This window comes from Ictalurus punctatus, chromosome 6 (genome assembly GCF_001660625.3).
Source record: "Ictalurus punctatus breed USDA103 chromosome 6, Coco_2.0, whole genome shotgun sequence".
In the NCBI taxonomy this organism is placed as follows: domain Eukaryota; kingdom Metazoa; phylum Chordata; class Actinopteri; order Siluriformes; family Ictaluridae; genus Ictalurus; species Ictalurus punctatus.
Genome location: NC_030421.2, coordinates 21,214,685 through 21,336,580, shown reverse-complemented (window position 1 = coordinate 21,336,580; position 121,896 = coordinate 21,214,685). Strand labels below are relative to the sequence as shown.

Sequence of the window (121,896 nt, the reverse complement as noted above, 5' to 3'; positions counted from 1 at the left end):
ATATACATTGTACTGGTTGATACTGATTCGGTAGAATGCAGACCTTTGTGGAATTTGGCTTATATCAAGGCTTTTAGAGAATGTTTTGTAAAAATAAAGATTGTCTGCAGTAATAACACAGCAGCTCTGTTGTAGTAAATAAAACGAACGCACACAGGCTTGACCGGGCCTGTCTCCAGCTCTGTCTATTCAGCAGGACGTTTGGCCACCTGGAGGCGCTACAACACTCTTACCTTAACTTTGTTAGACAATCTCAGTTCCTGACCTGAGGACCGTCTGCACGTTTGAGTCTCTCCGAAGGCTCTGATCAGCTGGAATTGAGAACAAATTAAAATAACGAATAATATCGGAGATTCTGCCAGAAATATATATGTAATTTAATACTAAGATTTCAGTCATTGCATAATTTAATTTGTTACAGATTGGCACACTTGTATAAATATCACATCTACAGTTTGTTACATCTACTGCACTTTATCTGCCACAATTAATGAGTGTTTAAAAAAAAAATCAAATATTTGTATCAAATTGTACTCTTGGACTTCGAGAAACCGGCCACAATCTCTTAGAGCTACTTGCTAAAAGATCCAGTAATTATTAGGCTAAAATCCATGACCATACTCTTCTGTGTTGGGGTCATTCCTATGTTCCCAGGGCCCTATGTTCCCCAAGTTTATATGGCACATATAGCTAACACCTACATTAACAATTTACGGTTGGTTTTAGTGAGTGTAAATCATTCCCTTCAAATGCTACTGAACTTAGAAACGTGTATATAGATAATATTACTAGGATAGCCTTCTTTCATCTCAGAAATATTTCTAAAATAAGAAACATATTGTCACTACATGATGCACAAATACTAGTTCATGCATTCGTCACCTCTAGATTAGATTATTGTAATGCCATACTGTCTGGATGTTCCAGTAGGAATATAAATAAGCTCCAATTAGTCCAGAATGCAGCTGCTAGAGTCCTAACTAGAACTAGAAGATACGACCATATCACACCGATATTATCAATACTGCATTGGCTCCCAGTAAAATCTCGCATTAATTATAAAATACTCTTATTAACCTATAAAGCACTAAATGGTCTCGTGCCACAATATCTAAGTGACCTTTTGGTTTTATATGATCCGCCACGCCTACTTAGATCAAAAGATGCAGGCTATCTGACGGTACCTCGAATAGTGAAGGCTACAGCAGGGGGAAGAGCTTTCTCTTATAGGGCCCCACAGTTATGGAACAGTCTTCCTATTAGTGTTCGGGACTCAGACACAGTCTCAGTGTTTAAGTCTAAGCTTAAAACGTATTTGTTTACTCAAGCCTACCCTGACTAGATTCTGTTCTACTTTCTCCCTCTGTCCTTTCGCCGAGCCCCACACGAATTTATGGAGATACTAGAGATCCAGATCCTTTCTGCCTCTGGATGGAGCTCAAATCTTCTTTAATTCCAGACTGCTGGGACTACGGCTGCTCTTAACGCCATACAGACTTCATATAAATCCATAATGAACTTTTTCACAATATCTGTTGTTACCCAGATGAGGATGGGTTCCCTTCTGAGTCGGGTTCCTCTCAAGGTTTCTTCCTCTTAAAACATCTTAGGGAGTTTTTCCTTGCCACCGTCGCCACTCAGTGGCTTGCTCAGTTGGGATAAATTCACACCTTTAATATCTGTATACCGTGTTGATATTTCTGTAAAGCTGCTTTGAGACAATGTCTATTGTAAAAAGCGCTATACAAATAAAATTGAATTGAATTGAATTGAATTGTATGCCAATGTCGTATGTAACTTTAGAGACGGTCCCTTAATGTGAGCATATCTGCATGTATCGAACGTCCAATTTTATGCCAGTAGCAAAAAGTGGGTGCTTCCTGCAAATGTAATTTCTCACGTTTACAAAAACAGGTGATTATGTTCTTCCATCACTGCAAATGTCTATTTATGTATAGAGACAAAAGGCAGATATTACAGAATAATCACTCTGTATGGCTGCCCATCAATGTAAATGTCTCTATGTATAAAGACAAAAGAATTAGGTTTAATTACTGTCTGACAGTGTAGTGTAGTGACTGTGTTTATTTGTGAACATACTGATTAATGAAAACATGGTAACTCCCCAAAATAAAATGAAATAAAATAAAATAAAATAAAATAAAAAATAATAATAACTTTCAGCTTTGGCTTCATTATTTCAACAGTATGTCAAAGCAAATCGAAATCACTATTTAAAAAAACCAAAAACCTTTCCATGAATTTTGTGCCATCTGGCTATCTCTATGGTCCCGCATGGATGGATCATAAAGATAGTTCTACAATCGTACCTTTCGGCAAGAGTCGCCTCGAAGTCATTCATTCATTCATTTCCGGAAGCGGCGTCGCACGGTAAGTTACAAAAAATGCCGTGCAGACCGCCATGCGGAACTAGGCCTCGCGCATTCAACGCGCTCGACCGCCCACTCTGCGATGACGTCGTTTTGCCGAGCACTCCCTCCGCGCTATTGCGGACGCGTCAAGTATAAAACCAGGCTTCAGGAAGCTATCACCTTTTGTTATTCCATGACTCCAACCATTTGTTTAGTTCCCTCAAATCTTGGCCTATTATATTATATAATAATCAAATAAAGAGCTGAGAACATGTTTTCCAGGTTCCAGCAACATTGAATATAAAGGAATGAAAGTTTCTCGTCTGTAGGATCCATTAGTGAAATATAGTTCTTCTAAAAGTATTAGATTGACAGCATAGTAAACATTTATACCGCTAGAGGGAGATGTGAAACCACTATTTAATACAAACCATTTTATAAACCTTAAGTTTAAGGTTATATTTTAAGTCTTTGTTGCTAAATGTTCGGCGCATGATGAGCCAATCATATGTTATTACAATAACAATAACAGAATCACAGTTAGCCCTGTGCTTAAAAATAGGTCAGTACTTTGTCCTGGCTCGGGTGACATTTTATGTTTTGTTGATCTGTTACAGACTCTAGGCATGCTCATTGCATGACGCTGAACTGGAAACTACAAGACTTACTTATTTGCTAGCAACATTTGCTTCTCAAGATTAAAAGTAAAGATGCCAACTTTGAATACCAAATTATTCCATAAAAGTAAGATGACTTTAAGGATAGAGAATAGTGTCAGCCAGTTAAAAAACGTATTTAAAAAGGTGCACCCTGCTGAGAATTTTTTTTAATGGTTTCCACTTCAAATACTATTACAAACCATCATCTAAACATCAAAACGATTACCACTATTGGTCCTTAATGGTATCCACTAGACATAATTCCGCAGGGACCTGTGGAAGAGTGAAGATGACTGTTGTTACTGTTTTGCGTTACACATAAGAAACATGTAATTATAATATTGTAATATAAATGTAATATAATAAAGTAACTGACGGTAAATTAGTTGTCAGTTATTTACTAAGGATTATAGTATATTGCCGTGATGGCTGCACTCTTCTTTATTCTGGCGATACGAAAGGAAAAGCAGAAATATTTGATAGAACAATGTCTGCGCAAGGCTGCGCGCACTTGATGCTCTTCAAAGTTCTCCACAGCGCTGTGGACATAAACATGCGCGCAGCTCGCATTTCATTGGTTGTTGCGTAAGATCTGGGCACAGGAGAACAGAATCTTAAGCAGTTGGCTGAACAACATTTTGTTATATATTTAGCTTATGATGACATGGAGGCAGTAGGTCATTTTGCCACAGGGGTGTAGATTTTGCGTGATTTCCCCCCACTCTTTTGTCCTATTTGATTTTCTTCTGCGATGAAACACTGGAGTAAATAAGTGCCCTAACAAAAAAACAACAAAAAAGAAGAAGGCGATGCTAAGCTAACGGCTAGCTAATGAAGTGCTTTCTACTTGCCGTTCTCTCAATGCTGCTTGTCTCCAGACGAGGGGAGCTTTGAGAGCACCATGTCCTGCTGTGGCAACTTGATTTGGGATGTGAGGAAACGCTCCATCGGTTACAGCGATCCTAATATTTTCCGAACGAACTATTTAGGTAAGAAGGCAATGTGTGTTTATTTCCCTACCGACGTCATCTTTAAACGCTTCATTTACGTGTGGCGCTGACAGCTGTCACTTGTGTAGAGAGCTTGTAGATGACAATGGGCACGCTGATTTATGGACAAGTTTATAGCTTCATTGATTGCTGTCCTTTTTCAGTAAAATTGCCTTAAATGTTGTTGTTGTTGTTGTTATTGTTGTTGTTGTTGTTGTTGTTGTTGAAGAACAACCGACCAGCCTAGCTAATATTACCTCTCAGACTGTAATAATATATAATATAACCAGGTGTAGAGTAATCATTCATTAAATACTCCTATTGGCATTAAGCATGACAGTGACATGCTTTATTACTGTAACGTTTTGGATAAGTATGAGAGACATCACTGAATTAAATGCAGTAACTGATTTGAGGTGACAGTTTAGAATTATTGGGAGTTAACTGACTAAAATGGGCAACGGTTAAGTTTTAGTGAACAGATAGCAAGTGTGATGCTGATGTGTTAAGTCAAAGCACTCGTAATTTCTTTTAAGCAGGAACTGTTAAAATCAATATTGCAACAAAATCAGCTTTTAGTGCAACCCTCCTAACTGCCAGGGCTGGTGAATCACCTGGACATTATCTTGTGCGTGTGCATGTGCATGCCAAGAAGTTCCAACCAAATCACAAAGTGATCATTTGCTGTAATATTTATTATATATGCTATTACCATACACCAGTCTTTACCATAATTCTTGTCAAATGCATACGTTGAAGCTCATGAACACCTTTATGGTGCTATCTGTGTAACACTTTGTGACTATGGTCAGAGCTACATGTACCCCAGAGGTGGACAAATTGGTAGCCCAGGTGTCCAGGACATGTACAGTGCTGTGAAAAAGTATTTGCCCCATCCTGATTTCTTTTGGGAGAATGTTCTGTGGATTGATGAGTCAAAAGTGGAACTGTTTGGAAGACAGGTGTCCCGTTACATCTGGCCTAAACCAAACACAGATTCCACAAAAAGAGCATCATACCTACGGTCAAGCATGGTGGTGGAAGTGTGATGGTGTGGGGATGCTTTGCTGCTTCAGGGTCTGGGCAACTTGAAATAATTGAGGGAAACATGAATTCTGCTCTCTACCAGGAAATCCTAAAGGAGAATGTCCAGTCTTCAGTCCATAAATTTAAACTCAAGTGCAACTGGATTAAGCAGCAAGATAATGATCCAAAGCATAGGAGTAAGTCCTAGTCCTAGAAGTAAGTGAAAGACTGAGCTTCAGTAATTGGAAGCATTTGGTTGCAGTTATTGCTGCTAAAGGTGGCACAAACAGATTTTATGTTTAAGGGGACAATTAGTTTTTCACATAGTGATAGGTGTTGTACATGGTGATAGGTGTTGGATAACATATTTGTTTTTTGCTTCAATAAAAAAATGTCAAATAAAAATTGTGTTTACTCGGGTTGCCTTTGTTTTGTGTTGTATTTTGTTTGAAGATCTATTTAAACAGAAGAAAATACTTTTTCAAGCACTGTAGGTTATGTATCTAACCTTTTTTAGTTTTTCATTCACAGTTGCCAGACATGTTGGATGGTGTGTTTAGCAGGTGGTTGATTTAAAGGTCACCAGTGTTTTTTTTACATCACTCATTCAAAAACCAGTCAAAGAAATCATCTATCCCTACTTTGGTCCTGAGCTCGGGTTATTGTGTGTGCAGTTTAGCATGATCTCCCCAATTTTATCTGTCTTTCCTCACAGTTCCCAAAACATGCCAGAGACACCAAATTGCCATTAGCTGTGAAATGAGTATGTGAGTATTGCCCTGCGAGGGCCTGGCATCCCATTCAGAATGTTTTCCCACCTTGTGCTTAGTGTTCATGGAATTGGCTCAGGATGCACCTTGACCTTGACAAGCATAAAGCGGTTACTGTAGCTGAATGAATGAATATCAGTTACACTTACAGTAATGTGGCCCAATTGGTTCATGTACTTTTCTTGATGGAGAGACACACATTAATCTTTTCCAAATCCTGCCACATGCTGCACTGTGCACACGAACCAAGGACCTGTTCAGGCTGTCAGTAGGAACTACTTTTAATAGGTATACGAATAATTTTACTGATTCTTTATCGTTCCTTATGACATTGTGGCATACATTATCCAGGTGATTCAAACCATCCCTAGTACTTTGGAGGGATGAAATAGAATGCTAGTTATATATGTAGCTGTTGTTCTGTGAAAAATGGACTATCATTTTCATTCAAAACCAGCCAATCTGGTGGGACTAGGCAAGATGGTTGCAGGGGAAAATGACTATATGGCAATGGAGACTACCATACATTCACTTTGTGATGATGTTGAAAGGTCTCTGCATACATGCTTACATGGACAAAATGATATCCAGGTGATGTTTACCAGCCCTAGTGGTATCTGGTGTTATGTGTCTAACTGACACTTCGTCCTTTATAAACTTGTCTTATACAATGTAAATGTCTGTGTTTGATGAGAACAGTGAGGCTATTAGTGCTGATGATACATAGCTTCATTTGTTTATAAAAGGGTAATGGTATATCCGCTATTAGTTATACTCCCTACTAGGGCTGGGATAGTATGCAGCATTCCTGGTATTATAACTATAAGAACAGTATCATAGGTGTTCTGTCCCAATCTCATTCAAATAGTAAACAAACAAATCAATTCAATGTTAGTTTTTCAGTGGATGGACAGCTGACTGCCCTCTACTTTAAATTAAAGCAGATTTATATAACTTCAAGGGAATTTTAAGGAATCTCTGGTTTTTGTTTTTCACTTTTACTGAGCATACACCACTGCTCAAATTAATCTGATAGTTGTGAGTAGTACGCCAATACAATTCAAGATATTGTGCCATTATCATAGTCTCGATATTATATATTTCTAAAAAAAATTATTTATTGTTCATATCAGCTTGATTGTGACTGTTACCAAGTACAACAAAGTTAATCCAACCTTACTCGTATTAGTTACGCACATGTGAAGAGTCAAAACTATAGTTTCTAATGATATTTGTACAGGCTTGGGGAGTAACGGAATACATGTAACAGTGTTATGTAATCGGGATACAAAAAAATGGTAACTGTAATCCATTACAGTTATGTCAGAAAATAAAGTAATCAGATTACAGGTGTATTTAGTAAAAAAAAAAAAAAAAAGGGAATACTATTAGGATAAAAAAAAAATATTTTTCATTTAAAACCGAAGAAGTTTATCTTTTGACATAACACAATATAGGCAGCTGCTTGATCATAATTCTGGTTCTCTCTTGCCAGTCCTGACTCACATGAGCAACCTCCTGGTGCAAAAGTTAATTTGGTAGAAATTAACATACATTGCTCTCTGAAATGTTTTTGCTAGGGTGGACAGTCATCCTCTTTTTCCTGGACGTGTCCTCTTTTTCGGACCTTAAAAAAAGCGTCCAGCCGGGATTTCTACATTTGAGAAAATGACCGGGGTTTGGCTTTAGTTTCATTATGATGCATCAACTAAATGCTTATGATCTTATACTGAATCATGTGTGCGCATGTTTGCACCGCTTTAATCCTTCTCTGTAATTCCCGCCTTCTCGCACAGCAATCGGTCGACTATAAAAGGCTTGCAGCAAACTATTGGCCAAATTCCTGCCTATCAGCCATTAGCATACTCTCAGCGAATACGCGAAGGTGAAGCACTGTTGTGTACGGCATCAAACATTTAGTTGAGAATAGCAGCAAATGACAGCTGTCCTGAGTCGAAACAATGCCCATGGCCATATAAGCTCATTTTTAATTTCATGTTCTCAAATTGCTTCGTATTACATGGCCATTCAAATCGGTGAATGATGGCAGAAGGTACATTTGTGGCATCTAATATTTTTATTTTAATCCATGGACATTCAAAAGTAAAAAAAAAATGTAAAATGAGAGTGAAAAATGTGAAAAGGAGTGAAAAAATTTTTATTCCTATATATTTATGTGATGCTAGTAGTGTGTCTTTTTCAGTGTATTAAAGTCTGCATTCATAGTAACACTGAATAGAACGCTATTTAGTCCCCCACTCCCCAAATAAGTAAGTAAGTAAGTAAATAAGTAAATAAGTAAATAAGTAAATAAATAAAAATGAAAAATTTAAATAAAAGGTGTCCTCTTTTTGGAAAACCAAACTATGGTGTAATGTTACCCACATCAGGGACAGTGATTTATTTATTTATTGTTCATTTCATTAAAACAAATCCAAACACTGAACATGATTTTAAGCTCTACATAAAAGTATTTTAGATCATATTGCTTTTCTCTCTACTTTACTGACATATGACTTTGAAGTAATCTAAAAATAATCATATTACATTACTTTCATATTGTGATACTTGGATTACGTTACTGACTACATTTTTTTATGAAGTAACTTGTAACTTGTAACTGTAACCCTCCCAACCCTGTTTTTGTATGACACAATCTCAAAACAAAAAATCAAGTTAATTTGAATTTGAAGACCTTCAACAGCAAATCTCACCCCCATATAGGGTTAATAAGTCCATTACCACTGTGTGATGGTAGGCCTCATTTTAAATCATGTTCAACCAGATGCGATAAGCATGTCATGTTTGCAAGGCAACGTTCTGCTGATCAGAGTATGTAGCGGCTGTGGCTCAGGTGGTAGAGCGGGTTGTCCACTAATTGTAGAGTTGGCGGTTCGATTCCCGGTCCGCGTGACTCCACATGCCGAAGTGTCCTTGACACTGAACCCCAAGTTGCTCCCAATGGCAAGTTAGCACCTTGTATGGCAGCTCTGCTACCATTGGTGTATGTGTGTGTGAATGGGTGAATAAGACGCAGTGTAAAGCGCTTTGGATAAAAGTGCTATATAAGTGCGCCATTTACCATTTACAAGTTTATAAGCATTTAAAAACTAGAAGAAAGGAATTGGCATGTACACAAACCACAGTCTTATTTCTCCACTGTCTGTGAGCTCTATGCCAACAGAAATATGTTCAAAATATTTCTGTTCTCTCGATGGTGTTCCACAGAAATCCATACTTGGCCATCTTCTGTTTTCGATGTACAGTGCTGTGAAAAAGTATTGATTTCTTCTGTTTTTGTGTATATCTCATACTAAATAGTTTTACATCTTCAAATAAAATACAATATAAAACAAGGGCAACCCAAGTAAACGCACAATACAATTTGTTTTTTATTGAAGCAAAAAAAATAATTATCCAACACCTATCACTATGTGGAAAAACTAACTGTCCCCTTAAACTTAAAATCTGTTTGTGTCACCTTTTGCAGAAATAACTGCAACCAAATGCTTCCGATTACTGAAGATCAGTCTTTCACTTACTTCTAGGACTAGGACTTGCTCCTATGCTTTGGATCATTATCTTTCTGCTTAATCCTTCAGTTTCAATTTACGGACTGAATACCAGACATTCTCCTTTAGGATTTTCTGGTAGAGAGCAGAATTAATGTTTCCCTGAATTACTGAAAGTTGCCCAGACCCTGAAGCAGCAAAGCATTAGCACACTATCACACTTCCACCACCATGCTTGACCGTAGGTATGATGCTCTTTTTGTGGAATCTGTGTTTGGTTTAGGCCAGATGTAACGGGACCCCTGTCTTCCAAACAGTTTCACTTTCGACTCATCACGCCACAGAACATTCTCCCAAAAGGTTTGAGAATCATCTATTTGTGTTTTGGCAAAATTCAGATGTGAATTAATGTTCTCTGGGTTAGCAGTGGTTTTCACCTCGCCACTTTTCCTTGGATGCCATTTTTGTCCCAGTGTCTTTCTGATAGTCATAAACAGTGATCTTTATTGATGCAAGAGAGGCCTGTAGATCCTTTGATGTTGTCCTTGGCTCTTTTGTGACTTCCTGGATGAGTCGTTGCTGTGCTCTTGGAGGAATTTTGGAAGGTCAGAGATAATGGCTCTCACTGTGGTTCTTTGGAGTCCCAAAGCCTTTGAAATAGCTTTGTGCCCTTCCTAGACTGATGTATTTCAATCACCTTCTTCCTCATCATCTCTTGAATTTCTTTCAGTTTCGCCATAGTGTGTTACTGGGTAAGATCTTTTAACCAACTTCATGCTGTTAATAAGTTCTATTTAAGGGTTGATTTGATTGAACAGGGTTTGCAGTAATCAGGCCTGGTTGTGTCTAGTCCAGCTGAACTCCATTATGAATGCACTTTCATAGATTTGGGAATTAGTACCTGTGGGTTGGGGGGGGGGTGGGGCAGGCAAATATGTTTTCACACAGACCCAGATGATATTGGATCACTTTTTTGCTTCAATTCAAAACTGCATTTTGTGTTTACTCAGGTTGTCTTTGTTTTACCTTAGAAGATTTTGTTTTAATTTCTTATACAATTTAGTATGAGATGCACTAAAACAGAAAAAAAAAATCAGGCAAATACTTTTTCACAGCACTATATATGCTGCCACTGGGTCAAATCATTAACAAATATGGTGATGCACAGCTTTACACATCCATTACCCGAGATAACAGTATTACTCTAAACACCCTGACAGACTGCCAAAACAAATGCTACCTGGATCAACAAAAACAGCCTTAAGCCTAATGAAGACAAAACAAAAATTCTTCTGGTGGTACCAACAGAAAAAATGATCAAATTAGGAACCTTTTGTGAAATTCCTGATTCTGATTTATCTTTAAACTTTGATAAATTACTCAATCAGCATTATTTCATTTAAGGAACATTGCATGGGTTAGAACTTATCTCAGCTTGCACAATGCTGAATGAAGTTGGTACATGCTTTTCTCTTGTCTCATATTGATTATTGTCATTCACTGTTTACTGCATTGCCACTCATCAGGCTACAGCTTGTTCACAATGCTGCAGCACAGGTTTTAACAGACACATGTTTATGAGATCATATTGCACCAATCCTTACGACATTACACTGGCTCCCAATCTCTTTTAAGCTAGATTTTAAAGTCCTGCTACTAATTTTTTTTTTTTTAAGCTATGAACCATCATTCATTATTGATTGTCTGTCCTCTTATGTTCCAAACCATTTCATTAAGATCTAGTACTTTATGATGGCTAAATGTACTTAACAAGAAACGAAGTGGCGAAGCAGCCTTCTGTTTTAATGCTCCTAAAAAATAAATGATCATTCTAAAAAGCACCTAAAGACACTATATTTCTTCTTGTTTTGTTTTACTTTAAAATTATTTTTGATTTCTTCTTTTTCTTTTTTTTTAATTAAATGTATTCTTATTTTTCTCAGGATTTCTATTTATATATTATCATTGCTGTTCATATGTCCCAATTAAATTTTTTTTTACATTTATTATTATTATTATTATTATTATTATTATTATTAATAATAATAATAATAATAATAATACCCTTTTTTACATTCAAATTAATTTATAATATGTTTTTAATGCATATTTTTATATAAAGTATAAATTAATATATTTTAAAGCTATATATTTATATAGCATAAACGTTTTCATTTTTATGATGCATGTATCTGCATCACAGTATCACTCTCTATATATCAACCTCTGACCAATTCTAGCTTTAGTGCAGATCAAATTAATTATTTTAACATTATTTAATTTTAGTTTGCCTTTCAGGAAGTATGCTTTTACTTCCTATTGGAAGTTCTATACTTCCTGTTATTTTGCTATTTCCCCCCACTTTTTCTTCCTTCATGTTTTGATTTTGCCACATATTCAACTGGATTTTGAATCTTCTTCAGATATCCTATTTACCATGCTTACTCAACTGTCTCCTCATGAGTGAACTGTGTTTATTTGTTGTTTGTCTAATCAATCAGCTAGACATTTGCTACAACATTACAGACTTTTGCTATTAGGTTACACCTTGTTCACAACATCTGAGATCTGGTAGAAACATTAGCCTAGTTAGGTAGTGTTCAGGCATATCGTGTGTGTGTGTGTGTGTGTGTGTGTGTGTGTGTGTGTGCTGTATTTAGCTGGGCTGCTATATCTTGACTGATAGGGAATGCACAGATACCAAGTAGAGTCTCCACAGCACCGAGATGTGCTCTGGGATTTAAATAGGGTCTCCAGAGATTACACTAATTGCTACAAAGGCAACATATGAGTGAAGATGTTGCAGCTTCTTTCAAATGATCAAAAGTAGTGTCACTACACTCATTACAAAGAAAATGTGGACTCCTGAAAGCTGAGTTAAAAGCAGACTGTGTGGGAATAATTTGAAAACCAAATCAATACATAACTTGACAAAACATCGTTTTTGCCTGTGTAGCTATCTTTGTTTTCAGTGATCATCAATCATTTCAGCATTGCTTGGTTGTACAAGGAAGGGGTAGGTTCTTCTGCAATGTTCAGTATACAGTATGTTCACTTGTAGTAGCTATAGTGTGAATCAGGAAGACATGTCTTGCAGAGAACTGCCTTCTAGCTTTCCTTTTGACTGCAACATGCTGATACAGTGTCAATATATTTAGCGCTACAAGTGTTTTGTCGAAATTTGTCATTAACTCTTTGCAGATATCTGCTTGCGAGAATGTCCTTCCATTACAAACCATGCTTTTAACTTCCTGTCCCTTTGTAATTGAGGAAAGACATTAGAGTACAGATCTATCTGATTGAGTTGGTTACAGCAGATCATTAAAAGCCATTTCAGGTGTTCACTGAAAGAGGAATCCAGTTCTGTGCTGTAGGTCATTAAGATGATGGGCAAAATGTCATCTGCAACAGAAAGATATATAATATATACATAAATATAATATTGGTGTTGTTTTGTTTGAGCTGGGTGCTGTTATATTGGAAGTACATTTTGACATTTAATGTCATTTAATCCTGTGTTTATGTAATCCTATTGGTCATGTGAGCTATGATATGCATTTCTTTCTCAGTCACAGCTGGTGCAGTGACTTTATACTCTCTCTTTTATAATCTACTCTAAACTCCTCTACAGGCAGAAGAGAATTTGTGCAGCGCCTGAAGCTTGAAGCTATACTTAAAGTGCATGATGGCTGTGTGAGTATCAAAAACATATCTACTCAGGTTCATGTTTTACTTGATGTTTCCCCCCCACAGTTGTTTTGTTTTTATTTTTCCCTATGTGTAGATTCCAACAGCTCTGTGTGAGACCTCTTCCCCTTTATCTGTTAATGACATGAACCAAGAGGATGATAGTCACCAGGCTCTAACTCTCACATCCCTGTCCCTACAGGATTTAGTGATTTTTACGATCACAGAAATGAACACAAACTCAAGGGAACTCTGCAATATTTGTAGGAGTGTGCAATTTTTCAAAATTAGCACAGAGTTTGGCCAAGACGTGTCACGTGATGTCGTCACAACACATGAGTACAGCTAAAAGGTCTCATTTACCAACAATTTAAATACTGTGAAAGTTCGTGCAAAACAATTTTGTGCAATTGCGATTTCGCCAATTCAAGTAGTTTTCCTCAAAAAACCAAAAATCTTTCAAAAATTGAGAAAAGCAGCAGCAGTATTTTTACTGCCTCCTAGAAAAGATTGTTTAATCAGCAAACTGGACATAACCCTATATTTTCCAATTGAAGACACACTTCTCATATTTAGAGCAGCCTCTTTCTAGTCAACAATACATCACTTATGCGCAGAGTTGGTAGCAACGTGCCACATTTACTTTGTTACGTTTACTTGAATACCTTTTTTTTTCATTTTTTAATTTTAAAGTACTTTTAAGAGTAGGTTTAACTGACCATACTTGTACACTTACTCAAGTTTATTTTAAATCACAGAAATGTACTTTTACTTTGCTACATTTGGTGGCATTCCTCTATTCGTCCTCTGTCTAGTGTAATTTGTTGATATCACGAATAACGTGATCACAAGTCTCACGATATGCTGCAGTGGTCTGAATGCATCCGCAACAACCGCTCACTTTTTTTAAGTGGCTCAGTCCTGGAGAGGGGGAAGAAACAAGAGTCTCGAGGGAGGAAGGACACACACACACACACACACACACACACACACACACACACACACACACACACACTTGTGTTCTTTCTCTCTACACACACTTTCACTTCTGTTCCATAGTCTGTACTTTTTCTCTGTTGTATTGTTTAAATGCAGATACTGACAGGTTTGTGTTGTTAACATGTTAAGACAGTCAACCATTGGGAAAATGTTTTTTTTTTTTTTTTTTTTTTTTTTGGTGTGTGTGTGAGATTTTGTGTTAAACGACAGGTTCTTTGTTATTGTACCCATCACGAGACTAGGACAAGCTGCTTCATCTTGAACCCAGGTTTTAAATCATGTAAAGAGAACAGACAGACTCAAGGAGAGGTGTGACTTACAGGTCTCCATGTAGTCTGAGATTCAGGATTTTCCCTTCATTTTAATCAGATCCAAAGTAACTAGTAACTTGCTATTTGAGTAATCTTCTCATTGGATACTTTATTACTATTACTCAAGTAATTATTAACATTACTGTTACTTGAGTAATTTATAAGTAATTATTTTATACTTGAGTACAATTTTGGCTACTTTACCCACCTCTGCTTATGAGTCAGTGACCAATGTGATTCTACAGTGTTGTTATTTCTCAATGCATTATGCCATAGAGATGTTGCATATTTTGCTATCTTTGTGAAAATCCAGAGTTTCTCTGTGATGGAATCAAAAGCTTGTGAACAGTGATTAAAACTCAGTTTTTCAGAAGGTCTGAGATAAAAGGGTTTCTGTGATGAAGCTTTGTGTTGTCTGATATACAGTGGCAAGAAAAAGTATGTGAACCTTTTTGGAATTTCATGGTTTTCTGAATAAATTGGTCATAAAATGTGATCTGAGGTTCACTTAAGTCAAGGGTATTGACAAATATAATGTGTCTAAAATAATAAAACAAAAAAAATTCTGATCCCTCATGTCTTTATTGAGAACAACCAAAAAAACCTCATAGTGCTTGTGGAAAAAGTATGTGAACTCTTGTGTTAATGATCTCAAAAAGCTAATTGGAGTCTCGTTAAGAAAATGAGTTTGGAGGTGTGGACTACAGCTACTTTGACTGATGATAACCCCTCAAACTTTTGGAGTTTGCTCTGTGCAAGAAGCACATGCTTATGTGAGCCATGCGAGAATTGTTGATTTTACATAAAGCTGGCAAGGGTCACAAAGTGATTTCAAAGACTTTAGAAATTCACCAGTCTACAGTTAGGCAAACATTCTAAAAATGGAGACACTTTGGGACTGTTGCTACTCTACCAAGAAGTGGGCGCTCAGTCAAAATGACACTAAGAGCACAACGAAGACAAATCAGAAAGGGCACGGCATATCATCATGAAAACATCATCCCAACCCTAAAGTATGATGGAGGAAACATCATGATTTGGGCCTGCTTTGCTGCATCAGGGCCTGCCCAAATTGCAATCATTGAGGGGAAGATGAAATCCCAAGTATATCAGACAATTCTTCAGGATAATGTCAGAATGTCTGTACGTTAGCTGAAACTGTGTAGAAATTGGGTGATGTGACGGGACAACAACCCAAAACACCGGAGCAAGTCCACAACAAAATGGCTTCAGAAAAGCAAAATCCGCCTTTTGGAGGGGCCAAGTCAGAGCCCAGACCTCATCCCAATAGAGATGCTATGGAATGACTTGAAGAGAGCCATACACATGAGACGTCCAAAGAATATGACCGAGCTAAAGCAGTTCTGCAGGAAGAATGGGCTAAAATTCCTCCTGAACGATGTGCAGGTCTGATCCACAGCTACAGGAAGCACCTGGTTGAGGTTATTGCTGCCAACAGGATTCAACCAGTTATTAATGGTAAGGGTTCATTTACTTTTTCCACTGCCATTTTGAATGTTGAATGAGTGTGTTCAATAAAGACATGAGGGATCAGAATTTATTTTGTGTTATTGTTTTAGGTACATTATATTTGTCAATACCCTTGACTTGGATCAGATCACATTTTATGACAAATTTATTCAGAAAACCATGAAATTCCAAAAGGTTTACATACTTTTTCTTGCCACTGTAGTTTGGGGCCTGAGAAATGGAAAGAGACCAGAGTGCCACAGGCTTTGCAGGTAAAGTTAATGAAATATTGATTGATTTCTTTTAAAGGCAGAGATATGGGTGAGGGCTCAATTGTCTTTCAGCTGAATTCACTACAGGCTGCTATTGTTCGCTCTCTTACTTCAGTTCAGATTGCAGATTCTGAGCTGATCTGCTGTGGCAAATTGGCAACAATTTTACTAGTATCCACTGACAGTAGTTGTTAGTAGACAATGGCAATCAGTGGCAGATATCCTGAGTGGTCTCCGTGTGAGTTCAACAGACATCTGTTTCTCTGATTTTAAATAGGTTAACACCATATCCTGGAATGACACGGGAGAATACATCTTATCAGGATCTGATGACACTAATTTGGTCATCACAAACCCCTACAACAGAAAGGTAATTTTAGGCTTATGTTATATACAGCGCCCTCCACTAATATTGGCATCCTTGGTAAATATGAGCAAAGAAGGCTGTGAAAAATTGTCTTTATTGTTTAACCTTTTGATCTTTTGTTTTAAAAAAAAATCACAAAAATACTCTCCATTCATGGATTTGTTAAATATAGGTGTATAACAATTATTGCCACCCCTGTGAATTCATATCAGAAAATATATATTTGACGTATATTCCCATTGATATAGTACTTACTTATTTGTTTGTTTGTTTATTTATTTATTTATTTATTTATTTATTGGTACACCTGGGTGAGTAGGAACAGGAAATTGTTCAACCGTGACTTCCTGTTTCACAGGGGTGTACATATGAGGTAACACAGGCCACATTCTCTTAGTCATTCACAACAATGGATAAGACCAAGGAATATAGCTGTGATGTGCAGCAAATGGTTGTTGAGCTTTACAAAATGGGAAGCCTCTACTCTCATCCAAAAATAAACTGCATCTTCAGTTTGCCAGACACTACTAGAACTTCAAATGGAATCGGGTTCTATGGTCAGATGAAACCAAAATAAAGATTTTTGGCAGTAAACACCAGAGGTGGTTTTAGCGCACACAGAGAGGTAGCCATATGGATAAGTACCTCATGCCCATGGTTAAATATAGTGGTGGCTCTTTAATGTTTTGGGGCTGTTTGTCTGCCAGAGGACCTGGACATTTTGTTCGGATACATGGCATCATGGACTTTATCAATTAGCAACAGATATTAAATGAAAACCTGACTGCTTCTGCCTGAAAGCTTAAAATGGACCATGGTTGGATCTTCCAGCAGGACCGTGATCCAAAACATACATCAAAATCAACAGAAAAATGGTTTACTGACCAGAAAATCAAGGTCCTGCCATGGCCATCCCAGTCCCCTGACTTGAAACCCATAGAAAACCTGTGGAGTGAACTGAAGAGGAGGGTCCACCAGAGTGGACCTTGAAATTTGAAGGATCTGGAGAGATTCTGTATGGAGGAATGATTTCAGATCCCTTGCCATATATTCTCCAACCTCATCAGGCATTATAGGAGAAGACTCAGAGCTGTTATCTTGGCAAAGGGAGGTAGCCCAAAGTATTTACTAAAAGGGTGCCAATAACTGTTGCACACCTATATTTAACAAAACAGATTTTTTGATAAACCTGTGTTTTGTTTGCAATTGTTTTGATATCTATGAGCGCAGACTATTTTTGTGATCCATTTTTTTTAACAAAAGATCAAAAGGTTAAACAAAAGACAATTTTTCACAGCTGCCTTTGCTCATATTTACCAAGGGTGCCAATATTAGTGGAGGGCACTGTAGAGCTATGAGGTACTTAGCTGTGTAACTTAAGCCAGAATCTCGACTGTCCAGTATGAATAATGTACACACTTAAATGTGTTGCCTGTCTACCAGCCTAATAGCAATGTATGCAGTTAAACAGTGTTTATACAACCCCAATTCCAAAAATGTTGGGATGCTGTGTAAAATACAAAACATATCAAATGTTTAAATTGAGGAAATGTACCATTTTAAGAAAAATATAAGGTAATTTTGAATTTGATGGCCGCAACACATCTCAAAAAAGTTGGGACGGAGGCAACAAAAGGCTGGAAAAGTCAGTGTTAGTATAAAGAAACAGCTAGAGGAACATTTTGCAACTATTTAGGTTAATTGGCAACAGGTCAGTAACATGATTGGTTATAAAAATAAAAAATAAAAAAGAGTATCTTAGAGAGGCAGAGCTCTTTCTTTATAGTAACACTTACTTTTCCAGCCTTTTGTTGCCCCGTCCCAACTTTTTTGAGACTTGTTGAGGCCATCAAATTCAAAATTACCTCATTTCTTTCTTAAAATGGTACATTTACTCAGTTCAACCATTTTATGTCTCCTATGTTCTATTGTGAATAACATATGGGTTTATGAGATTTGCAAATCATTGCATTCTGTTTTTATTTACATTTTACACAGCATCCAAACTTTTTTGGAATTAGGGTTGTATTAGTGTAAGATGTGCTGTAATTGAATTTCTATTAAATTGAGATACTACTGGTTCAAAGTGCAAACTTCTTAAACATATCAGTATAGTACACTACACAGAATCACGTTTTGTGTACTTCTCTAGATCTTAAGCTGATTGGTGATGTGTGTGTGTGTGTGTATATATATATATATATATATATATATATATATATATATATATATATATATAATATATATCTCACAATATATATCTCACAATATATACCACTCTTCCCATTCTTCATCAGGTCAAAGCAACAATTCGGTCAGGGCACCGAGCTAACATTTTCAGTGCAAAATTCATGCCCCAGACTAATGACCAGCAGATTGTGTCCTGTTCAGGAGATGGCATCATCTTCTACACACACACAGAGAAGAGTCCAGACACCAATAGGCAGTGTCAGATGACCTGCCACTATGGAACTGCATATGAGGTATGGTGCAGGTGATATTGTAGTAACACTCACAGGAAAATATAAATGTAATTGCAAAATTACATAAACCATTATAGCACAAAACGTTAAGCCTTTATTCACTGCAATATATGTGTGTGTGCGCGCGTGTGTGCACTTGTGCAGTGTGCCAGGTGCTATAAAGTACAGGGGCTATAAATAGTGACACTTTAAACTGTGCACCATTACATTTCACATTTAAACTTCATCATTTGAGGAGATTGTGAAATTAAGTAGTGAGCTAACTTATGGCATACATAACTATAGATATTTTAATTGTCTCTTTACCATAACACCACATTTTTCACACTTTGTTGGCTGCAGGCTGATCAAAAATGACCCCGTGAAAGTCAAAGTCTTTGTTTTGTGAGAGTGAGGTCACTTTGGATTTTAAAATTTGCAGCCTAAATTAAATTTTAATCAAACTCAAATTTGGCCTAATTTAATTGCCTTTCAATGTTAAACTACTGAGACAAACTGCTGTACACCATGATACTGGACTAAAAATAGGGCATGGTGATGTGTTAGCAGTGAGATCCATATCCCATGATATGCTGACAAGTGTGGTCCTTCTGCCTTTTTGTATTCAATTGCGATACATTGCCAGTCAGAAGTTTCTGAGCACCCCCATTGTTTTTAAACTTTAAAAAAAAATTCTTAAAGTTAAATGCTGTAGAATTGGAAAAGCTAAGTAAGAAATACGTATATGTGAACCGAGAATTGTTTGTGCCTTTTTAAAACATTTTGGAATAGATCTAGCTTTAACTGGAAAAGGATGATCTGGATCTTGTAGTATACAATATTTATACAATTGTCTTATAGCTGATATTAACATCGCCTAGTACCAACTTCAGGACAAATATAGGCTTACAGTAACTTGGTGACCAAATATGTGCACTTGTCTAAGTTACAGGGTGTCCCAAAAGTGTCCATATATATGGGAAATTAACACTTCCCAAAAGAATGATTCAAAAGAAAATGTCTTTGAAATAGCTTTCAGATTTGCAGGTAATCTACAGCAGTGGTTCTCAAACTGGGGGCTGCCAGATCGAGCCGAGGGGGCCGCATAGAATATTTATGTTTTAAAAATTTATTTTACCTATATGTAAGTCAGGATTGTCAACCTTTGAACTGGGATGTACATAAAAATTAGAACTATTAATAAATTAAATAAATTCTACAAAGCACACTAAGTTGAAACATCACCAAACAGAGACATCCGTTGATATACTAGTGTACAGTACTGTTAGCCACACGCCAATAAACTTATTTACAGTGGATATGTTTTTAGATGAGAGTTTTTTGAGAAAGCTAATACAGAAGAGCCTAGTGTGAAATTAAAAAAAAAAAACAAATTGTGAAAATTGAATTACTCTAGGGGGCCACAAACGAATGAACCTTACAAAGGGGGCCGGGGGGGGGCTCATGCTGAAAATGTTTGAGAACCACTGATCTACAATGATCCCTTCCCATTACATACAGTGTAGTAAAAAGAGCAAAACACTTAGTCTGCCTGCAGCCACTGACTAATTGCATGCTTTCCCCTGGCGATGCTAGACATGTAGTTCTTATGATTACTGTTAATAATACTCCAAAACAACAAATTTACTATTCAAATATTTCATACTTGATTATTAATTATGAAGCCATCTCTAGAAACAATGCAGTAATTAGTCATTATTGCTTGCATCATGTGAACATATTCATGTCTTCTGTCTGTCTTATTGCTCTGTCTCTAGATAATGACAGTTCCAAATGACCCGTACACCTTCCTGTCCTGTGGGGAGGATGGTACAGTTAGGTGGTTTGACCTGCGCATGAAGACAAGCTGCACAAAAGAGGACTGTAAAGATGTAAGAAAAATTGACTTGAAATGTACTTACATTTTGCATTCCCTTATTAGTTATTGCATTCCGTTATTACTAAGCTTCGTGGAATTGTGAATGTGGAATTCCTCCATATTAGCTGAATTATTTATAATTAAATGGTTTCAATGTGTTCAGCTTTTTTGGCAGCCTGTCAAGCTGCATGTTCCTGCATTATTGTTTCTCATTATATATCTCGCATCAGACTAGAAGTACTGAGATAGCACAGGGCAGAGGTTTCAGCTCTGATCTGACATCAGATTCACACACATTAACCTTTATTCTTGTCCCAAATTAAAAGAGGCACACCCACTCTTTTCTTGCCAGATCTTGTGAGGTGAAAGAGGCAGCCTCCACCCTGTATTTCACAGCCTACTATGATACGTGGTTTGACTGAGGTGCAGGTTGCTTTGTGTTTGGGTAATGGCATTGGGTAAAATAATAATTGAAGATCATATTCTTTTAGGGAGTATGTTAAAGCTGTCACAATGAGCTGTACCCTCAGCGTTAAGAAATACACCCCGTTTTGTCTACTAAGCACGTTTTAGCTTTGAACTTAAATATTTGGTGATGTAGCATTTAATGAGGAAAGCATCTTGTATGCTCCAAACTCTTATACAATACATTATTTATGAGATTGCAGGCAGTTTGTCTTCTTACTCCTATCTTCCAGCATGCTTATTATGTGAATTGGGGAACAAAAAGACCAGATCTTACTCGTTTCATATTTGACATATCATACATACTTCTTGCCCTTCACTCTTCTTACTCCCTAATATTCAATACTTATTTTGTTTCCTCTTCTTTTATTTCGTCTTCTTTTGTTTGGCTGTTTTTGTAATTAGGATATTTTGATTAATTGCCGGAGAGCTGCTACCTCGATAGCCATTTCTCCCCTTGTGCCATACTACCTTGCTGTTGGATGCTCAGACAGTTCAGTAAGAATCTATGACCGTCGGATGCTTGGTACTAGAGCTACAGGTGAGAGCATTTGTTTTAATCTCAACTTTACTTTAAAGTGCCTCTATTATGCTTTTTCAGATATTACCTTTCATGTAGTGTGTTATAGAGCTGTTTGTGTGTCCCAAAAGAAAGAATCGGTTCTGAACAGCTGAAACGAGTTGTTAGTAAATCCAGACTTACTTCCTGCACAAACCTACGTAGCTTGGTAGCTTGGTCTTCATTGGCTGTTTGCGAACAACGTGTACTTTGACCCGCCTTTGTTATTGCTGTAGTATCCGAAGAACGAGCTGTGAAAGCACAGCTCTCTTCTGGAAAGGGAGTGGGGAGCAGCAACTCATTTGCATTTAAAGAGACACACCAAAAACGGCGCATTTTTGCTTCCACCCGAAAAGGGGCATTTACAGCTTGGTATAATAAATACTCCGTGGAGTATTTTGAGAAGAAACTTCACAGATACATTCTGGGGACACCTGAGACTTGTATTACATCTTGTGAAAAGGGGCATAATAGGTCCTCTTTAATTTGCATGTAATTTCTGTTACATGCAACACATAACGAATTCCGCTAACCATTTTTTGTAAGTGGCTCGTTTCAATCAGCATCATGACTTAAATGCCAAATTCAAATGCTCATCTTGCTTAGTTATGTGTGATAATGTGATTGTTTTTTATTACTGTGGATCATTTTGAAATTGCTCTGTATATCATGGTGGTAACAGACAATTAACAAGCCACCCCTGATACTATAAATACCTGTAATGTTTCTTTTTTAAAGCAGCCTATATAAAGTGCTTTGAGTCTTACTTTAGTTTCAGTCCTCAGTTTACTCCTAAATGCCTTTTCCAAAAGATCCTTTTGATAACGAATTACTGCTGTTTGAGATCACTGTGCTTTGTAGTAGAAGTTCCTACCCTTTGTAGTATTATTTCATAAGGTGTTTTAAAAAACAACAATTTATACCTTAAACAGAAACGTTGCAACAATTAGTTTATTTTATACCTCACTCACTACATACAGGTAACTACATGGGGCGAGGGACAACAGGTATGTGTGTGCGATTCGTCCCTGCCCACTTGTCCAACAAGTCCTGCCGTGTGACATCCCTATGCTACAGTGGCGATGGACAGGAGGTTCTGGTCAGCTACTCCTCTGACTACATCTACCTGTTTGACCCCAAAGACGACCAGGCCCGAGAGCTGAAGGGTCCATCTGAGGAGAGGAGAGAGGAGGTTAGCAGCATAATCGATATGACCATCTGCTAAGGGCATAGAAATAGCTCACCCCATGGGTCATAGGTACTGCAGAGAAACGATAATGCGTATTTGCAAATGCATGTTGGGGGACATGTGAATATGTTCAGTCTGTCTCAGGTCATAGATGTAATAGATTGAACACACCCTGGTCTGACTACTTATGACCTATGTGACTTGTATTAGTTATTAAAGGTATACTGATTGAACAATTGAACTATTCTGAGGTGTCTGTAAACTAACCAGCTTATGACTTCTGACCTTCAAATGATGAGGCTGGGCCCACTAGACCTGGTGCTGTATGTGGGATTAAAGTTCAGGGAGGAGGTGGTGAAATGTGCTGGGTCATTGATACAGGGTCTCTCTGGCTTATGTGTATAGCAGTGTCTGTATTCCCCTATGTTCACATTCCTTTCCAAACAGAGCTGCAGACGCAGGCTATGTTCCATTGCAGGGACAGAAATAGACAATGGCAGTCAGAGTCAGAGAGGAGAAACCCTAAGGTCCCTCATCAAATTAAATTAATGGGAAGAATAGGCATCTTTTAAAATTAATTTTTTTTTCCTCTGTCACTGTTCAGCCTACATTTTCACCTTATGAAATTTTCTACCTCTTATGTAGCTTTAGCTGTTTTAAGCTGTAATTTTCTTCCCCAAATGTTTGTGTTTAAAAACAAAAAACAAGAAAAAAATGTATTCTGCAAAACATACAGGTAAAATGAGGTAAAATGAACCAAAAATTGCAAAGAATCATAACAAAGAAGTTATGCTATTGCCTTCTCAGTCTGCAAAACTCCTTTCTAGAAAGCAGTATATGATATATGCCATAGTTAAAACAAATATGTGCGAGGCTGTTATTAAGGGGAAGTGGTGGAAATTCAAGTTATTACAGAATGTTACAGGTTAACATAACTTCAAAAAGCCCTATTCATCTGTCAGGAGTACGCTTGATTCGATATGACTTATACAGTATACTGTAAGTATACGTATATGGCATATATTGCTATTGCCATATGCTCCATTCAGTTTGTGTGCTGTTAATGCATGAAGTTGTGCCAGCTACAAATTACAAATGAGGTCTGATATCTGGGTTAATATCTGAGTGCAATTACCAGTTACTGATTTTCTTCTGAAAAAAATAGTTCAATTTGTTCTTCCAGGTATGGCAGAAATAGGCCCTGCCAATTTAACCCTGTAGGTAGAGTGCTGGTAACTTAAATTTGAGTCCTAAGAGTTCAGGGTCATGACTGAAAGATAATCAGTATGTGTCTGAGTATGACACTTGGCAAAGACCCTGAATAATTACTGGTTGTACTCAACTGTAGGATACCAATGAAACGTCATCTAAATCTATGAATATCATTTGGAACTTCATTCTGTTTTTAAGTGATTTACCATTCTTGTGTTTCTTGTAGCTAAAGCAACCCCCAGTCAAACGGTTGCGTCTGAGAGGAGACTGGTCAGACACCGGACCTCGTGCTCGACCCGAGAGTGAAAGAGAACGAGATGGTAAGATAAAAAATGGTGGTCCCCTCCAACAGTACACGCACAGTATACACAACACGTCAATCCAATTGACAGAAATATTTGTTTATAAAGAAGTGTTCACACATGCAAAAAAAACGTTCTATAGATATTTTGATTTATTTATTTATTTTGATTTTTTAGAAGTTTTCTATCAAGTGTTCTCATTGCTTGTTCTGGTAGTACTAATGTTTATATGTAAATCTAGAAATAGTGTTTCGTCAGAGGGATTTATTGCTACTTTTTTGTTGTGTTATCTTGCATAAGTTGTGTTTCTTTGTTATTTGGAATAGGGTTTGAATTGGAACACCTCCATTTACAATTGAACTTCTGCACTGTAGCTTACAGACTTCTCTGCTCCTCAAAACAACTCGTGTCCATATACTCATTATTGAGATATAGGCAACAATCTTTTGAAGCACCTTTAAATCGGTCTTGCTATTTTTTTGTTCAAAATATGAATAAGGCACAGTCTACTTAGAGGGAGTTCATTAGTTTCTCAGTGAGAGCTTGCATTTAGAGCTGTCTTCCTATAAAAAGGAGAGCTTGGAGTGGTTTTCCTTTAGGTCACTTTGAGGTCTTGAAGTTTTAAGTTCATGAAACACTATTTTTCTTCACTTCAGGAGAGCAGAGCCCCAATGTGTCTCTGATGCAGAGGATGTCAGACATGTTATCACGTTGGTTTGAGGAGGCCAGCGAGGCCCAGAGCAGCAGAGCTCGTCCGCAAACTCGGCCCAGAGGTATGACGTGCATCACCATATTGCTGGTAGTTTTGGTCAAACTTTTCTTTTTTTTTTCTTTTTTTTCTTTTTAAACCAGGTCAAAACCTGTATTTTGTCTTTTAACTTCTTGTGCCCATGTTTTAACAGAGATTTGTGGTGCATCTAAAGAATTCAAGGCCCAATAATAAGTAATATAGGGAGAACGCTTGTAATTATATGCATGAAAGATCTATTTTGTCTGGTTTTTTTTTTTGTTTTTTGTTTTTTGCAGAGTAGATTGCAAACTAACAGTCAGGTTGTGGCATACATTTGTCTCTCTTGTAGCTACATGTCTGTGTGTGTGTGTGTCTCTCTCACTCTCTCTCTCTCATTTAAAAAAAAAATAAAAATTTATTATTTATTATTATTTTTTAAATTATTATTCTTTTTTAAAGAAATATAAGCCAAATGTTGCCTGATGTCTCTTTCTCCATAGGTGTGGCAGCTCGGCTGCTGGGGGCGGCTCCAGCTTCAGAGAGCCCCTCTCAGGAGCTTCTGGGGGCTGAAGGCCCCATGGAGGTGGAGTCTGCTACCTCTGACCATTCCTCCCCACCTGCCTCGGACTCCGCCCCAGTCTCCGCCCCAGTCTCCGCCCCAGCCTCCGCCCCAGCCTCCGCCCCAGCCTCCGCCTCAGCTTTGGCACAGCCCCTCCCCAAATCAGTCTCATCCTCCTCCTCAGGTTCTTCTTCCACTGTGACAGTCTTGCCTCCCTCCACCTCTTCCTCTATGGACAACACTGCCTCCTCTTCTTCCCTGCTGTCCTCTCCAGACTCAGAAGAGCAGAAGAGCCAGGCTGAGGTGACGACCACCAGGTCAGCCACACCTACCCCTTCCACAGAGCCTGTTCTGTCTGGTAAGTATGCCATGACTGACAATTCATTACTTTTGCATATCAGTATTGATCACATGGTCTCTATATGTTGAGGACAAATACCAAATATGTATGATGTTCAAATCCATATGGCCTCAAACAGATGGACTCATAAAGCCACCTTTTTTGCAGCCACATTAGACTTGATTGAAAAATCAGGTGTGGGATTTATGTGCATTTGGTATTATAATCAATTTTGTAGTGCAAAAATCATTGATTTGTAAAACAGTTACAGTGTTGACAATATGTCAAGACTTAGAAAAGTACCTCTTGTTTTGAAATCCGAAAGCTCAGCCAAGGATGCTAAAATAATTTTACTGAGTGAAGTTAAAGAGTTTGACATACTTCAATTACAACATAAAACTAGTATTTAATACTGGTAAAATTTGGTAAAAAATAATTTAAAAAGGTTATGGAAAAAGTGGTTAATTTGTTTGAAAATATGAGAGAAATCATTATAAATCAAAATATCAAGTAATTTGTTTTTTTTATTTCACTTGAGCGCTTAGGAACTCCTAAGCAGTCATCCATAGACCAAATTCCCTTAGCCCCTCATCAACATGGGGAAGATAAATAGATAAAGATAGATTTTTTTTGTTTATTTTAAAGATAAAAAGTAGTTTTCTGAGGTTGCCAAGTGTCCAAACCTACAGCTGCCAATATAATACTAATACTATGCCAATATAATAATTGGAAGGCATGCCAGTATAAAGCCTTTTCTTTAATACCATCACATCCCTATGCCCCTCAAGTTCACTGGACACTACTGGAGCCTGGGTTCTATGGTCAAATAAGACAAATATAGGTAAACAAAGATGGGTAAAAAGATTCATTTTTTTTACAGAAAAGAAAAGAATGTTGTGGAGCTGCTTTTCCTTTTTTAAGTATATTAACCACAATTTTAAGATTAAGTCAATTAGCCATTTTTCATAACATTTCATATAGGTTATATCAGTATAGGCTAGTGCAGCTAGCTAGCCGTGGTAATGTAGTGCTTACCAGAAATGCATTGAAACTCCCAGATATCCACCACAAAGCAGTTTTAGTCTTGTAGTCATGTAGTCAAAATACACTTCATTCTTTCCACAATTGCTCATCTGAAGAGGTTTTTATTCCAGTTCTAAAATGGGGAAATCATGCACTAGAGACCACAATGGCTTTGCTCTAAGAGGCGAATGGGTGTTTTTATTAGTTGTTAAATTTTTATATTTTTGGTAATGTGTTAATTTTTATTATCCATTCTTGTTTTTAAAATTTTAAAGCTAAGACTGCTCATTTTAGGGGCATATTGATTTGTTATATCATCTGGGTTATTGTGAAATTTAGGCCACGTTTTCTGGTGACTGAGCTTTGGCAGCCCCACTCTAATAGTATCTTTAGGACTGAGAGTTGTAGTTAAATTCTTAGGGGTTTCCCCCTATTTCTTTTAAAGATGATGATTGTTTTTTCAAATAATCCACTATAAAGATGATTGAAAGTTGAATTGTATGTGTCTACAGTTGAGGCCAAATTACATACACCTAGGCTAGAAGTATTCAATTTGTCCACACATTTAATGTTTCCAAACATTTCCTTTAGGATAAGTCCATTAGGATAAGAGGTCATTTAAAAATAATAGCTAAGAGACAGATTTATTTAGGCTTTTATTTAGTGTGTCTGTATAAAATTTTCAGTTGGTCACATATTTACATACACTTTGTTAGTTTTTGGTTCTTTTGCCTTTTACTTGAACTTAAATCAAACACGTGGTAGCCTTTCACCAACTTCTCGCAATACTTTGATTGAATTTTTGCCCATTCCTCCTGACAGAACTGGTGTAACTTAGTAAAGTTTGTGGGCCTCCTTGCTCAGACGCACATTTTTAGTACAGTACACAAATTTTCTATTTGATTCAGGTCAGGACTTAGTGATTGCTACTCCATTACTTTCACTTACATGTCTTTAAACCATTTTCTAACAGCATTGGAAGTATGTTTAGTATTATTACATCTGGGACTTCCAGTAATATAACCAAAGATAAGACCAAAGATGTAACCTAGATAATCCTCTTTCCTCATGATGTTATCTGATTTCTGAAGTACACTAATCCCTTTTCCAGAAAAACACCTCCACAGCACGATACTGCCACACCAATACTTAACAGTTGGGATAATGTTCTTGAGATTAAGCCTCACCCTTTTTCTTCCATACATAGCTCTGATTATTATGGCCAAACAGTTAAATTTTTGTTTCATCTGATGAGAGATCCTGTAAACTGCAGTCTGGCTTTTTATGCTTCTTAAAATAGCTCCTTTTAGGGCTCTCTTAATGGTGGATGTACATAATTTGGTACTTGTCTTGGGATTCAGGTGAACCTTTTAGACCAAAGTTCTTTCATCCCTGACAGTTAATTTTTGCTTTTTTCTTGAATGATGCAGTGTCTGTGTGAGCCCAAGAGTTTTATATTTGCATACAATTATTTGTACAGATGTTTGTGGTACCTTTTAGTTGTTTAGAAATTGCTACCGAAGAGGAACTAGACTTGTGGAGGTCCACAGCCTTGTTTTCTGAGGTCTTTGCTAAGTTGCTTGGAATGTCCCATAATATGAAGGGCAAACAGGCACTGGCTCTAAAGCTAAGACCTTTCACAGCCTAATTATAACAGTTTGCCAATAAGAAGCTTATAAAAGTCATTACATCAATTTCGGGAATCTTCCAGACTGTTTACAGAGACAGTCAACTTTGTGTTTGTAAACTTTTGAACCACTGGAATTCAGATATTGTGAATTAAAGCTGAAAGAAGTCTGTCTGTAATTGATTGATTGTTTTAAAATGACCACTGATTTGAAATTGATGCTCTAATTGACTTGCCAAAAGAAATGTATCGTAACGTGAAATGTGTGGCATTATGAAAACCAGAGGTTGAATATCTTTAGCCCACATGTATGTAAACTGTTGGCCTCTGTATGGCTTGAGTGTATCTGTCTGCATATTTTGTCTACTGTACCTGTGATGCAAGCAAAGTGAATGGTTAGTTCACAAATAACGTATGTATGACATCTTTAAGGCTGCTGCTTCTATCTTTTTTTCCTTCTTCTTCATTTTACTAGTCTCCTGTGCCTCTTATCTATAATTTGCACTTTCTCTGCCTTTTCTTTGCCCTTCCTTTTTTCCTCCCTTCATATTTCCTGATCTTTTTGTCTCTGCTTTTCTGCCAGAATATGGTCCCCACAGACTCCCGGTAAGTTTAGTGTGTAGGCGTTTGCAGAGGCTGCTGCTTCTGACTGACCCTCCTGGGCAAGGCCAGCATTCAGCCTCTCGGGCCTCAGACAGCCGAGCCCAGGGCCCTGATGCACAGACCCGCCCACCAGCAGGTTACACTCCATGTTCACTAGCTAGCCATGAACCCTGCCCTGCTGCAGCCCTTTTCCATCTAATATATCCCACATCTGCTAGCTTTTTCTCCTCTAATGGCTCTGGTTTGTTGCCTAACTAGAATTTTGGAGCACTGCTTCTACTCCATGAAACTTAATACTGTGTATACATTCAAACACACTATTAGAGATAACTGTATCATTGATATGTTAATATCACCACCTCTTGATTTTGTTTAGTATACTCCAATACTATCTTGTAGTGGAGTGTATAGGTACTCTGTTCACACAGTTGTCATGTTGATGTCTTTTTTTGCATGACACATAAGTATTTCATTCATTTTCATTTCTTGATTTAACCAGGTTAAAAAATCTCATTGAGATTAAAAATATATTTTACAAGAATGACCTGGCCAAGACGGCAGCAAAAAATAACATAATTATACAAATTTATAACATCAAAGTTGGTGATAGAACAATTAATAGACTGAGAATTAAATAATCTGAAGATATTAAGTGCTCATTTAAACTGTGTAAAATAACTGACTTCTCTGTAGTCAGATGATTATTTCTAGTAATAATTTTTGTAATCTCCACATTATTTTCAGATCGAGACAATGACTTGATCGTTTTCCAAAAACTAACTAGATTATTTAAATTCTGTGATTAAATCTGATTTAGCCTTAATTTGGGAAGTACTAAGATTTCTCAGGTTTCCTAAAGTGAAGGTTTCCACATTCTAGCATTCCTATCCCGTAGGAGCCTAGCTAACTCCAGTGTAAACCAAGGATTATTTCGGGCCTTCACTCTTATTTTACGCAATGGCGCATACTTGTTAACCAAAGACATAAAACTACTATAAACAGAATTCCATGCTAACTCCACATAATTTATTAAAGTAAATGACTCTAATGAAAAAGATATAAATCATGATGAAATGCTTGTTCATCAAAATGTTTTCTGTTTCTTGTAATGAGAATTTGAGGTCTAGACATTAGACGTTTGGTATCCCTCACAACACACAGCCATTAATGTCTAAACCGCTGGCAACAAAAGTGAGTACACCCCTAAATAAAAATGTCCAAATTGGGCCCAAAGTGTCAATATTTTGTGTGGCCACCATTATTTTCCAGCACTGCCTTAACCCTCTTGGGCATGGAGTTCACCAGAGCTTCACAGGTTACCACTGGAGTCCTCATCACGGATCTAGTGGATGTTAGAGGCCTTGTGCTCCTCCAACTTCCATTTGAGGATGCCCCACGGATGGTCAATAGGGTTTAGGTCTGGAGACATGCTTGGCCAGTCCATAACCTTCACCCTCAGCTTCTTTAGCAAGGCAGTGGTCATCTTGGAGGTGTGTCTGGGGTCGTTATCATGCTGGAATACTGCCCTGCGGCCCAGTCTCCGAAGGGAGGGGATCATGCTCTGCTTCAGTATGTCACAGTACATGTTGGCATTCATGGTTCCCTCAATGAACTGTAGCTCCTCAGTGCCGGCAGCACTCATGCAGCCCCAGACCACGACACTCCCACCACCATGCTTGACTGTAGGCAAGACACACCTTGTCTTTGTACTCCTCACCTGGTTGCCACCACACACGCTTGACACCATCTGAACCAAATAAGTTTATCTTGGTCTCATCAGACCACAGGACATGGTTCCAGTAATCCATGTCCTTAGTCTGCTTGTCTTCAGCAAACTGTTTGCGGGCTTTCTTGGGCATCATCTTTAGAAGAGGTGTCCTTCTGGGATGACAGCCATGCAGACCAGTTTGATGCAGTGTGCGGCGTGGTCTGGGCACTGACAGGCTGACCTCACCCCCCTTCAACCTCTGCAGCAATGCTGGCAGCACTCATACGTCTATTTCCCAAAGACAACCTCTGGATATGGCGCTGAGCACGTGCACACAACTTCTTTGGTCGACCATGGTAAGGCCTGTTCTGAGTGGAACCTGTCCTGTTAAACCGCTGTATGGTCTTGGCCACTGTGCTGGAGCTCAGTGTCAGGGTCTTGGCAATCTTCTTATAGCCTAGGCCATCTTTATGTAGAGCAACAATTCTTTTTTTCAGCTCCTCAGAGAGTTCTTTGCTATGAGGTGCCATGTAGAACTTCCAGTGACCAGTATGAAGGAGTGTGAGAGCAATGACACCAAATTTAACACACCTGCTCCCCATTCACACCGAGACCTTGTAACACTAACAAGTCACATGACACCGGGGAGGGAAAATGGATAATTGGGCCCAGTTTGGACATTTTTACTTAGGGGTGTACTCACTTTTGTTGCCAGCGCTTTAGACATTAATTGCTGTGTGTTGAGTTATTTTGAGGGGACAGAAAATTTACACTGTTACACAAGCTGTACACTCACTACTTTACATTGTAGCAAAGTGTCACTTCAGTGTTGTCACATGAAAAGTTATAATCAAATATTTACAAAAATGTGAGGGGTGTAATCACTTTTGTGAGGTACTGTATATCATTATATTTGTGCGGTGTATTACTCAACAAAAGATCTAATAAATTTGATAAATTTATCTGAACATGTCAAATTTACTGAAGTGGGACTTTGAATCAGCTGTGTTAAGTTAAAGATATCCAAAAAAAGATTTTAAATTGTTTGAAACAGGGGATAACGAGTTCCCGTTAAAATCACCAACTAATAATACTTCATTAAAATCAATTTTTGAAAGATGCTGTTGTAATAAAGCAGCTTCAGATTTTCTGTTGGATGCCTATAACAACCAACCAACCAGATGTCAGATGAACTTCTTTAAAAAGCTCCATTTTTAAAGCTAAAAACTCAAACATCTTGCTAATCGATAAGATGCAGTTATCACCCTGGTGTGAAATTTATTCATTACATAAATTACAATTCCACCTCCCTTTCTCGGGCGGTCACATCTAAACAGAGTGTAACCACTTATATTTATTTCCTTATCCGGTATTTCACAGCCTGTTGTATGTAGCTCCTTGGGGTAGGCCAAGATGGATGGGTTTTTTTTTTCAGGTGATCCTTAACGCACTTCGATCATTTACAAGCTCCTGGTGTGACAGGATTTCACCTCAAATAAACCGAGTCGAGCCTCAGGTACCATCCATTCCTTTCACAAGAATATGGCTTCAGTCTGCTGCTTGAGTGCAGGTTAAATTAAATAGCGTATGGCCCGGAGCGATTGATGGAAGTCTCTGAGATGCAGTTGCGCTAAGCTTAGAACATACCACCACCACCACCACCACTCAGCTGGCCGGAAATATATGGGTTCAATAACTAGAGATCAAATTGTGCACTAATAATACAATTTGTTCTTTATTGCTGACTTAAGTGCTTCAGTAAGGATTTTGTGGTGGAGCTGCAGTTCATGTGAATAAACCCAGAGAGCAGGAGTAAATTGACTGGAATGGGAATAAATCAGTTAATAAGTATTATAAAGGTCATCCGTGTGTCCTCCCGTTCGGCAGTGGCTCTGCTATGGTTGGCCTAAATGGACATTATTGTGGAAGCTGGCAAGTTGTTTGGCTGATTTTATGCAGTCAGAATTGAGGTGGAAGGTGGTTTTTATATAAAGGGTATCTGTGAATCTCGTTTGGTGTGTGAGGTTTCTATTAAATTCACACGCTGTTTTCCTGAAGTGGAAATATGGAAATTATAGTATTGGAACTGCAAGATATGACTTACAAAACTGCACCGAGAGTAAAATGTGGATATTAAAATGTCAGTAATGAGCATTACAGCTCCTGTTATTTTGTTACTTTTATACATTTTAGTCTTTAACATGCGAGATGAAGCTGTCTTTTAGCATTACATATTAGGCATGAAAACTAATTGCGCTATATCAGTGTACATTGGTCTGACTCTACTAAGGGCTCCCTTCTAGACATCAACTGATGACCTGCTGTCAAGCTTCATATCCTAAGCTGTGAATGGCATTAGTGATTAAGCATTTACTTTGGACTTAGTAGCTGTTTTTATGCAGGACACTTCTTTCTTATCATTTGGATTCTGCTTGTGCTGCAGTATGATGGCTGTGTACTAGACCTGTAGTTTTGGCCCCGGGTTCATCGTTTCTTTGCTCATTTCTTTTTACTATTTGCTTATTCAGTACATTTTGTTTGTGTTGCAGATTCTCCTTCGTCTGCGGTAAACAAACAGCTTGGATCCATGACTCTGGATGAGCAGCCTGGTGCGTCACTTCCCCTCTTCCGCCATTCTTCCCTTCCTTTCATTCCCTTAATTCAGCTGTCTTTTTTCTGTCCCCATGCACTTTTTGTCACATTGGTACAACAGTGTCTTTTCTTTCTATGGCATCAGCATCATAAGTCAATGGGCAGGTTCTTAAAATCCATCACTTTTTAGTAGATGCTAGCTGTTCTATTGAAAGCCATTTTGAAAGTAATGGCTCAGCTGAAAGATTAAATTGTCCTGTGTTTTTTGTTGTATATAAAATATACATGAAATAAACACGAGGGAGACCTAGTATGAGTAATATGTAATCTTACTGAGAATTCACTGGGCTGATGGACTGTATGAACGGATGTTCACCTAAGACACAACATACAGATAAGCAAGGTGCAGGGGGTTAACAATACATGTATTTGAATAAGTTGGCAAAGCAGGTTGGCAAACATTGTCTTTAACCTTAAATTCTATGTTAAATGCCCGGCTTAAGGTTTCTTGTCATCACTACTAAACTTTTTTTTTTTTTTTTTTTTTTTTTTTTTTTAACACAGCTTTTTAAAAATCTGAACAGCTTTAAAATGTAGTCTGGTTAGTTCAAGCAGTTAATTTTTTTTAGTTTTTAAAATGAAAATGTATTTGGGGATGCTTATGCTCTTAAGACTTGATGTACTTCTTCATAGCTGGTGAGCTTATGCTGATTGTGCCAGTTGATGATTGTACTTTTAACCTTGCCGTGATGTTTAAAGAATGTTTCCTTTCGCTCAGTAAGTTCCCCTCCTAAATTGCACTCTGGTTGTATTGGTTAAAGGCTTTACCAGTAAACCATGCTTACAGTAGTTAACTTGTTCTTACTTTCTTCTTCACCAACTGAATCCTCAGTTTGCCCTCTGCTTGTGGCTTGAGGCTATTGTTATGTTGTGTTGAAATGCAAACTGATCATTCTAGTGGTGTAACTTTCCTCTCTTCACACATCTTGCATCACGTTACCATGAAGTGTGAGGTTTGTATTATATATGTTGACGCAATGCCAATAATGTCTTTACAGTAAATATTGTCTTTAATACCAAGTATCATGCTTTGCTCTGTTCTCCCTTCCAAACTGTTTCCAGGGTGATGGTGCTGTCACTTTCAGAATCAAATGACTGCTTTGATTATCTGTTATGTCCAAATCAGCAAATTCATCCCTCAGATTATTTAATCTTAGTGTTGTTCACATTCATAGCTGCAGTTCTGAAGAGATTTCAGCTGTTCTTAGACCATGTTTCTATTTGTCTTTGGTCTCTCTTTCTCTGTTTCAGGAAGCACTGAAGCAAGTATCAGCCAGGCCTGTGCAGAAGATGGTACTGGAACCTGCTCCTCAATTCCTGCTGCTGAAGCTGGCAGTGAAGCCACCTCCTCCACTCATGCTGTTGAAGATGACCGTGGAGCCTGCTCTTCAAGTCCAGCTGCAGAAGGTGGAGCTGGCAGTGGCAGTGGGACAGGAGGAGTGGGCTCTGGCACTGGGCGAGTGGCTACAGCAGCAGGCACACCTGAGCCTGTCCTGAGCCTGCATTACAGTACGGAGGGCACCACCACCAGCACCATCAAATTAGACTTCACCGATGAATGGTGAGCGATCAGATCAGCACCCGACATATCTCACTGAGTGTCCCTTATAGTTTCTGGCTGAAAAAGGAAACAAGTACCTCTCTTGTAAACATTGTCTGCAAAGAAAGAATTTCACAGCATTAAAAATGAAATCCTGCAGCAGTCTAAAATCAACAGAATAACAGTTTGAAAATAATCAAAACAAAGAGCAGGTTTTGCCATACAGTATTTGTACTGTATGCTAACATGAGCCTTAACCAATTTTCTAATTACTTTGTTTTGCCACAGTATTTCCCACAGAGCCAATAGGTCAAAAGAGTCCATTAAATATGTCTTTGCATCAATGTGCAGGAGTAATCTAGCATCTGGCTCCAGAACTGGTGGTGGAGGACAAAGGCCTGCTCAAGCAAGGGAGAATCAGGGGCCTGCAGCATTAAATCCAGAACAGGGTGAGCCATTATTTCAGCAACAACAACATTAGTCCATATTAATAAAATCTTCTGTTTAAGGCTAACTACTGTCCTCTTGTTCATCCTGGAACCATGAGCTAGCATGATCACCATATTTGCCACTGCTCCTCCTCTGCAGCATTAGGAGAGTCAGTGCCAGAGGCGAGTGGGAGCTCAGAGAGTGGCACTGAGAGGGCCTCGGGAAGCTCTCAGGGAAGCACATTGCTGCAAGGCACAGCCTTTTCAGAGAATCCAGCAGCAGCAGAAGGTTGCAAGAGGACTGAACCAGGTGCGGAGGGCACTCAGGCTTCCACACAACCCTCACGCAGTAACCAGGACTCAGATGACAGCGATGATGACCCGATTCTCATCCCCTCAGCCAGGTACAGAGGAGGTCAGGGACAAAGGTATGGGCTTTTAGTACTCAAAACTTGGGTGAAGTATAATTCTTGTAGAGCTTCTGCTGTGAAGGAATTATAATAAAGTCCAGACTACCCTTAATACATATAATGTCTACAATATGTGTAAGAAGTCATGTATTTTTTTCCACATTTTACATTTAGATGTATTATTTGTTTCAACATGGTACACCTAAGAAATAAATGTCGAAGTAAGGAAATGTATGCATTTTAGAAAAGAGTCTGAAGTTGTTTTTCTCATTAGGTTTAATTTCAGAGGCTCTGCAATAGGTGATAGGATGATCAGGTATTGTGATGAGCTCATTTCTAAAATAATCTAGCTTCAAGAAGTAAACAGTTTGTTGATTTTTTTTTTCTTTTTTTTTCTCACATATATTAACCTTGAAAATGTGTTCATGGTGGAGTGGAATTACAAATGCTTTTCACAGGGACTAACTTGTCACCTTATTTGCTCGAGTGTGTTACAAAAATGTGTGGGTGGATTTTAATGGCACTTCAGTCAGTGACTAACCTGGCAAATGAGTGGAATGCATGTGTTTGGAAATGAGCCTCGTGTCTTATCAAGTATTCTTGTAATCACTGCATTTGGTACAGTGAACAGCAATAGTTCTACAGCATGGACATAAAGAGCATTTATTTAATCACTATTGCATTGTTTTTGTCACAATAATGTGAAAATACGTCACAGCTTATTTAAAATTGACAGCCAATTTGCCTTTGTTATTGTGTAAATGCAGTCAGAATGCCGCTAGCCCTCATGATGTCAATGAAGTCTATATTTAATTCTCTGTCCAGACGCTCAGCAGCAGCCCGTATCCAGGAACTCTTGCGCAGGAGAAAGGAAAGGCGTGAGATGGAGGAGAGCGAGACCAAGAACATCAGACGCCCTGCAGTCAAAATGATGTATAAGGGCCACCGTAACTCCAGGACCATGGTGTGCAGCTGTACAGTGCTGTGCAAGAAGAACTAATAATTGCCAGCAGTATCTTATCAATCTTAAGTTAACTATCTTTCCTTTATCTTTGTGAATACAGATAAAGGAGTCGTGTTTCTGGGGAAATAACTTTGTAATGAGTGGCTCCGACTGTGGCCATATTTTCATCTGGGACAGACATACAGGAGAGCACCTGATGCTTCTGGAGGCTGATAATCATGTAGTTAACTGTCTGCAGCCTCACCCTTACGACCCAAGTGAGTATCACAATGCTCTTTTGAACACGGGCCAGGAGAAAATCAGTAAAGAAATCAATGTTATAGCTACTTTGTCTTTTGCCAGTTCTTGCTTCGTCTGGAATTGACTATGACATCAAAATCTGGTCCCCACTTGAGCAGTCACCTTCGTTTAACAGAGACCTTGCTGAAGAGGTACAGTAAAGCTCCTTTGCTGATTGTTTTCTAAACCAGAGCACCAAGAAAAAAAATGAAGGCCTAAAAGACAATGGGACGTGCTGGAGATATAAGAATTTGTATTCTGCAATATATGTGGGCCTAGATGTCCTATTTATAGGTGCACTAGAGGGCAGCAGAGCTTGACACATCTCTGTATGGTCCAGATTAACAGGCGGAGGTGATGTCATATTAGGATAAGGAATGCGAGGGACTTCCTTGGCTCTGTGCCTGAGACATAAACTAATGGAACAGTTGAACATAGTTAAGATTCCAAGCTGCTGTAACAAAGTCCTCTTATACGAGAGGTTAACCCTCAGCAACATTCAGAAATCTGAGTCTCCCTTTCAGGTTGCTGTTAGTGCATCACTGAACAAAAGTGCCACTTGGCCAATAATACATAAGATGTATAAGAGTTTTATATACTGTATTATGATCCTGCCTTAATCAATTTAATATGCAATAGAGAAACTCTACTGGTCAGTTAACTACTCACTGTAGCAGGGATCCTTTATATGTGGTATATTGTGTTGTAGGTGATAGCTCGTAATGAACTGATGCTGGAAGAAACGAGAAACACCATTACTGTTCCTGCCTCCTTCATGCTCCGAATGCTGGCCTCACTCAATCACCTCCGAACAGGTGAACTTCACATTCCACACTATTTGGAGTACAACTCTTGTCCAGAGTGTCTGTTTCTCAGGTTCCAGTTTTGGAGTCTAAAGCCTGATTTGTAGTCCTGCATTGATGGGTATTTACGTCTTTGCATCTCGGCGTAGCGAGGCGGATCATGGGTAAACGTGGCACAGAGGCGTGCTAGCCTGCAGTCCTCCTTATGCATATTTTCGGTTCATCAGCGGAACACTGATTGGATGGTGGTGAGGCGTGACAATTATGTAGATGGAAACAGTTTGATTAGACGTTGTGACATTTCTTCTGCAGGTGTAATCAAATTCAGATTAATAATGTTTATCATCAATCAGAGTAATACTGTTAAAAGTACATCTGAAGTGTTAACATTAAATTATAAAATAATAACATTTTCCCACATTGCATTCAGTACTTTCCATTTAAATATTAACTTTGTTAGTTTCTCAGATTGGTGTCTTTAATAAAAACTCCTCTATGATTGCACTGAACAGTGAGTATAAATGAACAGAAGCTAGTTTTCCCCTGTGTTTCACACACGTTTGCTTCACACGTGGTGATGTGATCACATTTTTATATAATGGATTTATTTACAGAAAACTACAATCATGATATTGTGTTAATATGTATTATATTAAGTATGAGGCTATATACTGGCTAAAGTTCATTATAATGGCCAGTTTAATCCTACAGAATCATTCACTTTCTCTTTCTTCTAATGGACTATCAATAAGCACACAGTGTAGGTGATGTACAACCCCTGGCAAAAATTATGGAATCGGTACACTCAAACGATGCTCACCCGGCTTTTTAACTTCGTAGCAAATAAACAAATCACAGATATGGCACGAAACAATTTTTGTTTAATAGCTGAACATTCTGGCTTCATGAAACCTCAAACAAATGAAATTAAATAGTTTTAATTAATGGCATATTTCTTTCTAGATTAAATAGAAGAAAAAAATATGGAATTATCAACAACAAATAAATCACAATTATTACTTTGTTGCTCTCGTCTGGCTTTTATGATGGCCTGAATTCTTTGAGGCATGGACTTCACTAATGAGAAACAATCATTTCAATACAATAATGATGGAATTCTCCATCAAGCTGGTTCCAGCTTTCTTGAATAGCAGTTGACAGATCAGCTTTGCAGGATGGAGCCTCGTCATGGACCATGTTTTTTTTTTAAATTTCCACCATAAATTTTCAATGGGATTGAGATCTGGACTGTTTGCTGGCCATGTCCTTTAAGTTGATCTGCATTTCCTGAAGAAAATCTTTAACACTCTTTGCTCTGTGGCAAGATGCATTATAATCTTGAAAAATGACTTCATCACGAAACCTATTTTCTATCAGTGGAATGAGGAAAGTGTCTAAAACTTCAATGTACATTGACTGTTGAGGTCTCCCCCAGTCATTTACCTAATGATAATAACAACCCCATATCATAAGTGAGCGGGGAAATTTGATTGTTTTCTTCAGGCAGTCATCTTTATATGTTTCATTAGAACGTCCTAAGACAAAAGTTCCAGCATCATCTCTTTGGCCAGTGCAGATTTGTGATTCATCACTGAAAATCACTTTCATCCAGTCGTCCACACGCCATGATTGCCCACTGTAGCCTTGTTTTCTTCTGTTTAAGTGTTATTGCTGGTTTTTGTTTGGCTTTTCTATATGTAAATCCATTCACGTAAACGTAAATTTCATTCAGCCCATTTCTTACAGTTCTGTCACAAGCGTTGACTCGTTTCTGACCATTTGTTTTTCATTTGTTTTGTTGTGGATTTTTTATATTTATTTTCAAGGCATATTGCTTCGAGTTTTGTCTTGATATTTGCCATCGTCCTTGATCTACCCGTATGTTTTCCTTTTATAACCTTCCCATTTTGTTTATACTTGAACCAAATTTTAAACACAGCTGACTGGGAACATCATCATCTTTTGCCACACTCCATGTTTGATTTCCTTCTTGAAGGAGTTTTATAATCCTTTCCATTTTCTCAATTGACAGATCTCTTGTTGGGGCCATGTTTACTTTCAAAAAGTCCAAGGCTGTAGTCTGTAAGCATTCTCTTAACTGCAGACTAATTAGCATTTTTAGACTTGTGCTAGTATTTGTTTTAGAAATGCAAATTAAAGGTGATTCCATCATTTCCCCCCTCTACTTGATCTGGGGATAAAATATATGGCATTAATTAAAATAATTTCATTTAATTTGTTAGAGATGTGTTTCATGAAGCCAGAATGTTCTGCTTTTAAACACAATAAATATCTGAGATTTGTTTATTTGCTGTGAAGTAAAAAAAAAAAAAAAAAAAAAAAAAGCCAGGTGAATATCATATGAGTGTGATGATTCCATATTTTTGCCATGGGTTGTAAACCACAGCAAGTCAATGAAAAATAAAACTAAAGCATCTGTCATTTAGTGATGTGGATTTAAACATTAGTTAAATTGAACTTAAATACACTGCTTCTAGTGGGGACACACTCAGATGTATAAATCAGCCCTAAGAGTGATGTTTAATACCATTACAATTTGAAAATACAAATGGACAAATCAAATTAGACCAGTTCATAACTTAGCATGGTTTAGGTAGTTGAGAAACAGGATGTTTATTTTACTTTTTGTCTCTCCCTTTAACTCCCAGACCGATCCGAGGGTTCTGGACAAGAGAACGAAGATGAGTAGTAGCTCTGCTGAGATTCTACCCTCCTCCCCTCATCACAATCGATCAGCATCATTTGCTTTAAAACAGTTTAATATTTGAGATTTGTACAGGCTGTGTAGAATATTACCTTGTTGGATCCATTTGTAGTATTCCTTTTTTTAAAAAGATGACTATTCTACTGATTACTTCACATGGGAGTAAATCATATGTGAGTGTGAGGAAAGATGAATAAATTGCAGTATATAAAAAAATATATAAATATAATATATAAGATGTGACCGAGGTAGCTAGATGATGGGTGCTTGAGAATATTTAAATGCAATATTTCTGTTGTGCAAAAGGTCTCGATTCGAACAGTGTTTGTGTGTGTGTGTGTGTGTGTGTGTGTGAGATTTTCTAGTTTTGTAGACCTGGAGTTATGCATGTCACATAAAATCATGCTTTAAGTTTATGTTCCGTAAAAAAGGGTTGCTACATTATTGTATTGTCAATTTTCCTTGAGTGGTTTGTCTAGACTACATTGCTTTTTAAAATATGATTTCCTCATTTGTTTGTTTGTTTGTTCTTCCAGGCACCTCTAATAGAATCAAATATATAGGTTTCAAATGAGAAACACTGCATGGATTTGTTGATGCGCACTGGATATGAAAATTATGTGAGTGGGTAGGTTTTTAAAGAAAACCTTTGATTGAAAGGTTCAGCCCACTGCTGTCTTTTGAAGTGGTTCTCCTCTGATAGATGGCAGAGCAATGCTAAGTGTTTCTCTGCTAATAGGACCGATGGTATTTGTTTTGGCAGCTGGTGGCCAGAGTGCACTGCTAAAAGCTAACTGATTACAGGGAATCAGACAAAATGGCTCTCCCTCAACACTCCATTCCCCATTTTGCTTTAAACCAGTCATTTCACACCATTCAGGAATGTGAACATGTCTCCGGTTCACCATCAGTTTCAGAATCATGAGAGGTTTAGGTACATTTAAAAGTACACCGGTCTAGAGGAAAACATTAATATTTATTCATTATTGTGCTGTGATCATTATGGACACGGAATAGTAGCTTTTAAACGACTGAATATATACAAACAGATACTCAGTCTTTGGGATTATAATAAACCAATACAAGAAATCCCTGTAGTTTGTGTTTTATGGTATTTTTTATAGCTTTTTTACCATGACAGTATACAGCACAATTAATATTGACTTTTGGTATAAAACATTCCACAGGAATTCTCAGACTAAATTGTAAACTATTCTTTGTTCAATTGGACGATTTGCAGGTCAGTGGAACAGTTTCCTTATTCTAACAGTAGCAGGAGAAAAGGAACCTTACCTCAAGACAGCACATATCATTTAAGTGCAACTGTACTAATAAAGACACAACATTGCTGTTCTTGCATCTCAATACTACTGGAGAAGTTCCAAATGCAATGAGTCCCAGCCTGTTTCAACAAAGACATCACGTCACAGGAGGCATAGAGTTGGATAAGCCTCTTGGATTGAGAATGAATACTAGCATATAAACAACTGCTCATAATACTGATTATAATGCACCACATTAACAGTTTTTTACATTAGAAAAACCATGGCATACTGCCACCAGAATAACTTTCTCAGCATAAAACAGGAATACAAGATTCCTTTGTTTTAAAACCCACCATCTTCATACAAAGTAAATTATACAAAGGAAAACAGAATAATATTTAAGGCTGACAGCACTAATTATTCCCCACAGACATCACAGGTACTCAATATAGTGGTTATGGCTTCCTTGCAAAAAAAAAAAAAAAACAAACAACAAAAAAGGCACCTTGACAAAGTACTGATTACAACTGTCTAAGTTGTACCTATTTTATGTGCCGCCTGTGCACAAACACAGCTTAGTTATCTTAACACAATACAACCAAACCTCTCCCCCCCTTTGCTATAAAGGGGCATCTCCATTACAGTACATTTAACTTTGTCCACACAGGTCTCAGTCTCCTTTATGCAAGTTTTTAACCAGCTCATGGTTCCTATATTTATCAATTACATAAATAATAAGCCACATTTTGGATGGTTGAGTACCTTAAGAAGACTCTGTACCAAACAAGGCAGCATAGTGCACAGTGTACACTTAAAGTGCAGTGTATATACCATCAGACAAATCCATCATGGACATTTTCTTCATCTTCATCATCTTTGACTATTCCTTCATCAATGCTCTCCATTCTAAGCCTCTGTCCATCTAGATACCGTGGTCCTCTCTGTGTGTTGCGTGCTATCAATAAACTGCTAGGAATTGGCATGCTCTCCCCAAACAGCTGCAGCTTGGCATCATTCTCTATGACCTTTGCCAGACAGTATGCAAAGCTGTCAAGGGACTTATGGACATCGGCAGTAACTTGGACTGTTGGGAAGTCACCTGGATAAAGATGTAATTATGGGTAAGACATAACTTGCAACAAATACACATGGTTTCTCAATGTTGCTATACAGTATATAAACGCTATTATTAAGGTACTTAATGAGAGACTGGTTTGCCCTATTGATTTTTTGCTGATACAAAAGCCAAAAGGGTCCACATACTTTTACGAGGTTGTTCTACTTGGTCCTCAAATGTGACGGAGCTTCTTCTTTTAAAGCCATTGCAGTGTGTGAAATGCGAGGTGTCAGATGAGTAGTTATCCAGTAGCATGATGTCTGTAGCTGAAGGTGAAAACAGTTAGGATCACTCAAATACCTTAAATGTTGAATGGCATAATCGTCTGCATTATGTATCTCAAAGCTATGTATACACTGCACAGGCCCATATATTTGTGCTATTTACAGTTAAAAAAAAAAAAAAAATCACCAGTAATCATTGCCTTTAGGTGTTCTCCAAAATATTTGGTTGTGATTGGAGAAAAGTTCCTTTGTCTGTAATCACTATGAGAATTGTGGGTGAGTGCAGTCTCTGCATGTTGCACATACATACCTGAGTCTTGAGTATAACTGAACCCAGTATCACCAGTGCTACTACCAGGCCTTAAGAGTTGCCCTCCTCCAACTAGCATTGCTGTCAGGTGTGGAGACATCCCCAGATCTGAAGGATACATTTAATTATGACAATTAGCAAGTTTAGGTTTTCGACACTTCAGGGCATTTAAACACATCACAACACCGACAAGAATGCAACACATGCACAAGCTCTATTCATCTCTAGGGACTAACCAGTGATCCGGTTTGAGATGCTGAAGAGTCGTGACGTCCTGTGACGTGTGACGAATGACTCTCGGTAGTAGCGGTCCCCAAAGCACATACCCAGCAGCTCCTTACGCACAGTTTTGTTCCATAGTCCATAGATTAATGGGTGGCATGCTGCACTGGTAAAAGACAGCCAGGATGCTAGAGTCTCCACCTGTGGAGAAACACTACCTTTTCCCCACAATGCCTCAGTTCCAATCACTACCACATAGGGCCCCCAGGTAGCCAAGAATGTCCCTATCACCACCAGGATGGTGATGAAAGCTTTGCACTGGTTGCCTGAGTATATGAGGCTCTTGCGGCTGCTGTTAGAAGAGGTGGAGGTGTTGGAGTTCTTGCGACCATTCTTTTGCATGCCAGACTCCTCCTGGGCAACCACCACAGTCCCACAATACACCTTACGTGCTTTGATACGAGCTACACGGAAAATAACACTGTAGCACACTAGCATAGCCACCAGGGGAAGCAAGCAGCACCAAGTGACCCAGAAAGATGTATAGCCAACTTCCTTGTGCCAGGCTGCTGTGCAGGTCCACTTGAAGTTATCAAACTCAAACGCCGACCAACCAAAAAGTGGCGGCAGGCAGCCCACTAAAGAGTGAAGCCAAATGTAAACAATGGCCACTGTGGCCCGATTTCCTGTGATCTTCATTGGGTAGATCATAGGGTATAATACAGCATAGTACCTGTAAAGATTAAGAATGGATTGTAGTATCAAGAGAGTTACACTAAAAATGACAATACATTTAATGTAATAATATTATTTAATTCATAAAAATTTTATATTTATAATAATTAACATTTGATGACAAATATTAAATAAAAATACACTCACTGGTTCAAAAAAATAATTACAACATGAACAGAGATAAGATTTGATTTTTTCCATTTGATTTTCTCGACTTACTGGCAAATAAACTGAATCCAGACTTTTCTCATGTAAATTTTTATTTATTTATTTATTTATTTTATGACAAACAGACTCACCTGTCAATGGCAATGGCTCCTAGCGTGAGCATGCTAGCGGCACTAACAAGCAGATAAAGCAAGGCTGTGAAGTTGCACCACACCACCCCAAACATCCATTCTCGCTGCAGAGAGCTGGCTACCACAAAAGGGAGAGTGAGCACTGACAGAAGCAGGTTGGACAAGGTCAGGCTGAACACAAACTTGTTGCTAGGTGTCAGCAGGTAGGGCTTCTTATAAAGCGTCACAACAACAAGCAGATTTCCTAAGCAGATGAGCAAAGCAATAACTATGATTGAGGCCGACTCGAGCACCATTGTCCCGCTGGCACCCGAACCCTCCACCGCTGTGCCATTCTTGGTGCTGTTCATCATGGAAGGATGTTATGCACCTAAAGGAAAAACAACCAATTGGGCAATGATTAGATCTCACACTTTGAGAGCATTCTGTATTCAGTATCAACAGATTTAGAGTAAGTACCAAATTATTCATGTAGCTAATGAGTTCATAGTGCAGCACTGAGATGCCAGCCAATGTAATTATTTAAAAATACACAGGGATTACTACTGGCTTTACAAAGCAGCTTTTGTTACTGTAACCCCATGTGGTGTTATTATTCTGTTTATTTAGTGCTCATTTGTCCCCAGATAAATGCATCTCAAATGTGTCCTGTATCTCAAAGCTTTTTTTAGATTTATGATGCAGAAATCTAATTATCATACATATACATACACAATATCAGAGGGGATGGTGGAGTTGAGAAGACTTATGAGATGGATACCTGTAAAAGTACTTAAACGGGGGGGGGTCGATTTTTGCTCCTCTTTTAATGAGGATAGACTGTCAAGTTGTTTACACGGAACAAAGCAAGGGTTCAATCATTTTTTTTTATATTTCCTTTCCCCCCCCATTCATTCACCCATTCACTCATTTTCCATCTGGTATCCCTGGTGGGTTTGTAGTGGCAGCAGGCTGAGAAGTTCATCACAACCTCTCTTATCTATGGCCAAATATTTCAGCTCCTCCTGAGGGATCCCCAGATGGTCCCAAGCCAATTGTGATGCTATCTCTCCAGCATTTCCTGGGTCAACCTCAGGGTCTCCATCCAGTGGGACATGTCTAATGCAGCTCTAGTGGGAGCTGTCCAGGGGCATCCTTGTAAGGTGCCTGAACTTACTCCTCTCCAGTTGGATTAGCGGCTCTACTACAAGGCCCGCCCGGATTGTCAAGATTCCCACACTATCCCGCAATATAAGCCCAGCAACTCCACAGAGGAACCAAAGTTCTGCAGCTTGTACTTCTTGTTCCTTCTTCTATCTTTCTTTTTTACGAACCATAGCCAGTGACTGTAGGTGAAGATATGGATGTAGACTGACCTATAAACAGGACATTCTTAATCAAACTGAGCTCCTGCATCACCACAACAGACTGGTCACAGCGACTGTAAAACTGGCCTGATCCGTTTGCCAAACTCACACTGTATTTTTACAATCACATGAACATTTGGGTGAAGTGTTCTCAAACTGTCCTAAAACAAATTTTATAAGGAGAAGACAGTCAATGTGACATGCAACAACAATGATGCATTAAACTTCTGACACAGCCAAAACAACTTGGTGTGATTTCAAATATCGATGGAACTTAAAAACAAACAAACAAAAAATTGGACCTTATATCACATAATAGTTATCCAAAGGGAATGAGAAAGGTATGAGTTTCACAACAGGGACTGGGTTTGAAAACTGTAGTTTAATTACATTCCCAATTGAGTCATTTCAAGTATAGTTCCATCCTAAAAAGAGTTATCACACACTTGCCACAATATTAAATATACTTATCTGTGTGGTTTCTGTGCGTCTCTGTAAAACATCCTACAATCTATAAAACATTATCAAATGATACACTGCACAGATGAAATCAGCAATAGCAAACATTCAGAGTAACTTTAAATGTACATTTTAAATTACGGACATATTCGGAGGTTCCTGTAACATAGTAGCAGTATAATGGCGGTTGATGTAGCTGGTGGTCCTGCACTTCTGTTAGCTACTAAATCATCGTAAAAACCTCAAGAAGTAAAACCCTGTAACAAATCCTGTAATTTCTGGTAAAGTTAATGTGTGTGTGTGTGTGTGTGTGTCCCAAAGCCGAATAATCATTTCATGCATCAGTAAAAGTAACTGGGTAAAACCTGCATAGTATATTAGTGATAGAAATACTCAGTATGCCCTATTTAAACTATATCTAGTGCTGGATAGCGTTTAAACATTTTGCATGCAGTTACAAAACGCTAATAAATAAATAAATGGGTTAGCAAGTTAGGCAGTTTTGCTAATGTCGCTTCCTAGCGCAACATTGTGCTGCTATTGTACAGGACGAGAAGAAACGCGATTTACGCTCGCTTCTGATTCTTCTTCCATGAATTATGAAAACATCCTTTAACATTACATTTAATGAAAACAGCAGTATCACAACTACTCATTTCATTTCCAGTACTCGTCTCCCAGAGAGAGAGAGAGAGAGAGAGAGAGAGAGAGAGAGAAGAAGGACGTTAGCTAAATTAGCTAGCAACATTGAATATAAAGGAATGAAAGTTTCTCCTTAGAAGGATCAGCTAACTCAGGCGCATATAAAGTCTACTCACCTCAAGAGAGAGATGCTTCAGACGCTCACCGTCCCATGAGAACATGGCAGAAGTTTTGGACGGGTTTGGACCTTTTTGGGGGGGGGGAATGATCAGCAGTGTGTGAAATCTGAATGCATTTTCCACGAGAGAAATCCTTCTTTGTGGTGGTCGATGTGGATAAAGAAGAGGGCAGTCCTTGGGTTGTAATGGCGTCTGAATGCCAGGGTTGAAAACTTCCCTCAATCCCTCTCCCCTTCCAACAGACTCCTAACATTCCCATAACCAAACCCGAGTGGGCGCTCCGACTCAGGTTTATGTTTTACGGGACTTTTATAAGTACTGATACTGCTTTTGTCCCCGTGTATTAAAGGAAAACAAGTACTTCATGTATCGTTTCTTACTCCAAATTCCTTAGCTGGATTATATATAAACTTAACGTTTTATCACACATCGTGAAAGAACCAATTGATTATGTATTTGAAAGAAAGCATCAACAGATTATTATTTTAAATTAAACATTCTTAGCATCATGAAGTGGATTAAAAATATTCCCGCATTATTTTTTGCATAAGGATCATGTGTGAATCACGGCCAATCCAATCACCCCTCCCCCGGGTAGAGGGCTCTTGTCCCGGGGTTAAATTCTAAACAGCTTCCCACTGGTAATGAAGTACACTACCAAGTGTGTAGTGTAAATAAATTTTCTTTCATAGCCTCAGCCTAGAGTTCTCAGACTTTTTGCAGTCAGGGACCCCATTTAAATTCCAAGTACATATTAATTCCATGGACATTATTTAAATGTGTATAAAAATATTTTGTCTATATATTAGAGACACAAAGCTTTTATTTATGATCTTTCAACCCATAGAACACTTTAGGTCCTAGTTTACATTATTTATAGTCTGACAGGATTATGGATTAAACTCATTCAGTTTAAGTGACCAGTGAAATAGGATAATGAATGAATTAATATAATAACATAAAACTTGCAAGTATGATTTCCACCACTCTAATAAAAATCATGGACCTCATGGCTATGTGTCACACACCCCTGGGGTCCCAGGAACCCACTGTGAAAACCACTGGCCTACGCTATGACAGCCTTCTTTAGAGAAGCATTATGTTCCGCTGTGTCCTCAGAACACAAAAATAAGACTGCGATATTCTCTGATCTGCATTGGTCATTATAATATAGTATGATCAGTGGCAAACATTAGATTCAAACATTGAAAATGAATATCCAAAATGTATGGACTTAGTACAGAAGGATGAAACAAAGATAAATGGTCATTATTCAAAATTACATCCCAATAGTTCAATCCTCATGGTGGCAGCATTCTGCCATTTTTTAGGATAAATTCTGATAAATCTGGAGAATATTGGAGGGTAGATATAATTTTTCACATGGCTATTGTTATCAGAGTTTCCCATGAATATCTGCAACAAAAAAAGGGAAACAAAGATTAAGTCAGTAAAACCTTTAGTAAAACTTTTGTTTACCTATGTTCGATGAGGTACCTTTATTTCGTAGTCCTCATTATCTGAGTACTTGATCCATTTCTTGCCATCATCACTGTACTCTAAAACATAAGTGGTTACAAACATCTCTGTTTTCATTGACTTTGCTCCCTGGGTAACAATTCCAGTGATCTTCTTGACATCATTTAGTTCTATCTGGAGCCATGGCTGCATGTCGTTACTCTGTGGAGGGAAAACAACATCAGAATGTAATGAATGAATGGATTTAGGATGGGTGCAATCAAAATATGATTTGTGTGTTAGCTACCTTGGCTTGCCAAGCATTGATGGATCCTTGTTTATCAAGACGGGCCAACCAAGGCTGCCACAAGCTAGAATACCAGTTGGAAGCAACAGAACTGGCGGTGATCTGATAATCTCTTATATTTCCATTCTGCATTCCCAAGGGTACAGAACACCCTGCAAACATGCATATTAGTCCTATTGTAGCCATGGGTTGATATAAGTAATACAGAAAACACGTGGCGAAAAGATTGTGCGCAGTTGTCTGTCACAATTATGCAAATGCATACCTATTTATGGAGCAAGACTGCATGAAATAATGCAACAGATAAAAAGATCAGTATAAAAATAATAATAATTTCGACAGATTTTCATTGGAACTGAAGTTTATGCTTACCAGAGGTGCTTAACCTGTATTAATTTATGGGATTTTTGTTCAGTTTAAATGGTTGTAGCTACTGGCTTACCACTTCCAGCTGGCATAATGTCCAAAGAAAGATTATTAAGTGAAACATTTGGAATAAAGCTAAATAAATAAATAAATAAATAAATAAATAAATAAATAAATAAATAAAAACATTTTCAGAGAAGTGGCTAAATGATATTTTCTGGCTAATGCTGAGTGGTACAGATTTTGCCATGCTGACAGTAAAAAAATGTCTCCTACACAGAAGCTTAAAAAATTGTAATCATCCAGTGTTTGGATTTCTGAATTTGAATAAATAAAGGCATGTGACAGTTTACTGACCATTTGATCAGTCTGGCCCAATGAGAAGCAAGACATTCATATTTTTGTAAACAGAATTCACAGTAAAATAATTTAGAAGTATGATGACTGCTTGTCTGTTGACGCAGAGTCTGCTTTGGGAGAATGAACACACCTGAAGCAAGCTGGGAAGCCTTTGGAAACTGGCTATGTGCATGATCTAGTCAATATTATTGATACCAGCAGGTCAGACTGCTACTCTAATATTCAGAAAATAATTTTATCTCTCATGCTGCCTTAAAGCTGTGTTGCTTGTGAGGGTGCACTTTGCTTTGCTGCATGTTTATATTTAGACATTTGATCCTAAGCCTGAACTGAAGCACATGACAGGTTGAATTAGACAATAAGATGTTCATGTCAGATTGAAAGTGGAAGTGAAGATGGGGTTGAGAGCGAGTTGGATAACTTATCACTTGTGTGAGTAATGAGTATCACACAGATCATACAGTGAGGGAAAAAAGTATTTGATCCCCTGCTGATTTTGTACGTTTGCCCACTGACAAAGAAATGATCAGTCTATAATTTTAATGGTAGATTTATTTGAACAGTGAGAGACAGAATAACAACAAATAAATCCAGAAAAACGCTTGTCAAAAATTTTATAAATTGATTTGCATTTTAATGAGGGAAATAAGTATTTGACCCCCTCACAATCAAAAGATTTCTGGCTCCCAGGTGTCTTTTATACAGGTAACGAGCTGAGATTAGGAACACACTCTTAAAGGGAGTGCTCCTAATCTCAGCTTGTTACCTGTATAAAAGACACCTGTCCACAGAAGCAATCAATCAGATTCCAAACTCTCAACCATGGCCAAGACCAAAGAGCTCTCCAAGGATGTCAGGGACAAGATTGTAGACCTACACAAGTCTGGAATGGGCTACAAGACCATTGCCAAGCAGCTTGGTGAGAAGGTGACAACAGATGGTGCGATTATTCACAAATGGAAGAAACACAAAAGAACTGTCAATCTCCCTCAGCCTGGGGCTCCATGCAAGATCTCACCTCGTGGAGTTGCAATGATCATGAAAACAGTGAGGAATCAGCCCAGAACTACACGGGAGGATCTTGTCAATGATCTCAAGGCAGTTGGGACCATAGTCACCAAGAAAACTATTGGTAACACACTACGCCGTGAAGGACTGAAATCCTGCAGCGCCCGCAAGGTCTGCTGCTCAAGAAAGCACATATACATGCCCGTCTGAAGTTTGCCAATGAACATCTGAATGATTCAGAGGACAACTGGGTGAAAGTGTTGTGGTCAGATGAGACCAGACCAGGTCTCCAGACCTTAATCCCATAGAAAATCTGTGGAGGGAGCTGAAGGTTCGAGTTGCCAAACATCAGCCTCGAAACCTTAATGACTTGGAGAAGATCTGCAAAGAGGAGTGGGACAAAATCCCTCCTGAGATGTGTGCAAACCTGGTGGCCAACTACAAGAAAAGTCTGACCTCTGTGATTGCCAACAAGGGTTTTGCCACCAAGTACTAAGTCATGTTTTGCAGAGGGGTCAAGTACATATTTCCCTCATTAAAATGCAAATCAATTTATAACATTTTTGACGTGTTTTACTGGATTTTTTGTTGTTGTTGTTATTCTGTCTCTCACTGTTCAAATAAATCTACCATTAAAATTATAGACTGATCATTTCTTTGTCAGTGGGCAAACGTACAAAATCAGCAGGGGATCAAATACTTTTTCACCTCACTGTACCACAGTACTCATTAGAGCACTACATGGAATACTAGTACCAAAAGATGTCAGTACTTGACTATAGCATATCTGAGCTGTGTGCATTCAATGTTCTTAAAATAGAAATGATGCAAGAACATTTCACACCTACCATCTAACTCACATCCAAAGAATTCCATGCGAACAGTTGGATAATTATATGAATGAGAGGGGTAAAGCCTCACATAACGACTAATAATAGGTGGGAAGAATATATTCTCCTTCACTTCATGGGCTTCCCTGTTGCCTTCAAAAGTCTTGGGAAGTGGAAAAGAAAACGGGCAAAATCAGCATTTAAAAATTAAGTATCTTTGATATGTATTGTAGTATACACTGAAACAGTAATTTACCTTTCTTGAAGTCTTGCTGTCTCCCTTATACCAACTCCATCTTTTGCGGTCTGTGCTGTAGAAGATTGTGTAGTTCAGAACAAAGTGAGATGTGAAGAATTGTTTGGCTCCCTGTGTAGCTATTTTACTGATCACCACTGGCCGCTGGAAGTCTACCTGGACAGCAGGACCAACCATCTTCTTGTAATTACTCAGTAACATGCTGTAATTTATGGGATAATAACTTATAGACTGCCATTATGTGATGATACCTGAATCCACTGGTCTTGCTTTGTTGTACTCCATGCATTGTACTTTCCTGTATTGTGCAGTCTGGCCAAATTGGGAAGCCAGTAATCTTGAATATAGCATGAATTTAAATTGGATCGTTAATCATGGTTATTGTCAAGCTATCTGAATCATATATTATATATGACTATGCCACATATTACAAATGTCTAGGGTTGTGATAATACCTCTATAATCTGATGCTGTTATTTGACTGTCTTTAACAGCTCCAGAATTCAGACCAAGAGGGTGGCCACATACTGCACAATAAAAACAGAAAGAATACATTTGCAATATAGTGATGGGAGGAATTTGAAGGATATTCCCATTTATTTAAAATATATATATATATATATATATATATATATATATATATATATATATATATATATATATATATATATTTTTTTTTTTTTTGGCTATACACTGAAGACATTTGGGTTTGGGTTAAGGTCTGGTGGTTGACTTGGCCAGTCTAAAACCTCCCACTGTTTTCCCCTGATAAAGTCCTTTGTTGACTTGGCAGTGTGTTTTGGGTCATCATCTTGCTGCATGATAAAATTCCTCCCAATTAGATTGGGATACATTAGATTATATGTATCTTTTTGTAAATTGGCAGACAAAACGTTACTGTGGACTTCTGAATTCATTCTGCTGCTACCATCATCTTGAGTTACATCATCAATAAAGATTAGTGAGCCTGTTCCAGAAGCAGGCATGCAAACCCAAGCCATGACACTACCTCTACCATGGTAGAGGCTGATGAGCTTATATGTTTGGGATCATGAGCAGATCTATTCTTTCTCCACACTTTTGCCTTTCCATCACTTTTGGTAGAGGTCAATCTTGGTTCCAGAACATTTGTGGGTCATCTCTGTATTTCTTTGTGAATTGCAATCTGGTCTTCCGATTCTAACTGCTGATTAGTATTTTGCATCTTGTGGCATGGCTTTTATATACTCACCATCCACTTTCATAGGACTATATGTACATCTGGTGATTTATGCAGTTATCCAATCAGCCAATCATGTGGCAGCAGCACAATGCATGGAATCATTCAGATACAGGTTGAGAGGTTCAGTTAATGTTCACATCAAACATCACAATGGGGAAGAAATGTGATCTCTGTGATTTTTGAGTATTTCAGAAACTTGTGATACCTTCACCCTTGTCCTGTGGAGGTTGTTGGTGATGTCACTGATGGTTGTTTTTTTTTTGTCATTAATTGCTGTTGTTTTCCTTGGCTGACCTGTTCAGTATCTGGTTCTTAGTACACTGGTGGATTCTTTCAGGACGTTCCAAATTGTTGTATTGGCTATGCCCAATGCTTGTGCAGTGGCTCTGATAGATTTTCCCTCTTTTCTCAGCTTCAAAATTGCTTGCTTTTCTCCCACAGACAGCTCTCTGCTCTTCATGTTGGCTTATCCTATTTAACAACAAATGCAGTCTTCACAGATGAAACCCAGGGCTCAAACCAAGCCCAAGCCAAGGGTAGACATTCAGAGCTATTAATTATTTATGTAATCTAACAGGCACACTGGGGCAACAAAAACACCTGTCAGTCACATTTTCCAGTATTTTTGATCCATCACATGTTTCATTATTCTTGAAAAATGGGTGGGTTCAAACAAAAGGTGCCATGTTGTAAGTTGTTTAACACAGTTACATGTAAATATCAGGAAGTTAAAATTGAATTTCTCATCTATTGCCTCATAATCATCTTTTGATATCAAACCCAAATGTCTTAAATGTATATCAAAAACAATATAATTTGCTTTACTGTTCCAATACTTTCAGAGGGGACTGTATGTCATCATCACAGTCAGCCGCATTCACTCATGCTGTCTAAGCTACACACATTTCTTACTATTCTTGCTCGATTTGCTTCTAAAACATTATGCTCTACTGAACAAGTTGGATGTTCATTTTCCTCTTCAAATATGCAAGTCTGCTCATGGCGCTCATCTATATAGAGGTCATTGTTTCGCAAACAACACATCAATATAGATTTCATTTTAATTGAAAAACTCAAAGTATTATGTTAAACAGTGTTCAAATAGTTTGATACCATTGTCTAACACTAAAAATAGTGTCTGCATCCCTCTTTGCTGGGGGATTCCGACCTCAGACTCCAACATCCAGAGCCCTGGCTTTGAGGGCATCATCTCCAGAGTTGCAAAACCTCCTGCATAACAGCACCAGAAATGCAAAAAGGGTTCATTAACTAGTTTCAAGTATGTAAAACGACAGAAAACATGCAAAAATGCAAACCTGGTAAAAGTGGATATACTCCCTGACGATGGGGGTCTTTATGCTTGTTAAAAAAGGTTTGCCCATGAAAGTGAATGCTGTGGAAGTCTTTTGGAGAGCCCATGTTTATAAGATGCCAGTTTACTAGCTGATTAGCATACATGCGAAGTCCTTTAAGACTGTATATAATTCCATTGATAGCTAATAGGAAAGAAGTACAAAAAAAGACAGCTGATAAGGTGTGCATTTAGATTTGGTTGATTAGATCATACTAATGTTCAGGAATTTTAAGAAATTCAGCAACAAAAACACTAAATAGCATAAAATACCATGAAATCTGATATTGTTATTGAAATTTGGGTCCATTATTGCTTTTTGGTTTGTCTTCTTGAGAATCTCCCGGTTTTGGTCATAGTACCAGCTCTTGTTCTCATCAAATGTCATAAAAAGTAACATAAATTCTTGTGTGTCTATTGGATTTTTAGACAGGGTGCCCTTCCTACAAATCAGAAGTGGCCCAATCAGTCCAGAATGGATGTCTCGCTCCTACATAAACAAAATCCAGAAATCATCTTCATGCTAAAATGCTTTACATGGTAGCAACAAGGCAGTCCCATATTTGAACTTACAGGATTTACGCCAGAGTAGTAGGTCCATATTCGACAGTGAGATTCATCATTTAATGGCCCCACTTTGTCATTTACTGTCCAAATATATGTAAAAGTTGAATTGGGCTGAACTGCATTATCATACTTGTACCAGTAAGGTGAGTTATCTTCATAATTCAGCCCCTCCATATTTTTGCTATATGACACCCCATTTGCATGCAATGAGTATGGACGGCTGGCAAGATTCCTGAACACTATCTAGAGTGAAAGATAGACTTGTATTAGGCTTTAATGTATATTTGAATTATCATTTTGAAGTCCAAAGTCCAAACACTTCATTCAGTTAACAGATCTTACATATATGGTTTCATCAACTTCAGCCTTAATGACTGGACCCATGATGCCAAGATGCTCTTCGACTTCTCCACGAGAGTCTGGTGTTGTAAAGGAGCTGTCCAAATATGATCTGAAGAGCACTTTCTTGAACAGCGTGGGCCTCTCCTTCACTGAGGCTTTATCTTCCCTCCTTTAGAGATGAACAGAAGAAACAAAGTAGTGACTCATCCAAAAAACAATGAGGTACACTGTTTGTGAAATGTCTTAGGACTTCAGCTTCAAACCAGGTTTTTGTGTTCATCAATGTTTTCCAGTTGTGTCTTTTATATAGACACAATTATTTGCAATGTGTACATTTGTAAGCTTGAATTCTGAAATCTTCTAAATTTCAATTATATGCTTATCTTGAACAAAGGACTTTCAGAGTCCAAATATTTCACTGTCTGGGAAGATATGCAGGGTGACTTCCTGGTTCTTCTTGTTTTATTTATTTATATATAATTATTATTTACCACATAATTAGTTTAGTTTTTTTTTTTTTTAACTTATTTACAAAATGTAGTTTACAACATTTTTTATATTATTATACTTTACTAAATTGTAGATTTAATAAAAGTTCATTATAGTATTCCAAACGAACAGGACATTTGATCAAGCAAAGTCTTTCTTGGACTATAAGAAGTGAAATATTGATTACCTTTGTCCATAGCCTGCATAATCCCAGTTAACTTCTTCAGCAGTGATGAAGTAGACCCTAGTCTTGCTGCCAGCCATTTGCAAGGAATATTTAGTTACTTCATCGAGTACATCAGTTTCTGTTTGAGGTGGTTTACCATATGGGTCTTTGTATTCAACATATTCATATTCTTCTTTTTCATCATGGGTGTTCTCATTATCAAAATCCAGATCATCACGAGGAACATATATTTCATAGTCATTGAAGTCATTCCTGGGAATTCCTAGGACTATTGCTTTTGGCAGTATGTCTTCTTCACTGAAGTTGGGCTTGGTAGTCCTTGGTGTTAACTGAGAAGGAGCAAAACCCCGTGGAGAGAAGCTTCGTGGAGAGATGTCACTACGAAGTTGTGGTTTGTATGCCTTTTTTTTTTTTGTCTTCATGCCATACCCTTTCATCGGTGTCACCCTTTGTAGATGAACTTTTTTCTTCTCTTCATTGGCACTGTTTGGTTGCTTGTCTGTTATGTATTTGTTCATGTAATCTGCGAACTTCACCGGCACCAGCTCATGTTTGCTGTCATAACTCCAGTTCTTTGCTTGTGTATCCAAAGGTGTGGTGAGAATGACCATAGTGTTGTTACTGTCCTTTAGGTAAATAACCACTTCATTAAGACTCTTTTCTGGTGTAAACTGCTCTGAATTACTGTCTGGCAGTAGGATATTAGTGTGGGAGGAGTTACTTTCTGCAGATGAAAGGTTGAAAATGCCATTAGAAAAGGAAGTATTCTTAAGGCTCTCTGAATTTAACTCTTCTGATGATGTCCAGAGGTTACTGACTTTCGAAGTCATTGTCTCATTATGTGCATAGTCAGTGAAAGGAACTATGGCAGAGAATGTATCATTCTGAGGAAAGTTTGTTCTCTCTATGCTTTCACGTCCAAGGAATGTGTCAGAACCATACAGCATGTTGTTGGATTTTTGAATGTTTGAGTATGGGTAGTCCTGGGTGCTAGTAAGTTCTCTGACCTCCTCCTGGGTGATGTGTCTGATATTTTCCTGCACTGAAAATTCAGAGTCCACTTGGGTATTATTTACTTCTTTATCTTCATCAACTGAAAATTCGAAGTCCACTTGGGTATTATTTAATTCTTTATCTTCACTGACTGAAAATTCGGAGTCCACTTGGGTGCTATTTAATTCTTTATTTTCACTGACTGAAAATTCAGAGTCCACTTGGGTGCTATTTAATTCTTTGTCTTCCTCCACTGAAAATGTGTAGTCCACTTGGGTGCTATTTAATTCTTTATCTTCCTCCACTGAAAATGTGTAGTCCAGTTGGGTGCTATTTAATTCTTTTTCTCCCTCCACTGAAAATTCATAGTCCACCCGGGTGCTATTTAATTCTTTGTCTTCCTCCACTGAAAATTCATAGTCCGCTTGGGTGCTATTTAATTCCTTTTGTTCCTCAACTGAAAATTCAGAGATCACTTGGGTGTTATTTAATTTTTTAGCTTCATCCACTGAAAATTCGGAGTCCACTTGGGTGTTATTTAATTTTTTAGCTTCATCCACTGAAAATTCAGAGTCCACTTGGGTGCCATTCAATTCTTGAATGACCTTCAGTGTAAAATCTGAGACTACTTTCGGGTTATTCACTTCTTGACTTATTTCATATAATGATTCTGAGTTCTTATTTGTATGATTTAATTCTTGGGCATCCTCAAGCTGTTCCAAAATGCTTTTGTTAGGAAGTTCTGTAGGTGAGATGTTGTACTCAACTAAATGCTTATGGCTTTTTGTTTCTATTCGTTCAACATTATCCAGTAGCACAAAATCTTTCATATCTTCAACGTCTGTAATGCTAATATGAGAGTTAGGAGCAGGTACACTGTAAATAAATATGTTGTCCCTTGACCTGTCATTGTCATCTACCACCTCCACAGAGTTCATCATTAAGAATTCCAGGGTCTGTGCCTCTGTTACGTTCTCTTTATGAGTCTTTGAGGTTTGGGTTGATAGCAAAGGCCTTATCTCTTCTGTTACTAATGATGTATTGTGTTTGTTCTCTGAGGTGATTTCACCATCAATATTTTGTAGAAGTGAGACGTTATGGGGAAAAGTGGTGATACGGTTAGTTCCACTGATTCTGGAGTTAGCAGGTGCCGACTCCAGAGATAATTTGATCGGTGACTCGATTGTGCTTTCATTTTGAACAGCTTTTGTTGTAAGGTTGTTGTCATCAAATTCAAACCCCAAATGGGTTATGTTTTGGGTCACATCAGTGTGAAGTAGCGTATCATCAGTAGTATCTAAGATAGAAAGGTCTAACTCTTCCATATCATTTTCACTTGTGTATTTCTGTGACCTTATACCAAGAAGAACTGCATAATCATCAGAGTCTGGATCAATAACAGCAGTTGTGCTTGGCTTTGATTTTGATTTCTCCTTTTTCAATACTGTCTCATCTATGGGTTTCCACACACTGAAGGTCTCTGGTACCTCTGGTACTGGATCATAATCATCATAATTGTAAGAATTTTCCACGACGTAATCCCTAAAGCATTCAACATCCTGAAACTTCACTCTTAATCCTTTTTGAGTCTCGTGTGTATTCAGTGATGCCATTAGCCAAACTCCTTAATAATAAGAATAGAAGGTATAATAAAAAAAGGGGGGGGGGGGGGGGTATGTTATAGTACATAACCATCAATTTCTAATGTCATTGCAAACAAATGCATTCCATACTGCATGAAATAATGTAGTAAGTTGTTAAAGAACATATTACTGATAATTACACATTTACAAGAATATTGGTTTCTATTTGCCCCCAAACTGTTCTTTAATTAATATTTACATGTCACATATGTAAATATTAATTAACACATACTGACCAATATTAGCCATGTTCATGGAGATTGTCTCTCCTGTCATGGGGAACAGACTAAGGATGTCCTCCTCTTTGTTGTTAAGCTCAAATGTGTGTCCATAAAATGTGGCTGTTTGGATGTCATCTTGTTCCCCAACACTAGACACATGCCAAGTTGCAATCTCACCATTGCAAAACCCCAGGACCTGGCCACTTTCATAAACATAACCATTGATTGCTGTGGAAGATAATTAAATTATGATGATTAATAATCGAGTTAATAAAGCAAATGTTGCTTACTGTGCATACCATTACTCACTGTGCATACAAATCTACTCACTGTGCATAACATTTGATTTATAGAACTCTAGGTCATCTGGTTTTACATTTTTTGGTTCACCACAGTATGTGATGATGTTTTCATTTAGGTACCAACTCTTGTTTTCATCAAAAACTGCAAACATAGCATGCTGTTCCTTGTCTGCTCTCAGCTGAAAAATGGAGCAACTATTTGTAATTAACACATTATCAGATGAATCAATAATGGTTGTCACATGAGATATACAAAATTACTCACTTGTTTAAAAAATAAAGAACAAAAACCATAAACAGTTACCTGGACATTCCTGGTACTGAGGGATTGGCTTTTGCAGATGAGAAGTGGCCCAACAAGGCCTGAAGCAATGTCTCGTGGAGTGTTCACTGCACTATGGTACATCCTGGTCAGACATCTTGAATCACTGTTTAATGGTTCGTCCTCCTCAATGACTCGCCACACATATGTGTAAGTCTCCCCTGGTTGCACTGCATGGCTCTGGTACCCTTTCAGATTATAAGAGACATTGAATGAAGCAATGAATGTCACTTAATTGGTCTATTCTCTTTTGAAACATTGGGTCTTATTTATCAAGCTGGATACAAATGGATTTATTTGTAAATCATTAGGAGCATTTGCACACGAAATCTGATATTCAAGAAAATCCTATAATTGTGGAAATACTTTTGTATCCTACTCGTGTTCTTGAGTGTATGTAAAAAGAAGACTAACTAATGTAAATCTTGACTGATTGGCTTCAAATCATATATGTAATTAGCATGTATTGCTACAATTTTATATATGGATTATACTGTCAAGTTTAAATGACTTACTTACATTTACACGCACAAATGTAATGAAAATTTTGTAAAAACCCAGTCGTGTCATGTTAATTATATTTATGAAAGGCATTAAATCTGAAGAAAAAAAAAATCTGAAAAAATTAGAGAAAGCAACACAAACCATGAATTAAGACAAATAAGACTAGTCATTCAATTAAGAAGAATTGCCACTGTATAAAAGGAGGACTGGCTGCAATGGCTCAGACTGTTCTGTTTGTCATGGCATCTACCTTAAATGTTGTGCAACACATTATTAGAGCCAGAAATAGGTAACAGATGAATAAGTGATCTGGTATTTCTCAAGCTGCAACCTGGCATATATTCCCTAGCCTGTTTTGCATCTTTAATCAGTTTCCTTATGACACATACCCTCCTGCTTTTTCAACCTGGCATCATGGATGGCACACTGTTGCATGATTGACTTCTGGCTGAGACACTTTACTTTGGATAAAAAATAACCATTTAGTCCCCTCTGAAATTATTGAAACAGTAAGACCAATTCTTTTGTTTTTGCTATACATGGAGACAATAGAGTAGAATTTCAGCTTTAATTTCCTGATATATTTACCCAAGCATAGGAACAGATAGGCTTTAAGTAAATAACACTTAATATTTGGCTGCATATCATTTGCTGGCAATAATTGCATCAAGTCTGTGACCCACTCACCGCCAAATTGTTGCATTTATCTTTTGTGATACTTTTTCAGGTTTGTACCACAGCTTCATTCAGTTACTATCTGTTCTGGGGGGTTTCTCCCTTCTGCTACCATCATGAGTTACATTATCAATAAAGATTAGTGAGCCTGTTCCAGAAGCAGCAAGCCCAAGCCATGACACTACCTCCACTATGCTTGACTGATGAGCTCATATGTTTTGTATCATGAGCAGATCCTTTCTTTTTCCACACTTTGGCTTTTCCATCACTTTAGTACAGGTTACTCTTGGTTCTTGGTTAATCAAATTGAACTCAAATATGGCTTTCCAGTTCTTACTGCTGATAAGTGGTTTGCATTTCATAAATACCTATATTTCTCTCAACATCTTCATCAAACAGTGGATTGTGATACCTTCACCCCTGCCCTGTGGAGGTTGTTGTTGATGAAACTGACTGTTGTTTTAGGGGGTTTTTTCCTTCATAGCTCTGACAATGTTTCTGTCCTCATTTGCTGTTGTTTTCCGTGGCCGACCTTTTCCTTGTCTGGATGTTAGTGCACCAATGGTTTCCTTCTCTTTCAGGACATTCCAAATTGTTGTATTGGCTATGCTCAATGCTTGTGCAATGGCTCTGATTGATTTTCCCTCTTTTATCAACTTCAAAATGGATTGCGTTTCTTCTATAAACAGCTCTGTGGTCTTGTTGGTTTATCTTTTTTAACAACAAATGCAGTATTCACAGGCAAAACTCAGGACTCACATTCAGACATTCAGCACTACTAATTATTTAAATAATCTAACAGGGTACACTGGGGCAACAAAAAAACACCTGTCAGTCACATGTTCTAATATGTTTGATCACTTGCAAAATGAGTGGGGTCAATCAACAACACAGGTGGCATGTTGTAAGTTGTTTATCAGGAAATGAAAGCTGATATGAAATGAAAGCTGAAATTCTGATCTATCTTACATAAAATTTTTTGAACCCAACTGTCTTTAGTGTATAGCAACAACAAATGAAGTCGCCTTGCCATTCCAATATTTTCGAAACAGTTCCCTGTATGAGGTGCTTATTTACAGTAAATATATATAGATTTTTCTCTGTTTTCGTGTCAATCCAGAGTTGTTTTACCACCTGTAATTTGGATTTTAAAAAATCCAAGGAATTGTTACACTGGTAAATATATATATATATATATATATATATATATATATATATATATATATATATATATATATATATATATATTTTTTTTTTTTTATTGTCATAGACATGACTCAAAATAGCATCCACTTTCTGCTCCTGACTTTTTTGCCATTTAGTCATCATTCAACAGCTCTCCCTCAGTTTTGCCTTTTATGGAGTCTTGTTGGAGTCACTAACTGCAAATCAAACGTGCCGTGCACACACCTTTTATTTATTCTTTTTATTTATTTATTTATTTGTTTGTTTATTTATTTTTTACATGCTTTGTAAATCTAGTGGAAACTTTTTATTTTGTTTGGCTTATGCAAACATTTACACACAACTTTACTAAAAGATTGATAAATGAGGCCCAATGTCTGCATTGGATTTTGAGATTAAAGTTATTAAAGTTATCAAATAATTAATTTAATTTAATTTTCAATGTACAGGCACAAATGTACAGCAATTTTTTACATAATCAGCATTTACACCATCAAAATGGTGATGGTGAAAAAAGTTAATTTTAAATTAACTTTAGAATATAACATACTGTAAATGTAAATGGTCATTTTACTAACCTCCCTCCGGGTAATTGGCTCCCTCTGCTGCTTTATCAATGGTTAATCCATGAGGATAAATGCTGTATGGACGTGATGCTTTGTTTTTGAACACAATCTGTAAACATGGAAAAATAAGTTAACATAATCATTGATTATCAGAAAGGACACCAGCCTACGCTACCAAAACAATCGTGTCAAATGGCATGATTTTGTTATGGCTTGTACTTTGTTCTGGCTTTTTAAAAAACATTTTTTTACCTTTATTATGTCTCTGATCTGTGCTCTGATCACAGGACCAAGAATTCCCAACTCTTTCTTCCTTTGTTTCTGTTCTGCCCTTTCTTTAAATGACTCATCTGTATACTGGGTGAACACAGCTTTTTTATATTTCTTACCAATCCGTCCTATGCCCTGTTTTAAGTACGTGGACCGAAAATCCCTATGTGAGAAGAAACAAGATATCTGTAAGCACAGTTAACACAGGGCATTATACATTGTTTAAAAGTGTTTGGTGTGTACCTGTCCACATTATCTGGCAAATTTGGGGCATAATCCCAAATTATCTCCTCAGCTGCAATGTAGTAAATCCATTCTTGACTCTCTCGCCTTTGTTGGATGGTGAGCTTTCGCTTTGGTGCAATAAACTCTTCACATGTATTAACATTCAGGAAACCATGCATCCCAGCTGAAATAAAGTGAGGAGCATTAGTCATGTTCTTTTTATATTTAGTTTTTAAATAATTCTGTGATTTTAATTATAAGAGGGGTTTTTTTTTTGGGTGGGAGCAAGGCACTGTGAATTGGAGTGATTGTAAGTTAATATACAGTGGCTATACAAAGTTAACACACCCCTGTTAAAATGATAGCTTTTTTGATAGTAAAACCAAGACAATCCAAGATAAATAATTTTACACCTTTAATGTGATATAGCAACTAACAATATTTAAAAAAAAAAAAACAAAAACAAAAAACAAATAGAAATATTTGGCCCACAAAAAATATTATTTATTTATTTATTTACAATAACCTGATTGCACAAGTATACATACCCTTTTATAATGGGGAATGTGACTGTGCTCAGAATTATCCATTGACTTTAACCATGACATTTAAAGTCATTGCAAAGGAATTTCCAAAACATGTAAACGTACCATGGAACATCGTGACAACACCACATTGACATTACCAAGAACAGGACATCATCCAAAATAGATGAAAAGACAAGAAGAACTCTTATCAGGGAGGCTACCAGGAGACCTACAGCAATATTAAAGGAACTGCAGGAACAAGTACTGGTTACTCCCTGCATGTGACAGCAATCTCTCATTTTATTCACATGTGCTTTGGGGTAGTGTCAATAGGCAAAAGCCCTTTCTCCTGAGAAAGAACAACAACAACAACAACAACAACAGCAACAACAAAACATCAAATGCATTGTGGTCTGATGAGACTAGGGCACAGAAACAAGACAGCTTATCACCCAAAGAACACCATACACATGTCGAAGCATGTTGGTGGCAGTATCTTGCTATTGGGCTGCTCTCTGGGACTGGGGCTCTAGTCAAGAGGGAATCATATCATCATGGATATTTCCAAATACCAGTTAATTTAGGCACAAAACCTGCAAGCCTCTGTTAGACAGCTGAAGATAAAGAAAAAATTTAACCTTCCAGCATGACAACAACCTAAAGCACAAATCCAATTCAACAAAGGAATGATTTCAGAAGAAGAAAATCAATGTTTTTGAATGGGTCAGTCAGAGCCCAGGCCTAAATCTTATCGAGAACCTGTGGAATGACTTGAACGGGCTGTCCACCTCACAAGAGATCTTCTTGTAATTTTATAGAGCAGAAGCATTTTTGCAAGGAAGAGTTGCCCCCCCCATTATATTATTCTATTATTTGTTTTTCACCTGAATTTTCTTGGTTGCTATATCATCACATGAATTTTGTCAAAGGAGCAACTAGATGTAGTCTTGTTCTCTCACCAGGTCTTACCTTCCAAGTGTTTGCTAATGTGAGAAGAGAGAAGCCAGCGACCAGGGTAGATGGCCACCATCTCTGCACTAGTAGCTGTGCTACTGATAATGCCGATTGAAGACACCTTGTGCCCACTCTGCTGTAGAACCTGGCCATTGAAGTGCACGGAAAAAAGCTCTGGCTCAGAACTCATACCGATCAAGTGCCAGGTTACTTTGGAATGTGCACACACATTAAGATCTGGAGAAGATCAAGAGAAATATTACAAGAGAGCAACCAACTCATAGAACTTGTAAAGGCATTGATATTCTCTCATAGTTGAAAACTTAACCAGCTTACCAGGGACAGTGCCATTTGTGAAGCCATTGATTGTGTATTTCACATTCTCCTGAAGTGGTGCATCCCTTTTGCTGTACCAGGTGTTGCTCTCATCAAACACCCCGAACAACAGTGTGAATTCCTGATGGAAATGGACCTGCTTTCCAGACTCATCAAGACTGCCTGTGGAGCAAAGGCATACAATATCAGGCTGACTGAGCATTAGAATAAACAGAGTTATCTGTAACCCCTTGGTTATCCAATCTATCTGACCATTAAAAGGAAAGAGCTCACTATTGATGAACTGATTCATATTGTCTATAATAATGAGGATAACGATAAAAATAAACATACCATTCTTACAAATTAACAGTGTACCAATCAGGCCTGTGTTGTAGTCCTTGACAATATCATTGTGTGAGAAATATGTGTATGTGACACACGGGGGATCTGCAGCATGTGGAGCCACCTCTGGAGTTACCTCCCAGTAGTATGTATGCTCTTTGCCAGGAAATATGACATCATCCTCTTTCTCAAACTGGGAAGTGTTGTCAAAGTATAACGCTCCTAAAAGATTAAAGGTTTGCAAATGTTAATGTTAATTGCCACCTGTTTATACAAAGTTCACAGGCAATATTCACCTTAGTGTCAGGAGTAAATTCTATATGTGGAGGTGAAAAAAATGATCTTCCCTCATTTATATTTGGACTTAGATACAGAGAGTGGTTAATATGTATAAAAATGGGAAAGACATCTGTTCTTACCGGCAATTTGTTTCCTCAGTTAAACAGATAACAACTTAATAGCTGAGAGTTTGCTGCACTTTGGTGGGATAAGATATTTAGCTATTTTTTTCCACTGCCATTGAAATAGAGTGAACATTTAGTTAATAGTTTTCTAGTCTTCATTTTGGACTTAGGTACACCCTGTGGTTAATATGTATGGCAAAGATAAATACACCTCTTCAGTTTGTTTACCCAACTGGACAAGTTCCACTGAAAAAAAATTATTTTCCTAAGCATGGTTTTCATTATAATGTTGCACATTTTTATAAATGTGATTTCTATACACAGTCATTTCTATACACAGACTGATTATAGCTCATATAATGTTATCATTCAATTGATACATTTAAGGCATTGTTATACAGACCTTCAGACTGTTTTCCATAAGCAATACCATGTGAATGGATACTACAGGGATGATCCGCCATGTTCCTAAAAGTGACAATGATGGTGTCACCAACTTGGCCATGGAGCGTGGGTCCCAGCAGCCCTGTAGACATAAAATGAATTAATAATTCTCTAGTAGTTTCAGAGATTCACTTAAGTGTAGTGTCTAGTAGGATTCTTGTTAGTGTAGTTTGCAAGTGATGACTCAATGAATGCATAATAAAATAAGAACATCCACCTTACAGAAATAATTGAATACCTGACCATGGAGTTGTTTTAGCCTTTTTGAAACCTGGGTCATATTCCCTGTACACTGTCTTTCTATAGATGGGACCAACACTAGATGGGACCAGAAAAAAAACAGAACTAATCAATTAAAAGTAATGAAAATATATAATTCAATATCACAATTCAGATGAACTGAACCAGTCTGGTTCAGTTAGAAAAACGTTTTCTATCTAAATAATTATTGCTAAACAAGCTAAGCATTTTAGTACTGGTCACAGAAAAAAATCACAAAATTTACCACCAAGATTGGTATAGACCTTGCTCTAAAAGACGCATACAAAATAGGTCTTTTGGATATACACTCATTTGATGTTAACAAACTTAAAATATATATAAATATATATTTTTAACACATGCATAACATTTCTTACATATAGTAATATTTGTAGATGGTCCAAAAAACATATTAACAAAAATGTTTCATTTCATAACAGTTTTAAATTAAACTATTTCTATTAATAATAATGATGTAAATGAAAAACGTGACCCAAAATTAAGTCATCACACACGTGCGAAAAAAAACATGACTAAATTAAATTCTTGACATATTTTTAAAGTACTGCCAGATAATGATAAAATACCTTTGGGTTCCATTTGTTGTATAATCCCAATTAATGTTAACTGCAGCAATGTAGTAGTGTCTCTCCAATGCTGTTGCACATTGACTCAGAAAAGACAGAAGGGCCAAAGCATACAAAGCAACTGGCCAAAGAGAAAACTTCATATTTCAGCCCGGAGCTCCAGGTAAGGAGCGTCTGTTCAAGAGTGCAGGACCTTCTGATCTCTCAGTAAAGATTAGCTTTATAGATTAGCTGCTCCCCCACAGAAACCATACACAAACACCCCCCCCCCACACACACACACACACACACACGCACACACATAAGCACACACACCATTGGGCAATGTTATGTTCTCTCATTCTTACAAATCTTACAAAATGCCAACTTTTAATTATTACCTTTAACTGCTTAAGGTGTTTAGTTGAAAATAAGGTTATAATTCAAAATATATTATTACCCTGATAGTGTAACCCTTTTGTTCCATCACAAATCTCCTAATATCCAGATTTCATGAATAACAGTCAGTGCTTTCAAAGCAAACAAGAACCTAATGCCTGCTAAACCTATTATGATTGTTATAGTTATTATCAATGAAATCTGCATTCCCAGAACTACATCTACACACAATGTATCACATAACAACAACAGAAATTTTAACTTAACTTAAACATTGGAATGACAAATAGAAAAGGGAACTATTAAATGTTCATTAGAAATTAGTGTTCTTTACAAGTGTAAATGTGCACATGCTGCAATAAAAACACAGAGGTCCTTTAACCACTGACAACTGGAGAACATACAATTGGTTCTTGCTATTATGTACTAGAGGAAAGGCAAAATAGAAAAATGCTGGCCAGTGATCGTCAAACCATAGTGGATGAAATGCTCAGTTTTTATCTTGAACAAAGATTATCAGGATTTGTTTTCTTTTGTACGATTTCTGATCTCTAGCTCATTTATACTTTATACTTTGCCTTTATAATAAAACCCCACTAACTTTAATCTAGAGTAGAATGTTGATTAAATGAATGGATATTTGCTTGCACCCTTATTAAAATACAATATTGTCTTAATTCTAGCACAGCATAAGCTTTAGATAATCCTCCTACTAAATTTGTCATGATAGCCAAAACTTTCAGATAAGATATGTATTACTTTTCAAAGTACTGTTCTATTACAAAATCTGTGAAAATTCCAAGAAGTTGGAAGATATATTTACTGAGTTACAGTTTAAGTAATAAACACAGGATTTTGTTTTTCAGGGTTTATGCTCCGGCCTTTAGTTTCAGTAAAGGGTAATGTTAATGTTACAGCATACAAAGGCGATTTAGACAATTGTATGCTTTCAACTTTGTGGAACAGTTTATCAATTGCAAGCCAGGGCTTATTGTCCAAGATCAGCGTCTGACCTCACAAATGCTCTTTTGAATAAATGGGCACAAATTCCCACAGACACACCAAAATCTTTCCAGAAGCCTTCCCAGAAGACTGGAGACTGTAATGGCTGCAAAGGGAGGGTCAACTCCATTTTAATGCCCATTCGTTTGAAATGGGATGTTCAACGAGCTCAGGCGTGATGGTCAGATGTTCACATACTTTTGGTTATATGGTGTATTTATTTAGCTAGTTTATTAGCAAATGTGTCATTAATGTATCATTTTTGTATCATTTGTATCATTCCATCACCAGAAAATTATTTAGATTAAATTTAACTTGAACAAAATAGACAAACAACAAATACTGAAAAAAATTATTTAGATTCAAGACTCAAAATTCAAGACTCAAAAGTCTTTAAAATTAAATTTTTGTTCCTCAATAAAAGTTTTGATTTCCAAAATTTTTTTTGGAGTATATCATAACGTTAAGTAAGTCCATAATCCTACTATATATATGAGAGAGAGAGAACGAGAGACATTTGAATTTTAAATAGAGGTGACTATGAAAGAAAAGATAAATTGAGAGCCAAATCAGCCAGTTTGGCTATACGGGCCAGGTGAAGTAAGGGGGACTTTACGCGTGAAATCGTGCCGCCATGACGATACTGCGCATGTGCAGTGACGTGGTCGAAGGCTGGATGTCAGGATGGGAAGCGCAGTGTGAACATATGGACAGGTGGGTTTAAAACGAATTTGTTTTGTTCTGCCAAATCTGCTAGTCGTTTCAGTTTGATTGTAGTAGAGTCACTGGAAAGCAAACTGTACGTAATGGTGTGTGTGTGTGGTTTTACATTAGTAAATAAAATGTTCGACGTAAGCTATTCAGCTAAACAACAACAACAACAACAACAACAATAATAACAATAATAATAGTAAGAGGGACACTGGACATGCTACATACCGCATAGTACCGGTTTAGGCATGTCCAATATCAGATAACAGATGAGTCGTTTAATCTCTATATAGCTGCTGTTAATTAGTAGGAGCTATATGTTGTTTTAGACCAGTCAGTCTTCAGTGTTGAAGCGCCTTAAAGTGCTATAGTGTGTTTAACACACGCTCGTATGTTTGTCTGAGTTGTATAACTCTCGTTACACAGTCATTAACTCTATAATTGTTCTTGTTCATCACTAAAGTAAAAGGTATCCAGGTGCATGCCTGGGGCAGAATCTTAAAGTGGAGCACACTGGACGTGTCATGGTGTACTAAGACTTATTGGTATTCCTTATAGGTGTTATTGTGCATTATAGTACGTTATGATTTGCACTTATATGGAGAGCATATAGCCATGTGAGATTTAACACCCACTAGGGATTTTTTGTAGGGAGATCCAGCCAGCCATTTTCCATGCTTATCCTACACAGGGTCACGGGGAGCCTGGGGACATCATTGCACACACTCACACACCCATTCACACACTACAGACAATTTAGACATGTCAATCTCTGCCAATTGGAGGAAACCCCTGAAGCACGGGGAGAACATGGAAGCTCCACACACACAGGGCAGAGGTGGGAATAAAACCCCCAACCCTGGAGGTGTGCAGCAAACGTGCTAACCGCTAAGCCACCGTGACCCCCTGCAGGGAGATTATTTAAATATAATATTTGATATATCTGAGCCAAACCTCACTGCAGGTAGACATTTACTACTGGATCTATTATCTGCAACAAAAAAGTAGCCTTTCATTTGTGGACGGTGTATATCAGTAGGTCAATGTTTCATCACCACAATTACAAGCCTGGTTAAATAAGAAACACTTCATATTGGTGAATGGTGATTATTGATTTATCCATTGCTTCTTAAGCAAAAGATATTTGGAAAGCGTGTTTGTTATTTATTTATTTATTTATTATTTGTCTCCATTGCTGGATTCAGCCACAGCTCTCTTAATCCAAAATGGCGCCTTCCACCTCCTCCTCCTGCTGCTACGGCTGTTGCCGTCCCCGTACCTGGCTATGCTCACGCTCCTCGGCCTACACTTTGGTTCTTGGCTTGGTATTCGTCACACTAGGGACCAGTCGTATCATTTTGCTGAAGTTCTCTGAAAATGAAGGTATCCTTCAGCTTGTTCTATTTAGCTGAATTTGGTGATTTAATTAGCAATGGTAGATACAGTAACTTGCTCATTAAATTAGTCAGGTTGATATGTAGGTAGCCTGTTACTAATCAGTTTACTTTTGCCTCTTTTGCAGAAAACAAGTATGACTTTCACCCTGCTTCTGTGAATTTAATGGCAGAGACCATTAAACTTGTGTTTTGTTTAGTCATGTCAGTGCGAGTGATCATTCAAGGTGAGCCTTGGCTGTCAGCCTTTAACAAACCTACACATCAGTAAAACAAACAAACAAAATCGTTCAGCAATTGTTGTTACATTCGTACTTCGCTAATCTTAACATACCTTTGTTGCAGATTGTCTAGGAATTTCTCCAAAGTTTGGATTTACTCCAAAGTTTATATTGTTTACAGTATTGCATTTTCGAATTTTACTCACTTGTTGTCATGTCTGAGCATCAGACAGATTCAGTATGACATGTCTGCTAAAATCTTCTAGGCTATGGCTGCATTATAAGCCTGATTTTGAAGGTTAAATAATGCAGCTCAAAACTAATTTTCATCCTTGACAGTTTGCATTTGTGTTTGTAAGTGGACCATCTCTGTCATTAGTTTTAGAAGATTAGTTTAACTGATTTTCAAATCAGTAAGGTCATGTGCTCCATGAAGCATATGTATCATGAAAAACAAGCTTTCTTTGCTGTAGTGACATGAATGAACTATTATCAAATGCCTCATTGCAGATTATTACAGTGACCTCCACTAATATTGGCACCCTTGGTAAATATGAGCAAAGAAGGCTGTGGAAAATTGTCTATTGTTTAACCTTTTGATCTTGTGTTAAAAAAAATCACAAAAATACTCCGTGCTTATGTATATCAAACAATTGCAAACACAACACAGGTTTATCAAAAATATATATATTTGTTAAATATTGGTGTGCGACAATTATTGGCACCACTATGAATTCATATGAGAGAAATATATTTGAAGTATATTTCCATTGATATTTTACATCTTTTTAGTACACCCGTGTGACTAGAAACAGGAAATTGACTTCCTGTTTCACAGGGGTATAAATATGAGGTAACACATAGGCCAAATTCCCTTATTCATTCATAACAATGCATAAGACCAAGGAATATAGCTGTGATGTGTGGCAAAACATCTATTGGCCGCTCATTAGGTCTTTCCGGATATGTACATGCATAATGAAAAGTAATTTGGAATTAATTTGTATTAACATCAGGTCTGTAGCAGATTTAGGCAAAAACAGATTTGTACCACTTTAACTTTGTAATATGAACATGTATCCTTATTGTTATTATTTGGCCAGATGTTTTCCACAAAATTATGTTCGTTTTAATCTTAAATCTGTTTGGTTTGCAGAGAGTCGTTCGTGTAAGGACTTGGGCTGTTCCTCTGGTTCCTCTTTTTTTAGCTGTTTGAAATGGGCTGTCCCTGCATTCCTCTATTTTCTTGACAACCTCATTATTTTTTATGTGATGACCTACCTCCAGCCTGTAAGTTGGACTAGTTTTTAATGTGACATGCTCTTAGTTGGAAAGAAATATCTAACAGTATAGTGTGTGGTATTGTTTTTTTGTTTTTTTTTTGGCTTCTTGTGTATTTCACTGTTTCAGCGTATTAAGTCAGTAGATGCATCATTATGTTTATTTTTTTGGTTTGAACAGGCAATGGCAGTATTGTTCTCCAATGTCGTAATTCTTACAACAGCCATTCTGTTTCGGTTTGTTCTGAAGTAAGTATTAAAGACACACAAATACATATTTTTCCTACTCTAGTACAACTGAAACAATTTCTGTTTGCCTGCTTTCTGTATATTAGAGCAATATGAACATAGTGCATGAGCTGTCCATATCAGGCTGGGACATGTCTTCTGTCTCATTCAGCTGTTGTAATTGCATACTACACTCTGCAGGAGGCATTTGTCCTGGGTGCAGTGGGCGTCCCTCATCATTCTCTTCTTCTCCATTGTGGCACTGACCATGAGCACATGCACTAATCAGCATGCTGTCAGTGGGCATGGCCTACATGCAACACATGTCTCTGCTCCCTCTGGCAGCTGCTCAAACTATACGCTGTTGGATATGAAGAAGCACAACCAGAGTGAGACCAGCTGGGCAGAGGGACTGGCCCCTGAACTCTGGAACAGCCAAGTTGTCCAGCGTTTACGTGGCTTTGGCCTGGGCTATGTCTTGCTACTGCTTCAGTGCTTCACCTCTGCACTGGCCAACATCTACAATGAGAAGATCCTGAAGGATGGAGAGCAGCTGACTGAAAGTATTTTTATCCAGAACAGCCGGCTGTACGTGTTTGGTGTTGCTTTCAATGGCCTGGCATTGGTGCTGCGTACCGACTCACGGACGATGATGCTGCGCTACGGCCTATTTCACGGTCACAATGCCTACTCGGTAGCGCTGACCTTCATCACAGCTGCCCTTGGTCTCTCTGTTGCGTTCATCCTTAAGTTCCGTGACAACATGTTCCATGTGCTGACAGGCCAAATCACCACTGTGCTCGTCACAGCCCTGTCATTCTTCCTCTTTAATTTCCGCCCAGAACTAGACTTCTTCCTACAGGCACCAGTTGTTTTGCTGGCCATCTTTATATACCACAGCAGCAGTCTGAAGGACCCAGAGTATGTACTGCAGCAAGAGAGGCTTAGGGTCATCAATGGAGAGGTGTTTGAGCGGCATCAAGGGGTAAGGATTCAGTTAAACTAATGTAAAACACACAGGATGTTTTCAGACCTAAAATTTTTTGTGACTTTTTTGGGATTTTTTTTTCATTTGGTTCATTTCAACAATTTGTAAGTTTTAAGCACACCAAATGTTTAAAAAGAAGGAAAAAAAACAAACAAACAAAAAACCTTAAGGCTGCATGTTGCTCCTAACAAACAGATTTGGATGAAACTCTTTAATAAATATTTTTTATGAAAAAAAAAAAAAAAAAAATATATATATATATATATATATATATATATATATATATATATATATATATATATATATTTTTATAACTAAACATTTTTGCAGTATAAGCAGCTCTGAAACCTGTGAAAAAATTGGCGTAGTCCAGATGAGCCTCCACCACCTTTTAATGCGCTGTCAAGTTGTACATTTGAAATATTTAATGACGGCAAGTATTTTAAGAGGTATTTTCTCGATGATGTAGCTATTGCAATGATTATGGAGCAGTGAGAGATGCAGTTAGTTCACCTAGAAATAATGTTGTTCAGGTTGTGATTTTGACACATTTGACAGATAATCTGCGAGTCATTTTACAGGTCACTGCTTTCCACACCTCATATGACAAGTCAGTCAGTTTTCTTTCAGATGTTCACAAACTACAGAGCTGCTCTTGTGTACTATCTATTAGAGGTAGATCAATATGTGCATGAATTTACAGGTGTTCCTAATAAAGTGGACAGTGATTGTATGTGTGCACCTGCCATACACGTTTATATATATATATATATATATATATATATATATATATATATATAATATATATATGCATGCCACTTGTTATGGCTGATTGGTATAGTTTGCATTTTTGTTTAATCTCTTGAAGAATGGTAATAGGTAAAAGGAGAACTCTTACGTAGTGGTAAGAGTTTTACGCAAATGTGGTCCCTGATTACTTTCATTGAAATCATAACTTAAATTTGGAATCTAGGTTAAATGTCATGTTGTATGAGCACCTAACCACTAACTTAGATAATGTGTTCCTTCTTACATTAGACCAAATGGTATGCCTAAAAGATAAAGGAGGAATTTAAGGTTTGTGCTGGACAGATAAGAATTCACTTTCAGCCTTGACAGTGTTCAGTTAGTAGGATTTTCTAAAGCTGGCTTGACCAAAGTTTGCTTGAAGTAGAACAAGATACAAACTTTTGCGTGCTCATCTCAATATGTTGTGCATTCATTAAGCATACAGTGCTGTGAAAAAGTTGATTTATTCTGTTTGTGTATATCTCATATGAAATAGTTTTAGATCTTCAAATGAAATACAGCATAAAACAAAGGGAACCTGTGTAAACACACAATACAATTTTTTATTTTTATTTTTTTATTATTGAAGCAAAAAAAAAACAAAACAAAAAAAAAAAAAATTCTCCAACACCTATCACCTATGTGAAAAACTAATTGCCCCTTAAACTAAAAATCTGGTTGTGCCATCTTTAGCAGCAGTAACTGCAACCAAATCCTTCTGATAACTGGAGATCAGTCTTTCACAGCACTGTGGTTGAATTTTGGCCCTCTCTTATTCACAGAGCTATGCGGTGCTGGGTAAAACCTTTTAACTAACTTCATGCTGTCGAAAAAGTTCTATTTAAGTGTTAATTTTATTGAACAGGGTTTGCAGTAATTAGGCCTGGTTGCATCCAGTCCAGCTGAAACTCATTATGAATACAGTTTCATAGATTTGGGCATGTTTTTCACAGAGGCCCAGTTGGTATTGGATAACATTTTTGCTTCAATAAATAATCATTTAAAAATTGTATTTTGTGATTATTCAGATTGCCTTTATTTTATCTTAGATTTTGTTTTAACTTCTGAAATAATTTAATGTGAGATGCACAAGAAATAAGGCAAATACTTTTTCACAGCTCTGTTATATTGCATTACTGAGTGCATTTCTACTTTTTGTTTTTTAGGATGGGGAAGAGTTGGAGAGACTAAATAAGTCTGACACAGAGAGTGATTCTGAAGAGGAGTCTTTCTGAGCTTACCCTCTCAGTCCAGCCTTTACCTACTAAAGTGTCCCTGTAATTTACTTGTATCTTGCAAATGGTCTGTTAATGTGCCTGTATTTATAATGCTCTTATGGCTATATTCATTGACCCTTTTTTCAGGGACACCTACTATATTGGTGCAAAAGTTTGATGCACTTGTGCTTGCAAACCTACTAAAATGACACTGCCAGGTCAGAGCTCCTGCTGTGCTGAGAAGATCCACTACCCAAGTAATACTGTATCGGGTCAGTGGTGTCTCCTTTCCATTCATGGATAGGATAGAGTGGTCTGACAAATTGTGTACAGAAACAGATGGGCTTCAGTCTGTAATTGTAAACAATTGTAAAACTCAGAAAATTGTAATACACTGTAAACAGTGCACCACACTGGTATGAGTTCCATGGAAATGGGGCTAAAGAATATACATGTAAACAAAGTGGCCTAAATAAAATATGTATATTATGGTATTTTAAATTTTGGTGTCCATGGCATTGTATTTTGAATGTAATCAGTTTCAAATGTCAGGTAGAGCTGAATAAAATTTCTGAAATGGCATATGAAAAATTATTGATTGAAGACTTTAAAAATGTTCGACAGAAATGCAAAGAAGTCTGGCAGAGTGGTGTTTGTCACATGTGTAGTCACAACTTTTTGACCAGCTGTTTTCAGTGACATTCTTGCCAATGTTTCTTTTTATTAAAATGCTGCTGAGCAAGCAAATTTATTGGGAACATTTTCCTGACACCTATAAAGACACTACTTTACTTAGTTCATGTAATCAGCATACATCAGTTCATCTTTATCAGGAAAAGTTCAGTATTGCCAATTTAGGTAGGACTTCAAATATATCTGCTCAATCACCATCCTATATCTTCTTGATTTGCAAAATAATCAAAGCATTTTAAAGATATACTTGTCATTATTAGAAACCAAAAATGTTGTCCACTTTTATACTGGATCATGTACAGTGTAAAAAAAAAAAAAAAAAAAAAAAAAAGGATTTTTGAAATCATTCAAGTGCAAAATGTACTGTATCTAGTATTTTATGATATAAAATTAAACTTTTTTGAAGGGAAGAGCAGCAGGTTGTTGTTGCTGCCGCACACCTCCAGGGTCCCTGGTTCAACCCCAAGCTCAACATACTTGACAGTGTGGATTTCCTGTGGGTTCTCCGGTTTCCTTCCACCTCACAAAATCATGCCAGTAGGTGGGTTGTTCGTGCTAAATTACTTAAATTAGGTGTGAATAACTGTGAATGTGTGTGCATGGCGCCCTGCGATGGACTGGGGTCCCAGGGTGTATACACTTCACGCCCACTGTTCCTGGAATAGGCTCTTGATTCACTGTGGCCATGATCGGGATAAAAACGCCACTAAAAGTGAGTGAGTGAAAAGCTAAGATGACTTGGATTATTGTCAGTGTAAAAAAATATTAAAGTGCACCTATTATGCTTTTTCAGATATTACCTTTCATGTAGTGTGTGTTAGAGCTGTTTGTGAATGTAAAAAGTCTGCAAACTTTCAAAAATCAAAGTGTACAACAAATGGAGTTATTGTCTCCCAAACGAAAGAACAGCCTGAAAGAAGTTATGAGTAATTCCAGACTTGCTTCCTGTACTAACCTATGTAGGTTGGTAACAAAAAATCCGCCTCTGATCTTGATTGGCTGCTTGCGAACAACATGTACTTTGACCCACCCTTAAACACTACAGTTGAGGTTACGTCCTGACAGAGTTAGGTTCATGTCTAGAAGACGTTTTCTGCGCCGCAAAAGTAAAACCACTTTGCATGGACTCCCGAAGGATGAGGATGTAATGCGTCAGTGGTTAGAATTCATTTTGAAATGATACCACAGCAGTTCAATTCCGACCTTCATTTGTTTCCCGTCATTTCACTGACGACTGCTTCTCCAATCTAGCTGAAGCCAACGCGGGATTTGCAAAACAATCATTCATTAAAGATGGGGCCGTACCCACTTTATTTGCACCATCTTGCACCTCTGGATCACAACCTGTAAGTATGATTCATTTATATATATATATATATATATATATATATATATATATTCTACATTCTGCCGAGTGTTCCAAATGTGTAGTTTTGTGTTGTATTCGTGTACAGCCAGTGCACAGCTGTTAGCCTGTTAGCCTCTGCTAAGCGGCTAACTCATGAAATTGTCAAACTACATATAAAATTACCATTGAGAAACGTCCTTTTCTCGTCGTGCTTGTGATGGTGGTTTGGGTTGATCTGCCCACGTATCACTATTGGACTCGTGCTCAAATTTATCAGATAAAACCGACATTATCACTGAGCTGAAATTCAGATATGGGAGTGGGCGTTTCCTTTCCGACACACACTGTAAGTGGTAGACCAATCAGAGCAGAGTAGGCTCTCTGAAAGGAGGAGTTTAGAGTGGATCCTTGAACGGATCCTTGAACTAGTCGTTTGTGACTGAGAAAAAGAGGTGATGCTGCAATGTAAATTATGAGAAAATTAAAGTTTTTTTTTTTACCTTGGATGCACGTAAATTTATTGTATGAGGCCTGCAAAATAAAATTAGGCACGTTTAAAAAGCGTAATAGGTGTACTTTAATAAGACTTATTCTTAAGGCATGAGAACAGGAAGGGAACATATAGTCACATATGGCTTTAAAAAGCCTAGAGCTTGAATGCAGGAAAGGAGACATAAAAGTTGGTGTCTGAAAACCTTTTGCATGCAGACTCAGCAATCCGGAGTAACCCACATGACCAGCTAAACTAATACAAACCATCAGGGGGTGATGTAGTAAGCAGAATGTAAACCTTACTGTAGAGTGTTAATAACCTAAAGTTATTTTTATTAACATCATTATAAATAAGGACACAGTGTTTATATGTAACAGTGATTTACAGCAGAGTAACAAAAATCCAACTCAGTTTCCGTTACCAAAAACCAAGCTGTGACCCTGAAAACGATCACTTCATCCAGAAAATAATACAAACATTTATGCCATTGGCTGTAAAACACTATATCCTCAGGCATGGAGAGATGATAACCCTATATAAGAAATAATACAGGTTTAAATTCAAATGATTAATGAAAAAAACAACTGTTTAAAAAGAGGAAGTATGGTGTGTGACCTCTGACACTAAAATTCAGTCCACTGGCAAATACAGCCCCTTTTGGCTGGCTCACAGACTGACTTATAGCCTTTAGTAACCATATCCTTCGTGATATCCCTCGTGATAGCCGTTGTGGTAACCATGGTGGTAGCCATAGGAACCATACTCGTCCTCAGGGCAGCGCATGCCCAGGCTCTGCTGGATGGCCATCTCCTGCCTACGCAGCTGCATGGAGTCGATCAGGTCATAAATGTTGGCCATTGACCACATCGGTGATGGATACCATGACTTCACATTACCATCCTTGCCCACCAGCAACATGGAGAAATATTCAGGGCTGATCTGGAAGTAATTCCTGATGTCCCTCACCAGTGTTGCCGACAAGCCCTCACGGTCCACTGTCGCACTGCCTAGAACGTGCATATATTTAAACATGATGAGGTGAGAATCAGACATGTCCACTTACTGCTATGGAAAGATTATACTGGTATGATACAGTAAGAAGTCATGGCTAACTGACAGGCTATGTTGCCTTAACCTATCCACTTATTCATCTGTTAAAACAGCCAGGGACCCCCTTAACTGTAAAATACTGTAAATTCCACAGATCCCCCCAGTACAGATTTATTTTAGGAATCTATCTATTCAAATACTAGGCTCATTATTTAAATTTGTACAATAATTGTACAAATATAACGGATATTAATTGGACTTTCCACTGACAATATATTATACTGATGTTGACATTTATTGACCTACTTAGTGAGGTTGGGATTGAACACAATCAATTAAAATGAACAGTCAAATAAGCTAATACATCAGTAAGAACTCATGAGTATAACTGCACTGACCCGACTTTGAGAACCACTATGTTAAAAAAAAATTGTTCAAAAGAGAAATGATGAAAGCAACAGGCCACTTCAAAATAGTGAGATTGTTAGGGGGGAAAAAGTAATAGAGCTTTTTCATTAAGCCAAAAATTCCTTGACCACACATTTAAAAAGATTATTTCTATTTCTAAGACTAATATCAGAGTTCAACCTTGGTCTTGTGTCTGTTTTTTTCAGTACTGCTTACTTAAACGGATTTGATCTAAAAACATCGCCGAGGCCATCAGTCAGACATGCTGAAGCAGTTTTTCAAACACGCAAAAGCCTGACACTCAACATAGCATCAGCTGTACAAGCACACTAAGCAACTCTGTGGTTTTACCAATGCTGAAACCTTTCCCTGCCTTCAGGTTTGTTCTACAAAGTAGGATTCCTGTGGCAGCCTTGTGGTCCTCATCCAGCTGCCCAGGGCTGAGTCTTCAGTAGGAGAGACTGAATCATGGAAGGAAGGTATTGCAGGCTTCACAGCAGAAGCCTACCTGCTGTTCTTAAGGTACAACTGAGCAAAGCTGCTCATGTCAACAAAACATGCCAAAAAGCCTAGAGCTGAACACCTGGCTACCAACTTAGCCACATGCTTGTTTTCTTTTAGTTATAGCCTGGTACCACAAAACCTTGTTTAATACACAGGCATGTGATTAATTTGAAGCCTTTTTAGATGGTAGCACACAATTGGAACATTTATAAGACTGAATCAAATCCAATTTGGTATGTGTTTGGATAACTTTTTTAGAAAATAGATATTTTTGTTAAAATAAATTTAAAAAAATCCTCACCATTAATGGGGTAGAGCTCCAACACTCCACCCATGTCTATCTTTTCAGTCCCCAGCAGCTTTAAAACAGAAATATGACGAAGCCCTGCAAACAATCAGACATTTTTATTAGACATAATATTAACTAAATCAATAGCCAGAGATATAAAAGTCTATGCATGTCCCTAAGCATTCATTCCTTTTCCCATTAGCCTTCAGTATGGTTCTTATTCCCCCGCCTCGTGCCCCGAGTTTCCTGGGATAGGCTCCAGGTCTCTTGTGACCCTGTGTAGGATAAGTGGTACAGAAAATTGATGGATGGATGGTTCCTATTAGAAGTGATCATGTTCTTGGTATTGACACTACCAGTCAAACATGGTCTTTTTCTGTTTTTTTGTTTTGTTTTGTTTTGTTTTCTTTCTTTCACTTTTTGATTATCTTGGAATAATATTGAATCTTTGCACAGATCTGGTCATTAGGAAACTTCAACAAGATGGGTTTTCTTCAAGTTCTTAAATGGGCTGAACACTTGGCTGCTTCACTTAACTTCTAGAAAATACATTTATAGTAAATACATTCACACATGCAACATTCTATTTACATTTGCCTTAGAAACAACCAGGGTGTTTATCATAATGTCTTTAAGACAATGAAAAGTAATTTTATATATAATATATATATATATATATATATATATATATATATATATATATATATATATATATATATATATATATATATATATATATATATATAAATATATAAAATAATTTCATCTACTATTACTAAAACTTTGACAAGTAAAATCTTACTATCGGTAGTACTGGAACAAAAAGCAATCTGAAGCAACTGACAATCTGAAACAGGTTTTTTTTTTTTTAATATAGCATCAATAGTGGTGGTGATGTTACATAAATAAGAAACAATAATAGGCTGGTGACATTAAGATTGACCTGGTTTTAAACCTCCATGACTCATTCATGGAAATCAAAGTTTGCTCTTCTTCCTGGTACACGCAGTCATTCTGTGAGCTCAGTTACCCATTTGTCGGGAACACAAAAACAACTAGTACAAGTCACTTTATTAGACTTACCCAGGTTGCATGCCTGACTGGACAGGGCATAGAGCTGCTGCTGATAGGCCCACTCTTCATCATTGGGAGCAGATATCACAAACAGTCTGCGTCTCCACCGGAACCTTATATCACACAGATAGTCACATAAAAATAACTAACAGACTGTAACCGGGATCATTAGTACAGTAATGAAATGCTATAGTCCAGTTGTACTGAAACTGTGGTATATGCACCACTTGGGGCACTTGTAGCGCCCCCTGGTGGTATGCAGCATGATTGGAAATTTGAAACACTAAAAACATTTTTAAATGTATTTTAAATGATTTACATTTTATTTTGTAAAATAAAATTCCCATGCTTTATAAATGTATCATAAATATGCAATTTCTGATATTTACAATTTTAATATAGTTTTATGCACTGGACGAGTGTAACTTGTGTAACGTTGCATTTGCAGAGCTGGAATATGCTACTTGCCACCATCTTTTACAGTTTGCAGTTACATTTATATAGAAGCTGCAACTGCCAGCACCTCTGTTGTCAATCCTGAAATTCACAGAACTGTGCAGGTTGTAATGCCTTTTGCCACTACCTATTTTTGTGATGAAGGCTTCTCTGCTCTCACTGCAATAAAGACCAAGAACCGCAACAGAATGGATGCTGAGGCAGATGTGCGTCTTAAGCTTTCTGATATCATCCCTAACTTTACAAGGCTTTGCTCATCTAAACAGGCTCACCCCTCCTACTGAAATTTTATTATAATTTGTGTGTAAAAGAGTAAATAGTTTGCTCTGACTCCTTTTTTTTTTTTTTTTTTTAAATGTTTTCATTTGTTGGCAAAGTAATAGATTGTCAATGACAGAAATAAAACAATTATACAGAATAGTACACTTTTTAACTTTATTATGCAAGACGTGCGATTTTCTATTGAAGTGAGTAGGTGGTACTTGGAATTTCTAATTCCAAGGTACTGGGTCTGAAAAGTTTGAGAACCACTGCAACAATCAATCTGAATGGCCTTGAATGTGAACAAGTAGGCTTTCCCTTACAAATACGCAATTCACTAATGTATTATTGCACATTGTACAGTTTTTTTTTCTCTGCCAAGCAAATGCTATCACACCAAGCAAAAATATAATCCATATGAATGAAAAAGAATTGAAACAATAAATAAAAGAGCTTTGAGAGAGGAAATATTGCCATTTTGGACAGTTAGGCTGACTTTAGTGAACTGTGTGGCTAAATGAAGCCCTGTGGTTCAATCATGCTTTCTTAGCAAGTCCTCTACCCATTGAAGGATCTGCGCTACCTGGACAAGAAGTTCTCCAATGATCGTGGCTTGTCTTCCTTTTTACATGTCACTCCATCTCGCTTTTGTTGCTCCATTTCTCTGATGCGAGAGGAGAATGTGTCGATGTAGCCAAATACAGCCTTCATGGCAACTGGGACCTCATAAACTTGCTGCAACAACATTGAAATACAGAACACTGAAAAATGATTGTGATAATCTTAAGATTATGTGTGTAACATTTAACAAGAATTCTTAAGCTTTTACTCTGAACCACAACAAACAGACAATTCAAGCAAGAGCCAGTTTCAAAGCAACAAAGTGAAATACTTCTGATCATTTTGTGTTTTTTGGCAACAACATTTCTGTGTATGTGAGTAAATGAACCAAATGAAGTTTTATAGAAAACACTGCATCATTGAGGGTAAGTGCAGGGAGTCTTGATTAGCTACAGCTCAGTGTAGTTTTTGCACGGACTGAGACTCTTACTCTGCATGCCCTTAGCAGCCTGCCTACACACTGGCCTCTTTGTTTACACCAGCTGTCTGCAAGCAGGGCCCTGGTTTTACCATGAACACATAAACATGCTACTGAGAACTACTGAGAATAAAAGCCCTACTGCTGTCAAAATGTAACATGATGTAATCATTATGTATTACATAGCAGGGAATATGGTATATCCTATTACTGGGTTATGGGTAAAGGGTTCAGTCACCTCTCTGTGCACTAAAGCAGTGGTTTTCAAAGTGGGGGCCGCCAGGGGGCGCCCGGGGGGCCTCAAAATTTGTTGTGTAAAATAAATAAATACATGATTTTTTCTTTCTCACTCTCAGACAACCAACCACACACTCAATCAATTCCTAATGTAAAGATGTAAGATGTAATTATTAATAATAAAAAAAGGGGGATATATTCAGAAGTCTGTATTTTTAATATGTTTTAAAGACATCTTGCAAAAGGGGGGCCTCGGTCAAATGTTAATGCCATTTGGGGGGCCTTTCCCTGGAAAAGTTTGGGAACCCCTGCACTAAAGAGCATGGTAAAGTAGCTCTTCCCTGTTGAAAGTAACATTTGGAAGCAGTTTCAGCTGATTTTATCTGCATTTATTAATGGTACAGAAATACCAGACTTTTTATACCTACTTTTAGTATTTTATATATATATATATATATATTTCAGTGTTACTGCAAAATGCAAAAACATATGAAAAACATATTCAGTCAGCCTCAAAAATCTGGAATACCTAAAAAGGACATCATCTTACTTTCCATTTGATGTCCATATCAGTAAGCACCATATAGAAATCATTGTAGGTCATTCTGAACTCTTTCCTCAGATCTGTGATGAGCTCCTGGTTCTCCAGATCCTCCTGCTGCAGGCCCTTCATAGGTTTGTCATTTTCTGCAAAGAGACCAAATTCATCCCCTGGTCAGCTAAACAGAGAAAGAATATAATATAGTACACAAGGTTTTAGATGATAGTTTTGGTATGCCAGTGATGGATTTGACTGTCCAATTGAAACATACAATATGTCTTATAACAGACAAGAGCAAGTAGCTCTGACCCACTGGTCACCTTTTGTTTCTAGATGGAAAATCACCAGCCATGTGATACCTATGAAGTAATTCAGCTATTTAAGTATGGCAGCCCTGGGCATTTATGCTGGGCAAACAGTTTCCTCGTGTCCAGAAAGAGGCCAATAAAAACCACGAATGTGAAAGGCCCATCCACCCACTGGAGACATGCAGGGAGACACAGCCAAACCCAAAGGTTTGTTTTTCCTACCTCAAATGTCAAAGCATGTCTCACATGGATATCCAGTAGACATTCCTTATTCAGAAGACAACATCTGAGCAGGAGGCTCTGTAATGTCAGCAATTTTGCCTGATGGGGAACAATGAGAAACTGCTGCACTTATGCATAACAATGCTCTGCAGCACAGGTTATCTGTGTCTGACTATTTATAAAAAAAAAAGGCCTACACTACTGAGAAATTTCTATAGTTTTAAAACAGAAAATAAATAAAACACTCTGCTAAGGAGAAATACATCATAGCCACTTGAGCAAGAAAATGAAAGAGTACTCTTTGATGCATGTAGCCAATTAGAAGGGCAACTAGTTGTATAGCAGTGCAGAGACCCACAGTAAGAGGCCTTTAATTGTGGTTCCTGAACCACAGCCCATTCAGTCAGACGCACTTCCTTTCAGTCCCGTCTGTGATGTATTGGGACCAGTCCCAGTGTGCTGGCAGACTGTGACATCAAATATGTTCCAAACTCAGTACACAAAAATACACAATGCTGAAAGTCAGATTCACCACTGAAGGAACCCAACACAGTGATATTCAGGGACAGCAATGAAAGGGCAAACACAGTAAGATTCAGATTCACCCCTAAAAAGAAGAAAAAACATTGAGATTCACACTTAGCACTACAAGAACAAAACAAACTAAGATTCAGACTCAATGCTGAAGGAACCCAGCATATTCAGACAGATATAGCACTGAAAGGGTCCAATACACTGAAAAAAACAGAACATTTCATCCATAGTTTCCCACCATCTTGTGTCTGTAAAAGTGCCCCTTATCACATAACCACAAGAAGCAGCAGACTGACGACTAAGTGGAAAGAAATTTAAATATCACCTGACTCATGCAAAAAAAAAAGAAAAAAAAAGAGAGAGAGAGTGTCATCTTTGCTCATATTCAGGAATTTCTGCTTACTGACATTTAATCTCCACAGTATGTCATATTATTTTAGCTGTTCTTAAACTTATATGCAATAAAAGTTTATAGCAAAGTGAATAGAGAAGCCATTGCTCCCATAGCCATTTTGCTTTAAAATATTCACATTAGTAAAATGTGGTATCTGTCATTTCTTTTGATGTGGACATTTCCTTGTACTGGGCGTATTTTATCGGCTCTTTAAGAACTGACTGCCAAGAACTGACTCGCTCTTGATGAGCTCAAACTCTCCATTTTTCCTGTCCCAATCTAGAGCAGCAGACAGCACACTGACATGAGGTAATTCCCTGGAAAAGTACTGGTTGTACTCACAACCAATGGCCAAATGTCAGATTAAAGGGCCTTTTCTTGCTGGATATCATTCCAAATCTCTTAATTAGCAACACAAAGAGCCACTGAAATGTGAAATGTCCCTCTTTGAACTGGTCACACATAAGGCCTTTTCCCTTGTACAGCTCAACAGTTCTGATCATGGAAATGCCATTTCCACCTGGATACAATTAGGCAAAGAAGGCTCACAAACTGCTCCCAGCACAGCTTCCTGCCAATAGTTAAACAACCTTTCTCAGTGCAGTAGAACCATTGTGGGTGTGGTGTCTTACTGAATTTACATTCATATCAAATGTGGCATCACTGATTGCATATGCCTTATGCAAGTGAGTTCGATGTTTCATGCAAAAAAATACATTTGTAAAGGTCTTTAAAAAAATGTTAATTTCTTATACAGTTCTAAATACTGTCAGTCAAGCTGCATATTTATTATCTACACATCACAGATTCACATACTCTTTCCATAGATTCCCTAGACTCCATATATTCTTGTTGTTTCTCTAGTTTTTCTTCGGTACACACTAAACCTGATGGGGGGGGAGCTGTAACCTTTAAACCAAGTTCAGTCTAAAAACAGGCTGCAGTTACAAACTGCTACAACAGTTACAAAATAGTTACAAAAGCTGAGAGCATAGGAAGCTATTGTTGTATTTTATAAATGTCAGTGACATTTGTTACCTGGTAGGCAGGGCTCAGATTTGCAGCAGTATGTGAATGGAAAGCTTGAAATGAGACAAATATAAGTTGCTCTCCATAAGGGTGTCTGCCAAATGCCATAAATGTGAATGTTGAAATGGGAATATGTTAAAGCATTAGACAATTCCCTTTACAGTCTCCTTTAAAAAGGTTATTTATGCATATATTATATTATATTATATTATATTATATTATATCTGCTGTTCCCTCCCAACACCACACAAGAAAACAGGAAGGAATAATGCCAAGTTATATTATAATGCCAAGTTATAGAATAATGCATTATTATATCTAAAGTACTCTAAAAGAGAGCCCTAAATAATCAATCAGTTATTTAAAAAAATCTAAAAGTATAATTGTTCATGTGCTACAAAACCAGAGGAATCTTTGGCTCACCAAGCTGGTAATGATCAATTTTCATGGTGCTGTTGGTCAGTGTGCCAAAGATGGTGATAATAGAGACCTTCCTGATAGCCATTTCACACACATGTTCTAGGTATTCATCCCTCTGCTGCACATACATGCTGTTCTCCTCTGTTGGAGCAGTAATCAGCTAGAACAAAAAATAATCAAACAAAAAATATATAAATACATGTAATTTTACCCATAGCAAAGACGGGCATTAGACGGATGTGTAGAAGGTGAGCCCTTGATTTAAATGCAGGACAAAAGTGTGCTATGCCATTATGTAATCATTTATTAATTGGGAGTGTACTTACAATTAACCGTCTTCTGTTTTCAAAATATTCCAAAAATGTTGCCAGAGCTCCCTTCGTAGGAGGTGGTGGTTTCTTTGTAGGCTTCTGGTAGTCCTTTATTTCTTTTTCAATCTTCTTGTCCATATTTTTTCCCATCCTCTCTTCCTTATCTGTCCTTTCTGATTTTCGTCCATCTTCCTTCCCTTTCCTTTTTGACTTCTCCTTCTTTGGCAGCTTTTCTGATTTGTCCTTTTTCTTCTTTTTCTCAGCTTTGTTCTGCTTGTCCTTGACTTTCTTGATGGGAATGTCCTCAATCTCTTTTTCCACTGGGTAAGTGTCTGTAGGTTTGCCAACATCATACTTATCTTCATATGCATTACTCAGACTACCATCTCCATTCTTTTTCTTAGGTGGCTTAGATTTGCTTGGCTTGTGTTGACTTGGCAGGATACCAGGTTGTTTGCGAGTGTGGTCTTTTCGGACAGTATGATTGTCTCCATTTTTGGCCATGTGGGCTTTGGTATAGAAGTAAGTGGGGGTAGTTGGTTGAATAGTGTTTTTCTTTGACTGGTCCCTGTTATAATGATAATTCTTGGTCTTGGATTTGGGGTCCCATTGTGGGGTCATTTGAGCTTTTGTTGTCCTCTGAGTGATGGTGGTGGCCTGTGTGGAACTAGTAGTAAGGCGGATGGTTGTTGTAGGATTAGTGGTAGGGGGCCTGGTGGTGGTGGTTGTAGTTGTTGTGGTAGTTTTGGTAGTAATAGTAGGTCTTGTAGTAGTAGATGATGTGGTGGTGACTTGGTTGGGTGTTCTGTTGGATTCCTCTTTTCTCTCTGGTCTTCTCACAATTGGTGTGTTCACCTGAGTTCCAGTGCTGGGGATGCCCTCAGCCACTTGACCCTCCACCCCTGCCTCCTTACACTTCTGCACAAAGCCCTTCTGTCTAACCTTCTCCATCTTTCGCATGGGTGACTGGTCTATGACCTCATACATGGCCTCCAACCTCACTGGGTATGGGTAGCGTTCCTCTACCTGCAGTGTCTTTTTCAAGAGCACCATACCAAACTTCCCTTTTTCTAACTTGAGGAAGTTCATGAGTCGGGGGATGACTGTTGTATCCAGAGGCTCCTCCATCACTTTGCCCACATTGGTAATGCGTCTGATTTTCCCACCCATCTCACCCTCCTGGTGAAACATCACAATCTGGTGCACATGTCGTTCAGCCAGCTCACAGTACACATCTGGCTTGAGCAGGCTCATCATTAGCCTGTAATAGCCATCTGATTCATGAGGGGCTGAGATGAAAAGTAGGCGATTTTTCCCTGCAAACGTGGCGAGCAGATTGGGGGATCCAGCAGAGCTGGGTATGCGGGACAAGGCAGCCCGTGCCCCAGGCACATCACCATCCTTCTGGAGGTTTCCCAACCCACCCTGCCTGCCTCTCATCCGGCTCAACACCCTTCTGTTTTGACTAGTGCTGGCTTCATCTTTCTGCATTTCTTCTGGTTTCTCATTAACTTCTGGCCAAGCTGCCCGGGAGAGAGTTCTCTGTCTTGACAAGGAGGCTGACAGAAGCCGAGCTTTGTTGAGACTCAGACCAGCCTGTTTACCATCAGATGTGCTGCAGTCTGACACAAACACAGCCAACGCCAAGCAATACATAAAAATGACCCTCCACACGGCTTCCCCCGTCATATTTACAAGTTTAACTTCAGGAAAAACACAGCTGAAACAAACCAACTACCTACTGTAGCCGCATACCCATGACTGGTACCCAAAGTTGAAAACTTTCAAAAGATGGCTGATTTCAATCAGCTCAGCTGTTAATGCAACCCTCAATAAATCAAAATAATCCAACTCGATTACTCCAATACAGATCTCAGGCTACAGGTTACTAGAAAAGACGTTCAGTGAACTTCAAAGTAGATTAGCCTAGACCACGGTTGGTTTTAAGTGCAGCAAGTTAGGAGCGACATAAACGCGCTCTGTCATGTGGAGAGCATTTCTCAGATATTCACTTCATTTATTTGTAGCAGCGCCGAATGAACCTTCAAAAACGCTAAATCAGGGCATCTTACTTCTGTAAAATGATGCCACTCGGTCCCTTTGAACATGTAAACTTCCATCCAGCGGAATTCTCTCGGTTTACTCTCCACACTCAGTGCGAGGTTGTCCAGAAATTCAGCAAACGTGTTCCTGGCTCAGATGGAGAAACAGCAGCGCCCGATCACTTGAGAAAAAATGAATAGAAATTACCCAGGGAAAGTCTTTATCCCTGGAAGTTATCGCAGACATGCCAACAAATAAGCTCAGTCTCCGGCTCCGCTGTGAAGAGGACCAGCCCCTGGAGCACTGGGTTGCCAAATTGAACAACATTGACCCTCCTCAAGCGAAGACGGCCCTGAAAATTGCAATATCTACTTCTACACCAGGCTAAACGTGTAGACTATATCGATTATATCATGTTGGTAGGAATGCTAATGACAGGTACGAACTGTCAAATAAAACTGACAAGAAGTGCAAAAGGCAGTGATTCCCTAGACTTAACACTAGCTGAAAGATAGCAGGCTGATTACACCAAGTTTTCTGAACTGTGGCAACCCACATAACTCCGTAAGCAGCTCTACCTCACAGTCATGTCGGGAATGGAGTCACATTTCTTCAAAAAACAAATAAAGGCTAATTTATACACTGATTTTTTTCCTCCGAAGTGTTTTTGACATGGAACTACAACATACAGTATGGTTTAAAATAAAAACAGTCACAAATCAGTTTATGCTGAATGTAAATGTATTTTAAATTATAACCAAAAAATGTAATCAAATCAAATAGTCACACAGCAAGTGTGGGTGATTGTGAAAACCAAATTATTGTGTAGAAATAAATATACTCAAAAGAAAACATTTCAGTTATTCTGTTATTAATTTTTCTTGTGAATGCCACGATGAGCTAAACTGGACAGGAGTCAGCAGTAGCAGTGCTCTGTGCTTCCTATCTCATTACTAGGTAATGCTAAAAACAACACCAACAATAACTATAATAATGACTATAGTAATAACTATAATAATAATAGTCATCATCATCATCATCATCATCTACCACTGAGGCTGCACCAATTAAAGCTCTCTTAAGATCCTACCACTTTACAGGCACAAGATCAAGTACAGGATCAAGTATCAAGTACAAGGGGATGTTTAGTATACTCAAGTGTCCACCTCCAAACAAATGTTTATTTATTTATTTATTTATTGATATTTGGAGGCAACAACAGTTCATTTTTTTAATTTATTTTTTAAAGTGAAAGGGGAAACGTAGGTTTTTTAATCAGTTGCTTTTATCCATTCTGTTAAATGGTCCCTTATTGGTCAAAAGAGCTAAATGTTACCTTAGTTCTTGATTTCGATTTGTTAGATATCACTACATAACATAATTGATGGGTATCCCAGTAGTGACAAATTTCTTGTTCATTAAAAAAAAAATTTATATAGCAGTTCCCTTTGTACCCCACACTGTTTGTCTGTCCAAGAATAGATTTATCCTCAGTTTATTTGTCTGCATCCTGAATTCAATCTGTTCAACAGCATCATTCAGTCATCAAATACTAAGTTTTTCTGTGGTTGGTGGGATTGTTTGTATTCATAAACTAACTACTGTGTATTCTTCACAATGCACTCTTTACAGGGACTGACATGTACCTTGTCTTCGTATTGAGAGACAGGTTTTAAAGTGACTATATAAGTCTCATAACATGATCTGCAGAGACAAATAAAGGCTATATAGCTAGCAGTTTAATTGTACTGTATCTTTAAGAAGCCTTTATTTGTCTTAAGACATTACATTACAGCACAGTGAAATTATTTTCTTCGAATATCCCAGCTTGTTAGGAAGTTGGGGTCAGAGCGCTTGTTAGGAAGTTGGGGTCAGAGCGCAGGGTCAGCCCCTGCCTGTCACGTAATGGACGTAATGGAGGTTAGGACGGATGCAAGTGCAGATAAAAGCCTTTACTAAAGAGAGGCAGGCAGACAAATCCAAATCATGAAACAAAAGTGTGGTCAGAAACAGGCAATGGGTCAGGCGATCTGCAAACGGGCATTAAGCAGGCAAGGCAAAAGCACGTAACGAGAAACAAGAAACAAGATCAAAGACTATGGAACAAAACAATGAACATGGTACAAACGCTTGATACAGTGATAACACTCAATACTTCGCGACGAACAAAGACACATGAGGGGTTTAAATACCAAACGTAATCAGGGGTGAAACACAAAACAGCTGAGAACAATGGTGATACATATGGGAAACAGCCTATGACAATACAGGGGCAGAGACAGGACAGAAATCACAGATGCGTGTGTCAAATGTAAACAAAGTCAAGGTCACTGAAAACCCAGAGACGAGCTTCGGGTTTCCGAGCACACTGTGTGCTACAGCACTTACCACGAGGGGAAATCGTGACACTGCCCCTGGAGCAGAGAGGGTTAAGGGCCTTGCTCAAGAGCCCAAGAGTGGCAGCTTCACAGTGCTGTGGCTTTAACCCCTGACCTTCTGATCAGTAGCCAAGAGTCTTAACCGTTGTACCACCACTGCCCTTAATTTTTTTTAAAAGATTTATATTGTATTACATTATATCTATCTAACAGTTTAATTGTACTGTATCTTTAAGAATGATACATACTCATTAAAAATGAGGCAACCAGAACCATCTTGTTTAGACACTAGCGTTATTCATTTATTATATACTTACTTTTTTGAAAGTCTGAAGAGATTGTGGTACCCAAAGAAGGTGCATGTGTATACATATTATTTCAAGGTCTGAAGTACATTGCACAGTAAATGAGAAATTGGTCTTTGTCTCAGCAAATTGCCATGAGACATAATGTAAAATGTAAAATACTTCTCTGTCCCCAGCTGAACTTTGACAGCCTGTATGGTGAACAGGTGGGTTTCATCTTTCTAAAATCTGGCCCTCATGAAAGGTTCCTAAAAGTGAGGAACATACACATAGCCAAATGCAAGCAAACAATCAAAAGAATACCCACCAGAGCATTTCCCAATGTTTGTTTTTCTTCACATATCTGTGCTTTTCACTCACCTGGTGTTTTGAATTTAATCCTTTTCATGCGTGCTCCAATGTGTGCAGCACATGTTGTGCATCAAAAAGGGTCCACAATCCACAGCATACTATCAAGTCACATCCTCTCATATGTAGCCCATCACACTATATATCAATCTTTAGCGGAAATCCTTTGTGTGGATAACAGCAAAAGAGCTTTGCACCATATGACCAATATCATGTGATGTTTTGGAAGTGTCTCTTGAGCTCTAAAAATATAATCACAAATTTTCTACATAATACTCTTCTGATGACACATTTAATGTACAGGACTTTAACTGAACAGAAGGTCTGAAAAGAATTTTCTCTCCATGTTTTAAATGCAAATGAATGCAAGTAAATACAACACTATGGTATTTTCCAGTTTATATTTACACTGAGCCCATAATTATTACATCTAGTCCTTTTATTCAGTAGATTCTGAATGACTACAGTAACTACAGTAACTACATTAACTCTGTATTGGAATTCTTGTATGTAATGGCTAGAGCACTGTATTACAGTTTCATAACTATCTGGCAGTTAGACATAACATCTGGTGAGAATGATCTTTTAGTGATCACAGATTGTGCGGTCATGCTAGACAAAAGTAGACAGTAATCTTTTACCATCTGTCTATACTGGCATGCAGGGTGTTGACTTCCTTATTACCTCTTATATAAACAATATGCTTATTTTATGCTACATGAAGCAAAAGCATTATACCAGTGTGGACAGAACTGTGGGTCAATGTGACCCAAATACAATCCACAGCCACATATAGAAAAACTGAAACATCTCAAAATAGCCTCTTAGTTATATGATTATTTAGTCATAGTAAGCAAGAAACCTTTCATACTAATGACACAATCCATATGTTTGGGAAATTGTAATTTAGAGAACAAACTGCAATAAGTATCAAGGTCCTGAAAAAAATCTGCAGGCCTTCATCACCTGATAGAATCATTTCTTTTCCTTTGTGGAGAAAAAAAAATCACAGATATACTGCATGTGTTTACACAACTGTAATGCAGCCAGCTGAAAAGGTTCATACAACCACCAAGTGTTTGCCAGAGAGTTCTTTTTGCCTCTTGATTTAGCATGTATGGCACAGACAACACCCAGGGACAAAACAGAGCTCTTTCAAACCAATACACAGCTGCTCTTGTTTCCCAATATGGTTGTGCTAATAAATTTACATACCCCTTGCAGAATCTGCAAAATGTTAATGATTAAAAAAAGAGGGATCATTAAAATTGCATGTTGTTTTTATTTAGTGCTGCCCTGAATAAGCTATTTCACATAACCAATGTTTACATATAGTCCGCAAGATGAAGGGGGGGGGGGGGGGGGGGGGTCGGGGGTTGTAAAAATGTAAATATCTTATGTAGCTTCTGAAGGGCAGTACTAAATGAAACAAAACTATAATTTGTATTAATAAAACTGTATTAGAGCATATTATGGTGAACATATTCTGGAGACAAATACATTCTCAAAATGAAAATAAGTTAAGAGTTTAGATGAACAATCTAAATGCCAGCCAAAATCTGACCCATATTTAAAATATATCCACCACTGTTTATGTGTTCAAAGTTTTAAAAATGACTTTTAAACAGCATTTCTCAGATAGGGAGCCTTTTTACTGGTTCTGTTTTTTATCCTGCACATATTTTTGTATTTTAAATTTATATATCACTTAATAGTTGGGCTTGATATGCCAAATGAATAATTATGCAAAATCCAGCCAAAAAGGAAAACCCCAGATCCTCTAGTATAATAACAGTTAGCAGCTTGATGTTGCAGACAGAAATTGCAACTAATAATTTGATTGTATAATGCTGAGCCAAGAGAAAATGCTCCTAACTCTCTATTCTGTACAGTAAGGACATTTAGGTAGCACCAACACTGACTCCTTGGGTTTTAATAAATGACCCAGTTCACAACACAGTGCCATTTACCTAATAAAAACAGTGATGGTTTATAGAACACAGACTGACCTCTTTGATATTATATTTGATCTTTCATAAACCTTTATTTAACCAAAATTCTATTGTCCCTGTTTATTTTTCACAGAAAGGAAAATTGGAGCTTGTGCTATGCATAAACTGCATAGTATGAGCAAGCATGTACAGATATAAAATTTTTAAAGGATTTTTAATCTTTTTGAAAATACTTTTTAACTACATTATTCTCCTAGGTTTAAAGGGTATATTTGTAAAACTGCAACAAATACATTCTGATATGTAACTGATTTTTGGCATCAGTCTTCCCTAAGTAAGCAAAGCAAAAGCAGCATATTAGATTAGATGACTGTGTAGTCCAAACAGAAGGTTAAAACATGTGGACCCCATAAACAACAAAGGTAGTAGATTCATTAATCACACTGACCCAACAATACTACACAAAAGCTGAAGGTGAGGATCTGTCACATCTGTCACTGTATAACCAATTGTGAACATTTGGGAGACTCAGAATGCCATCTAGGGGCATGGTGGCTTTGTGGTTAGCACATTTGCCTCGCACCTCCAGGGTTGGGGATTCGATTCCTGTCTTTGCCCTGTGTGTGTGGAGTTTGCATGTTCTCCCGATGCTTTGGAGGTTTCCTATGGGTACTCCAGTTTCCTCCCCAGTCCAAAGACATATGCTGTATTTCCAAATTGTCTGTAGTGTGTGAGCGATTGTGCCCTGCGATGCACAACCCATCCAGGGTGTCCCCTGCCTTGTGCCCTGAGTCCCCTGGGATAGGCTCCATTCTCCCTGTGACTCTGTGTAGGATAAGCAGTACAGAAGATGGATGGATGGATGGATGGATGGATGAACATTTTTATCTATGGGATGTATTCACAGTTGGTGACTTAAGTTCAAAAGAATGATGCAGAGAAAGCTCTCCAAATTCCATTAATGCAAGATGTTTCTTGAGTTAAGGTGTCTAAGATTTTTTTTAACATGTCTAGTCCATCACATTTAAAGACAATCACTTGCTATTTGGACTATCCTGAGTACGTACTTGGAAAATACTCAAATATCATTATTGGCAATTGTTTGGGTCTTGTTTCACAAATTTCATAACTTTTTCCACACAAAAAAGATCAATTACAGGCAGAAGGAGATAATGAACAATGGCAGATACTGACTATTATGTGTATAGTATAAATTTGCATGTTTTGAATGTTATATGGTAACATTTAGGCAATGTCAACCTTAACTTCAGATGTTTATTTTTTATAAATAATGAAAACACATGGAAAGAAAGAAAATCCAGTTCTTTACAGATATATTTCTGTCTCTGTCAGGGTCTGGTTTCTTATTTTGCCATACTTGATTTAAAAGAATTTGGCATGAGTAGCTTGTACAATTGTGAATTCTTTCAGCAATGCTTCAAAAAGTGGAGACAGCTCAATGAAGCAAATATCACTTTCCTGAAGGCTCTTTCCATCTGCCTTCTTTGTTTATGAAGCAAAACTCTAACCAATACTATAATAAATATGGCAATACTGGATTATTTTCTAGTAGCATTAAATAAATGTATTTTTGCTTATTTTAATACCTAATTGTAGCTCAGAAACATTCCTAACCATATTCAATAGTTTCAGCAGTGTCAATGATTATTTTCTCTCTTAAGTAATCTCTCCTGCAAATGCATTTTAGGAGAGTGGTGGATGCTGCCATTTTATATCTCAATTTTAACGCATACAGTCTGAGCGTACAGTGTTTGAACAAGGAATTCCACATTTCGGCATTAAAACAACATCCCCTTTGAAGCTCCAGAGAGTACTAACCAGTATCGCCTACGCCTTAAACCCCACATACCCACCTCTCTCACACTTTCCACATCCTGTCTGACGCACACATAAAATCCTACCTCAGCATGTTACAAAAATAGTTGTCTTTGGTTATAATTTGGGATGGTCGCTGTTTAGATTTAGACTTGTATACCATCTTTGTCATTTATAGGTCCCTGTTCACTGATGTAATGTTTGTAATTACATGGAGTACTCAACATAATGACATTTTAGCCACGAAACCAGAATGTCTTCAAGCTTTAATGTCCAGTGGGGCTATTTTCTGCTGGGATGGTTTGGAATGTAATCTATTTAATTCAAACATGTTGTTTCTTGAACTACGTATAAATATAATTAAACCAATGATAAAGTTGAAACATAAAGAGGGGTTTGCTCAATTAATATGTAATCTTGACTGAAATAGTAGTGTGATGACTTTATCATTACAAACATATTTGTGAAAACTAGTGGCTCTGTTATGCTTATAACCTTAGAGTGAAGGGTCACTGCAAATCAACACTAAGTTATTAATAAAAACACCATCTGAGGGAATATCTTTCAGAAGAATTGTGTTCTTCCAGAACAGTTCTGGAGATATGTAGACTGTATCCAATGTATACTGAAGCTGTTCTTGTAGTTTGTTGTGGTCCAAAATCCTACTAAGTTTATTATTTATTTTTTGTTTTTCCTTTAATTTGTCATCAGTCTGTATCTCTTCTACATCAAAACAGAACATCAATACATCAATACATCAATCCATTCATCCATTCTTCCACTCATCCATTCATCCATTCATCCACTCATCCACTCATCTATCCATCCATCCAGCCATTCATTCATTCATTCATTCTTTCATTCTTTCATCTGTGCGGCAGCAGTTCTATCTGCTACGCCACTGTGCCACCCTCGAAATGGTACACTGCTGACACGTCTAGTAGCTCTGTCTAAATTTAGATTTCTCTTGGGAATTAAATACACAGACAAGGGTGGTAGCATTAATTGTTTGAAGAGCTCTAATAAGAAATATCAGCAGTGGTTTTGCCTAATGGAGTACACAGACAGACAGATGTTAACATGTTAAACAATCGCTCAAGACAATGTTGATTTTGAGGCTAACAATAAGCACTTAATATAGTAGCAGTAAAAGCATGTGGTAATTTTCTTTGCATGTGAGAAGAAACACTGAATACCTCTGAAGCTATAAAAACTTTGATGAGTTTGTGACTAAAGCACATTTCCCGCTGTTGGGAAACTACTGATGTCATTAGATTTGAGTTCTTTTGTTGACAAGTAATAAGAAGAACCACATTCAACATTAAATGTTTCTGCAGAGGTATTTCATAAAAAAAAAAAAAAAGATTCTTCACGTGTTTATTATTTTTAGTGTCCTAACATTGCTCTGTTTTGCACATTGAGTGGTAAAAGATTGACATTTAGAAAGAGACTGCACTTCCAAGTTCCTAGAGTTCAACAAAGCAGTGCTGTCCTAAGACAATTTTTTTTTGTTTGAGTGCTTCATTAATCACTCCAAGCTAAATGTTCAATTAAACCTATTTAAAAGCAACAATTCTCTTAAACACTGTTCCTGGTTAAACTCTTTCCTAAATATCCTCAAAATCATATGCAGCACTGCCAAGTCTGTTCCTGGAATCCTTCCATTCCATTCCACTGAAATGTCACACACTGCTATTTCCCACGTTCATGCGTGTGCAGTATCTGTGGATGTTTTTGTGCCTCTTTGCAGTAGCACAATTACACAATTAATATTATTCTGGCCTTCAGCCATGCAAAGCCATTATTCACTTGCTGGCTTTGGCAATCATAATGGTAGAAGGTGCTGTAATTTCCTTTAGTGGGTGTCATTAAGGTTTGCACTTCAAAAATTCAGACTTTTTACTGATGCAGAGACCCTTCTCCTCAATCTGATTATAGATACAATGTTTTATATTCATTATAAGCAGAGCGAATCATGTTATCATTCACATGCACCCTTTTCTGCACATGAACAAACACACAGTGTTTTTCAAATAATAACAAACTGAACATTTGACTGTGTACAGCCACAGTAAATAAAGCCGATGCTATATATATATAGAATCAACATGCAGACGTGAGAACTCTGTTTTTGTTATTATAAATTTACACAGGCGTGTCCCCCCAACCACACCCCAAAAAAAAAAAAAAAAAATACTCTCAGTATTTTTCCAGAGCCACTCCTTTTTCTAGGTGGTTAGATGCATATGGTCACTTTTGGGACAGAAAGCATCATCATGTATGTACTGTAATGTATCGAATTCCTTCATTTTGTGTGTAATAACTCTGCATTTAAAAACAGGCTAATGTAGGAGACATCTGTAAAGGAAGGATAGCATTGACAAAGAGTCAATTCGATCACCTAACTCATTGTAAAAAATATTTTCCATTACCCAACCACTTAAAGCCAGAAATAAATTTACACAGATTTTCCTTACCCTGAATGTAGTCGATCAGCCAACATATGCTTGGTGTCAGAAATGTGCTTATTTAATTTTGCTGCAGAGCCGCAAGGCTAATGGAGAAAACAAGTAATGGATGTCTAAATCTTCAAACAGTTGCATCAAAACATATAATTTGTAATACCATCTGTGCTGATACACTTTAAAAAAAAAATAGCACAACATACTTAAAAATTAAATCATACATATCAACCATACCAAACTATATCACTATCTGACTCACACTCCACATTCATGCCCCACATCCAACCATATCTTATGTTTGTACACTGTGATAGATCCATCCATCCATCCATCTTCTACCGCTTACTCCTTCTCAGGGTCACAGGGAACCTGGAGCCTACCCCAGGGAGGAACAGGCACAAGGCAGGGTATACCCTGGACAGGGACACTGTGATAAAGAACAAAATATTGGGAAAGGCAAGTGAGTACGGCCTCAAGATGTTCCTACAGGTTCTAATTATGAAAAAAAACAACAACAAAAAAAACAACCTAAAAACTTATGTTTGATCAAACACAGTAGAGTTCCTTTTGTTCACCTACTGACCACATTATTTGGCATACCTTGTATGCATACTATTAGAGACTCCACCTCATTCTTTTCCATGCATAGTTTGTGTTAATCATCCTCTAACCCTATCCCTAACCCTAACCCTGACCCTGGTGCTTCAACAGGACTGCTGTTGGATGGATATTTTTGATTAGTGACTGATACATTCATATCAATGACACACACACACACACACACACACACACACACACACACACACACACACACACACACACACACACATTACCACATCAGTGTTACTGCAGTGCTGAGAATGGTACACCACCTGAATCATATCTAGCCAGTGATAGTCCTGTAGTGGTGCCTTCCCACGGATATAAAGAGTAGAAGTGGGCTGATAAATTGTTCATGCCAACAGATGGGCTACAGTCAGTGATTGTACACCTACAGAATACACATATGCATGGTGGTCTGGGAAAACCCATTGGATGTTGCTGTAATTGAATTCTTGCAAACAAACAAAATGACAAAAAAAGGGTTTTGGCCAAGATTGATTTTTTTCTGTCTATCGTCTTTGCAAAAATGATACATATTTTTCACCAAAATAATATATTTCACAAATGCTATTGTTGTGTTTTTTTCTTCTTCTTGTTAGTATACAAACTATTGTTTACTTAAGTAGATTTGGTAAGTTATTGCTACTCAGTTTTATGAGTTAAGTTGACACTCCTAGGAAACTATTTATAATTTAAATGTTATTTTGGAAGCAGTAGGGAGGTGGGTGCCATTTTTGTTACTGCCCATGTTTTCTCCTGTGTTTGGTTAGAGAGGGAGGAAAGTAAGAATTTTGTTCATTTTTTAATTTATTTTTTGAAAGTTTAGAAAGTACTCTCCTCAAAGTCAGAACTTTTGTCTGTTATTTTGGCATTGTCCCCTCCTGAAGTATTTTTTAAGCTTCCCTTTTTGTATTTTAATGTACCAAATATTACTCCTAACTTTTACATAAATCTGTGTGGGTTTTTTTTTGTGGAGTGCTGGGACATGAGTTGTAGGCTGATTGGCATCTCTAAATGGTGTGTGTGTGCAATTGTGCCCTGCAAATGGGTTGGCTGGATGGCCAGGGTATCCCCTGCCTTGAGCCCTGAGTTCCCTAGGATAGGCTCCAGGCTCCCCGCGACCCTGGGTAATGTAGGATAAGTAGTTAAGAAAATGGATGTATGTAGTTATAATAATAATAATCCATCCATACATCCATCTTCTACCACTTACTCCTTCTCAGGGTCATGGGGAACCTGGAGCCTATCCCAGGGAGCATCGGGCACGAGGCGGGGTACACCCTGGACAGGGTGCCAATCCATCGCAGGGCACACTCACATACACACTCACACACCCATTCATACACCACGGACACTTTAGACACGCCAATCAGCCTACCATGCATGTCTTTGGATTGGGGGAGGAAACCTGAGTACCCGGAGGAAACCCCCACAGCACGAGGAGAACATGCAAACTACGCACACACATGGCCCTGGCGGGAATCGAACCCTGGTGGTGTGAGGCAAACGTGCTAACCACGAAGCCACCGTGCGCCCAATAATAATAATAATAATAATAATAATAATAATAATAATAATAATAAACATTATGCTGTTACTGGAAACCATAGCTCACTCGAGGTGCTTGACCTTCCCAATATCTACTAAGGCATAAGTAAATAAAGACTACACCTCCCACTATATCACTTCATTAAAGAAGTACACATCTATTGGCCATGCTAGGTAGAGTGGGTTCCCTGTGTACGCTATTAGATCATAATTCCCATTATCAAGGCAAGCAATTCCAATTTAAGAATAAACATGGCAATAAAGTCTACAAATCCAATTAAATGAAATTATTTTTGCCCTTTCAGTGATTTTATACCACAATTTGTAAGTTGCTATTTGTAATTCCTATGAAGACATTAGTTAACATTTAAAATGAAACTTTAACAGTAGATACTATCAGATCAGATTTACTGAGAGTATCTGCTATCCCAGAGATTTGCTCAGAGATTTGCTGTTGAAGGTGCTTATGAACATATGTCCTTATCATGCGCAGTTAAAACAAACCATTTCTAAAATGACCAGGTGACCTTGCTAAGATTACTGTTGAATAATAGTTTATATCTTTATTGAAGAAAAGTTACACAGGTAGCAAAAAGCTAAAAATACATGAAATCATTCACTGAAACTGTCCTTAATTATTGCCAATGACTAGAGAACTGTACTGAGCTGGCAAATAGTCTCCCAGTGACTCATTCTGTTGGAAAACTGTGGTTATGATGCACGGAAAATATCTGTAAAACAGGCGTGTGTTCTCTTAGTGCTGAACATTCAGGCTACAGTTGGTGGTGCAGCCTGGGAGAAGATAATCTCTAAAATGGAAAGACATTTTCATGTAGTATGAAACCTTAACATTCTGAACTACTTCACTACAACTTTTGGCTCTATAATACATTGTTTCCATCTGCTGGTTGTCCCTAGTTTTGACCTCTTCCAAGACTCTAACTTTCTTTAATTTAGACTACTTTCTTGCGTAATGAAACCCATATTAAACCTTCATTTGCACATATGCATTTTATTGTGCTGCTTGCTAAATCATTTTGCAACAATTAATATTTGGTTGCAAAGATGCTATTGATTTCAACGTTTCTTTAAAGCATATATTAGAGGTCCTTATCACTCTTGTACAAATAGGTCAGTGTGTAAGTACCATAAACCATTAAAAATAAAGAATGGTGCTTTTTTTAGATGATACTATTTTTTAATATATACTATTTTTAAGGTATATAATTATGAGATATTATCGGTGACAGGGTCATAGCAGCCAACTGAAAAGTGAGTGTAGCAGAAATCTACAATGCAGCCAACTCTAGATAACTACACTACATTATATAATTTCCAAATCCTTTTAAATGTGGTGTAATTTTTCAACTAAAAATCTTCATCTAGGCTTTTATATATATACATATACATTTCTTCCTCAGAGCATGATACACTTATCAGCACCACATCTAAACAGTATGGTGTTAGCATGTACTTGCTGTAAGAATGGTTCACCACACAAATGATATCAAAATAATATATTTTTTAATGTATTATTATTATTATTATTATTATTATTATATGGTGGTCCCTTTCCATTGCTGAATGGGGAAGAGGAGAGCTGTTACTTCAGTGTATATAATATTCATAAGAAGCCATAATGCACTCATTCTCACAATAGGACGTACAGTCCCCTCTGAAAGTATTGAAACAGCAAGGCCAATTGTTTTGTTTTTGGTATACTCTAAAGATATTTGGGTTTGTCTATATATTTTACTATACAAATCGCAGTGTATAGTAAGAACAAAAGAATTGGCCTTGCAGTTCTAGTACGTTCACAGGGGACTTTATACAGTAGTCCTTTTAAAATAGTACTGTGCGTGAGTGCAGCCACCTCGTGGAAGGTGTGAGTAATACAGCTAGGTTTACACTGAAAGCAAGGTAATGGGAAAATGTAGGGTATGAGTTTTCATATTTCTCTGGTGGTTACTAGCACTATAAATCATCATCTAAGAAATTACCTTGGGTCAACATGCCCTCATTCACACTGGCCTGATTACTAATGATACACATCTGTTTGTAATCACACAACTCCCTTTAAATAACTAGTGTTACGGCGGAATCTCACTCCAGCATTGTGTCTGTGGTTAGAGCAAGTATTTCTTATCTGCCTAGTTTGAGTTAAGTTTTGATTATAGCCTGCTTTGTGTTATTGGTTTGTTTGTTTTTCCAGTTTATGCATGTTATTGATTGATTGATTGATTGATTGATGTATTATCCTGGCTCTGGTTGGTATGCCTTCAGAAACGTCTGTTTACCATAGAAAATGTTGGGTTATTTTTTTCTACCCAAATGCTGCCTTTTGGGTCATTTAATTGGGTTATTTTTTCAGTTTTGGGTAGTTTTGTGTAACCCAACCGCTGGGTTAGTGGCTGTCATTTTCACTGACCGGTGAATCAATACTCCCCTCCTCCACCCCGACGCCTCAGCCCAGCGCCTTGGGTCAAATCAACTCCGCATTGTCTGTTTGAATTCGCCTCAGTTGGAGGCAGCGGTTTTTACATGGATTAACTGTTAGCTTTATTTGGAACAACAAGGTTCGTATCAACATATTTATCCACGAAACCATTTCTGTACACTAGAAAAAGCAAAAATGTGCGAGAACAGCCCAGTTTACATGCCACTAAATGCATTGCTATCTTCGTCAGCTTTGGCTTACTTGTTTGTAATGCCCACTAGCTCATAAGTTGGTTATTCAGTTTTTTGTTTGTTTGTTTGTTTGTTTTTTGTTGTTGATGTTTTAAACGTCTCCTTTGGTCAAAATCTGACGTTTTCGCCTTAAATATGACTTATTTAAGCAATTTACTTTAAAGTCTATATATAAAAACACCACTTTAGCAGCTCTAACTGTATATAAATAAAGGAGATGCCATCTTGACATTTGTTTATAATGTGGTATATTTGACATTTCAAAGGGTAAACATTACCCTGAAAATATTAACCCATTTATGAAATAAAATTAATCCGGTGTTTTTGTAAACATTAAACTATCATTTGGCTTGAAGTCGCATTTGCTGGGTTAAAATTAACAACCCAACTTGATGGGTTAGTTTAGCCCAAAATGTGTTCTGTCCTATATTTACCCAGCTGTTGGGATAACCCAATTTGGGTTGTTTTGAACCCAGTGGGATGGATATATATATATATATATTTATTTATTTATTTTTTTGGTGTGTTCTAGCTCTCTGACTGTAACATTTCTGTAACACTTTACATTAATAAACATATTTTAATGCAATAATAGTAATGTCTATTAATGTTCAAAAAAATATTGCAATTATAGCATGTTTTGGATATCAACTAAGCAATTTTTAATTATGTAATTCGGCAATGGGATAATATAAACAACTGCTTGTTCTTTACAACACTTTATTTTGCAAACTTTGGTAACTAAAGTCTTATTCATTGATAAATGCATTATCAAATGTAGCAATTCTATTTATCAATTTGATTGACTGACATTAAAAAGAATTCCTTCAGTAGAATTAAAATAACTACTTATTTATTAAGCTTATTAAAGGTTTGTGTTAATGAACTAATATTAAATAGTTGTGTAAGGCACTGACTCTTGACTTATTTCTCCATGATCCAACTTAAGATTCTTTTTGCTGAAATCTGTGGACAGGTTCCATGGTCTTCATGATTTTCTGTTCTCTTTAAGTACGCGTTTGCATAATTCTCAACATCTGACTTATTTTGAATAGAAGCAAACCACAATGAACCATTAATGAATTATCTTTGAATATATTAAACATTGATGTTTATGATGTATGTCTTTTCAGTGTCACTTTTACTTTACTATGCCACTTTTATTACTAAACAGTTTTTATTAATGACTCCTGTATTATGAAATGTTATCAAAGGGATCTATGTTTTCATCAGTACAGTGTCAAATAGAAATATGACTAATTAATGCTTGCTCTTATAGTAAAGTGTTACCTGTATTTCTATAATAACAGATGCAGTGCGGAGACTTATAAGTAGCTATTTAAGGTAATTATCTTATTACAGGGGTCCTTGAGCCACTAAGCAAAATTATAATATGACATGTAAGTTTAAGGTGAAACCATGTAGATTCTTTCTTGAACGCTAGATGGCAACATTACACCAGTTTTAGGCAACATCACGCCAGGTTTATTCACAATTAAGGTAAATAATTGTACAGTTCTATAACCATTAGTAGACATTATTAGCTAAATGACTGAAAGTGTAACAGTATACGTATTTGTATAATAGTTTTTTGTTTTTTTTTACAAATATGAAACTGCTGTTGGGCTGGGTACCTAAATAAAAAAAATATATTAAATGATTAAATCATTGTGGCTACATTGCCACTAAATGCAAGATTACAGATGTATTATACATACAATTTGTACAGCTAGCAGTGCGTTTGTGCAGAAGCTGATTGTGTTGGCTCGTGTGTAATGCACTATGGAGGGATGACTGGTGATGGCGATGTTGTGTTGAAGAAAATGTGACGCTGTGTTACATCATTCACACCAGCAGGTAATATGGTGTCTGATTTTTGTGTTCCAGGTAACATGTCAGCAAAACGCAGAAAAGGGCTGTTAGCAGGGATCGTCATTGTTCGAATAATCTGTTTTTTTCTATTGGTTCATTCCTTCAGATGCTTTTTAATGTCAGCACAAATGTCTATAAATGTTCAGCGAACACTTGATTAATTTCTTGTAGGTACTCTTCACTGAGGAGATTACAATCCAACTGCAGGATAAACATGAGTCTATTCCACTCTTCTTCCTGACTCTACAATTATGTAAACAGGCACATTTTCTCTGTATTGTGCTCACATTTTTCCTCCAGCACATCCCACACACCTCCAGCCCAGCGCATTGCTGACCAGCATGCTTAAGAGGCTTGAACTCATCAGGATTCATACTTTTATTGTGGTGTAAACAGGACATGTCAGTTCACATCTCTGGTTATCTTGGTTTTTTTCCCCTCAAACCTGTATTCCTTGGTCTGTCCTTCAGAAATGCACATAAGGGTTAAGTAAAGGTAGGCATGGTGTTAGACCGTGTGTCTGTAGAGTGGGAGTGAGTTTTGTCTTCCGTTATCTATGCTCTAACAGCTCTTTCCCAGCATCTTATGGCCAGAGATTTGATAGCCGTTCAGTTTATTTTAAAAGTAGATTCATTTAACATTCATCATGTCATGCGGCCCATCTTTGGCTTTTGTGCCCATCTAAGAAGCTTCCTACAACAGGACAGACAGGTCCACAACACCGCCGTACAAAGTTCAAAATTAATTATGTCAAAACCACACTTCTTTATTTTGCTACATGCTTGTTTTATTGACTGACCTAAAGCCACCACACAGGTTATCAGTAATTGTACACTGACAAGATGTTTCCAGGCAGCTCAAACAAGGGATTACAGAGGCATTTTAAAAGCTCTCCCAAGATGTCAGAGTTCACTCACAGCCCCGTAAAGTGACCATAAATCGGAGGACAAATGTACACTTTTTTCCTTTGCCATAGGAATGCCAGGAATGAACCTGGAACAGGGGTGGTGGCTTTAAATCATAATAAAGCTTTATTAAATATATGAACGCAGGCTCCTAGCATCATTCTCTTCATCTCTCAATAAAGGCTCACAGGAAACAAACAGCAGTGTCTAATCCAAGCAAAATTTTCAGGACATCAGCCAAGTTGATTTGGAAATGTTAGAACAAATGTGCCAAGCTCATTCTATTTTTGAAGGTACCAGTATGATTTTGTTTTCTGCTTAAATCTCTCACATATTTCTATACCTCTGATCATTTGAGCTTACTTCCTGTTATACTATGTGAGGCTGCTGATTAGAACAGATCATATATCTGTTGATAAGACTCTCCACTTGAATGGGGCTCACTCACATGTCAGATTTCAAGTAATTTACTCCCAGTGAACCTAAGTGATGGCTGTGGGCAGTCAAGCTTTCAGTTGGTTTCCTACCTAGTTTGTTATCCACAGTCCTTTTAACAGGCATAGTTTTTACAGTGGAAGAAGTTGTCCCGTTATCTAACTTTATCAAATTTCAGGAGGGGTGTAATTCCAGACTTGATTTCACATGTTTTAAATTTCTTTCACCTCTTTCAGCCCTATATGGTCTTCTGTGATCCTGCACAAGGGTGTCATAACTCATTGGTGAGGTCGTGGAGCAGGTGATGCTGACAGGCAGCCACTTCCCGACTGGCTTTGTCTGCATGACCTACTCATGTAGAGGGGTTTATGGAGATAAAGCATTAGGAGAAGGAGGGTTGGTCTGCGGTTGGTCCTGCCTAAGTTGGTTCCCATGTCTTGTTTAGGATATAATAGGAGAGACAGTGGGAATGCCACAACTTTTGTTTAATTTACGACAAGATGGATCTGCTTTTTTACTTTCCCCCTAGATCACATAATCAGAGAGAGAGAGAGATTGAGAGAGATGGTGTGTGTGTGTGTGTTCATGTGCAGTACTTGACCTTAATGATAGTGTCACCATTGCTGGGATGGGTTTACTTCCCAGCTTCCCTTAGAAAAAGCTGTTTTGGGATTTAAAAAAAAAAAATTTTTTTTTTGCACTAAGGCAAAAATGTTCCTCTCAATTAAGTCCTATCCAGCTGTCAGCATGTTAAGTATCCCTTTAGTTGTGTGGCAGGGGCTAGCACATGGTTTTTCTGTACCATTGCTGTAATGTATTCAGGGGGGAGTATATGTATCTTCTAAGTGCCATGTGATTTAAGAAGGTGACTGATTGGTAGCCACAATACTTAACATTGCAGTCTTTCCCTCTCAATACAAAAATGGCCAGTTGTGTTTTTGATTATCTCTTTTTCATTCTTGAACACAGTAATCACAACTCATTAATGACAATGCAAATGCAGCACCCTGACAAAGGTAGTCACTGTATGTTAAGTAAGTAATGGGACAGTGATTATAATTCTTGTTGTTTTAGCTATGTACTACAGCACATTGGACTTAAAATTAAACAATGACCACGATGTACAGAACGTTAGCAACCATTTTGTGGTCATTTATGGCAGTTTTTAGTAATTCACTGTCAAATTACATATAGACTGTTAGTGTTAAACTAAACCTCAAACTAATAATGTATACATCACATCTCTATCACATTCCTTTAAAGAATTTTCAGTGGGTTTACTCAGAGATTATGCTGTGTATTTATCACACTCCTGTCCATCTCAAAGAAAAGGTACATGTGGCTTTCTTCCTCACTTGCCCTGTGATTGTCTCTGTGTTTATACATTAATGGAGATTTTTGTATTCTTTCATTTTATATGGCATAAACAGAAGCAGAATAATGAGAGAGGATGAAGTAAGGACAGAAAGGGGAAAATGTGTTACAGAAGTCTTCTGTCTGTGACCACCAGAGGTTTTACCTGTTAAATCCTCTTCTTGTTCTTGGACTAACCTCTTTCCATCGAATAGCCTTTTACAATGTGTTTCCCAGGAATTTCCTTATTCATTGAAATATTTTTTTTAAACTGCTAATATATCACCAATTACAAAAGTAGCATTTCCTGTGTCCCTTTGAAATTTTTCTAGCTTCCAAGTGCCAATCACGACTGGAATGCCAGAACATGATTCTTATTTGCTGGGGTCAGCGCACCAGTGCCCTTACATTCTAAAGGCTCATTGTTCCCAAGGGCTGGGAGACTCCATAACCCCAGCCCCTACTCTCTTCCCCAAGAGCTCCCACATCAAGGACCCGCAGTGTTTACACAGCATCCGCTCACTGAGTGACCCGCCACGTAAAGGATTAAACAAGGTAGACCCTCACTGCAAAGGACAGGGTGATTCAATCACTGCCAGGGAGTGTTAGACTGAGAGAGCAAGGAGGGGGGTGAGAGCAAAGGGGACTTGTCTCTGCAAGTTTTTTTTTTTTTTTTTGTGGTGCTGACAATGGGTAGTCTAAGATCGCTTTATTCTGAGCTCTTCTTTGTGTTTCATTAATGATCGTCAATAAACAAAAGACTTGAGAAATGCAAATAGGTGTGGATACTCATTCATCGCTATTAGTACTAAGCAATATTCAAGTTTTATTTGAAATAAGCGTAAGTATTTAACACACAAAATAATTAAAATTGAGCAAGCTGTTAACACTGGTTGATGATTTGTACAGTGGCATTGGAAATTAACATTTGCTTTACTGAAGTGATTATAGTGTGGGTTGTGGGATGTAAGCTGAGAGGCTAATCATACATTCCTTCAGAGTCAAGCAAAAGGGCAAAATGGAAAATTAACCTTTTTTGTACCATAGCTGTTTGATTAAGGGAAATGGAACCAGAACACTAGTAACGAAAGGAAGTGTAAACGGCTGAATGGTTGAATCCGGGGTTTTCATTGAGCTTTCTCATAAAATATTAGCTTTACTAGAATAAATAATGATAATTAATAATGAGGCCATCATGAAAACCTACCTTTAAGTTTCTGTTTTCAGAGAATATGATTTTGGCGATATCCCCACTCCTATAGCAAAGGAGAGCAGAAGGTGCCAGAAAGACTTGACATGAACTGTATCTGTACTGTATATATCTATTCACATCAAGTTCTCCGTTGGAACATAACAGCTTGCATTCAGATAGACTGCATAGTGTAATTGTCAGTAAAATTGCTTTTCCCCAATGAATAAAAGTCAGTGGCTCAGCGTGAAAGAGGTTCTGTAATAAACATGTTGCACAGACATCCAGACATTTTAATCTAGTTTATTCAACTGCTTTAATACATTATGATAACAGTGAGAAGAAGGAATTATGTGGTCTATGTTGAGTGTGCCAGCTATTTTCTACTGGTGACAGATCTGACCTTTGACTGACAAATGCAAATGCAAAAAACAGATTAGACCAAGGGGGTTAGCTCTGTTTGCTTTCTCTAAAAGTGCCGCCTCTCTGACTATGACAGGCATGCAGAGAATTCCACAGATCATTGTGTGTCCCGATATGGCTCAAAGGTATGCAGTCAAGTTAGCAGAAACCTGGCTTACCTGACTGATCGAAACTACGCCCACACATTAATAACCTCACAGCACCCAGCGTGGGAAACAATGTCACACTTTTTTGAAGATAATTCTACCTCAAAAAAGAAGGACACGGAGATGGATAGCTTTGAATGGAATAGAGAGGGGGAAGGGAAAGGTGTTTGAAAGAGAGAAATATCAAGGTCTCCAGTTATTTTCTGTCTGTATTTCTCTGTGTCTGAAAGCAAAGTCAAAATCCACTGTTAAACTCACTTTTGAGATTACTTGTGTGTTTCACTGCAAAAATTTATTTTTTAGAAAAATTATTTAGCATTCTTCACCATTCATTACACTGTGGTTGGTAGAACAGATAGATAAATAGGTAGACAGATATTGAATTAGCCATCTTCTACATTCTTTTGAACACTGATTGACAATGTCCATAACCTGAAGAATGCATGTTTTTTAGAAGTTTACACTTCTCGCCAAATAGAGCCCTTACATTTGCAGCAGTCCAGCTTAACTAGTTAAAAGTGCAATTTATAATGTATCTTTTGTTCATTTTAATTGTGTTATTCAACTGTGTGTAGGACATTATATAAATTAAATAACATAATATCGTATGTATATGAGTCAATGGATGTACAAATTTCTCCTGGTCTGAGTGGAATGGTCTGGCTTCCTTTCAGAATCCCAGTAGAAGTGCATTCCTGAGGGCTTTTGTGGTTCTTGTATCCTCCCTCCCTAGCTCTGCAGTGAGCCCTGCCCAGCTGTGGGAACCGGGCTGTGGGGAGGGAGCTGCCTTATGCCCAGATCTTTCATGCATACACACACACACACACACACACACACGCACACACACACACACACACACACACACACACGTTTTTCTTTGTAGATTGCATCAAATTCATCATTGACACCTGTACTGGACTTTACAGCACTTTCCATAAGTGGAAATAAAATAATTACCTATTGGGGTGTAATAAAATCAGTATTCACAATCAGAATTTCTGTTCAGCACTCAAAATATAATGCCTGTAAAATGAAGTAATAATGGGAAAGTGATATCATTCTTGTTTTAGATATGTACTACAGCACATGGGGCTTAAAATTAGACAGTGACTACAGTGAGGGAAAAACGTATTTGATCCCCTGCTGATTTTGTACGTTTGCCCACTGACAAAGAAATGATCAGTCTATAATTTTAATGGTAGATTTATTTGAACAGTGAGAGACAGAATAACAACAAGAAAATCCAGAAAAACGCATGTCAAAAATGTTATAAATTGATTTGCATTTTAATGAGGGAAATAAGTATTTGACCCCCTCTCAATCAGAAAGATTTCTGGCTCCCAGGTGTCTTTTATACAGGTAACGAGCTGAGATTAGGAGCACACTCTTAAAGGGAGTGCTCCTAATCTCAGCTTGTTACCTGTATAAAAGACACCTGTCCACAGAAGCAATCAATCAATCAGATTCCAAACTCTCCACCATGGCCAAGACCAAAGAGCTCTCCAAGGATGTCAGGGACAAGATTGTAGACCTACACAAGTCTGGAATGGGCTACAAGACCATTGCCAAGCAGCTTGGTGAGAAGGTGAGAACAGTTGGTGCAAATGGAAGAAACACAAAAGAACTGTCAATCTCCCTCGGCCTGGGGCTCCATGCAAGATCTCACCTCGTGGAGTCGCAATGATCATGAGAACAGTGAGGAATCAGCCCAGAACTACACGGGAGTATCTTGTCAATGATCTCAAGGCAGCTGGGACCATAGTCACCAAGAAAACAATTGGTAACACACTACGCCGGGAAGGACTGAAATCCTGCAGCGCCCGCAAGGTCCTCCTGCTCAAGAAAGCACATATACATGCCCGTCTGAAGTTTGCCAATGAACATCTGAATGATTCAGAGGACAACTGGGTGAAAGTGTTGTGGTCAGATGAGACCAAAATGGAGCTCTTTGGCATCAACTCAACTCGCCGTGTTTGGAGGAGGAGGAATGCTGTCTATGGCCCCAAGAACACCATCCCCACCGTCAAACATGGAGGTGGAAACATTATGCTTTGGGGGTGTTTTTCTGCTAAGGGGACAGGACAACTTCACCGCATCAAAGGGACGATGGACGGGGCCATGTACCGTCAAATCTTGGGTGAGAACCTCCTTCCCTCAGCCAGGGCATTGAAAATGGGTCATGGATGGGTATTCCAGCATGACAATGACCCAAAACACACGGCCAAGGCAACAAAGGAGTGGCTCAAGAAGAAGCACATTAAGGTCCTGGAGTTGCCTAGCCAGTCTCCAGACCTTAATACCATAGAAAATCTGTGGAGGGAGCTGAAGGTTCGAGTTGCCAAACGTCAGCCTCGAAACCTTAATGACTTGGAGAAGATCTGCAAAGAGGAGTGGGACAAAATCCCTCCTGAGATGTGTGCAAACCTGGTGGCCAACTACAAGAAACGTCTGACCTCTGTGATTGCCAACAAGGGTTTTGCCACCAAGTACTAAGTCATGTTTTGCAGAGGGGTCAAATACTTATTTCCCTCATTAAAATGCAAATCAATTTATAACATTTTTGACAGGCGTTTTTCTGGATTTTTTTTGGTTGTTATTCTGTCTCTCACTGTTCAAATAAATCTACCATTAAAATTATAGACTGATCATTTCTTTGTCAGTGGGCAAACGTAGAAAATCAGCAGGGGATCAAATACTTTTTTCCCCTCACTGTATAATGGATAGAAAGTTTACAATTAATTTTGTAACATGCCAGTGGTGACAACATCAGATGGGAAAACTGAAAGCTTTACAGATACAGATTCATATTTGTATCTGTATCTGTATTCAGTATTGAACCTGAAGTGGGCATGGCTTAAAGCAGATTTAAAAATTTTAAATATGAACCCTACCACTACACCCCCGAAAACACTGGAAAACACTGGAAAAGCAGAAACCCAGAGGTAGAAATGCTAGCATTGTCTGTGAATTCTGGCTCTGACCGTCCTTATCACTCCAATGCATAATTGTTCTCAAGTAGAGATGTGCGTGGGACTGTGTTTTTTGTAATCATGCTCTCACAGTTATGCTTGTATATGCCCGCAATCTTTCCTAATGAATTTAGCTGGTTCTACAGGTGCATCTCAAAAAATTTGAATATCGTGGAAAAGTTCATTTTTTTTCCATAATTTAATTTAAAAAGTGTAACTTTCTAATATTGTAGATTCATTACACATAAACTGAAATATTTAAAGCCTTTTCTTTTTTTAATTTAATCTTGATGATTACGGCTTTCAGCTTATGGAATTCAAAAATCCAGTATCTCAAAATATTAGAATTTATTATACAGAAAGGTCGACTTTCTGAAAAGTATGTTAATAAGTCCTGCTGGAAAAGGAAATCAGCATCTCCATGAAGCTTGATGGAAGCATGAAGTGCTCTAAAATGTCCTGGTAGATGCTGCATTGAGTCTCGACTTGAGAAACCACAGTGGACAAACACCAGCAGATGACATGGCAGCCCAAATCATCACTGACTCTGGAAACTTCACACTGGACTTCAAGCAACTTGGATTCTGTGCCTCTCCACTATTCCTCCAGACTCTGGGATATTGATTTCCAAATGAAATGCAAAATGTACTTTCATCTTCCCCATAATTGTGGTTGTGTGTACTGAACCAGACTGAGAGATTAAAGGCTCAGGAAACCTTTGCATGTGTTTTGTGTTAATTAGCTGATTAGAGCTCTTCTCAGGTCGACATTTCTGTATTATAAACTCTTTATTCTAATATTTTGAGATACTGTATTTTTGATTTCCATGAGCTATAAGCCATAGTCATCAAGATTAAAACAAAAAAGGCCTGTAATATTTCACTTTATGTGTAATGAATCTCAAATATATGAAAGTTCCACTTTTTGAATTAAATTAGGGAGGGGAAAAAATAACTTTTTCATGATATTCTAATTTTTTGAGATGCACCTGTATTTTCCAAAATACAAACAAACCACTAGTGACGTCAAAGATGCGGTTTAAAAAGTGTATATTCAACAAACAATACAATTAAACACACTAATGGTAACTGAGGGGTCTAATGTGAAAAGACAAAGCAATACACTTCATTAAAACCTTTGTCATCTGACAGTTCTAACATAAGTATATATAAATCATCTATTACTGCTTTATAAAATATCTCTGCAGTGCTTCTGTATGTGTTATGAAATTTTAGCTATTAATTTAATTCATTATTTGATGCATAGGTTCATCCTCGGCTCTGTTTAATATTATTGTGGATAACATTCTTTTGGATTTCTTGTCAGTTTGTCACCTCCTTACACTATATCTACTTCCACCAGCACAGAGGAAGTAGCATGCCTTACATGCATTATAGCAGCACATAATATGGTGAAGTGTAGAAAGCAGGATGCATTTTTCAGCCAGCCCTCATTAACCCAAGTCATCTTCACCTCAAGCCTGTTCGATGTCCTCCAGTAGCATCAGCTTGAGTAGCCAAGCTTGTGTGCTCATTAGATGAGCCCACACACATTCCCCTCCCTGGGTCAAGAGCAGCTAGCCTTCAGTTTTCCCATCTGATTGATGTTGTCACCATTGGGATGTCACAGCATCTATGTAAAAGTCCCCACTTGAGAAAAGATGAGCAGGCAGGCTGTAAAGCTTTTCTCTCAAGAAGAATAGGATGAGAGTAATGCTTTTGGTTACAGCATTTCAAGACAAGGACTGAATTCAGTAGGTCACAGGTACTGGCTTTGAATATTTTTGGCTTTTGTCATATACAGTGTCAGTATAATTTGGATGGTTTGCTTCTCAACCCACATGCAGAGAGTTGCATCTTGAGGCATGTTATGGCATCACATCATGATTACACCAGACTAGATAGAGACATTTTAACAGCTGTTTCCAGGTTTGGGGTTTAAAGTGCTGTTTTAAACTCAACATACCTAAGCCTTTTATAAACAGCTATTGATTTCAGACCAACATACCCTGAAGAGCCCAGAAGCAGATTAACCTGGCTAAGGCCCTGTTCAGATCTGGTATTATCATCGGTCTCGGGTCATCAGAAGTGGACAATCATAACAGATAGCTGTTCACACCTGGTATTTTCATGTGTCTTGAATGTGTTTCCCAGCAGGTTGGTTTTTGCATGATTTCTGTATTTTAGCAGTGTCTGGCAATGGTAGACATGAACATTGGTTGCTCAGATGTCCATGTGATGTGAAAAGTCGAGCTAAGAAACAAAAATTGCATCATTTTGGATCCGGGGAGGCCACTGCATAGTACCACGGTGCTGCTATCTTGGATCAAATCTGGGCATAGTAAAGGATTCATCTATAAGCAGGGAAGTTTTTGGAGAAAATGAAGGTGTTTACATTGTTGAAAACCATTTAATGCCTTGTTTCTCAAGCCATGTATACCTTTGTGGCTACCTGTATATTGTATTGGGTATAGTAGCTCCTGTGTCAAATATATATATATATATATATATATATATATATATATATATATATATATATATATATATATATATATATATGAATCACTGATTATTTAATGATTGAAGTAAGTGTGAATAGATATCAGTACACTGAAGAGATGACAATGAGGCCATGAGTGATTCTACCTCAGGTGATGATACAGAGGTAGATGTAAATGATGTGGAAATTTGGCAGTAATGTTAAAATTTCCATAAGTAGACAAGTTGACATAAATGGAGAGGTAGATTTAGTATCTTTCAGTATAATTGGAAATAAATCTTTCTATCCAATTTTGTCCTTTTTCTGTTTTGGGGGAAACCAAATGTTAAAATGCTGTAACTTTACTTCTAGTTGAGATATATAGAAAATAAAATCCAATTTCAATTCAGAAAAGCCTGCTTTTCAGAATTATATGGTAGAAAATTTGACCACTTGTAGGGTTTTCGTAAGCTGCCATACTTATATTGTCATAAATAAAGAATAGCCCTAATGTGTCTAATAATGCAATAAAAAAGCAACCTCTTATGTGTGGCTGGACAGTTCAAAAGAAATTTGATTCTGTGTGAAAATCACAAACCTGACAACACTGGGGACTAAGCAGTTTTTTGTCCTAGACCACCTATGCAAGAAGTCTGAGTGATTGGATCATGAGATGTATTTGATCTGGTTCTAACTTGGAGTGTGCTGTGAGGTGATCCGCTCACCTGAGATGGATGTTAATACAAAGTCTGAAAGGGGCTTTAGGGAGGTTTTAGCCATATACAGACAGCAAATTTAAAAAAAAAAAAAGAAAAAAAAAAGAAGAAGACATTTTTATGCAATTGTGTACAGTTCTCTTATATAGAGAAAGTGATATAATGTACAATGACAATAGTACTGCAATAAAGTGTTAGGGGAATTGCAGTAAGGTACTGATAGAAAAAGACTTGGTGTTTGATGGTTTAGATTGGAGTTTGATGGATTTAAAAAAAAAATTTGGAACAGGTCAGTCCTGGATAGCTATGATCCTATTTATTCCCTTTACCCTGAATTCTTCAATCAAAGATCATTTACACAACAACAAATTATATTAAATGCAATAATTAATTGTAGATTCATGTTGACATTTTAATCAAATGAGAGTCAATTTCAATAATAGTGTTACATAATTGCTTTCAGTACATGCAAACGTATTTAATTTTAAAGGGCAAAAAAGCAGTGTTACACTAGTGGTAAGTGGTTCAGACTAGTCCTGACCAGAAAGGTAGATAACCTGAATAACATGCATAGTTACAGTAAACATGCTTGTATGGAGGCCGGCTTTGTCAATTAAAGAAATCTTTATAACCATTTCACCTTTAGTGTCTTATGGAGTACTTCAAAGCAAGGCGAAGTGATAAAATAGACCTCTGACTGGTGAAATGGAATGGGAGGGACCCTTATCACTGGTATTCTTTCCTGCATGCCCTTTGATACCATTTGATTACAACCACATGAAAGGCAAGCGACAAAATCATTTCCCGTGCACTGAGTAAACTGGGCCCTGGCCTTTATCAGCTGATCCTTAATGGATCAGCGGGATCCCACAAGCCTGTACCCCTATTGAGCAACAAGCCCAATGTCCCCATAGAAGTCCACTGTCTAGAGCAGAAAACATAGCCTTTTAAAACCTCATATCATATAAGACCACCAATTTCTCTTCACTCTCAATGGCATTAGTTAATTCTCATGGCAGGAGTCTGGATAGGTGAAGAATGTGTGATGTATTTAGCATGTATTTTCATAAAAGTTTTTTTTTTTTTTTTTTTTTTTTAGATGTTTAAAGATAATTGTCATCCTTTTCTATAGGTAAAAAACACTTCTTTATAAGTTTAGGTGAAATAACTTCCTGACAGTGACATCATAAATGAGTTATTTAAATGTTTAGATGTATCCTTTACTGAAGGAATCACATGAACTGACTATTAAATGTGGAATTTTTTAATGCATGCCAATAAATCAAACCATTTATACAGTTAGAAAAATGTCAGCATCATTTATTGTAACATTCAAATTAATTGAGTATTTACTATTGGCAGTGAAGATTGTGGTTTCATCTTTAATTGCAAGAAGATATCCTGACTTTATGCCAAAGTCCCGCAGTTGCGCGTATCTCTATAGTATATGGTAATGATCCATTCACCTTTATCTTATCTGTGCAGTTCAAATTAGGTCAAAGATCATCAAGCCTGAGCCAAGCCTTAGAAGATATGAATATTTTTAAAAACAATACGAAAAGCGCTTTGGGCCTAATATATTAATACAGAAAGGGATAATTATGTCTTTGAATGTTCTAATGTTATTTAATTACAATAAACTATTTCCTGATTTGAAATACAAGTCTTTAAACAAGTATATTTATATGGGCCGTGAACTACTGTTGCTCAAATAGGGTTTGAATGACTGTGCTAAAAGTAAATCATAGTAACACTCTCGCGGCCAATTAGATGATTATACATGCACATTATATAGCTATATTTATTAACTGTCATAGATGTGTCCAGTACCAGACACACCAGGCTTTTATTCTGCTTTACTCTTACCTGCATTCTCTTTCCAATGTGTTTCTCTATCATATCTCCTTGTGTCTCATCTTAAAAGTCTATTTAGATGATAGCTTTGTCACAGCTTGTCCATTCTTTTTCTTTTTCTGCCATTCTTGTGGTCTGCTGTGACCGCTGGTTTGCTCCTTTACACATGTTTAAACCTTAGTATGCCGTGTTTAAGTACCCCACCACCACAACTATGTCACCTCGAGATTTATTTTGGCCCTGTAAACATACCCACATTCACTGGTATTTTTTGAAAATATTTTGCTCAGCAAGAGCAAAGTACTATTATTTTGTCATATTGTCAGCAAAAGTGTTGAGGTAGATCTAATTCATTATTGACCAGCCTTTTCTGACTGACAGGCTTGAATAAAGGGTGTTTCTTACAGTATAGGTCACATTTGACAGGCAGTGGTGGTCTTTCCTTCTCAGACTCTTTCGGACTAGCTCTGCTATAGTCCTGTGAACACCAAAGCTTCCTATTATTCAGCAAATATGTGCCACTGATAACTGTGGCTCCAACCACTTGGTGCTGTTTGTTCACTGCTGTTGACTTTGGAAGGTCCCACTGCTGGTCTGTCTGGTACGGAGGCCTCAGGCATGTGAGCGCAGTAGCCTGCTGCGGTGTGTGCATGTGTGAGTGTGTGTGTGTGTGTGTGTGCACGCGCCACACTCTAAACACACACAAACTATCATGCACACACAGGTTACCACACTGACCTCCTGGTTAGTGACAAATATACGTCATATGTAATCGTCATTGGTGAAACTACTTAGTCACTCACATGACTTAGTGACCTCAATGGTCAAAATACTGCTGACATTTTGTTTGTTTTGGCTTCGTAACCACTGACTGTTTATTTGAAGACCTGTGACATGGTAGTAAAGGGGCATATGATATGTAAGGAATAAAACACAACAGGCCATGCAGTTATTGGAAAATAACTAACAACAGCATAGTGTGTTACCACCCTGAAGTGAATGAAATAGCTTGTAATATTACAGAGAAAACTGAAAGTACAAAGTCCTCTGTCTTGAAGCTTCTCATTTGGTGGAAAACTTACTGATAGTTACAAAGTACTAACACTCGAGACTCCATGAAAGTTAAATAAATGTCTCCTTACAGCTTCAATGATTCTGCATTTCTCTTTGTTAAATAACAACATATTTTTTAAAACTCCATTTAATATTAACATTAGATTATTGTGGAGTGTCTACTATAGAAACAATAAGGTATTAGAACAGGAGAAATAATATATAACTATGAGTTGCCTTGCAGTCAGAGCAGTACTGTTAGAGAAAAATAATTAGCACCTTCTGAACATACCTTCTAATCAGAATCAAGACTTCAATAACATTGTGGTATAAATTACATAAAAGTCAAAATTATCAAAATAAATCTCAAATGTAACATAATAAACAGAAATATGTTAGAGCTTGGTAATATACAAATCCGTTTTGGTTAGTGTGAGTTGAAGATATTTTTTCTGAGCTAATTTAATTAGCTCCAATTATACTGTTGCAGGTGAAGTATAATACCAAATGAGTGCTAGTTTTGTCTTTCTCACACATTTCACCACAAGAAGGAATGTATGGCTAAATTATAGCTAGACAATCTGGAGAGTTTTGCTTATTAATAAAAAAATATATAGTCCTCCTCCATATAAATTATTATGATCTGAATTTCAAGGAACAAAATGCAGCTCAGCCACAAACATTTAGTCTGAAAACATGTTCTTAAGCACTTTTTCAATACTTCCCAGTATTTGAACATAGAGCCAATCAATTATTAAAATATTAAACATTCTTTTCTTGTGTGTAGGCTGGAGTACTTCTTCTTAAAAAAATCCTGCATGCATGGAGTTTATGCTGCTTCTGTCACTTTGGAATGTGCAGAATATGACTAGCACCAAACTACATTAAACAGCATATGTTTTTATTTTGCCATCAGAGACTAAATGTCCCTTTCAACAGATGAGAAATGAGAAGCAGAACACCTCACATCATTGAAGTAACATTCATTCACAGATTTTGACAACTTCAAAATGGATGACTCATTTGGCATTCAGGTGTAATTATAATTATGCTAGTTTATTTGCTTTAGACATAGACACCTTGTGGCTGCCTGAGACATCTAAGGCTTTACTGTTTTCGAGTTTCATGAGTCAAACTCGACTGTATGTTAGGGCAACACTCTTTGTTGGGGGTTGTATGTGTGCATGTCTTATATATACATATAATCAAAAGGAGACAGGTGTATTTTTGTAGTTGCTACGGGACATGTTGCTTTCAGCTTTTATGAAAGTTAGGAAACTTTTCGTGAAATTTTGACATTTTCTACTTGAAAATTCCTTTGATTATAAATACAGGAATTCCTTAGCTGAAATATGTTTCTCTTATGCATGCAAGTGAAGTTACAGCTTTTTAAAGTCTTTTTACTTCCAGAAGTGAAAATGGAGAAAATTACATTTAAATTTTATTCCAACACTACTGAAACCACCACAATGATTGCCAAGAAGCAAATGCAATGTATCAATTCCATGCTCACTGATTTCATTTGCACTTCATTTAATATTTAATAAATGAGATAAATAATTTAGAATAATTAAATAATAATAATGATAATAAAAACTTCCAATCTTTTTACTAAACTTTGTTCATATCCTGTAGATTAACAGGTTATTCATTAGTCATTTCAAGTTTAATAATGATATAGTTTATTTTATATAAAAAGGACAAAAATCATTTATATATTATTAAAAATAATTAGATCATAATTCATTGTTATCTTCAAGTTCAGTGCTGCATTGTTTCTGCAACCTATCCCACTGAGTGTCCACCACAGTCAATCACAGAGTTAAATAATTACATAACAGTCTTTAATAACCTTGATAGTCATTGCTATTTTTCTCAACTATAGCAAGCAAATGCCCCAGCTAACCTAATCTACTTAAGAAAAACAACAGTAGGGTCACCTTAAGTTTATGATAGGAAATGTGTTATCATTTTGTTTATCAGCATCATCCACATCTGCCTCTGTCTCATCATCTGAGGCAAAAGTCACTCATGGCATTTACAAACGATCCTCATAGTCATCTCTTCACTCTACTGATTACTGTCTGCTCTTACATCTGTGCTGTAATAATCACTTATTAATTTAATGAGTTCTGTTCTGTTCTGTTGGCAAAATGTTTGTATTTTTAATTCTGTCTATCACAGATCAGGTCTATGTGGTGTTTCTCATGTTCTCCTCGTGTATATGTGGGTTTGTTTTTTTTTTTTTTTAATCTGGAATCTTCTTCCAGTAAATTGGTGTCTCTAAATCACCCATAGGTGTGAATGGCGGTGAAAATGTGTGCATAGTGCCCTGCAATTGACTGACCCGTCATCCACAGTGAATTCCCACCTCACATGTTCCTAAAATAGGCTCCGGATCCACAGCAACCCTGACCAGGATTTTGTGACTGGTTCAGTCACTTCTGCCTTTTCACTTTCTGAAAAGTTTTACTGTTTCTGCCACTGCCACATTTTGCTAATTTGAGAAATTTTCTGGGATCATGGGATTAACATGGATATCATGACTATTATCCTTGCTGCATCTTATTAATGACCACCAGCCTTAATATATTTGCAAAATATTAGACAGTTACTATTATATGTTTATTTGCCTATTTCTAATTTGTATGTTGTCATATTATTCTAATCTATTTCAATTGCCTCTTTCTTTTATGCTACATCATATTGCAATAGCAAAGGTGGAAAATGCAATCTACTTTACCAGTCCACATTTTCTTTCCAATGATATTCTGGACTTAAAAAAAAAAAAAAATGGTTGTCTAACTGCAAACAGGGAATAATCTCAATGGGCGAACATAAATTTAAGTTAAATGCTGGTGTAAATCTGAATATGGAGATCTCTCAGATAAGTACTGTTGTAACTATTGAACTCAAATTGCTGACTCTGAATGCAGTCTTTGGTAAGCAAGGTCTTAATGCAGACTGCCTGTTTTTACCATTGTGGTTGTTCAACTAACTCCTTACTGAACATAATCTTTAAAGACAGATAGTCTATGAAAAGGAAGACCTTTCCATAATATTTTAGTAATGAAAAAATGATTGTAGTTTAGTTTTCATACTAACAAAGTATGTTATAGACTTGACCAAAAAATTGGTCAAAATCCAATTTTAGATCATTCTTGATTGTTTGCAAGATTTAGCCTCAAGGTTTCACATCCCTCCAGAGAAATTCTTAGCTAAGAAATTCTTCTTATCTATTTTTAAACCTTGAACCTTGAAGCCACACTTCACATTCAACTCGGATGTAGGCATCTCTAAAATGGTAAAATAGCCTACAAACTGGGTCTTCAGATCACATA

At 37.5% G+C, this 121,896-nt stretch overlaps 5 protein-coding genes across 13 annotated transcripts; 2 read left to right on the top strand and 3 right to left on the bottom strand.

Annotated features, from left to right (window-relative positions):
- The first annotated feature begins 3,604 nt into the window (after positions 1–3,604).
- dcaf6 (ddb1 and cul4 associated factor 6) lies at positions 3,605–41,404 on the top strand. Of its 7 annotated transcripts, XM_017469672.2 has the most exons (22): positions 3,934–4,020; positions 12,960–13,021; positions 16,019–16,067; positions 16,345–16,437; positions 18,732–18,917; positions 20,675–20,788; positions 21,646–21,781; positions 22,780–22,991; positions 24,427–24,520; positions 25,159–25,275; positions 25,733–26,149; positions 29,365–29,520; positions 33,642–33,701; positions 34,996–35,305; positions 35,636–35,733; positions 35,873–36,140; positions 36,397–36,438; positions 36,948–37,086; positions 37,187–37,343; positions 37,429–37,517; positions 38,075–38,180; positions 40,838–41,404. In XM_017469672.2, exons 2-22 carry the CDS (start codon positions 13,011–13,013, stop codon positions 40,876–40,878), a joined length of 2,895 nt encoding a protein of 964 aa, XP_017325161.1. In that variant the 5' UTR covers positions 3,934–4,020; positions 12,960–13,010; the 3' UTR covers positions 40,879–41,404. The 7 variants fall into 7 exon arrangements, with proteins under 7 accessions (XP_017325157.1, XP_017325156.1, XP_017325160.1 ...); XM_017469668.3 differs by lacking the exon at positions 16,019–16,067 and having other exon boundaries at positions 3,605–4,020; positions 35,873–36,116; XM_017469667.3 differs by lacking the exon at positions 16,019–16,067 and having other exon boundaries at positions 3,605–4,020.
- A 446-nt stretch (positions 41,405–41,850) lies between these two features.
- On the bottom strand, positions 41,851–48,348 carry gpr161a (G protein-coupled receptor 161a). Of its 3 annotated transcripts, none has more exons than XM_017469674.3 (6): positions 47,689–48,348; positions 45,066–45,435; positions 44,046–44,764; positions 43,810–43,917; positions 43,422–43,541; positions 41,851–43,257 (listed from the first exon to the last, which is right to left on the bottom strand). In XM_017469674.3, the coding sequence occupies exons 2-6, from the start codon at positions 45,416–45,418 to the stop codon at positions 42,992–42,994; spliced, it is 1,566 nt and encodes a 521-aa protein (XP_017325163.1). In that variant the 5' UTR covers positions 45,419–45,435; positions 47,689–48,348; the 3' UTR covers positions 41,851–42,991. The 3 variants fall into 3 exon arrangements, with proteins under 3 accessions (XP_017325163.1, XP_017325165.1, XP_053536963.1); XM_017469676.2 differs by lacking the exon at positions 47,689–48,348 and adding an exon at positions 45,826–47,682; XM_053680988.1 differs by lacking the exon at positions 47,689–48,348 and adding an exon at positions 46,421–47,682.
- A 493-nt stretch (positions 48,349–48,841) lies between these two features.
- Positions 48,842–67,387, bottom strand: f5 (coagulation factor V). Its single transcript, XM_017469666.3, has 25 exons — positions 67,178–67,387; positions 66,568–66,647; positions 66,289–66,411; positions 65,491–65,703; positions 65,158–65,319; positions 64,837–65,058; positions 63,359–63,524; positions 63,098–63,278; positions 62,858–62,954; positions 59,898–60,103; positions 59,622–59,772; positions 59,307–59,519; positions 56,435–59,051; positions 55,759–55,927; positions 55,423–55,659; positions 55,123–55,339; positions 54,815–54,994; positions 54,612–54,728; positions 52,732–52,803; positions 52,528–52,613; positions 52,277–52,432; positions 52,039–52,183; positions 49,457–49,608; positions 49,189–49,371; positions 48,842–49,107 (listed from the first exon to the last, which is right to left on the bottom strand). The coding sequence occupies exons 1-25, from the start codon at positions 67,318–67,320 to the stop codon at positions 48,961–48,963; spliced, it is 6,435 nt and encodes a 2,144-aa protein (XP_017325155.2). The 5' UTR covers positions 67,321–67,387; the 3' UTR covers positions 48,842–48,960.
- Positions 67,388–69,163: 1,776 nt separating this feature from the next.
- Positions 69,164–76,132, top strand: slc35a5 (solute carrier family 35 member A5). The gene is made up of 7 exons (XM_017470902.2): positions 69,164–69,271; positions 70,474–70,651; positions 70,791–70,889; positions 72,040–72,173; positions 72,345–72,412; positions 72,593–73,376; positions 75,335–76,132. Exons 2-7 carry the CDS (start codon positions 70,495–70,497, stop codon positions 75,401–75,403), a joined length of 1,311 nt encoding a protein of 436 aa, XP_017326391.1. The 5' UTR covers positions 69,164–69,271; positions 70,474–70,494; the 3' UTR covers positions 75,404–76,132.
- A 1,847-nt stretch (positions 76,133–77,979) lies between these two features.
- Positions 77,980–89,331, bottom strand: ccdc80 (coiled-coil domain containing 80). The gene is made up of 7 exons (XM_017470846.3): positions 87,012–89,331; positions 86,689–86,845; positions 83,788–83,924; positions 82,545–82,696; positions 81,254–81,357; positions 80,183–80,266; positions 77,980–78,926 (listed from the first exon to the last, which is right to left on the bottom strand). Exons 1-7 carry the CDS (start codon positions 88,683–88,685, stop codon positions 78,607–78,609), a joined length of 2,628 nt encoding a protein of 875 aa, XP_017326335.1. The 5' UTR covers positions 88,686–89,331; the 3' UTR covers positions 77,980–78,606.
- Between the last annotated feature and the right edge of the window lie 32,565 nt (positions 89,332–121,896).

Excerpts from the sequence above, each read along its gene's own strand:
- ccdc80 (XM_017470846.3), bottom strand. The coding sequence starts at position 88,685 with ATGACGGGGGAAGCCGTGTGGAGGGTCATTTTTATGTATTGCTTGGCG. Across the intron at positions 80,267-81,253 it reads CAGTCAGGCATGCAACCTGG|GGCTTCGTCATATTTCTGTT; the intron begins GTAAGTCTAATA and ends GATTGTTTGCAG. Across the intron at positions 78,927-80,182 it reads GGAGCTCTACCCCATTAATG|GCAGTGCGACAGTGGACCGT; the intron begins GTGAGGATTTTT and ends TGCACGTTCTAG.
- dcaf6 (XM_017469667.3), top strand. The coding sequence starts at position 3,933 with ATGTCCTGCTGTGGCAACTTGATTTGGGATGTGAGGAAACGCTCCATC. Across the intron at positions 22,992-24,426 it reads CTGAGGAGAGGAGAGAGGAG|CTAAAGCAACCCCCAGTCAA; the intron begins GTTAGCAGCATA and ends TGTTTCTTGTAG. Across the intron at positions 35,734-35,872 it reads AGCATTAAATCCAGAACAGG|CATTAGGAGAGTCAGTGCCA; the intron begins GTGAGCCATTAT and ends CCTCCTCTGCAG.
- f5 (XM_017469666.3), bottom strand. The coding sequence starts at position 67,320 with ATGAAGTTTTCTCTTTGGCCAGTTGCTTTGTATGCTTTGGCCCTTCTG. Across the intron at positions 60,104-62,857 it reads AGCCAATTACCCGGAGGGAG|GGTACCAGAGCCATGCAGTG; the intron begins GTTAGTAAAATG and ends ATAATCTGAAAG. Across the intron at positions 52,614-52,731 it reads AACAGCATCAGATTATAGAG|ATTACTGGCTTCCCAATTTG; the intron begins GTATTATCACAA and ends GCTATATTCAAG.
- gpr161a (XM_017469674.3), bottom strand. The coding sequence starts at position 45,418 with ATGATGAACAGCACCAAGAATGGCACAGCGGTGGAGGGTTCGGGTGCC. Across the intron at positions 44,765-45,065 it reads GGAGCCATTGCCATTGACAG|GTACTATGCTGTATTATACC; the intron begins GTGAGTCTGTTT and ends TAATCTTTACAG. Across the intron at positions 43,542-43,809 it reads CAGTTATACTCAAGACTCAG|CTACAGACATCATGCTACTG; the intron begins GTATGTATGTGC and ends TTTCACCTTCAG.
- slc35a5 (XM_017470902.2), top strand. The coding sequence starts at position 70,495 with ATGGCGCCTTCCACCTCCTCCTCCTGCTGCTACGGCTGTTGCCGTCCC. Across the intron at positions 72,174-72,344 it reads TGATGACCTACCTCCAGCCT|GCAATGGCAGTATTGTTCTC; the intron begins GTAAGTTGGACT and ends TGGTTTGAACAG. Across the intron at positions 72,413-72,592 it reads CTGTTTCGGTTTGTTCTGAA|GAGGCATTTGTCCTGGGTGC; the intron begins GTAAGTATTAAA and ends TACACTCTGCAG.